Genomic DNA, 144,179 nt, shown 5'->3' on the forward strand with positions numbered 1-144,179 from the left:
AGGTATTTAAACCTTTGAACACTGAGCAAAGTGGTTTTAATTCTTTTTAAAAACACTGGGGAAAATAAATAAGAAACTAATAAGAAAAAAATAAGCTCAACAAATTGCAATAAATTAGTAGATTTACAATTTTAAAAAACTCTGTAAAAAAAAAACTGCTTAGGGAAAAAAAAGAAATAGACCAGGGAAAACTATTTATGATAATAATTGCATTTATTGTTCTAATTTTATAAGCATTTTTTTCAAGGCCATTTGCTTGTTTGCTTTGTTATGTTCTTGTTTTTTTTTTGTTTGTTTTTACTTATTTTCAGGTAATTCTCTTATTTCATGTTTTTAAACTTATTTTCTTGTACTTTTTTCTAATTTATAGCAATTTTTTTTTATCATTTCTTAATATTCCTCTATGTTTTTGAAGCCCTTCGCTCAAGTTTCAGTGGGTTGAAAAAAAAAAAGCAATCAGCTGCTAAGAGAGGCTAATTATAACAATAATGTGACCACGAAGTGGCTGTGGTTCAGCTGGCCAGATTCAAGACGTGTATGTGTGGAATCACAACAAGAAGACGATTACATGTGCTGATGAAGGAAAGCATACTCTTCCGACATTGTCTTCCTACACAAAGGACAAATAGTGTAAAAATGAGTTATGGCTATGACTGCCGACACTTGCGTGCTGCTCTTACCTTGTCGTTGATCTCGTGTTCACGGAGATGCTTCTGCAGCTGGCTCCCAGTGGTGCAGATCTGGGAACATATTGAGCACTTCTTGTCCTTGAGCTCTCCATCGCTGAAACCTTCCGCCTTATTGTCACTGGGATCTGCATTTGATGGAGTGTAAGTGAGAACACTTAAATGTCTTAATTTGGTTCAAGAGGCTTTCTCATGAAAAGAATAACTGAAGTACATGAAACAGTGCATTTGGTACTTCAGTTACATAAGTGCTGCGTTTAGTGGCATTGTGTTTATGAAACTTAATTTTTATATATGCATTATAATATCGCTAGCTGGAATTTAGTTTTGGCAGATACTGATGTGGTTATACACAAAGCACGCACACACTGATTTAGCATCCGTGTGTTCAGTGTTTCTCAAAGTGGGGTTAAGGCACTAAGGCAGTTTCAGAATTAAATGGGATAAGACTGCTTTACTACAGAAAAATATGACCAAACAATGCAAGGGAAGGTTTGTTACATTACTTTGAGTTGTATTGTTTGTTTACTGGCATCCCCTTTAGTTGTAGCTTTGGCAATAACTTCCTGGGGTCCATATAATGTATCTGTAAAATTACACAGTACAACACTGAACAGAAGCTTAATCTTCAACAACGCTAACTCTGACAGCAATAATTCTGAATTCAGCCTGCTGGTATTTTTCTGTTACTAGGCATTTTTAGGTTTTATTGTTAAACATACTCTTCAGGGGCTATTCTTAATTTATCAGACAAGGATGGGGGGTGACATCATTTTTTGGTTTTTATTTTGAACCTTTCCGAATCTACAAATATTTTTCCTTGAGTGACTGGTTTAATGTATGCTTGGCCCTCCCTAATTGTAAATTAGTTTTTAGATTTTCAAAATGTACCGTTTGATGATTCAAAATTAAAAGTTTAAAGTAAAAAGTTTCAGATGAAATCCTAGGGTTCAAGGTTTTGTTTTTTTTAGTCTTGCTTTGCATGCTGGTTAGTTTATTTGTGGCAAAAAAAATAATAAGACATGTATAATAAAGTGATTCTGATTAAATTTTATTTTAAACTTGTTTTGTTTTTGTTTGTTTTTTGCCGGAAGCGTTCATCCCTCCTGATGTGTTTTCAAGGACGATTAATAATAATTTCTGGTTTTCAGTTTCCGGCTATGCTAAATGATTTGAAAATCATCAAATAAATGCAAAATACAGCCATGTAAAGTTGAATAACCCTTCCCCCAAGCTAAAATTAAAAACATTGTTCCCTCCCCAGTCCTTCAAAAAACTTGACATGCCTCCCCTTTTTGCACCACCGCCGTCCTTCTCATTAATAACAAACAGTCCCTAAAATATAGTCATATCACCCAAAAGTATAGATGGTTATTGTGTTGGGTTGCTGTATTTAACTAATACAGTAGTCTATGTTAAAAAAAAAAAAAAACACACTAAAAGTAAGGTTTGAGTAAATAATGGATGTAAATGCATTTATAAAAATGCATTTGTAATCTTATGTAAAAGAGGTTTCTATCATGTAATGTTCATCTGTGAACCTGTTGTGTTTCTCATGCAGACACTCAACAGTTTGGTTCCACACGCCCATCTTTGCTGTCACTGTCTCAGGCATTTCTGAGACGGTATATCACTGACGTATGATAATAATAATAATAATAATAATAATAATAATAATAATAATAATAATAATAATATAGTTCACGTAATTTGTAGAACACTTTTCAAGCAAAATGGCAAAGTGCTGGCCAAAAGAAAAACACAAGAACAGTTATTATGAAACATGCATAGACCTACACACATACACGTGTGCACACAAAGATATACACATATGTATGCAACACTTCAATACAGGATAGGTAAACAGACTCGATGTGAGATCTCTATTGAACGCTAACGTGAGGCGGTTTTGTTTCTACAGTAAACTACAGTATACCCATCAGCGATATCATGTGGTTTATGTACCACTGAAGTTATCCCTTTACTGTGTCTATCGAGTCATGATAACGGAGCTAAATTATACAGTATTCCGATGACACCAAAACGACAACACACCACACCCATGACACATCTCTATAGCGTATATAAACACTTGTTTAGGACCATGTTCATGCGTGAATGTGACAGCTTTCTCTGGCAAACGTTTTCACAGCTGGACCCTGAGCAGCTAGACAGCCTCGCTACAGAGCCTCTCAGGATCAAAACAATGGCCAACATTTTGGCGTGTTAGCTTACAAAGCTAACGGTAGCAAAGCGAGCTAGTTAGCAACAACAAGCTAACAACGAATAACTAAGTGTAACGAAATAAAGTGTAAAAACCGCACAATAACTAACACTACACGAGACCGCGGTTCTTCCCCTCGTGGACACCAATTTAGACTGGAAGCCAATAAGAAGAGCCACCGAAACGTTATTAATATCATTCCGCCTCAATCACTCCTTCGCAGCACAAAGCAAAGCCCACCCGCAATACTATATCCGGGGACTATATACACTACATTGAAGTGTTATTATATGCGATACAGAGATGTTTGTCCAAACAATAACACGTTATTTGGATAGCCCATAATTTGTATTTTTTATTCGTTGCATTTTGGTACTTGTTACCTGTTTCGTCGCTGCTTTTAACTCTGTTCAATTTGCGAGGCCGGCCCCGCGGCATAGTTCCAGTACTCAGGGCGGGTGTGCTGTGAACGATTTGCTTTTCAAAATGGCGACTCGGTCATCTGTAGACAGCACCGTCCCCATGAAGACACACAGCTGCATGGAGTAGGGAGACATCTACCGTTTGGTTTATCGCACAGGCATCTTCAGGTGCACACAAAACAACTTTTGTTTTACTGATAAGGGAGTGAGCTGACCCATAATTATGATGAAATAATAAATAACATATCTAAAGAAAATGCACCTTCAGTGTGAGTTTAGTACTTTTTTTGTGGTAGTAAAATAATCGATAAAAAGGCATATCCTCCCATAAAAATAATTTAGCAACATACAGGCTACATATGGGATATATCAGGCCTTATTGAAATTATTTCGATATAAAATATCACTATTAACCAACCATATGTTAACTATAAACAGTGAATATTCCTAAATCATTTTCAGTTTAACAAGGGGAGCAATAGGGGCCCGTCACTAAATTTTGCCCGCAACCTTATAGCAAATTAATCTGGACTAATCTTAATCTAAACTTTAAGATACAGAGTAAATAAAATACCATAAGTAAACTATTACAAACACACACAATTCCCAAGACAAACATTAATGGGCAGTTCTGGTGGAAGAAAACATCGCAAAGTAACTCAGTATTAATTGCCAGGGACTCGTATTGTAGAGATAATAGTGGAATATTACTGACACCATAGGAAATATAAAATACCATAACATACTGTATGATAAATTAACCCAGGACATAGTTTAAGTCCCTTAAAGTATTAGACATAAAAATCTCATAAAGTTTGATATTATAGTCCTGCACTCACAACAAAGTGCCATAAACAATAGCATATTGATTTTTTTTTTTTTTTGCAAGAAGGTTTAGGGCATAGTTGTAAAATAACTTTACTATCCAGTCAACACCAGCAGAGGGAGGCAGTGAGTTATGAATAGCTTCGGTCATTTATAGGCCAATAATCCCAGAGATGCCAACAAGCTGAGCTGGTGTTCCTGTATAGGGCTGTGTTTGTGATCTCAACTGCCTGAAAGATGTGTTTCACTCAAACCTCCCCTGGATCCGAAAGAGTTAATGATATCCAGCGAATTGGTATACCCATGCGATAAACATCCTACCTAACACTTGAAATTGATCTAAAATTCCAACTGAAAGACCAACTGGCAGCTCACACACCCACACAGGATGACTTTGATGTTTCAGACTGGTTCCATGTCTCATTTTAGATGCTTTTCCTTGAGTGTTTGTAATCTGGTGTTGGTATGATAACATCTCTCTCATACAGTAGGCTACATTCACAATGGCAGGAAGTCACGGAATGTATGTTTTTAATTGATACAGACAGGGACGCTATATATAGATTACAGACCATTAGGGAGCTGTGGGATAAAATAAAAGAAGAATGAGTGAGCGTGGATGTCCAGGGTGCTTGAAAAACTGCACGTATTAATTTGTGTGGGTTCATTGTTCTATTATCTTTAATACATCCCACAGGGCTCCATTAGATCTCACCACTAGTGAAAAATCATTAATTTTCACATCGTCAAAAACGAAAAAGTCAGGAACATTTAGATCTGTTGTTAAACGTGTCTACTGCAGGCTACGGTGTCAGCTCATGTGATGGGAGTGTATTATTATCATTCAGTGCCTCCTAATTACAATGAAGTGACGTTGGTTGAAACCTGCATGTTCCATCTGATGGACCACAGGTTACTGTTCTTTGGCACATCCACAGGTGATGTTTAGAGCTCATGCTATTCTTCATGCTTGTGCCAAAACATTGTACTTAAGGAAGCTCCAGTGTGCGGACCTTTGTTAATGTTTTGATTATCCTTGTGTATCGGACCCGCACCTGCTCTACACAGCAACTGCATTGTTTTTCAAAGAGTTAGCTTACTGTTACCACTAGACAGATAGATAGACAGATAGACACAGACGGGCAGACAGACAGACAGACAGACAGATAGATAGATAGATAGATAGATAGATTCTCCACATTTCATAAGGTGCAGCATCCCCAAAAACACAGGTTTAGTTTCACTGAAAAAACAATTTTCACTTTCACATTTTTACAGCTTAAACTGCTAGGACAATTGTTTGGTGCACTTTGCATATTTCTTGTTCATCAGATGTTATTTCTCTCAATTTACATTCATTGTTTTTGCTTCAAAACAAGTTTGACAATATTCCATATTATTAAATATTCCATTCAGAACACTGCGTCCAGAAATGCATACTATATGGCACAAAAGCAAGGGTGCACATTTCGTTTCAATTTGGGGAGGAAACATATGAAAGTTCTCCACCGGCTAATTTTCCTGCATTCTAGTGAGCGTTATGCACAATGCACAAATGTGTGTGTTTTCTTCATCAATTAATAGTGGAAATATTAATTTAATTTTGCTAATGCAAATGTTCTGAATATTGGGACGAATCCCCTGCACCCCCCAAAATCAACGCTTATGCACATGTGCCATACTACACAGTAGTTTTGTGCAGTGACATAATGTGCATTTTATATATATATATATATATATATATATATATATATATATATATATATATATGATCTCTGCATGCACATGCATTGTAGTATAATGCTTCAGCAAATCATTAAAGAAACATCCTCTAGTGCACACTTAATGTCCAAATATTTATTTATTCATTGAACCCATGTTTAATCAGGTAGGACCAGTTTGACTAGTTCAGATCAGTGATCTTTTTCAAGAGAAAAAAAAAGTGTTTGACCCTCAAACACACACCCGGATTATGTGCATTTTAAACGTATAATCATGCCCATAAATAGATGCCCATCTGTTGTGTGGATGTATCTTTAGCAGGACGTAAATCATACTTTATATGAGCATGATTGCCTCAGCAACATTTTTCCCTGATACAGGCCTACAGGTGGAAAGCCGTGACTCTTTGCTGTGTTCTTCTTTGTTTCTAAAAACGGGAAGTCAGCCTCTGTGCCTTTTAGTGAATAAGCAACCAACCAAATGCATGTTCATTGTGTAAGAACATCTGTTCCTGCCAGGCCGCCAGTTACTCTGCCTGTCCCCTCGCGGCTGCACAGGCCACTGATCTCACCATTGAAAACAAAAGACTGGACATCACTCTGACCTTGTGGGATTGTCCACGCCCCTCTTTCCTCCCTCTCCTTTTCTTTTTCACTCTGCGGTCTGCTCTCTTCCCTCTCACCGCTGCCAAAAGGCAAGTGATCAATCATTAAAATTGTCGTGGGCTCTGGGAGTGGGATTGTCAGGAAGCGCACCTCTGTCGGAAACATGCTAAAGTCATGTTGTGGAAAACGTGCTGAGAGGGAGACAGAGAGTGAGGGAGCTGCTGTTGTTGAGTCACATCTCTAGCCTTGTCATTCACGCTAACAAGCCTCACCAACAGCACTGACATCAATGATACTGGCTGCGCTTTTCCACAGACTAGGCTAGACATGAGTCAGACTTGAAAATGCGGTGCTTGTTTGCAGCACTTTGCAGATGAGGTATCTGGTGAAAAACTCCCATGCAATCAGAAGCTTCTACTGCAATTTAAAGACACCAGACTGTTCCCGGTTAGAACAGGACCAACCATTGCCTGGAGGGTGTCCTTGCTGATTTTGGCTTGTACGTTTCCCTTTTCAAACCAGGACATTGTTGTCTGCAGATTCACCACCACCTCACGCAGAGGCAGACAAAGCCTAAGTCAGACTCCCCTCTCAAACAAAGGAGGAAATTCAGACACAATATTCTCCACATGTAGCACGAGGCCGGGCTGTAAATTCCTTGATGTCGTCAGGAGACGGGTGACACGTCTCACAATGACCCATGGAATGACCTTGTTCAGTAACATTTCACATCCTGCCAGTGTTTCTTCTCCCAGGTGTGGGCAAGGGTCCCCATGTGCTGTTGGAGAGCACCGTCCGGATCCATGAAACCAATCATTCTTCGGCATCATGGAAACAGCATCTGACAGCCGCGGTCGCCATGGGCGTTCTCTCCCCTGTGACCAAACTCAACAGGGGACCAGGGAGGTAAGGCCACGCTCAGCAACACTCATTGGTCTGCTGGGTCTCTGCTTTAGTGAAGAAGCTTTTGACAAATGTTTTTTTTCTGAAAATTCAAGACACAATAAACATAAAATACAACCAACCTTTTATGATTGTTGAATGTGAAATGTTGCAACAACAAAAGAGGAGCCAGGAAAAAATATAGAATATGAATAAGGGAGCAAATGAATATTTAACATCTCACAGTCAGTAATTGACAGCAGAATTAATAAGAATTACAATGAGATATTGTCAACAGACTGCAGGTTGTGCAAAGTAACATGAGTGCAGTGAGACAGAAATTAGAGCGTATGGTTTAGAATATACAAACATAAAATGTTCAGTGAGGTGTGTGTATATACACAGGATGTGCAATACGCACTGTAGAAACAATCTTGTGCTTGACATGCGTATGTACACAAAGTGTCTCTCAGTGTGTGTGTTTAAATAAGTGCTGTACCAGGAAGCTCAAAATAAAGTGAAAGAAATGCCTTTATGTGTGACAGAGTTGGTGTGATAACCATTAGCCTGTATTTCAACCTCCTATTGTTCCACATAGGTTTGTCTCTGCCTACCTTTGTCTTTTGTCTTGTGCAATTCTCTGTCAGCGTGCTGTGTAGCAGGATGTGAAGTTGTTTCTGCATATCTAACATTTAGCCTCCCACTGGCTGTTATAGGGGGAGGAGGTGGGGGTGGGGGGGGGGGGGGGGGGGGGGGGGTGAGAGTGCAGCACTACCCTCCCTTCTATCATTCGGACAATCAAAGAGTTGCACGCATTATAAAACAAACTAAATCTGCAAAAAAAAAAGTAAAGCCGGATTCATGGTCAGCTGTGCTGGAAAGATGAAATAGCATTGCAGGAGTGTTTTGTAATCAATAATGCATGGCTGTCCATCTTCGGAAAAGAGAAAGCCCCTCCGAACACACCAGAGGCATCAGACACTTTTCATTTCATGCTGAAGGTCAGCAGAGCAGCATGGACGTCCCTACAGTGCAGAACACGAGGAAGTAAACACATACAGAAAATTATTTTTGCATTCCCTTCCATATAATATATATATATATATACACACACACACATGCACAGTAATAAAGAGACACTAATGATGAGACTTCTCTGATTAAGTACTTGTAATATAATCAGGGTTGTTCTAAGGTAGTCATGTAATCTGATCTCTGATGTAATCTAATCTTTTCAATAACATGCTTTCGATGACAAGATGAATAAGGCTTTACATTGCAGCCCACAAGTTACAATGTAATATGGTAGGAATATAGATAGGTAGGTCGGCAGGTAAGTTACTGGGCACCTAAAGGTTCAAGACAAGAATGCAACAACATTTGCATTTTGGTATGTACTTGAATTACCCAACACATATTTAATAATTACAAGGCACAACCAGGGTTTACAGATTTAGCCTACATACTTTTAGCCTACCTACCATTTGATGAAAAGGAGCCAAACTATACATCATTTCAATTTCTTTTATAAAAAATAAATAAAAATGAACTCATTTTTTAAAGAGTTATTCTGTAATTAAAAAAAATTCTCATTCTAAGACCCCCTTAAACACAAAACACTCATCCCCCCATTCCCTCACTTTTCCTTCTCTGTTATAATTTGCATTCTATTGATACTTTGTATACACTATCAAAAGTTCTCAATCTTTCTTCAGCCAAGGACCCCTTAACGATAGACAACATACCAATGAATTCTTCATGTACGTCCCAGCAAATAATTTCAAGGGACATACATACTTCTCTTTTTATATTTATATTTGATAGAAAGGCACAGGAGAAATGTATTGGAAATGTATTGGAAATATATTTGAAATGTATTCAAAATATTTGCACCATGTCAACTATGGCTGGCTATTGATGTCGACCCAAAAAAAACAGTACCAAATAGTATCAAAACGCCTCCCGTCAATGATACCTGCAGTCATGCCTTTTTACGCCATTTATCCCTGACATAGGTTCAGTGCAGCCGTGCGGACTGCTACCAACTGTCCCAAACACGGAGCTCACACTCCCACAGCAGCAGCTACAACTCATACAGTCTGTGGTGCAGTGATGTCAAGCACAGCATATCAACAGAGTTGGCAGTTCAGCGTGCTGAGATGCCACCAAAACGTTTGCAAGTATGGCCAAATCATGCACCACTGGATACACTTTTTTGGTATCAAATGAAGTACTCTGTTAGTATCAGAATCACTTTAATGATATTGGTATTGGTTCTGGTACTGTAAATTTTTAAACGCTACCCGGCCAAAATAGAGAGCAAAGGGCTCAGCTGAACTGCATTTCTGAATGTACACATGCACACATACATACATGTGTGCGCGCACATACATACACACACACAAAAAAAAAACATGTATCAGGAGAAAGTTTCACTCTTGCATACATAGTAAGACATATGTAAGACATTAGCCTACTTAATTCTTCATATACATAAATAAAAATTATGATCATAACATAACATTCAAATTATAATATAATAATATATTTTTATGTCGTCATGATTTTAATTAATCAATTTATAAAACTGTCAGGGACCCCCTGACAGAGTGCCACTGACCCCACTTTGAGAATAACTACACTAAATGATGACAGAGCAATTTGCAGGCTGCAATCTTAAGTATTACCCAAACACCAGTTATTATTTCAATTTATTTTGACTACTATATTACTGCTTGCTGTGGTTACTTGCCTCGATGTAAATTCATCCTCACACTCCTCAATGTCTTCATGAACGGCCATCTGTTCAGTCCAGATTACTGTTAAATATTAATCCCTCTCCATCCTTACTGCATTATGACAGTATGCTCATCACCTGCTCTGGAGCCATCCTCCATATCGATTTCCCTCAAGCTTCCGCACATCTGGATGTTAAATTATTCTGACCGCAGCACAGCCTCTCCTCAGCCACTATATGTACAAACATGCATACACACTCATAAAAATACACACAGTCACCCTTTGTACACACAGCAGTAATCTGTGACCGCCTTAATGCAATGCATATAGACACAGGCACAAACCAGATCCCATCCCCCTGCCTTTTAGTCACACAGATGCAGAGTACATCAAATTTGTAGTTCTTTTTTACCGACACAGATGCACATAATCACAGGCGCATGCACACCTGTATGCGTGCACCCACCTTATCTGACTGTAAAAGCCAGCACGCTGAGCTAATGCTCATGCACTGAGGATGACACATAAGGATAATCAGCTTCCTACCACATGAAGCCATGGCCCCGTGACAGCTCAGATCAATTAGACACCATTAAAGGCTGGTCTCAGAACAGCCATGGAGACTTCCTAATGTCTTCTTTTTCCTCTGCAGGGTGCTAACAAAATCCATCTTCTCCCTCGCCCAAACCTAATTACAGGTAGAGATGCACTGTGTGAGATGAAAAGCTGTGAGATGCTTTGATGGATGGTGGGCTCCTGCAAAACAGAGCAAACAGGTAATTAACATGACAATAGGGATGAGGCAGGGGTCTCATACAAAGACACAAGGGTGGTGGTGGTGGCGGTGGGAGCAGAGTGTGCATTCGTGTATGGAAGACAAAGACACCAAAGTGCAGAAATGAAGGCTGTAAACTTTGATGTGATGTAAAATCCTCTCACTGCGTGTGTTGTGGTGAAGTAGAATAGATAACAGTCCTGCAGGGAGTGACCAGACGCTTAATGGAGGTGTTGAAACCTCGTGCCGAGATAAATAATTTATCCTTTGACAAAGTATACCTCATTAATTTTTCATTTCAGCATATTTATGGGTGAATCATGAAGATGCGATCGCCGTATCAGTTTAAATTGTCAGCGTAAGAGGTACTGCTCCTCTTCAAACAGCGTATAGATCTGACTAACTTATCTCTTATTTCCCTTTCTGTGTGCTGAGCGCAGGGAGAACGTGAATCATACATACATTTATACATAAACCATTAGCACCGGATTTTTAAACGTCTCATTAAGACGGAGATAACACTGAAAAGGTGAAGTGAAAGCAACAGCTCAGACTTCCCTACTGTATTTTATGGCTCATGAGAATAAAGAGCACGCCTCGTGTCCTGGGGGAGTTTCACACAGAAGTAAATGGCTGTGCAACATGATTCCTCTATGGGCAATGTGCTACACTTTTATCTGGGTGGCAACAATTGCTTAGCAGCCAAGTTGTTTGATAACGAGAAACTTTTTGTTGTTATTTCACATGACTGTAAATCTTTAATATAACAACAAACTATAAGAGACATAATTCACAGTGTCAGCGTGGTCACAGGTGACCTGATAAAGAAATAAAATAGGTTAGCAAACTGACAGTGACATATGAATATTGCAGAAGCTGTAACTGTACTGTTAGTGAATTAGATACATTTATTATGGGAGATGTAATTGAATTATAATTCAATATTGTGTCTAATTTTTACAAATAGGTTTTCCTCCTACCTTTCCTTTTTGGCAATGACAAGCACTAAAAAGTACAGGAATCCTTTCAGCATTTCAGAAAGTATCTGCGACAGCAAACCATAACTTCCGGTGATAGCAGCAACTTTAAAGACCTCTGAGAGCATTCTGTAGATTAGACAATGAAGGCATGAACACAAACACACACACACACACACACACACACACACACACACACACACACACAATGTGAGCTGAGGTCCCAGCAATAGTGAAACACAAACACATAGGAGAGATCATAGAGACACTGTGACTAAAGCAAACTACTACTACTACTACTAAAGTACCTCCTAGTTCTAGTCATCTGCAGCATCCTTTTTTTCCATGGCAATATTCAGGCAAAGGTAAAAACAAAACAAACAAAAAACATTTTATTTCAGTGTATTTAAACTTACATAACTCAAGGACAGAGGCCCTTCCAGTGATTCTGACTGTTCGGGGGATAAAGTTCAGAGTGTTACACTTCAAATAAAACCACAAGCATGTACTAAAAAAGAAATGAGAACAGATTTCACTTTATTTTGGGTATGCCTTGGATAGGCGTTTTGGATGAATTTAGGTGAATTTTACAGGATGTTAAAGAGGTTAAAGGTCTAGTGTGAATTACTTAGTAGCATTTAGCTGTAAGGTTGCAGGTTGTAGTCAGTTGAAACGTCTTACTGTGTGCTGAGCATGTAAGAGAATTAGAGTAGCCAATCTAAAATGTTAAAACACGAAAATGCGAATGACCCTATCAAGAGTCAGTGTTTGATTTCTTTGTTCTGGGAATCTGTACAACAACATGGCAGACTCCGTGACAGAGGACCCGTCTGTATGTAGATTATACTTCTCATTCTAAGGTGAGGAAAACACAACGATTTTTATTTTCAGGTAACTATACACTAATGAAAACATAGCTATGAATATTATGTATCATTTTTGTCAATATATCCCCCTAAAACCTACACACTGGATCTTTAAGGGTCAGTGTATTTAGGAGATTGTCCCACTGGACAGCTTACTTTGTATGCTGTCTGTGATGCAAGGACGACTGGCACCAAAGTCTCATCTTGTCTCTGTAATAACTGTCTGCTCTGTAGGCAGACACTCACTCATCCAGTCATTGTTGACAGCTTTCATTGTTCCAAAGTGGATTGTTACATATTTTTAATCGTGTAATTAGATGTGGATGGCTTGTCTACCAGCCAGTGACAAAACAGTCTGCAAGGTGGTGAGATGATTAATGTGATAGGAGAAAAGAAAAAAAAATCAACCACACAAATTCTAATTTTCTCCCTCTGGGCCTCAAATATCTTTTTTTTGTAATGAAATCATCTGAGAAGTTTTGTGGGAAAAACCCTCTTTGGTGGAACTAAATATGTATTTGACACTTGACATGACCTGAGAGTAGAAACTTCTTTTACTTAAGGGTGACAAGCCAAAAAGGTTGAAAACCACAACTTTAATCTTTATTGTTATGTAGCATTAAATAACTGATTATGTGTATACGATTAGCGTCAAATGCTAACACTTTGGGTTGGGGCTAGTCCGATTACCAACCCAAAGCGTCAGTTTTTGACAACCTGGGAATGGTACACTACAACAAACTTGCTTTCTCTAGAGTTACATACAGTACCTTTAATGACATGCATTTTTTAAATTTTTCAGTTAAAGTTACTAATTTTCTGATGTGTATAGTCCAATACCATTACAGTCGCCATTTTGAGTTCCACAGTAATCCTCTTGTAATGTATAATCAATCTATACACGGTTGGCAATCCGTTTTCCATATTGTCCTTTTTCTTAAAAAGACAAATATATAGCTTTAATTGGAAAGTGTGCATTAAGAGAGACTTGGGGTTACCCATAGAACCCATTTTCATTCAGATATCTGGTTCGAGGGACCCAACTGAAAGTAGTCATGCCAGGTGATCCCTAAACAAAATTTTACTTTGGAGCGTTGTTTAGCCACCTTCCTGACAAATATGATGACATGGTTGGCACCATTGAATGCCTTAGGTTGTCCAGTTTAATGAATGTAATACACATCCTTCAAACCTCTCCTCCAGTAAAACTTCCACCAGTTGATTGTTGTATTTTTGTCACTGTGCTATTGTGGTGCAGCTCTAAAGAGCTTTTATAGATGTTATAGATGACCTTTTTTCACTTTAGACTTTCCATTGAAAATCTGAAAGTATTTTTTTAAGTGAAGGCTCCTTTGTGTGTCACAGGAGTGACTCCATTGAGAGATAATCTACTTAATGTTGGTTACATTTTTGGTGACCCCTTTGTGACCCAGACCTTGTGAAAACAATGTTTTAAATATAATACCTCTATTTTTCTATAAGTGAGATGATTTGCTATCGTGCTGACATACGCTGTTTTATTCAGAAGCACCGTTGTAAAATACAGTTGTGGTGGCAATTTAAATTCTTTGCTATTGGCCATTAACTTAGACTACGTTCAGACCCAAACACACAAGAAAATGCTGTAACTCGCTGCTCGATGGCCCATCACATGATCGAAACACACAGTAATTCCCAGTCTACGGCAGAAATGTTCCTGTGGGATTAGTGTTGTGGACAAGACTCCATTGTTTTGGATTTCAGTCTCACATTCTCTCTTGCTCTCAAATCATTTCACAATGACAAAACTCCTTTCTGCTCCGCTCCTAGAAACACTGAATGTAATCAGCCAAATCACACTGACCTGCCACCACCCTGATGGCAATTAAGTGACCATAACTTTGCATCTAACGCCAAGCTATATGCCTAGTTAGTACAATACGAGTGTGTAATGGAGAAAGGGTTCACATGAGAGAGGAGAAAACGCTTTCAGGAGGGACGCTCTGAAACTTCCAATGCACATTTGTCATGCTTTTTAAGTGATTTACAAATGAGAGGCATGCAGGCTTTGTGAGGGAGATGGAGAGAGCGTTTTCAGTGAGAGGCTTTGTGTGTCTGCCTACCCGCAGCATATAGATGGAGTTGGAAATTGTGTTTGTGCGTCATCAGGGGTCATTAAACCAGGAGATAGACCAGGGCCACTTGTATGATGATGAAGGGGTGAAGGAAAAATGATGGTGATTGTATTTTCTCATGACTCTTTTATTATTGCAAAATTAAATGAAACCGTAAGAATGATGAGATACTGTCACAAAAAGTTTTACTTTTGATATGTTTTTTAATGTATGTGTTTAGTCATTCATTTCTGTCCACTTTACTGCAGCTCCCCTGACACCACACCCACTCATTTCCATGCGCGCACGCACGCACGCACAAACACGCACAAACACACACACACACACACACACACTTATGCTTCACTCTCACACACTAAAGCACAAGCACATACACACTCAAACACACCACCACCACACAATAATAATATACAATATCTCAAGTAAACACACCAACTCCCAGTCAGTGACAATGTCATGTCGACCACTTTGGACTCATTTATTATGACTTTCATTCAGTGTGCAGGGGCGGCTTGTTTTAGCCAGGCAGCCCTTGAACAAAGATGAGAGGGAAGAGGAAAAAAAAGACAGAGGAAGAGGGAGGAGGGACAATCTAAAAAGCCACCCATCCCCCTCTCACTAAAAAAAAAAAAAAAAAAAAAAAAATGCATGCCGTGCCATGATTTCCTCTCTCACCTTCCTATATGTGGTCTGTGTTTTTCAACTTTTAACTTCTCTATTTGAATCTTCAAAATAATGTTAAAAACTCTATCCCAATTCATGTTATTGACAGATTTTGGAAAATTTGCAGGCAAGTTTGTTGCTTGAGGCAACAGGTTTCTGTGTGTATAAGCAGCTTTGATATGCTACTGATGAATATTGTTTCAGTATGATCCCATGCAAACATACACTCCATATGTTCTCAGTTCTTTTGGAATGAGGTCATAAACTAACACTTTTCAATGTCAGCTGTTTTGAACATGGCTCCTGTGTTGGAGCTATTGTTGCTGGCTGGAGCTGTGTGTGTGTGTGTGTGTGTGTGTGTGTGTGTGTGTGTGTGTGTGTGTGTGTGTGTGTGTTGGAGCGAGTCTTGCTGGCTGGAGCTGTGTGTGTGTGTGTGTGTGTGTGTGTGTGTGTGTGTGTGTGTGTGTGTGTGTGTGTGTGTGTGTGTGTGTTTCTTTGCAGAGCAGATTGGGGGTGGGTAGGGTGTTGTGAATTGGGATGGTGCCGGTGGTGTTGGATGTGGGGATGTGGGGAGGGTCGCTCTTCTTTCCCCTCCAAACACACACACACTCATCACTTCAGTAAAGTAAAACACAGATAGGGCTAATTACAAAGTCAGTCTGAGCACTTGGGGCAATACAAACAACAGCTGTCTGTGGCATAAGTAGGAAAGTCAAACACACAGTTGCGTACACAGGCACACACTAACACACACACATGCCGTGGATATAATTAGAAAGATCAAGATAAGTGGAGGGTAACTCAAGACGTCTGTGTTTTTTTGCGCTGCCAAACGACTATTTGTTAAGTTTCACAGTTGCAGATAAATGTGCGCCGACTCTGAGCTGAATGTTATTTACCACAGCACTGGTAGGTGGATGTGAGTGGGGAAGCACCACGAGACTCTGTCACGCTGCTGACCACATGTGTATTTGTATATTAGTACGCAGTGCTCAATTCATCCCTCCTGTGGATGATGAATGTACAGAGAGTGTGGAAAAAGGAAGGCAGCCCAGACATGTGTGCAGGTTTCTAAACAACAAGTGAACAGCAGGTGATTTATCAGCTTCAGTTTTTTGGTTGGAATGAAAACTTATTGGCCCTAAATCAAACATGAAAAGGGTTTGTTGTATTTATATATATAGTATCCTTACACATTACACACACATTATAAGAGTACATTGTTTGTCATTTTGATTCTTTTTCTTTCTGTTTAACAAATACCATGAATAGACCAAAAAAAGAGCCCTGGAGATTGAAAATATCTGGTGCTCAATTGACTAAAATGGTAGAATTTCACAAATTAGATTTAAAAAATAAAGTTGTGGGGCACCCGGTGGCTAAGTGGTGGGATGCCTCATGTATGGAGGCTGCAGGTTTGATTTTGGCCTTAGCCCTTTGCTGCATGTCATCCCCTCTCTCTCTCTTCACCTTTCACGCTTAAGCTGTCCTATGAATTTCACACAAAGATCAGTTTCATAGAACTGCTTGTTTTACCAGTACTACTGAGTTAGTACAGTTCCTGTGTGAAAATGAAAGAGGTATTATGTCTTCTGTGGCTCTAGTGAAGCTTTGTCCAGGCTGAGATAATACCCCTGATGATATCACCGTGATGTAATGTTTTGTTTTTTTAACAGACAGGCTGTATTACAAACGTTGTGGAGTTTCAAAAACAGGCGGTATATGTTGACCTCTGCTGCTTAGATTTTGACACTTTTGTCTTTAATATGTCTCTAAAAGGTCTCCCAAGTTTAACAGAGTGCAAAGTCCCTTTAATGATATCAGTCCTGTGTGTATGAGTGTGAACCACTGCGGTCAGTTTCAACAGTAGTAACAGCAGTAACAGAAGTAGTAGTACTATTACTTGCAGTGGCAATATTAATTTCAACCTTCCCATACTGACAGGGGAGGGAGTGAGTATGGGAGTGGGTATGATGGTGAGTGAGTGAGAGTGTTTGAGGCGAGTGGGTGTGTAAGCAGGTTTTAGATATAGTACTATTTCAGATTTTGTAAGTGTCTGCAAGGGCACTAATATGGGGCCTGAACTCTATAGCTCCTCCAGCTGAAATCTTGTTTCATGGATTTTCAATAGTGGCGGGCATCTAACTGAAAAATAGTGACACTGGGAGTCACATAAATTTACTCCTGTCAGTGGGTTTGCTTTAAGCTTTTTCCCAGGTGCTTTTGAAATGTCAAAAAGAAAACTAAGACCTGTCATAATCTGCCATGTTTATATTCATTATATATCTCTATTTAAAACAGTATGCAATAAAACATGATGAGCAAAAATGAAAATGCTTCATCAGATTAATTAACCCTTTGAAACCTAAGCAAATTAGCTTCACCCATATCTTTTTTGTGGCATTTTGTGCGTGGCAACACATCAGATTCAAACATAATTTCTGCATACACAAATGAGGAGATGAGAGAGAGGTTGAGGTTGTCCATGTTAGATTGCTTCAACAATTGCATTAAACACAACAAATTTCCAGGACTTTCCCAAAAGTTTGAATATTTTTTACTGATTCCATGACTTTTCCAGGCCTGGAAAATATGATTGTGAAATTACATGGCTTTTTCAGGTTTTCCATGACCGTGGGAACCCTGTGTCAGGCATTAAGAGTAACTGTATAAAAATCACTTCTATTATTGCTGATGGTCTTGTTTATTTATGTAGAAGCATTGGTATTGAATTGAACTTTTTCATTACCAGGTAAAAACTCCTTATAATTACTTTTGCACTTCAAAATTCCTTTTAAATAATGTCTAAAAAAATTGTTGGAACAACTTTAATTTTATGAGTAATTAATTTAAAACGTGTTTTCAGAAATATGGTAATTAAGAATTCCTTTCAGATAATGTGGAAAACTTAGCTGGAACAAATGAATGAATGAAGTATGGATTATCAACTTAAAAACTTGTTTATTATCATATCAATGAACACAAGTTTTTTATGTTAATTCCTCTTAAAAATTCAGTCTTTCATATTATTTAAAAGGAATTTTAAAGTGGTACGTACTGTTACCGTAACTATGAACACATGTTTTTCAGTTAATTACTGATAAAAATGAAATTGGTGCAATTTTTTTTTCACATTAATGTTTTATGTACTTCATACTTCAAACTTCATACCATAATTATGAACACAGTTGATTCCTCATAAAATTATGTTATGGCAACTATTTTTTTCAAGTTATTTTAAATGAATTAGAGTTAGTAGTATGTTAAGGCAAGACTGTACCTTCTTGTTGTTGTTGTCGTCACAGTTTAAGTATGGAAATATTCTTGAAATGAATTCATAACTGAAATCAGTGTTGGAAACCCTGCATTCTGCCAATACACTGGTTATACCCAAAAGAGTAAAATTACATCACCAATTAAAATGCCTACCGTGTGACCTTGGTCACCAGCACGAAGTATCTCATAGAAAATGTGTTGCCAACAAAGAAAAAAAAGAAAGGAAAACCACTGGCCTAAGCAACACTCTCACCACCTTGAACTCTCACAGAAACACACGCTCACACACAAACACTGTGAAAACGCCACTCGCCTAGTTGAACTTTTGCACTTTATGATATGATGAAACCCAGAGAGGGAGCAAAAGAAAATCTAGCAGGTTACAGATACAGCTTTTCTCTCCACTTTACAAATATGTGCATCTTTATGCACTGCCCTGACATATTTTAAAGCGTTGCATATTATAGCAGGTGTCACAGCAAACAGCATGTATCTGAAGGACTCATTGAATATTGGTTGAAGCAGAGCAGAAAAAGAAGCAGAAGAGGAAGAAAAGATTTTTAAAGCCTAGTCTCCAGTTAATATTAATACACTTGACCTTGTGAGATTATTAATGTTTGGTTAATGAAGTAATTTCCCTTTGTATTATTAATATTAAATGATCGTGTACATATTAGACCAAATTTCCTTTTGTTTTTAGATCTGAAGGTCCCTGGCACATTTAACTCAGCCTATTAGCATTATTTCTTTTTAAAAAGTTCGTTTGACTAAAATCTGAACAGAGTGCGATGTGTAGCTGCCTCGTTATAAGATCTCATGGTCAACATTTCAACAGCAGCGGTTGGTGAGCTGGCTAAATTGGAGTAATAGAGCCTCATGCCAGACAATAATGCGAGTTAAGTCCTTTAGGGCAAGGAGCTGCAGAGATAGCCAAACAAAAGATAATCAATATCATATGGTGTGTCGCCTGGAGTCCAGACCAGCCTCTCTCGCCAGCATACTCATCACATGCCTCTGAGCACTTGTCTACCGCAGGATTCAATGTCAGACACAATGTCAAACATGCAACACGTCCAGGCCAACGTGTTAATTACAACATCATTGCACAAATACACTTGGAGGTAATATGAATTATTTTAAAGCAAGGTGGATGCCTTTCACATGCAGTATGATGTTGAAAAAGACACTTGGTTTGATTAAAAAAAGAATACTTGCGTGCACTTTTAGACCTGCTTATACAGCATTTGCTAAAATTAAATGTAGCAGTTTTAAAGAGCATTTATTCACCTAAAATGTGATATAGGAGTTACTTAATCCCTTAAAAATAGTTTTCAACAGAAATACTGCCAGGCTTTTTTTTTCATCTGATGAGAAAAGTGGAAGCGATACTAGAGAAGTCAGAAAAAGGATTACTTTTTTTTTTGTAGTGACATTGGACACCGTATATGCATGAAGCAGCACCCGATACAAAGCCAGCGGGTGGCACAATGTAAAGCACAATAGTGGCGGCCTCAAATTGCACTTTGTGCCACAGCGTATAGAACGAAGCCAGTACGCATGCATTTATACAACCTAAACAAACTTTAGGCACCCTTTCCCGCCTGTCCTCACCACACACACACACACACACACACACACACAGCCAACCCCCTCTCTCTCCTCTCTATCTCCTTTGAACCTGAGGACAGACAGAGGTGTCTCTGTGTTTGAATTAAAGGGCTAAGACAGGAGTGGACACTTCCCTTCCTCTAGACAAGCCGTGTGTAACAAGGTCTGCTGTCACTGGTAAAATGTACCATGTGTGCACGCGTGGCAAGGCACAGCTCCCTGTCTGACTTCCTGTTTGTGTAAGTCAGACATGGGATCCTTCTGTGCAGCACACTCGCAGCCTGACATAAGATTTGATGATGAAATCCCACGCTGAGATGCTGTGATACACTCGGCGTATCCCTGATGGCTGTTTTTGTCTTGTTGTTTGCTCTCACAGGCACCTTGCTTCTGAGCATGCATGGCTGCTTTTGAATGAGCAGGGGAGTATACGTGTGCTTTGTGTGTGTGTGTGTGTGTGTGTGTGTGTGTGTGTGTGTGTGTTTTGCATGTGTGCACTTTCGGACAGCGGCTCTCCTGCAATCAGCTCGTGCACTTACAGCTTGTATCTTTTCCTGCAGGGAAGGTGTAAGCAATGCTTGCATGTGGCTGCCTTTGCTCCTGCATGCATGCGCGTGTGTGTGTGTGTGTGTGTGTGTGTGTGTGTGTGTGTGTGTGTGTGTGTTTTAGAGTGATAATTCTGCTGAGAGGCAGACGGACAGTAGGGGAGGGTGAAGGAGGAGGAGGAGGAGGAGGAGGAGGAGGAAGAGGACTGAAGACAATGTGAGCGCTGCAGTATGATCCTGTATCCATCAGGCTGCCTCCTGCAGTCACCACTGCTTAAAATGCACTGCCACAGACACACACTCTCTCTCTCTCTCTCTCTCTCTCACACACACACACACACACACACACACACACACACACAGGAAATGGCCTCAATCACTGTAGCACACAGTCCACAGTTTCTCATTCCAGATGGGATTATGATGTTATTACTGCACGATTACACCACATAACTATATTAGCAACAGAACACAACCTGGGACTTCTCAATCAGTCACCTTCGCTTTATACCGAGAGGACTTTTCAACAACCCCTCCCGGCCCTACACACAGATACACACCCTGAACTAACAACAGCAGGACTCAGCCATTTACCTTCATCTTCATCCTCCCTGCTACAGAATTATCTACCATTAGCATGATTTAACTATGTTTGCACTCTGATGTTTTGCCATTTTTTAATGTTCGATTTTATTTTGACTTAGTGACGCAACACCGATTTGAGCCTTCTGCAGGTGGATGTTGTGGCCCGGCCGAGAACAACGCCGCTAAAATAGCATGAATGATTACTCATGTGGGTGGATCCACCCCTCACTTCCCCTCCCCACCCTATGGAATTTGATAAGCTGGAAAGGAAAAGGTGGTCAAAAAGAGAAGAAGAGGAGCAGAGAGGGAGGGAGGGAGAGAGCAAAAATGAGAAGAGATGTGAAAAATTTAAAGAGGAGAGGAGGGGAAGAGTGCAACCAGGAAATAGATGAGATCCAAAAGCTGTTTCAGATTGAGTCAACAAGATAGAGAGCGAGAGAGTGAGAGTGAGGGAGCCGCACTTCCTCCTATAACGACGAAGAGGTAAAAAGACCCGGTGCCTCTCTATTCGAAACCACATGCATTCATTCGGGAAACCTTTGTCCCTGCTGCAACATCACCTGAAGAGAGAGAAAGAGATTTATTTGTTTAATACCTACAAAGCATATTTGACTTGAATTCTTTAACTGAATTGGGAGAGGTGTCGCATCAGATTCCAAAAAAAAGGTGTAATTTGTCTTATTCAAAAGAGGTAATGCGATATCCCATAAATATTTCACGTCCTGTGGCAAGATGTGGGCTTCCTCCTCCTGCTGCTCCAAGATACTGTATTTGCTCATGGGCTGGTTAGGCAACAAAGCACCTCCACCCCCCTCTCTCCCTCCCTCTCCCCCTCCCTGAGGTATCTCCTTGAGGGTTCTCCTTGCACTCCTTTGCCAGCTGACAATTAGCATGCGGTCGCTAATGCACTACAAGCTAATTGAGCACAAGGGGGCTGGAGGTGTCAGTCACTGGAGAGTGCTCGTGATGGCTGTGTATCCTAGTACCGAACAGCGTGCCATTTTGAGACAGAGAAGACTAAACTTTATGGAAGTATTCAAGAGAAGTGGATCACAGCCAGAGCAGGAATTAAATCTCAAAAGAGAAAAAAAAATGCTGTTCAGAAAATAAAATAGTTTATAGTTTTATATTTATATTTTGGTATATTTTAAATAGACAACACGAGAAATAAGGACTTCATAGGCTTGCTTTTATGTGATGTCTTCTCATTTTTTAATTGCTCTTATAAAATTTGTATTTGTATTTATTTACATGCATTTTGCATTTTTTTATGTATTTGTTTGCATATGTTTGGTGGACTGTTAGGCTGTCTTTTGCTATGTTGTCTTCTGATTATCCTGTTTCTGCTTTTGCTTTGTTTCTCAAAGCACTTTGAAAAGTTTGTTTTTAAGGTTCCATATAAATAAAGTTATTACTATTGTTATTGTTATTACTATCATTAGTAGTAGTAGTAATAGTATTGTTATTTGTCCTATGGTCCTATTTGTGACTTAAAGAGATAGCTCAGATTTGTTGAAGTGGGGTTGTATGAGATACTTATCCATAGTCAATGTATTACATACAGGAGATTATTTTCATAGCTTTACCTTTTCATCAGACAGCTTGTTTCGACAGGGAAGCCATTAACAGCTTATTTCCCTATCAATGATCTTGTCAAAGCCATCAAACTACATTAAGAAAAACAGTAATTTTAGCTCTCTGAACATGGGAGCTGATGGTCTGCCGCTGGTAGTTTGTTAGTATTATTGTGACTTAACCTATTTAAACACCAAAGTCACACAATAACACCAACAATCTAACTGATAGAGGCAACGGTGGACCAGCAGCTTCTGTGTTGAACGATGTTAAATTGCTGTTTTTCTCAATGGAGTCTGGCTCTGAAGAGAGCGATAGAACAGCTTCATTAACCTTGTTTACACTCTGATGTTTTGCCCTTTTTTAATGTTCAATTTTATGTTGACTTAGTGACGCAACACCGATTTGAGCCTTCTGCAGGTGGATGATGTTGGAAATCACTGTCTGACAGGCAAAGCAATGAAAATATTCTAATTACTCTACTAATATGGTGGGGTTTTTTTTGGTGGGACTGTTTTAAATGGCTAAATATGTTTGGTTGTTGTCTCCATCGACAGCAGTCCATTGCTTAGCTTCCATGCCGGACTCCAGCCTGCTGCTCCAAACTGGGGGTGCGCCAACTGTCAACAGTTTGTAATATGATATCTGTGGATACCCCATACAACCCCACCTTGAAAAAGAAACCATCCCCTTAAAGCATCGATGTTCTAAGTAAATCTGAAACATTTTCATACAACTTGATTATTTTTCTTCTTTCATTAAGTGCAATTCAACCTGTAGTCCAACATGCACAGACACTGTATACCGTAATGTAAATCAATGCTGCCTACAACAGTGAACATCATTGCAGTGGATATCAGGGGTAGCTATTATAAGAGCTGCCCCGAGGTGTGCGTTTGTCTGCCACGCACGAACAAGCAGCTACGCATGCAATAGTGTGCAAAACGCATGCATGCATTGTTGTATGCGTTTGCACAGCTGGTACAGTAGGTTTTTAAAGGTGAAGGTTCACTGAGGTATGTTTTAAAATGCTGAGTGGGTGACCTGCAGACTGAAGGGCGTTTGACGAACGACAGGGAGGCTTCTCTGCCGAACGGTTCAGGGGGAAAAGAGAGAGAGAGAATGAGAGAGAGGGGGAGAGGACACCTTGGTGTGTGTTTGGCCTGACATTCCCTCTGACTTGGAAAGCAGGAATAGACAGAAAGAGGAAGAGAGAAAGAAAGAGAGAGAGAGAGAGAGAGTGTGTATGTGTGTGTGTTTTAAAGCTGCTCTCTTATAACAGGAAGTATCTGAACAGTGACTCACACACTACAGGGAGAGAGAGAGAGAGAAAGCAGGAGGCTCTGTTCATTGTTGTAACTATGTATCACTTAAGTGCTGTGTGTTTGTTATTATATTCATGGGTGTTGGAAGATATTTTTTTCTTTTCATGCATATAATAAGGAACGTCAGCTGTGACGGAGTATGTGTGTGTGTGTGTGTGTGCACGCATGGGAGTGTCACATTTTTTAAAGCATGGAATGAAGTCCTTAAGAAGCCATAATACATGATAAACATATATCTGTGTGTGTGTGCGCGTGTGCGTGTGTGTGTGTGTGTAAGGAAGTCCACATGCATGTGCACGGGTGTGGGAGTTTGAGCGTGCGCGCAGATCACATTTCAAGAATGCAATGCTGCATTTTAGTAGATATGGGTGTGTATGTGCACACGGGAGGGGCTATCACAGTATTTTCATATGCGTGTGTGTGTGTCTTGTGCGTACAGCTGAGCAGATCATATGTCATCAAGGACATAATGACTTACTTAACAGTCTTGTACGATCATCTGTACGTGCATGTCAGCACACATGCGGGTGTGTTTGGATATTAGCAGATATTTGAGGAAGCAGTGATGCATTTAAGGGCTTATATGGAACTCATTGCTCAATGTGTGGGCCCGCATGTGTGTATTTTCAGTATATGTGTGCAAATGCTAAGGGAGACCCCATGGAGCTCTGGGGGCTTGCATGTGTAAAGCACTGCCGTTACAATTTGAGGGCTCTTCGCTGATAAGATGTCTGTGTGTCTTAACTCACTGGCACATCACCAGTCAGCAACATGGCTCCCTCTCACTGCACGCATGCTGAGCAAACAAGCCTGACCTCTGCACAACACCCACAACAACGCTGTGGAGTGACAGTTATTACACATGACTTCAGCATACAATAAACTGGAGTACATTTTAAAATCAGCTAAGCCTCATGCTCCTAACGCTCTGAGAAAATGCATACATGTTTGGGGGTGACTGTGTAATTTGCGGTGATAATGTGAAATCACAAGTATTGAAAAATACTCATTTTATGAGGCTTAATTAGATTTATTAGACAAATAACCACAGTTGTTCAAACATTTCTACACCATTGCGTTATCACATTTATTTTTCAAGATTTTCTAGATTTTCCTGTCCTGCAAGGGAATTCACTTTAACCCTTTTTAACCTGGCATTTACTCATCTTATGTAACACGGGACCTAATTAATCAACTCACTTTTTCCAGCCTTATTTTCCAAAAGTGAAGCACATGTAGCATAATATTAGCCACAATATGTGATATAAAAACTTTGCAGTTATGCGGTTACTTTTTGAGCATGGATTGACCTTGAGTTGGTGTTGCTGTTATTTTGTTTGCCAGTGTCAAACCTGTGTGTGTGTGTGTGTGGAACAGGATTGAAAACCTGCTTGACTGAAAATAAAGTAGTTAGGCGACGGTCATGCATTCCAACAGTATCAAAAACAGGGGAAACTCTGCCAGTAAACGTAGGACACATGTACATTGTTTGAATGCAGAAGTTTCATTTCTTTCAGGGCATTTCCACCATGAAACAAAAATCAATGTCTTGATGGCACAGAATGGAAATATGCGGGTAGAAAATTGTAACATTGTGAGTGACATATTTATGGGAAAAAGAAGGAGTGGGGTTTCCCCAGCTTTAACCCTTTAAAACCTAGTTTGACATCAGTTTTGTTGTGCTGTATTCTGACAAGCTATTTAACTGTTTGATAAGCAACTAGGTTTGATTTCTTTCAAAAACATGAGGAAAAAAGGCAATGACCAACTTGGCAAGAAATGTCCCATAAATTGCAACAAATTAGTTGGGGAGAAATATTAGGAAGCTATCAAAAATTAGTGGAAATGTCCAGAAAACTATATTTATAATTATTATAATTACACATTTTAAATTAGAAAAACAAAACAGACACATAGGCTATATATTTTTAATTTTCTGTAGTTTTCGGATCATTTTTTGTTTTTCACTTTTCTTTGCTTATTTTCAGTTTTTTTCTTCCTTGAAACTTTTTACTAATTTCTTGGTATTTCTTGGGCCATGCGCTGTTAAATTGCCCATAGCCTTCGCCTATGTTTTCAAAGAAATCAAACTGATTTTGCTCACATTTCAAAGAGTTAACCTGGAAATTCAGTTAGCCTTTTTAACCTTTATTATAGCCATATGATCTGGAGATTCTGGTCATTACTGTTAGATAATATTTCACTGTATTTCCACTTATAATATTTTTTTTCTCTTAGAAACAGCTCCCTGGGTTTTTGCAACAGGGTGGATAAAGGAGGATGACTCCTCAGATATCTCTATAATGACACAGGCTTAGAGTACATTACTGTGTTTGATTGTATCCTCAAGCTTTTCCTTGACATCCTTTGAAATCATAAGACAAATTGTCATGGTAGACATTCTCACACTCCTCACACACTTTTTTTGAGCCCGTAGTAGTATCAACAACTTTTCGCTGATGAGACAATAGCAGATAGTTCCATTTAATGCGGGAGAAACCATATGGCCGCGGAAAAGGGGTGTCAGGAAATTAAGAAAACATTCACGTGGACACCTAGCTGACAATTTCACCACTGTTGTTCCTGTGGTTAAAATCACACGTGTGAGTTTATATGTTCAATTTTAACACGAAACGTATCCGCGATATGAAAATAATCGCAGCGAGGAATTCCAGCGCACCCCCGCGAGACCGAATGGACTCGACCTACTCAATCATGCACTTCAGCATACACTGCAAAGAGCATGCTTTCACCTTTAGGATTGTCTCTGCTTCTTGAAGTCACCCTGGATTATTCTTTTGGATCAAGCAGGTACGCACATTTCCTCCTTTTTATACGCAGTATAGTACCGGACCATGTCGCGTGCTCTGAATGGGCTGTGGGTGGAAGGCGATTGTCGGATCTTGATTTATAAATAGGTTACATGCAGGCAAGGGTGTAGTGGCTGATTAAAGAAGAAAAAAATATCGTATGACCTCCTGTGGGTGATCGTCGCAAGGCACATAAGCGAGAAGTGTGGAAAAATATAATTTCCACTTTTCAGAGTCGTTATAGAACTTGGAGCAGTTAAATGATACTTGAGATGTGTGTGAGTTGCCGTAGTCAGTGTCAGGCTTTATAAAAGCTGCCCTAAAGTCTGTTATTCAAATAAGAAATGTGGGAATACACTGAGAACGGCCAGGGTGGTATCCTCCCTGAGGTTAAGCAAACTTTCCACCAGCTCACCACACACACTCATCTCTTCCTTGAGTAATTTCTTTTTTTTTTTTTTTTTTTAACACAACACTCTATCACAGAGGAATAAAGATTTTTTGCTTCAATAAAGTAGATTTTAAAAAAAAAAGCTCAGTGCAGAAACATCCAAAAGGTGGAGGAACAGTTTTTTGTTTTGTTTTTTTTAAAAAGATTGTTTTATTCACACAGAGACACAGGGTGGAGGTGGACGTTAGGGAGGGGTAGAGGGGGCTATATCCATATTAGGAAGACGTGTCCTACATAATAGGCATGGCAAAACTGCCACTGAGCAAGGCACAGGTGCCAGCAGCCGGAACGAAACTGCTCTACGTGTTATTAGTATGAGGATCTGAAACCGCTGGAAGATCTCTGCTGTGTCGCATTTCTTCTTCTTCTTCTTTCAATCTCTGCGCCAATTCGAGCTCTTACAACTCATCTGCATGCGGTGTGTGCGTGCGCGCGCGCTTGTGTTTGTGAGGGGGGGCGGAAACATGTGGCGAGGGAGGAGTAAAGGGAGTGGGGGGGTATGCATGTGTGTGTGATGGGGAGTCTGTGCATGTAACTTTTTTTCTCCCCCCCTCCCAAATGAAGATGCACCTACAGGATGTGAGCCTGCTGTTATTGTAGGGGGACACAATGGGACTAAAGCCGCGTGTGTGTGTGTGTGTGTGTGTGTGTGTGTGTGTGTGTGTGTGTGTGTGTGTGTGCGAGACAATCCGAATTAATGACATTAATGACGTCTTTCTGGTTTGTCTTCAGCTCAATTATCAGACGTGTACGCCCAGGTGACTGTGCCAAAATGAGCGCATGTGGCTAAAAGTGAACCAAATTACAGATATGTGCCCAACATGTCTTTTTACGCACGAACTCGTTTGCACATGCTTGGTGGTGGGAGTGCTGGTGAGCTGGGGACAATTGTTCAAACCTCTTCTCGTCTCTGGACACTTTAAATAGGCTACACACACATGAACACGGCAGCTGATCGTGCTGATAGGAAGCGATGGAGACATAAATGAGACAGACACACAGTATGACCTCTGTGTGTGGACTCATGTTTAGGGACAAGGACTACATCGCGGGGACAAACTTTTCTGCTTCTGCTTTTTTATCGCCCTCGATCTTGTCCTCGGTGTTTCTCACTCACACACACTTACACACACACACACGCACGCACACACAGAAAGCTTCTTTCCATTCGTGGTGCGTTCAGGTGCTGCATAAACTCCGCCATTTGAGTGATTAAATCGCACAGGTTTGGTCACAAATACCTTCAATATGTCACACCAGGAGGGAGCTGTGCTCTCTAATGTGACTTAAAGGGTGTCCGATGATCACACGTGTTTTATAACAATACCATTATATATATATATTTTATTAATGATAACTCTAGAAATTAAATCAATTTAATCAATTAAAGTCAGAAAACTGTGAACAAGTACTAACATTAACCGGAAGCACTCAAGTAAAGGACAAGTACCTTAAAGTAGTACTTAAGTAGCCTATTACTTGATTAAAACTACTTTATTTACATTCCACCCTCGATAATACTCTATTTGGAAGCAAAGTAGGGGTCAACCAATATTGTTTTTTTAAGGCAAATACAGATTATTAGTAGTTAACAAGACCGATAACCGATATTTGGAACTAATATGCATTTACAATAAAATTAAAAATCTTTCTGTCAATATTTAGAATTTGGAATATAACAAACTCCAACTCAAAGCTTTGGTTTAAATGACTTTAGCAAATGTTTAATCAAAACTGAGACTTTCAGCATCATATTCAGCAAGTTCCCAGAAACTTTTTTGTTTTTTTTAGAAAAAAAGAGAGGAATAAATCAAAATAACACCCTAGAGTTTTACAAAGTAAAAGTTCCTCCCATGCTGACACTTTCTTTGCACTTTTTAATTAATAAATTTTATTGGTGATCATTAAAATAAATGGCCAATCAGCCAAGCCGATCAATCCGTCAACTCTTAAAGCACAGATATCACAAAAATCCCCCTTTTCTATGGAAGCTTCATCAGTGAGTCAACAGTTTCCCTTTACACTGAAGTGACCCCGGAATTCCCAACGTTTGCCAGTTTTCACCTCCGAGTCCCGCCATTTCCGACAACACCTGAAGGCAGCACCAGCGAAACGACAAGAGACGAGAGAGAGAGAGAGAGGGAGACAGAGAAACAGCGAGGGAGAGAGAGAGGAACCTGTGCTGCTCTCTAACACAGGGAGAGAGGAATTCGCCAGAGATAATAATAATTCCACACGATTTTTTTGCAGAGTTGAACCTCGGGTCGCTGTTGTCAGTCGCCGCGCTGGAAGCTACACTGTGTCTCCTCTTATCTCTACCGGATCTGGACTCTTTCTATTTGCTTTTTTTGGAGAGCTGCACCGGTCCTGCTTTTTGTGAGTGTGTGTGAGAGCTCAGCGGTGCTTTAACTGGTAAGGAAGTGACTGTATATAATTATCACTGTTTGTTATTTGGAGGGTGCGTTCGTCGGGCTGCTGCTGTTACAGTGCAATCTTTGGCTATTAGTACACACTCTTTGGTTTTTAACCCAGTCATTTCCTTTAGGAGTGAAGATTGAGAAACGGGCAGCAAAAGTACATGTGCTACAGTGGAGATAAGGGTCATTTTGAGGAATGTTGGACTGATAACAGAGTGGAACCTTGCGACAAAAGACACACTGAAGAGCGCTTTACATGAACCAGGCAGAAAAAATAAGTTCTGTTAGGAATTGCACAGTGGTTTTAAAGGCGATGTAACGATCTTTTAAAGTATCACAAGAGTGATTTAAACTTACTAAACAGCAGCAAGAGACGCTAAGTGAAAATAATAGCTATGCCATAGATGATAATAGGAGCAAAAAAATCCATAAAGGTCACAATAAAAGCTGTTAAACATTAAAGATACCCATTATAGGTATATTATGGGATTGTCATAGTGATCCTCCCTCAGGGGGAAGGCTGGAGTATCAGAGGAGATAGTTATGTAAAAGCAGAGTTTGCAGGAGGGAGAGAGAGAGAGAGAGAGAGAGAGAGAGAGAAGTGAGCGCGTGCGTGTACGGGTGCGCGCACCAGTGTCAAAACATGCGTGCATCCATTCTCGTTTATAATTGAAGGTATACAAATGATACAAATGATAAAGAAAAAAACTAAGGCACTGTCTTATCTGGATTTTAACTGTAAATAGATTTTAGAGTGATCACACACACACACACACACACACACACACACACACACCACTGTGATATGTCGATTAATTGCCACTTGTGTGTACTTGAATGAGTTTTACTGTATGCTGTTTTTTCAACCTGTATGAAATTCTTTGTACTCTGTGTGTTATTCCTTCAGTTATTCCAGTAATTTTTTTTTTCAAACTGGCAGTGTTCATGGTGTCATCAGCCGAGAGCTTTCTGTGCTTGACAGCATTTTCTCCCCTCTCCTTTGATATTGTCTTTCTGTGGTGCGCTGTTTTTTCTCTCTAAAGATACAGTGTTTTCTTCTGTGTAAGGTCACACAGAGAAAGAGAAAGAGAGATAGAGAGAGGAGCGAGGAAGGGGAGGAGGGAGGGAGGAAGAGACAGGGTGTTGTTTTGCAGACAGGATTACATTGTCTCCCCATGTCAGATTTCAGACATTATGTTAAACATTTCTGCCACAGCCTGCTGCCCCCACTCTGTGGTGATAGTAGCGAATGCAACACCGCACAACAATAAATGGGCCAACTTCCCCAAACTGACTGTTGGATAATAAATAGTCCCTAAGAGCGCCACCTGTTTTCCAACCCATGAACAGTACCAGGAATAGATTTGAAGGTAAACACATTAAGTGTGTGAAGCTTTAGGTAAATTCTTTTCTTGGTTTCTGTGGAATGGCAGGAGTGTAAGACTTAAGGTCATACTTGGTTTTTTTTTAATATGTGTAAGGAAAAGCCACAGTGTGGGTGTATTTTTCTTCGTCGGTTATGTCATCCAAGTGTCCAAACACTGTCTGAGATCACTTGTTGAACATTGCTAAGCAATGCAAAAGAGGAACATGCCCTGTGTTTAAATATGACACATTGTGGCTATCAGTTGACTTTTACAAATGTGATTCATGCTGAAAAAAAAAGAGTCCACCACAGTTACGAAATGGGATTTAAATTATTTTTTTTTTAAAGTGTCACAGATGCCTCATATTCACAAACGGATCCCTCGAGAGCTCACACATGACTCAAGTGAAGCTTTTTGTATTTGATTGCCTTCCACCCTTGTGTCTCTTTTCATACGCTGAATAACTGCCGCATACATTGGGGCTTTTGTCAATAGGACTTTTTGTTTGTCTTTTGTGAGCAGCTCGTGTGCTTACTTTTCCATCTCCGTGCTTATCGTGATCAAACTTTCAACTCTGCCGTGGCTGTTTATCTCCTCCAAAGACCTGGCTTTTTTTTTTTTTTTTTGGCAAAGTTCAACCACCCCTTGCCCACTCCCTCCACCCACCACCCCCATTTTTTCCTGTATCTGTAGGAGTAAAATTAGCAATTTAATTTTTTTTGTCTTCTCCCTTCAGAATGTGGAAGTGTTTTATTGGTGTGGTGAGAAACAATGAGGACAAGGCAGGGCTTTGTGGTGGCAGAAATGCATTTTTAACCCATGTGAATGAATGGCGCCTCACATTCCACAGCAGCAGGCCCTTTACTGAATGGCAGCACTAACTCGGCTGTTTTCATTACTCATTACTGCCTTGTGCCTTTTCACCATGGACATAGTCATTTACCTTCACCAACTTAGAGGGGGGTTCAACACTAAAAAGACTCTGTCATAGGAGACTTTTTGAGGTAATATCACTGAGCTGAATATGGAGCAAACTTTTGCTTTTCCCTCTTTTTTTACTAATTGAAATAAGTGACTGGCGCTGCTGTATTTTTCTTTACTCAGCAGTAAATATTAAAGCTTATGTAATCAAAAAAATGTTTTGACAACGGATCGAATTACTAGGTGTAATGTGTTGTTCAAAGTGATGAACGCACAGTAAACTTTGCAGTTCCCCTCATTTCTACTGAGATTTATAGTGACTTTTAGCTTAGGCTATTGTTTTAGTTGTCTGACCCGCAACCATACTAGAATTCTGAAAATCCCTGCTTATTTCTTAGAAGTTAAAATTAGAAAGACCAATTATGAGATTATCTAGCAAACACAGTGAAGCTTTTAACAGTTGAAGAACCAGACATTTGTTTGTATAGACTACATAAAAGCTAAAATGAGAGTGAATATTGTACTTATATACTCGAGGCTAGAAACACAACCCAGAATTAATGCTAATGTGCTCTGCAGTTACTGTTTGCTAGCAAGTTAGTCATACCACACCAAGTCCAGCTTTGCAGACTAAATGCCAGTCTTTCCATTAATTTATATGCGGGCAGTGCATCTGCGCTTTCTAGGCCCCATGCAGCCTAGACAGCTGACCACTGAAAAGTTAACTTTGGGTTTAGCACTCTGCTAACTTGAATGAGGATTAAATAATTTAAATCAATCTTACTGTTCTTCTAGACTTTCCAAAGGATCAAATTCCAATTGTGAAAAAAATCATTTTGTGGCAGTTTTGACGCTTAAAAAAAAACGTATCCACTTATTCACAGACATCTTTTTCACATTGTAAGACTATGGGAAAAAGTTTTTTTGGGGGGCCCATGGCATCACATATAATTCCACTTTTGGCCAGTGTGTAAAATTAGCTTCAAAGCCTGGAGCTGTTCCTGGGGGCTTGTAGCAATCAGACCGTAAAAACAGCCACAGTCCACGAGAGCACATAATGTCTCTTTTCTATTGTGAAATATTGAGTAAAAGAAATACACTATGTATTGACATCTTGTGTACTACATTACAAAGAGGAGCACTTGCTCTCTTTGTGTGTGAGTGTGTGTGTGTGTGTGTGTGTGATTTTTGTGTCTGCAAAGATACTACAGTAATGATTATCAAATGGAATTCTTCAGATCTTTTGAACCAGCATAAACAAATGCACAGTAGACAAATACTCAGTTGCTGAGATGGGTAGATCGACTTTCTCTTTGCCCTCCACTCCCCCACAAATTGGCCTTTTAAATGACACTCCCACACCAACGAACAACTGCAGCTTATCGCCGCAACACTGGATTTTGTGTGTTGCAACCTAATACTAGAGTATATCAATGTTGCATTTACAGCTTGTTTCTGCTCAGTAGCCAAAAGATCCCTTAAGGCAGGTTTTAGAGAAGTATACTTGGTTTACAATCTCGGTTAGTGAAATCATCTTTCAATGTGAAATCTGACAGGTTGACCTTCGTCAAAAAAATATTGGAAACTAATTGCCTTGAAAAATGAAAGTAAATACAACTTTAAATCTTAATTTATGTTGACTTTATATCTAAGTGTTAAGTTTACTTGAAATTAAGACGTATTTACTACATTTTGTGAAGTTGTTGGAATTTAAAAATGACAAGTGAAATGACCTTGTTATTTCTTAGTGTTAACAAATTAAGTAAACCAGTCTTACTTAACTTGATCACAAAAAGGATTTTGCCAATGCTGACGCTAAGAGATCTGCGAGTTCTGTTTTCTTAACATGTTTGTGCATCACAGATACGATTGACAAGTTTACAACCAGCAGAATACAGATATATAGCACATTATACTTGGTTTACTGAAGTTGCTAAAACTCAGAAAGACTGATTTAATTCAGCTTGTCATTTTTAAGTTGCAACAACTTCACAAAATTAAGTCAATATAACTAATTTTAGGTAGACTTAATTAGATGTAAAGTAAACATAAATTAATTGTTATATTTACCACTCACATTTTTCAAGGCAATCTGTTTCCTTGATTTTCTTTTGAAAAGTAAAACCTTTGATAAAACCTCTGATTTTACAGTGCTGTCTCTTGTTTTAAAACCAGGTATTTATGTTATCAGGTGCATCTCCTGGTTAGTATTATTGTACTGTTTTGGTAACTGGCACTGCCTTAAGCTCAGATCTCACTTTTTTTAAATGTAATACTTACAAGTGATAGCATGGGCCAAAATCTTTGTTGGTGGTTTGCAGCACCTTGTGGAATTAATGTTTGAAGGAGTTTCAGAGCGAGCTAGTTACATATGTCATTGATTGAGTCCATTCAGTCCTTTTAAGATTGTAATTGCTACCCTGCTTTGACTCCTGACGTCTTCATCTCTGTACAAACGGCTCATGTTAGTGGTGTGTGGCTTTGAACTAGAATGAATATGAACAAAGCGAAGACATCAAGTCACAAGGCACACACTGAGTCAGCTCGGCTAAAGTCCTGTTCTTTTCTGTTCTCTTTTTAGATTGTATCAATCCTTTCTTCATGAAAGCAAAGAAGTATCTGCCTTCACAGGCTTAAATAACTTTCTGTGGCATATTGAGGTTGGATTATAGAGAGAGGCATCAAACAACAAGTGCAAACCCATTCTAACAGCTGTTCATTTTTTGGTGCTATGAAACAAAAAATGGAAATGCAACGGGGTCTAGTGTCTGTTCTGTGGTGACGGCATTGATTCCCCGCTGCATGGTGGGGGTTTCCACTCTGAAAGGGCAATCTCTCTGTGTTAGCCTAGAAACACCAAGCTCCTGGATTAAATTATAAATGAGCCCTCCATGGGAAACATATTGCTTACTGGCTAGGATAATCAGAAGAAATGTGCATTTACTGTCATCCTGCACATTAACAGCACATGTATATGTCCACTCTAAATTACTAAAATATTACTGGTTGCTAATTTTGATGAAAATTTGCTAACAAGTGGGTAGTTAATCCCTAAATTTGGGTCACACCTTCATCCTTTCCACCCATACAGATCAATAGAGACTCTGCCAAGCCAAGCAGCTTTGTCCAGGTAGTGAACTGTGAGGCCTGATAGCTGTCTCAATTAGACCCGAAGAAAATGATGTGGTAATCGGAGGATTAAGATAGGAGAGGGGTTAGAGTCAGTGGGGGGTAGGGGAGGTGGAGGCAGGGCACAGGGCCTTTTAGCCTCTGAAGTGGTGGGGAGGGGGGTAGAACATGGTAGCAGTGTTGCATAGGGTTCAACTGTTGCACATATTGATATTTTTTTTAAATTAAAGCTGCCGATAGTTGATATTTTGTGCTGAGATTGTTATGCTCAAACGTAACCATCATGACAAAGATGGGTTAAACTGCGGCATGCAAGGCCAGCCGTATAAACTAAAAACTCTTTGAGTGAGTGAGAGAGTGAGTAACTGACTGATGAAGTTGAATTGGTCAGTGTGACTGTTGGTGTGACGTTGCTGTTTCCCATTGGCTGCTCAGTCTTTTAAAATAAAAAGACACGGACACGGTGGACAGGCTGACAGTAGCTAACAGTCCTGTATTACTGTAAAATTATTCCTCATTCTCTGTAACCAGTTTATGGTGGAAATAGCAAGCTAGAGAGATAAATGGCCATCCATGGTTTTTAAGTCAGTTTTGGATGGAGGAGAGAGAGGATCATCTTCAGTTTGAGGGACAGCTGTGTCTATAGGACAGGAGCCTTACATTTATGTAAATATTATTAACTACGTGTTACAATATTAGAATGGGTGGTGCCACCATTATAAAGAGAAGAAGAAAATAAAACACTGATTGAAACGGTGTGAGAGTGAATATTACGTGTTACACTGTTGGACCAGGTGCTGCCACAATGACAGAATTCTCTGTTTGGTAATCAGCAGCGATAGGATGATTCACAAACTATCGTTATCAGTGGAGCTTGGCTCTGATAGTGGCCTGAGGTAGCGCAGCCTCTGCCAGTCACACAGGGATGTTCATCCCCAGGTCCCACCGAAGCTGCAGTCAGTACAGTTTGAGGGAAAGCAGCTCCCTTCTGCTGTGTGACTGTTTCTAATGTTAACTGTACTGTTCTGCATTTTAACATGTATTTAGGCTGCATACCACCACAACAACGCAACCCCACTGTGGGTTGCCAAAGCTTCCCAGGGGGTTGTGAGGCCTTCTTGATTTTAAAGGCTTTTAAAATAAAAATAAAAATATATAAACTAAAATGAACAGCAGGCCTATCTCAACATTTCATTAATTTCTGCAAAGATAACTAAATGCATTAGATTAATGTTAAAGATATACCTTATTTAAAATCTCACAGGGCACTGTGAAGACCTGAACACAAGCTGTATTCACAGAGCCTTCACTCGCCGCTAAACGGCCTCGTCCTGTCATGGAAAAAAAGGCCAAGCAAAAGGAATTTCTCTAAAAAGAAACCTCCGGAGAGTGAATGATTGTAGGTATATAGATACCTATAAAAAGTTTCAACAACCATCAGGAAAACTCATCTCTGATGCAATATTCACAGGAAATAATATGCTTAAAATTCAGAATAATTGCTAATCTAACACAAACTTCCTGCAGTTAGGCATTTGGGGTAATTATTGTACTGTTATTGTTATAAATTCAATACAATATGAAATATCCCAAAAATATGTCATCAGTGTACTCAATCATAGTAAAGAAGTCCCTAAGGGAAAAAGGTCAGGAACCGCTGTACAAAGTCCAACCAAATGCTAGGTTTTAACCTAGTGTTGTTTTCATCAGAAGTGGTGGAAAACCCCTCTGAGACAGCATGCTATCACGGGACTCAAAAACTCCTCCATAAAAGCCAAACTATATGGATATTTTCAGTCAAGTTAATTATTAGAACTCCATGCAGACTTTGAATAGAAACAGTATTACAATGTGCAAATTTAGATATATCTGGTGCAGTATATTCATACTCCATGCCTGTGGGGGAGCATTCAGTTGGAAAATGTGGCTGTTGCAGTCACCAAATCTTAAAACAGCAACATGGGCTACGCTGAAAATACAAAATAGACAAATGAGAAACCCTCTTAAAGACAGTCTATCTATTAGCATATAGAGGGAGACATTCGGTAATGGAATTAAGTCAATGAAGGGAAGAAAACTGACAAGTTTGTTTACTGTAATTATTTAATATAGCTTCGTACTGATGTTTTAGGGTTATGGATAAAAAGATGGCAATGTTATTAATACAGCTCCTGTCATTACCCAAACAGCTGAGTGTGGGTGTGGAAGCAACCCACGCTAATTAGTTGTCTGCTTTTTTTTTTTTAATAAACATTGCAAGAGGCGACATTGTAAATATTATTGCCATATTTGCACACACCCACAAATGTTTAACATTGACAGTTAAATGCCAAACTAGTAATGACAACACACACATTAGAGCCCACTCACAGTAAATTCCACACTGAATGTTAAAGTAAGAACAAAGAGGGCATTCAATGTTGAGATCACTCCCAGGGATAAGCACAATTCTGGACTATTTTAGTGATGAATGGTGATGATTACAGAGGCTGTAGATGTATTTGATTGCTGTAGTTAGTGTAAGTAGTTTAACAAAACACTTACTCCTCTGATTGGAATATTCTTAAAGCTCAAGTCTGTGGGTTTAAGGGGATGTTGGCAGAAACGGGATTTAATATAATAAGTGTGTTTTTTTTACTGCATAATCACCTTAAAGTAATGGTTGTCGAGTTTTTGATAATAATGAGATGTTTATATTTATTTAGGGACCGGGTCACCGGAATAAATTCTAACCAGGAGGAGTTTATTATACACTTAAGTTGAAATTAGACAGTGCTTATGTTACTGTAATGAAAATACTTAAAAAGTTAAAACTAATAAAACATAATGAAATGTTGGTATGCAGCTTTAATTAGAAAGCAGAGCTCATGTGTATTGATAAGTTTTTGTCTTCATCTCACTTTGCAGGATCAGACTGCTTCTACCACTACATCCAGAGGTTGTACTAACAGATTATAATTTCATCATCTGTGCGAAGGCTGGAAGCATAATTTAAATCAGAGGTGGACCACACTGTGGGCTGATGGTCTTGATAATCAGGATCGGATATCGCCCCATTTATCAGTGCAACTCTGTTTGCATTAACTGAGGACACTTGCAGCTCGGGCCCGCAGTGATGCAACCAGCTTTTCTTGTCAGTGCACTGATTCCATCTGCTGAATTAAAAAATGAAGTGTGACCACCCCCCCCCCCCCTCACTTCAGTTCCAAATGGATGCCCGTTTACTACATTACAAGCTGCATCCTCCATCACTGGCACTCATGTTGATTTTCCATCTTACACATTATTGATGATCCAATGAAATAACAATCACGAGCACACGGCGCTGAGCTGAATGTGCTGGATTCATTAGCAGTGCTTATCAGGTTGGAGCTGACATAGTGATCATAGTTAATAGATTTCTGCCTGCTTCTGTGAACCGACGCTTGGCATTGTTGCTGTGATTGCTGTGGGATTAAAGAAGAGAAATAAGCTTAGCTGAGAGAAATAGCCCAGAGAACCACGTGGCTGTGATCAGGGATTGAGAGGCAGAAGAGAGAGAGAGAGAGAGAGAGAGAGAGAGAGAGAGAGAGAGAGAGAGAGAGAGAGAGAGAGAGAGAGAGAGAGAGAGAGAGAGAAGGGAGAGCTGCAGGGGGAAGGAACAGCACTCTTTGTCCAGCCCAGATGTCACCATAGTAGACTACCATTATTGATCCACTGCTTTACACACACACACACACACACACACACATGCACACGCACGCACGCACGCACGCACACACACACACACACACAGAGATGTGCATGTGCACACCACAGACACACACACATGCTCTCATACCTTAATTAGATTGCATTAAAATGGGAGTTTAAAAAAGGATACCGTCAGTTCTCTTGCATTAACACCTTTTAGCATTGACTCAGTCTTCATTTTAGAAAATAGATGTCTAATTGCATATAATTCTTTTTACTAGATCATAAAAAACATGCCAATGAGCTGTAATATAGATCAGTTTAAGCATATTTTGATTTTTAAAAAAAATTGTAAAGCCAGCCTTTCTCACCTGTGCTATCTTCTGATCAAGTCAATTCATTGAAGGCTGTGGCCTTCCTTTTGATGCGCCACTCGATGGCACACAAACGCCGTATGTATGTTTTGCAGGGGTGATGGCTGGGCCCGACAGGGAGGGGACATGGCACCCAAACTTAATCCAAACTCACAGCAGCCCAGAGGGCATTAAGGGTGGGTGGGGGTTGGGTGAACTGTTTCCGAAGCAGAGAGGCTCCTTTTTAGCATGCACACCGTTCTGTTCCAGTTAAAAAACATGCTCAAAAGCATTGAAATAGTCGACAAAAAAAATTAATGTTCTAAAATTACACCATTTTTGTGATAAGAAAAAAATTCTCAGATGTACAGGAAGTCATGTTTTTTCTTGCAGATTTTTTAGAATAAAGAGAAGAAGTAGAAAGCTTAAATTTTAAGGGATGGCCAGTGTGAGCATGCAGACAATGTCACCCATGGGAGCTCAAACTTCATAAACCAAAAAATACATAATGTGATTGATAAGAGAAAGAGGGGAGTAGAAATGCAACAGCAACCAGCACTGAGAACAAAGGAAGAAACAGGAATTTAGGGATCGAAAATTGAGATGTTTGCAAATATTTGCATCCTGTCTTCCTTACTTTAGATTCACTTAGATGCAAATACCTACTCCACCCCTTTACACATTACTGTAAAGCTGCCAGAACTAAACTCTTTGCTCTAACTGAGCATGAAAATGACTTTAAATACAAGAAACTTATCTCCTGTCTCCCCTAAATTGTGTCTGCTGCAACTGCCCCACATTCACTACATTGTTTGCATCATCTATTAGTCTGTAAAAGACTTTTCTGTTTTTGGATTCAGAGAAAAAGGAGGATAGTGGATGTAGTTAGTGCAGATTGAAGGCCAGTGATGTTGCATGTCTGACCAACTTAGGGAAACAAGCTGGAAAAGTCTCCAGGCTACTGCAGCTAATCATTGAGCCCACAGAGGAACTGATCGTTAGTCGCTGATGTCAGCCTAACCTTGCCGCGATGGGCTTTAGTGTTTGTTTGTGTGTATGGGAGAGGCGGGGGGGTACAGATGGATGCAAGTTTGGACTTAATCCTGTCAAAACTGTTTGCTTTTCTGATCATTACTGAGGAGAGAGACATGGTCCATCGTGCCAATTATGGGATTACAACATAAAAAAACAACAAATAATATGACAAATTCTTACTACCAAAGAACAATGAATAAAAGCGACTGCATTGCGTTTTAAATGAGCAGGACTTTTTGCACAGCGCTGTCATTGACGTGCCTGCATGTCACTATTGTTGTGTCCCTATTCTGTGGGAAAAAGAGGTAGTGCAGTCCCACTCATATGGAAATACAGGGGGCAGTTTGACTTCTCCTTTGCTGCCAGAAACTGTCGGCTGTCTCAAAATGACTCAAAAGAATGAATAATGCTAACAAGTGACCATATTTGTGCAGTTTAAAAGCTTTATTGTGAGTGTACTGGAGGAGGCAGAAAATCCTAATTTGGGCAAGACTTGTGATTGTGATGCTTTGACAGTCTACTCCATTTGTTTTTATACCTAATGTGCTACTTTATAGAGAAGGGACTGAACAGGCGTTAGGAAACAGGGTATAGGAAGTAGTAGAGGAGGTCTGACAGGGTCAAGCATGCTTTGGGGTCATTGAGGACAGAGATGAGGGGGAGGAAGAGAGGGGGGGGGGTTGCCCAGGGGCTAATGAGCTCACCCCAAATCCACATGTGGATCAGCGATACAGTTCAACTCCAAGCATGCATGCAAGATGAATGTAAGCTAAATGCAAGTGCAGGTTGCAGGCCATGTGCATCTATCATCTATTCTGAGGGTTTCTCTTCAGCAAGGATAAAAAGTGCAAGGCGACGCTTCTTCATTTTTCATTCTGCTAGTTTCCCATCATATTTATGCAAAAATGTTTTACAAATGATGCTTATTACAGACAAAAATAGCACAAATACTCTCCCCTCAATCATTTTAGTGATCTTTTTTCTTTTAAGCAAGACCCTTTTTTTAGCCCGTGCTTTGCTAATGTCGGCAAATTAGCTTCTAAGGATTATTTAAGCTTTTCTTCTAGATGGATTTCTTGCTGACAAAAGTTCATCAATTTTACAAAGTGTAGTTTGATAGATTGTTAATCATGATTTGGGCTGGGTGGTATGGAGAAAAACAAATATCAAGATATTTTTCTATAAATACCTTAACACAGATATTGCAATTATATTATAGGGTGGAACATAATATTTTCACAATAAGATTTTTAATGGATGATCATCAATAATGTGGACTAAGTGAGCGAAGGCATACAATAGAACAGCTTGACCAGTTTGGTAAGTTCAGAAAATACATCATTACTGTAATTAAGCCCATAAAACTAGAAAAACACAACACTAAAGACATTAAGATATCCAGAATCAAAGATGATACGTAGCTTCATATCATAACATTGATATCAACATATCACCCAGCTCTTGTTATAATATGATTTTGTTTCTGATTGCAGGCTGTTGGGGGATGTTATTTACCTGTGAAACAAGTGGGGATTGTTGTGACATTGGACTGGAGTTTCAATCAGCACCATCGAATCTATAGAAAGCACCATCGATACTGATATCTCACAAGTGTCAATTTTGGCAAAAAACTAGAATGAATTGAAATGCATAATCCATCCATCATCCATCAATCCATCCGTCCATCTATGTATAGGGCGCAATAATTATATCACAAGGAATTACTGTTATATACTGCTTTGAAGTACCGAAAACATGTCATGATAATAAATATTTCTGTGCCGTATCATTCCTGCTGGTTTTCCATCAGACGTGGCTGGTATGATCGTGAAATAGGCTTTAAATTGGATTTGATGTGGTGTTTAAAGTGCCTGAAAAAGTATTTTAATTTAATTTGGGAGATCCTGATTGTGGATTATGTTCCTTCGACTTCTGTGTTTCGCATCAAAAGTGGAACTCGATAACTGAATTTAGTGTGCATGGCGATCTAAACCTGGAGTGACTGCTCTATATATCTGGTGTATTTTCCCTGTTAAGTGCAGAAACACCAGGTTTTTACCTCGTCTGGATTTGTGCTCCCACATTATGCTTCCTACCTACCTCAGTTCCCAGCTGCCTCTCTATCTGTCTATTGCTTGAGGCCCTTGCAGTCAACTACACAGGGAAGAAGAGACCAAAGACAGGGAGCTTTTTAGTGCCCCCCCACCACCACCACCACCACCACAACACACACAACCCCGCCACCCCACATCCACCAGCAGCAGCAGCAGCACCACCACCTTCTCCATTGGCTCTTGATGTTTTGTAAAGAATCCCCCAGCACACTCACACCCTCCCTTCAGCTACCCCCCTGGCCTCAGTGCCCTGTTCCCACATTGTATCCAGATGTGAGGAGGATAGTTGAGGGGAGGAAGGTAGGGGCCCCTGGTAGTGCACCCCCCTTCACCCTCAGCCCCAAACACACCATCCCAGTTAAACGCATCCCAAGACTGGAGGTTTTCCAGTATAACCAGCTCAGAAATGAGTGAGACTACCAGAGAAGATTATCCACTTCAACATTATTTGTACACTTTCATTTCAATATTCCATGATGTTATCTGTGCACACATGCATCACTGTACTGCTAAGGTTGTAAGGGTATGAAATTTTCACTGAACGATAATCGTTTCAGAAAATATCAAAGGAATGAAATCAGAAAGGCTAGTTTTGTTTGAACATATGTTTTATCACTATATTTAAGACTTGAAACCATTTGTAATGGAAGTAGCCTGTGTGGAAAAATTCTCCCTTTTGAAAATAACAAATAAAGGTGAGATTTTTCATCCAGTTGCATTTTTTTCCATATAGCAGATAAGCAAATGTAAACAGTATGATAATCATCAACTTTTACTTCACAGTATACCGTAAAACCAGTATATAGCTGCAACCCTACATACGGCATCACTTTATAACCCTGCTTCTATGTTTTTTCCTTTAAACTAAAGCCACAGAGATGAAAATCTGTTGCTCTTGAGGCTGCCTGGCTGTGATCATCTAATCCCTGGCCGTAGAACTATATTTAAGGAGCATAGCCGCTAATCTCATCAGATTATACTTGACCAACTCCACAAAATCACCCAATTAATAGTCTTAAGAATGGTCCCAAAAGCCTGTCTTCCCCCCAAAAAACAAACCTCCAATGAGTTGCGTAGAAAGCTCTGACCCATTTATGGATTCTTAATCTAATACTTAGTCTCAAACAGAGAAGCATTTGGGGTGCAGCTTTAGTATGGCTGTGAATCCCCATCTAGAAAAATTGCTGATGATGGAAACTTAAATAAACCCCTAATATATCTGCATTTTTATGACAGTAAATTTTAGGGGTGGGCATCACAAAAAACCCTACAATACATAATTATTACAATACTTGAGTCACGCTGCAATATTATTGTGATATTTAAGTTAAAATACATTAAACATTATCAAGATACTTAAATCACGATACAATATCGTCGCAATATTTAAGTTACAATACAACATTATCACGATACTTAAGTCATGATACAATATCACATAACTTAAGTCAATACAATATTATCATGATACTTAAATCACAATACATTATTACAATACATTAGTTACGATACCATATTATAATGATACTTTAGTCACAATACAATATTACTGTGATTTTTAACATTTTGTGATAAGACAAGTATTGCCATAAGTCATACTGAGATGTAATTTATTTCTTTCATTCATTTGTAAATTCTGTCAGCAAAAGAAAACTTCGTCTCAATTTATGAAAGTTTTAAAGTTTCTCACTTCAGTCATTTTTATTGCATTTTTAAATGCATAGTGGACTGAAAATGGGATTGATTTTATTATTTTAGTAGGCCACTAAATGTTTAATATGTTTTGCAATATTGAAAATGTATTTAATGAAAAAACAAAACTTGGCAGCTGTGTATCGATACAGTATTGCCACACAAAATATTGTGATACAATGTGGTATCGATTTTTTTCTCCTCACCCCTATTTAATGTGTTACTTTGCACTTATCCATATTGACACCATCTTAATCCGTACATTACCCCCTAAACTACAGATGCTATGGTGCACTACTTAAACTGGCTGCTGCACATACTTCAATATGACTTCTTGTAAATGCATATTGATTTTCTCAACTAGGTTTGAGCCTGGAGTCCCACAAGCAGTTGGTATGCTTAGGTTTAAATACCTGGACAGCAGGCTCCACAGGCATCATTGTCCCAGATAGATCTGAGATGGTGGTGTGTGTGCTATACTTGTATGTATTAGGGTTTTTTGAAGGCTGGTACTGCCAACTGTTTAACTGAAGCAGTGGGGAATTTGTGCCAAATTTTAGCTTTTAAAAACGCCATTTTTCGCTATTTAAACCTTTTGAGGAATTCCAAACAGACAGTGTGGAAAAGCCCCCGAAACACTATTATATTAATATAACTACTACATGAAATTTTACTCATAATTATGTGGGACCAATTCAAAATATGTAATTAGAATAATTTCAACAAGTGTGGTATTGATTAATTCTACAATAAATGTGTCATCAATTTAACATCATACGAACAATGTCAGATACATAATAGTCTGTCTAATCTGCAATAAAGGGCCACTCTGTCATTTTGTTCTAACAATCAATCTATTGTGTATTCTGTATGACAAGTTTAGCTCTTTATTGCAGCTACAGTATTTACAGTGTGGAGCTCTTTCTGATCCTTTCATTACATCTCAAGCCCCAGCTGATGTAATAACAGTATCACAATATTGATCCACGTCACCATCTCTCTCTGTCTTTGTTAGCTAAAGCTTTGTGTTCTCACTTCATACCCACAGCACTATTCGATTTGCTTATCTTAGATTCATACAAATACATGCAAGTTAACCAAGTGACTGTCTCTCTTTGTGAGTGTGTCTCTAGTGTGTGAGTTGTCTCCATTTTTAGTAACCCATCCCGCAGTCCTCTTTGAGTCTGGGCCCGGCACAGTGTGTTGTGTAAAGCTGGTCCACTGGTGCGATGTGGAGAGAATGACAGTGTGCGTAATCCTCTCTCGCTTATTTCTTGTGTAACAGGCCTGTTGGTCTTTAGTGGCGGCCGATTGGCTGGTTGGCTGGCTTAATGGCTGTTTTGCTGCCTGGCTGATGCAGGTAACTCCCATTGGAGGTGTCTGATCTCTCGGGGGGGGGGGGGGGGGTGGGTGGGGGCTGCGCAAACATGACTGCTTGATGCAACATTTGCTTTCTCCTGTATTACCCTAAGTCGCTCCTCGGAATTACTGGTGCAACATTAAGTGGAGTGCAGAGTGGAGCTGATACGTTTTGCACAAATTTGGAAATTAATGATACCATAATTTGCATTTAATCAGATCTGCAGTCTTGTCAAATGCAAAAGCTTTTTATATACTAGTGTTACTGCTAATAATACTGCTGTTACTGCATTTAATGACAGCCTAACACCCCATATTTTGTAGCTTGACCTGATTTATTAGTATAAATATATTGTAACAACACTATTTCATGTGCTCAGAGTTCATTCTTTGAAAGAGTACAAACATTTCTGTGTCATATATACAGAAGTGCATTCAAATTCAGGCACATATCTATTGACAGTTGATATGGCAGTCTGTGCTGAAGAGTGAGGAGAGGCTTACAGCTGCCAGCCAGCATTGTCCACTGCAGTTCAAAATCAGGGTCAGTCCCAGAATGACCAATTGATTATTGCTGTCTAATAGTAACTAACACAGAAAAACTACAGAAGCTTGGTACAATACTGCACGTGTTAGAATAACAAATATTGTAGTGTAATTAAGGGCCTGACACATCAAGCAGATTCAGCATGTTGAAAAGGCATTGGAGATGGCAGAGCCCGTCTGTGAATGAAATCCTCCTAATTGGTAGTTCAGCTCAGTGTATGAGTAAAGAAATTGTAGGTGAATTCACAACAGCAAAGGAATGAGCCACCTTACTCTGCCTCTGGCTAACCCTGACATCCTTACCCTAACTCGAACCACTCTTACTCCTTTCTGATAAACCCAACCAAGCAACAAAGACTATGAGTACTTGCCAATCACAGGGAGAGAAGAGCATTAGCTTTTTACCTCTGGCAACTGCAATTAGGCTTCAAAAATCCTGAAAGTGGTGTTCATTTGTGAGGATTATTTTGTCTAAGTATCATATACTTTTTTGCAGCAGCAGCAGCAGAGACTATTTTCTGCAGTGATCAAAAATCCGATGAGAAAATCGAATTTGCTTTTTGATGAGGAAACCCAGATGACGCCTAATCCTGTGTCAGCCTAGGGCGCTCTTTATCTTGTGTTCTTTCAACACAGGGTTATGTTTTTAATGTGCTAACTGGATAACAAGCATTGAATCCATCCTTTAGGTCTTCTGGTTTCCATTTTTGAATGACAAATACAGACTATTGCCACCTGCTGGTATGCAAAATCATTCCCTTTAACATTTGCAGATTGTATGTGCTCGGTGGCCGTCGACTGTAGGCTTTGTGCTGTGTTTAGGGAAACCTTTTTGGCAGTCAGCCTTCATTGACACTAGTTCTTTGAAGTTGGTTTGGTGTGTCTGGGCCTTAAAAGTGTTTTCAGGAAGTAAAAACAAAAATATGCCATAGATAGGTACATGTGAGAGAGATTTACAACCCTTTCCCATACATTGTCTCCAAGCCTATATGGGGGACTGTTTCCCTCGTTTAAAATAAACATTTAGAAATTTTACTCATGCACTTTTCACTTGACAGCTATTTTTTACCATTAATATCCCACTGACATCACGTAGCCCATTACCAGACAGGTTGTCAGCCTCACATTTATGCTACTGTAGGTGCTGCATGCTTCCAGATGTCGATCTGGTAAATCCACTACTGTCTAAACACAGTAACTGGTGCAGATCGGTTTGTGCTGGTGAGTTTATTGCAAACATGCGGGTTGTGGAATGCTGCTCGTTTATCGACAAGATGCTGTGATCTGGTTTTCTTAGGCCCACCTGCACCAGGAGGGAAAGTGAACGGCTCATTCAGCTACATAATTGAGTTTTTCTCTTCTTATTTTGCTGCATTTACAATCCTTCAGCACATCTTTTTCACTCGTATACCTTGGGTGTCATTCAACTCAGATTTTCCTATTTTGAACTTAACACATGTCATTGACGTAGGTGTGCTTGTTGTTTGTCATATTTTGCTGGGAAACTTTTCACGCTGCAGCCGATGTCATTTTCAGTAGCTGCTTTCATGAAATTGGCTTTTCCAGTCAAACCTCTGGAGACAGCTGTTTTCAGCCTTTATAGACATTAAGGTGTTTTTTTTTTTTTACTCAGCACATTGATTGAAACTCTTTAGTGGAGATTTCTTTGATTTTTAACATTTTTTTAACCCGAAACATCTGTCAAAACAGAGGAAAAAGTAACTCAAATTTTCTCACAAACTCACCGTTTCCCACACACAGCCACCCACCCTTATGCAAACACAACTACACACAATCCTGATGCGCACACACACACGTGCTGTGCATACACACGTTTGCGCTGTACAGTGTGGGTTGATTGGGGGGCAAGGAGGAGGTTAGAGTGTAACTATACTAGCAGATTGTCTCAGTAGGACTATTGGATGAATGTTGAGAGAGTGGATCTTTGCCAATTTCCTGTGCTGTGGTTACACTGCAAAGAATATCTGTCACAGCGAGCCCTGTAGTCTGGAACTGAGTGATTCTATCATGCTTCCTTAAAGAAAGTTTGAGTAAGAAAGCACCAGAGAGAGCCAATAACCAGAATGACACATTTGTTTTTTGTGCTCATCTTCTCATCAGACAGCGGTGATCAATAGTACACCCGAAAAAAGTCAGCTGTATGATGGACATTTTCTGCAGTGTGCAGCCCTCGGCCTGCATTTCTCTCCCTCTCTGTCTGCCTCAATCTCTCAAATCTCCCTCTCAGTCAGCTCTTATTATCCCAATCTATCTCCTGCCGTGACTTTACATCACTATTTACCACTTATCTTCCCTCTGCTGCCCTCCCTCTCATTATTTGCTCTGCCTTTTCTACTCTCCTTGACATGCACCTTTCTCCTTCTCTCTTCGGATGCTGCCTTGTTTTCCCTCAGTATTAGTTTAGGGTTTTTTTTTTTCTTTCCACTGGGGTAGGTTAACAAGCTGGCATGATTTCATCAATGTGAATCAGTCAGCCTGATAAGACGTGACCCAGATGGGATCTCCGGCTCTTTTTATACAGCCATCCATCATGACCACGTAGCCACGTAAGCTCGCTCTCACGGTAATGCCTGTCAGCCTGCGTATGAAAGAAATGTGTCATGTAGCTTCAGCGTGCTCTCGAGAAAAACCCTGTGCCCCATATAAGGAGGACTAACATTGTTTGTTATTCTCATTTTGCAGCCCTATTTCCTGTGTGGTGCTTTTCAATTTTATTTTTTTGGCCAGACAGATGTTTAAGAACGTACATTGGCTCAAACACAAACAGAAACACTCCTAGAATATTCCTTGAGGGACTTTTTATGGTCAATGATGAGTTTACGGCAACCTTGTTGAACTTGTGGTATTTTATATGTCCACTTGTATCGTTGTCATATTACTAAAGTAATCCCGCAGGAACTCAAAGTATGTCTCCAGGGCATAATAATGGATTTAAAGGCAGCTTATTGCAGTGGATGCTGCTTATGTTGTATTTTTTAATGGAAAATTTTTGACATTTTGGGGAATAAGAAAAAGATACCATTCTTTCAAAATCCCCAAAAGCCCATGAAATAGTATTCAAATATTGTTCTCCACTGACAAAGGCTACAGACTATTTGTGCATTTGTTTATAGGCCACATATAAGCGAATTCATTTTCATGGGGTACATAGGCTTTAATTTGTGGGTAATTCTTGATAAAGTTTCGAAGCCCTAAAAATGGTTTTCAGGACAGCTCTTGAAAAAGTAATCTTACTAATATTGTAATATTGATTTATTATTTTAATACTACTAGAATTATTGCTGCGATGTAGTAGCCATACAGCTAGGATAAAATGTAAAGTCATGTTTTATTTGCCGTGGAAGATGTGTCCTGTCCCTCAAACTTCAGACCGATTTCCTCGCTGGGTAAGGTCAATCACAACTGTTAATCTAATACGTTTGAGACCATGACTTACAACTTGTGAAGGCTTCACGTTTTACGTAACATTTTGGTGTACAGCCATGTACAGTTCCCCTTAGAAATAAAAAATGAACTGAGAGGATCCAGACTTACTTACATTTGTGATTTGGTCTGACTATGTTTATAAGTTTGTAACTCTATGGTAGCTTTATCTCATAACAAATCATAATTGTCCTGTAATGTTTGTATGACAATCCCTTGAGGATTTATATTGTCTATGTGGTGCCCAAAGGTAATTTCTAGTGAGTCCATATGGCTTCTTCTTTTCTATTTGCTTTGGCTTCACACATACGCACACACACACACAGCGAGGGTTCAATACTTAATCCAGTGTACTCTGCACAATAACACATCTTCCAGGGGATTCAATTGGATTTTACCCACAGGTTACTTTGTTTAGAGTTGTGCTTCTTTAGAATGTGTATGTGTTTCTTTTTGTTACCGAGTGTGTTTGTACTTTAGAGCAGTGTGTGAACCACCTCGCAACAACAACAACTGCCTGTTGAAGCCCACACATTCTCTCTGTAGTAGAGCCATCAGGAGATTTCTGTGGAAACCCTCCCATCCTGCCTGCCAGTCAGTGTGTGTGTGTGTGTGTGTGTGTGTGTGTGTGTGTGTGTGTGTGTGCAGGCGTTAAGGAAGAGTCAAAGGCAGATCTGTTGCCCTGTTATGTTCTCATATCTTCTCTTGACAACTCTTACAGGATGTGTTCTTCAGATTTTGCCTCGAGGTAAAAACCGGTTTTAAAACGAGGAACACAGCAAAAACAAGTAAGCAAATAAATGAGTAGTCAAAGAAAATTCAAACAGACAAACTGTGTTCATCCACAGGAAAAAAAAAAAAACTAAGAGAGTGCCGATGCAATGTTTCAGCATGGACTTTTGTTCCTCAAAGCATGACAGGTACCGAAACACTGGATCAAATCCATTCCACCGTGTTTTCTGTGTGTCGGTGTGTAAACTCACAAACCAGTGGGGCATCTTGCCACAGCGAGCAGCAAAATAAAACGGTTATATCAGAAAGTGTGACAGTGTGAAAGACTGTTTGAGGTCACCGGTCTAATTACACTTCAGAGAGACTGATTCAGGTTCAGTTGCAGAGGTTGTTCGGGGGGCTGCAGATGGATGGATGAGTGCAGAGGAAGACGAGTGAGAAGACAGGGAGAGTTTTGAGAACAGTGGACAGTCGGGCGTGGAGTGAAAAGAGATGGAGGAGTTTCAATTTAGATTTCAATCGAACACTATTACCACGAGTGCCTCTTCTGCTTTCGCAGCTATTGCACCAACAAGTTGCGGCGGCGCTCGTTTCACCTCTGCTCCCGGTGTGTTTCTGTTCTCCGGCTTCTCTGTGTCTCTGATGTCAATGTGAGAGAAGTGGTGGTTTTGCAGTCATTTGCATGGATCTGACAAGAAAACTATGAGACTTCTTTTCTTTTCTCAATCAAGGTTATAACGTTCTAAAGTACTTGTAGGGAGTAGAGTTCCAAATTTTAACCACATCCGTTAATCAATTATTGGTGAAATTAACGAAGGATTAATTGATTGTTATTTTTAAAAAAAACATAAAGCTTTGCTTATTGCAAATGATACCAAATGCGTTTTTCCTCACACAAAGGTCACAGGAAGACATTGCATGTACTTTGACAGCATTGTATAGCCTAAATTTTACATGTTCGATTAAATTCTTAACAGCCATCGATTAATTTTTATCCTTAATTTGGAGATGAATGTTTTAAGTAATCTTAAAGGAATACTTCACACACAAAATGACCATTTCTATACCGAGTAGTCATGCTGTATTCCCATGAATTTGTGGAGAAAAAATTGTTTTCTTGAATGCCTCTAAGGAAAAAACATGTGGATTAATTGATTGACTGCGGTCCACATTTAACAACAGCAAAGCTGTATCACAACATTTGCCGTGTTTCCCATAGAATTACAGAGTATGTGTGGTGGTAGCTGATGACGGGGGGGCATGAAGATGACAGCACACCTTTTTTTCTCTTCTTTTAAATATGTGTTACTTTGTATTTTTCTGTGTCCCCTCTCAAAATTCAAAGGTTTTTGCGGGTCTGTGAATGCAGCGCTGGCGGAGCTTTTCATGAGTTTTTTTTTTTTTTGTCAGCAGCAGTTAATGACTCAGGATGGATAATTGATCTGACGATCCTTTCTGAGCTGATCAGATCAAATTGATGGATAGATGAGAGGAGCAGCAGTGAGTGCAAATTTTAAGGCCCAGTAAAATGAACGTTTAAATTTCAATTTCAATTCAATATGTGCCTAGACTGTGCTCTGCTCTCTGCTTACTTTGGGAAGATAAATGAGACTTGGATTATGCTGCAAGAGTTGTGTGAGAGTTTGTTGACTGATGTTTTAATATACTTTTGCTGCTGTTAAACGTGGTCCCCCAATCAATCAATAAATATCTTCACAAATACATATATTTCCATGGAGGAGGCATGGAGGCACACAAGTTTTCTTCACGCATTCAAGGTAACATGCCATGACTGACTGATAAACAGATGGCCATTCTGTGGATGAAGTATTCCTTTAAATTTCTACCACTGTATGGACAATGAGAAAGATCCTGTTACATAAGCATATTTTGATCATCTCTACATCTATTTGCGCAGTTTAGGATTAAGATTTAGATTGATGGCTAGATTAGGTCACAACCAAAATTTAGTTTAAATGTTTGGAGATGAAGGATTAAAACCAGCAATTCTGCTCAAGGACAGTTTTTACAGTGAGCGTATACTGTATGCTGTTTGTGATCTCAGAGGCAGTTTAGATCATAGTCTGCGTTGCACAGTGACAGCAAATCTCAATGTGTGTGTGTGCATGTGTGTGTGTGAGGAATGCTGCTGTGGTGAAGGAGGAGGAGGAAGGGGGGACTCCATGGGCAGGAGCACCCAGGGGTTAACGAGCGGTGTGAGAAAAACAGGCAGAGTTTGAGAAGGAGGGGGGGCAGGGAAGCACACACACACACACACACACACACACACACACACACACACGCATGCTGAGTCCCGGAGGAAGCCGAAGATGGTTGGTACCCATGAGAGCATGCAGCACTTGTTAGCTTTAAACAGAGCTAAATGATAGCAGCAGGTATCACTCCCTGTTGATCAATGGTGAAGTAGTAAACAATGCAAACAAGGAAAATTCAGCTTTCTGAACTTGATACCAACAGATAAATGCGCAAAATGGTGACAGATTTTAGCAGTGAAAGAGAAACCTGCCATTGCATACTAATCATATCGAAAACCAGTGAGTCTAAACAGGTAGCGGAGTCTGTCAAATTTCCATCATTTCTTACAGTGTGTTGGTGGTGTTTAATGTACTCTGTAGTGTACTCTTTACAATTGAGAACCATCCCCTTCTCCTCCTGACCCGTCCATTAATCCTACTAGCATGGACCGGTCACCAAAATGTAACATGACAGTATTGACCCAAACACCTGCCACTTCCTACACACACACATACACAGAAACCCAGTGGACTCTTTTCTATCCAAAGACCCTTCTCACGCAAATAGAGTAGGCAGGCAGGATCCCTTCTCAGCCCTATTTATCAGAGGAGGGGGGGGGTTGAGAAGGGACAGACAGCGTGGACCCCCTCTATTGTTCTGGCTGGGTTTTAAGGGATGGGGGGAGCAGGGATGGAACTAGGGATAGGATGGGAATTGGAGACCCCAACAATGCCACAAAACCCCCCACTGCTCTTCCTGCTTATGAGCATGACCTGCTCTGACAGACCCCGAAGAGAGGGGAACTAGATGAAAACTATAACATAACTCAGCCCAAACTGCATCAGATGAAACTGTGACTGAGATTAGTGCACTTGAATTCAAGCAGCAGTCACATCAATCAAACAAGCGTCAGACTACCAAACTTCATGACATGATCTGATCCTGTAAACAGTGTGGTAACACAAAAATGATTCAAATGAGAACTGAATCATACTAAATGAGCCAACGCCAGAGACAAAATTAGAGTTAAAAGTCAAAATGGAGTGAAAAAGGGCTACATTTGAGTCAGACTTTATGAGCACGCCAGTCTACACACAGTCTACAGTCAGAATAGGTCTCAATCAGGCAGCATTCAGCACAAAACTAAACCAAAAACTGCCTTGAACACACAGCTGCACCGCATCCATCTGAATTTAGTCTCTAAAGAATTGCATGCACACACAGATGCATCCACGGTCAGATGTGGTTATGTGCAAGTATGTGAGTAATGTGCATACATTTAACAGTGCAGTGATAACAATGTAGGAGAAATGTACAAGGACAAATCCTTTGAAAATACATTGTCAAAATACTTAAAAAGTGTTTCATTTACAGTTATTTAAAGTGGATAAATGGGATGTAAGTGAATCTACGATACTTAACAACAGCTGAAGCAGAGCGTCGTCTGTCAACCACAAAGTTTGCAAAAAGCTTCTTTTGTGCTCCACAGCTGACACGTTCAACACCCAAAAAATGTCCTAAAGCTCCAGTGTGTGTGTATTTTGCAAACAGTCTATAGGTGTGTGATTGTGCGTGTGCACATCCAGCTGTGCTGTAGCCCTCTCTCTTTCTCTCTCTTCATCGTGGAGCTTGCAGCAGACCTCTTTGTCTGCCGGTTTAGAGCAGGGTGTGAGGTGAAGAGCAGTTTGTTCATAATGGATTATTGATTGGTCTGAGAATACACTGGCTCTGCGCTGTGTGTTGTTTGTGTGTGCATGTGTGTGTGTGTGTGTGTGTTTAAGACTCTATACCATCCCCTCTGTCCCACTCTGAGCACTGAATGTCTCCACTTCATGAGCGACTGAACAGAGGATAGCAAGGTTTTTTGTAAAGTGCTCTCTGTATGTTATGCTCCGTGAAGCTGTGTGTGTGTGTGGTGTGTGTGTGTGTGTGTATGTGTGTGAGCAGCTCTCTGTATGGGCCGTTAAGTTCTCAATGCTGCCTGTATGAAACAGTGTTAAAAGCCCACAGTGTGCACATATAGACTTTCAAAAGATGTGTGTGGACAACATTAAAAGCCCCCTCTGTTTTGCTTCATGATTCCTCAGTTCCCCTGCATGTATGCATGAGTTTGTGTGAGTGTGTATTTAAACAAGAGGTCCACTCTTATTTTTCCCTGCTGTGTATTTTTTTCTTAACCTCTATCGCTCGTCTCTGTGCCACTCTGTGTGGGAGGGAGGCAGAGCCCATCATGGCTGAAGGATGTCCCACACGAGAACGACCTACAGTCATTATCAGTGATAAGGTGACAGCGTGAGTGAGTCAGTGTGTTATGAAAGCCAATCTCTGCACCCTTGGGTGCAGAAGATTTGTGTCATGGCTGCCTCTGAGATGATTGTAATGATGAAGGTGCTTCCTGGCTGGATGACAGTGTTTTCCATCACAGAGGAGGAAAACAGTGAGGCTTGCACCTTCTGCTAAAGCTTTGCACAACTCTTTGTTCAAACACTCTTGAAACATAAGACTACAGTGCTTCTGTTTTGTTACTTAATTTATAAAGTTGCATCAAATGTGTTGGATTCGTGGCATTTAGAGGGAGCAAATGAGCAGATTGCGTTACTGATTAGCACAGTGTCTGAAAAATCTGAGTTTCCGAAACTTTGTTTAACGCATCCTGGTCACTTTTTCAAGAATTAAAATAACAAAATAATTAGTAAGCTGCATCAGCATTTTTATGGTAACTAGGGTCTCGTTTTTGGTTCATGACCCTGGAAGTCCAGAGACCAGAAGCCGAGAGGCAATCCCAGATGTGCCCCTCAAGCCCCTTCTAGAGGCCTCCATCAGGCTTTCATACACATAAAGCAGTCAGCACAGACACAAGGTGTCCACTGGCAGCCACCCTGATCTAGGACCAACGGGGCACTCCTCTTTGACCCAGAGGGGTCGGGGAAGGAGGAAGAGAGAGGGAAGCGCCAACAGGGAGGAAACAGGACGCTTCACTTTATAGTCATAGGGCTTACATACATTCTACAGTGCCAGAAACAGGATAAGATAATGAAAAAGAAAAGAGAAAAGGTGTGAAAATTCATCATTATTTGAGAGAAATATGGGATATTTGTGGGAGTCTCCCAGGAAAAACTGAAGTGTTGGCAGGTATCCTCCAAAACTTGCTGAAAGGTATTGAGTTGTTTTTTACATGGAGGAACAGAAAGACATCTAATGAATATCAGAAGTTTCTACAGCGCTGTCTGGCTTGATACTCTTGTGTATTTTGACAGTTTCATGGTGGTATTGATGTTAAGCATAGTTTTTAAATTCATATTCTGGCTTCGTGTTAATACTAATGTGTGAAAGCAAGTACACCCTTACAGCTGTAAGCAGGTTCTCTCTCTGCTGGCCTGCGCGCACTGTTTGACACCGTTTGTTTCAAGACTCACTCCAGATGTGAACCTCGGGAACAGAAATAGCCTGGCTGCAGTGAAAAGGTTGTGTATTGGATGGGAAAATAAGAGTGGATTTCCTCCTCTTGCGGGACCTCAGTTGCTACGGTTCAGCGTTCAAAAAGCACAGCAGCAGAGGTTGAGCATGCGAGGAAGGAGGGGGAAAAAAAAGAACTGTTTGTTTTTGTTTGACACAGCAGTCATTATCAGCTGAGTGTAGGCCTCCACTCACTCCCAGTGACTCATGGTAGGGCAGCTTAAGTGTCCAATAATGGCATGACTGACATCACACCAGTGACGGTCCCATCTAGGACTGGTCTTTAGTATTTAAATATGATCATTTTTCTGCAAGGAAAAGACAACTCCTGAGAGGTACCATCAGAATAAATACACTAAACTAAGAAATAAAACACTAATTTCAGCAATAAACTATCTTCAGTCTCACTTATCTGTGTGAGAGGTTTATTAGCTGAAAGATGAAAGTCAAGATTGACTAATGGATTGTTCTTGCTAGCTTCAGGAAGACACTTTATCCACTTATTGTACATGTTGGCCTTTAACAAAGCTTTGATGCTTCTTCTCTTTTTTGATGACTTCGATGATTGCTAATCTTGTCCGTCTCTCCTGGACAGTTCCTCCCATTTAAGCCAATTTGTAATTTTTCCCCCCTTTTGCCTGTATGGCGAGGAGCCTGCATTGTTTCCCTTCTGGTGGCTAATCTTATTACATTTCAATTTGCACATGCGACTGTCTGGTGGATGACAGGCTTACTGCTGAATAGTCTCAACCCCCCCTCCACCCCTAGCCCTCCTGACCCCCAATCAGCAAGACCATTTCAACAGGAAATAAGATTATTATCCTCTGTTTTTAGCGCCAGAACTGAAAAAAAAAACTACTAAGTATTAATGAGTAACATTAGGATGTGGAGACAGAGAGCAGATGGAACAGATGGAGGGGGAAACTATGGTGGATACACAGGGTTTGTGTTCCTTTTTTTGCTGATTGATGTCAGTATCACCTGATTGTCTATCACGCCATGTGGTGGATGTGATTCTCTCAAGCTTCATTGTTCCTCCTTTAAGTGACGTGTAAAGTTTATCAATTTTTTCTTTAATCTTTAATCATTCTGGTGAAACCTGAGCTCCTAAATTTCATGAAATTAACTCTGGCAGATTTGACGCCCCTATGAACAGTTTGTGAATATCTCGTGCAACTGAGAAGCACAGGTCCTACCATAAATGCTGCAAAGAGTCGACGTGGTGTTGTGATATTGTAATTATTGAAATTTAAAATTGACTGCACAAAGCGCACAGTTCACACCTATAACCAAATCAATCGTCAAGGCTAAAAGTCTACAGTTATGCTGGCAGCGTTGCAAGGCTACGGTGATACTTTGATCTAGAAGATGCATGTTAACATGCTATCAATGAAAATGCTAACAAGCTGATGCATCTTGTTTTCCATGTTCATCGTCTTAGCATATTGGCATGTTAAATTTCCCTCGGGATCAATAAAGTACCTATCTATCTATCTATCTATGTTAAAATTTGCTAACTGCTAACTAACCAAACATTAAGAGCAGCTGAGACTGATGGAAATGTCATTACTTTTGCAGATATTCAGTCCTAAACCAAAAGACAAATTGAAAATTTGACCTGATTATGCCTTTAATTGAGAAGTCAGGATATCACTGAAGTGATTATAAGCTATTCCAAAGGTGATATAATGTCTGTATCACATTTCAGGGCAATCGATCCGATAGTTGTTACGCCATTTCGCTCAAAACCAGAAATGTGAATCTAGTGGTGCTAAAGGATAAGTCAGGGATCACTTAAGTTATTAGTCATTTTTTTGGACCAATTAATGTCTGTCATATTTAATGCCAACTCATCAAATAGAGTGAGATATTTAACAAAATAAGTAAAAACTTTGACCCACTGGTCAGTAAAAGTCAAGGGATCACAAAAGTTATCAAGATTCATCCTCAGGGAAGAATGAATGTGTTGCCTCATTTTCGCAGCATGATTTGTCTCGACTAGACTCACGTGTTTCTCCATTTATTTCTTGCTGGGTCCTTTTATCAGGACCAAAATAGTACAAGGTGCCATCCCCAACTTTTGCCAGTGGAAAACTAAACAAAGATGTTCCAAGCAAATGAAGTGGAGCCATGCTGCACCGTGTAGAGAAATGAAGCTAAAGTCAAACATTTTATGGCAAATCATCAAGTAGTTTGGTCTGGAAAAAAAGTGATAGACCAACTGGCCAACATAATGTCACTTCCATCCATATAACTACAATGCTAGAAGGGTTAAATATATAGATTTATGTAGTTTTCCAATGCAAGCAGCAATAGTGAGCCTCTATCCTTTCTTTAGATCAGCACTGATAAATCCATATGTTTAGACAGAAGAAGGTTTTGATATGAAAATACATTTGTATTAACAAAACTTCACACACAGCTGCACTCCTGCCTGGAGCAATACTTGTTTAGTGGAAGCCCTAGCTTACTAAGCACTCCAGAGGAAGCATGGCGAACCGTTGAGGGCGCGCTGATTTCAATAGCATAAATCATTCCAGATAGATAGGTGGCTCTGGCGCAGGGTAGTCATTTTCAGTGCGAGAGTTTAAGACATATGATTGTTCTTGTGCTAACTTCCCTCCTCCACCACCTTATCCTCTTATGATTATGATCAATTATCCACTTATAATTAGAGCCTGGCAGTAACTCAGCTTATGGGCTCTGGCACTTTATATAATAGCCTGTAATAATGCTGTCAGTCACATTTCATATAGTCCATACTTTCAGGCTCTAGCACAAGCATCTGCTGAAATTAATACTCCAGTAAGAAATGTGTTGGTTTAATCAACAAAGCTGTAACAGAGAGAATTCTTTTGTAATGATATTATGGATGAGCTGAGAGAGGCAGAAAATAATAAAGATGTGCGAAAGATGGGATGGGATTTTGCAGCAGCGTGTAATACTAATGGGTCATATTAAAGAAGTGTGATGAACACATCTGACAAGTTCAACACATCTATGCACAATATAATAAAAATTAAAAGTGAATTTTAAGGTTTGGAAACAACAGTAGTTGAGCAAATTAACACATATATTCAAATTATTCCAACCACTGAAAATGCATGGGGTATGAAATTAGTCTACAATGTTTACCTTCTTCTCTTATCACACCCTCTCTTTCTCTTTTTGTTTGACTCTGTCACCCGACCCCATTCAACTCCAGTTTGAGAAATATAGAGCAAAGCAAACTGTCTGAAGAGCCACTTCCTGTTGTGTACTTAAGATCCCTGTCATGTGATAGTGTCAGTTGAGGCGGCTGTGTGAGGCCAGTATGGGGAGGGAATATGGTGGCACTGCTGATCTTGCTGATGTGAACACGGCCCCCCCACCTCACCATCACCACCCCCGCACCCTGATTGTGTAAAGTGTCGACTCAGCCAGTGTGGCGTCAGAGCCCCAGAGCACTGCACGACCCGTGCACAACCACAACACACACACCGAACACACACACACACACACACACACACACACACCTGCACATGCGTAGTGTCTGTGTGAAATGTAAGCCACACTTACATAGAGGACTTTATACATAATAACCCTCAATGTACACTGATGTAAATATTTATTGGGCAAATTTGAAATCGTACAGGTTACTATGTATTTTAGAGTTAAAGAGGAGGCTGTCAATAAAAAAGGGTCTCTTTAATATTTCATAAATTTTATTACTGTGGGAGGTTTGCCTATGATCATATCGATCCATGGGTCTTACTTTTTAATTCATTGCTATATTACCACACAAACATATACATACTGTAGCTAGGTTAGCTACATATGCCATATCTAATTGAGTGTGTTTGAAAACTGAAAATGCCTTTGAAATAGATTTGCTTTACTTACATGGTCTTTGGCTCTTTTCTCCCCCTCTTCCCCTCTTTGTCTCTTTCTTTCATTCTCAGGTGAATGATCTATGGCATGTGCAGGCCATGCTATAGCCAGCTCACTGTTACATGACCTGGAGGCTGCTAATGTTTCTGAAAACTGAAGAGAATGACGATAAGCCAATAAAATGAAGGAAAGAACTGCTGTGGAATAGCAACCCTGAAAAGACCTCTCAAAACATCTGTTCACTGACACAAGAATGACCTGGAATTAAGTGAAAACCCTCTCTTTATTTAGACAAATATTTTGTTAAATCTCATTTATGATATACATGCTGGGGCTTATTTAGCCCAAAAAAAGAGTTAACATTTTACTACATGTGTCTAAATAAATGATACGGCTACATGCATTGCTTTCTGTGGTGCCAGTGGTACACAGATAGTAAGAGCCACTGATTCACAGACGGTGCTAGATGAAGATGGATAGATGGTGTTGCATCCAGTAACCGAAGAGTGCTAAATGAGCTGCTGCGTAAGCAGCTTGATCTCTGCATGATTGAAGGCAGATAGCATTTTAACTAATCAAGAAAGGCACACTAGACATCCCTAGATGTGCAACTGCAGATAGCAGTAGTTTCAAGTTTTTTGAGCTTGTGAAAGGCCAGGTAGACAGGTTAGTTGAGTTCGTAAAATGAATCTTAGAGACAGCGTGGGGGTGATGGAGACCCGGGCGGGAAGTCAGAAGGAGAAGCTGTTTGGAGACCAGGTCAAACCCGGAAAAGAGATTGAGGGTGAGGATGACAAGACCCCTGGGGCTTACGACTGCAACGTCTGTGGACGCAGCTTCCCATTCCTCAGCTCTCTGTCGCAGCATATGAGACGCCACACTGGTGCGCGTCCTTACAAATGCCCCTACTGTGACCACAGGGCTTCTCAGAAGGGCAACCTCAAAGTTCACATCCGCAGCCACAAACTGGGAACACTCTCTAGCCATCACACCAATGAGGACGAAGAGGGTGGAGCAGAGGAGGAGGAAATGAGTGTTTCAGAGGGTCTCGATGGAGGTACCAGTCCAACTAAGAGCAGTTCAGCCTGTAACCGCATGATCAATGGGGATAGTAGCGAGGAGAGTCGGAGGAAAGTGCCTGGGAGGAGCTTGAAAAGAGAGAAACCTGTTACTGACCAGAGGCCTTACTGTTGCCGTCTGTGTGGCTTTGAGGCCCATCGAGAAGACCAGCTCCTCAGCCATATTGAGAAGGTCCACATAACAGCAGATGCAGAGGAGGAGACCACTGTAAAGGAAGAAGCTGTGCCAGAACCCGATACTGTCCAATCCCAGAGTGACGGGACCTTCCCTTGTGAGACCTGTGGCCAGGTCTTTACTCAGGCCTGGTTTCTCAAGTCACACATGAAAAAACATGCGGGGATCTTTGACCATTGCTGTCGGATTTGTGGACGACGTTTCCGTGAAGCTTGGTTTCTGAAATCGCATATGAAGACGCACAACACCAAATCCAGGTCACGGTCAAAAGCAGATTCCGCTGAGCATCCAGCCACTATCAACGATGTGGCCCAGGATCCTGAAATTGTCACTGGCTCTGTAACATCCATCTATCAAATGTGTTCCAAATGTGGAAACCTGTTCCATAACAAAGAGAGTCTGAGGGCTCATGATAAAATCCATAGTATCAACTATGGCAAGAAATCCCAGAGCCAATGCGGACTCAGTGATGATGAGGACTCACCAGCTGCTAAGAGACGTTACCTTGACTACTTAAACCTCCAGCCTGTTGAGGAAAAGACCTTAGATGAAGAGGAGGAGAATGAGAAAAATATGCTAGGTCAAAGAATCCCAGAGCTGGATCCAGTTTGTAGCTACCAGGCCTGGCAATTAGCTACTAAAGGAAGGGTTGTTGAGCCAGTGGAGCCAAGTCATAAGGCTTCCTATAGTGGAGGAAGTATGGAGGAGGAGGCCCTCGCTGGAGCTGCTGTGGTTTTTGAAAAGGAGAGCAGCCGTTATGTCCTGCAAGGTCAAGAGAAACGCAGCTCAGGGCGACGCAGCAGCTCCGGTTTGGGAAGCCATGCTTCTTCAGGGGACCGTACACCAGAGAGCCTCAGCGACTCCGAGTACCGGCCTTCGTCTCGCCAGGACCGACGCCGACCATCTTCCTCCAAATCCAATGAGTGCTTTGAGTGTGGAAAGGTTTTCCGCAGTCGTCACCAGATGATCGTCCACCAGCGGGTCCACAGGAAGGATGGGGGTCGGGCATCCGGAGACAAGGAAAGAACTTCAAGAGACGACCGGTGGGGCTCCACCAGCGATCCCGAGTCAGGCTCTCCTAGTCGGCCAAGCACTCCGGGGTATGGAGATTCTCCGCCAGCCTCCACTCTTGGAGACCAGGCCTCAGAAATGGGTACCGCAAACTCTGGAGAGATTGGAGGTTGGTCAACAACTTTTCTTTCATATCAAATTTATTTACTTTTTCTTCATACTTTGATTTGAACTAATCATCTATAATCAGAGGAGGGCATTGAAGCATTCCTTTTCGTCATTAAGGAATTGACTGATCCTTTGTTACTGTTGCAAAGTCGGACATGCTTGACAAAATATGGCCGTCAACAGGGCCTACTATATGATATTGCAGAATTCATCATGTTAACTGTTATGAATGAGGTAAAACACTGCAAATTGAGGAATACTATTTAACAAAAAGGGACAAGTAGGAACTCAGGATGACAAGATCATCAGTTGTCATTGCCCCTGCGCAACCAGATATTTGTCCCCTTTTCACTTACTGGGGACCAGTATAGTACTCTGTATTTATTATTAAATAGAGACCGTGGTGCTGACCTAACATTGGTGTCTCAACTGCAGAAAGATACATTACTTCAGGGTGGCACATAGATTTACAGGAATAATACTAATAATATTTCATGTCATCTTTAAAATTTGTGAGTAACCTACCTATCAGTCCTTTTCCAGGTCTCTAGAAAGTTATCGCAGAGATAAGGAGGAAGCAAACATGGCTGACAACTACTTTTGATGTAGCAATGCCTTAGCTAGCCAGTTAGTGAGAATCTCGCTAACAATGGCTAACTTTAGATGTGACTACATCCGTGAAGCTTGTGACAATCTCCCAGCCACATCTTTTAAACATCTTAAAAATGTGGTTTTCTTTTCATCAGACAAGCGTATAGCACACAGGTTCTGCCATGTGTAAAGCTTGCTCTTAACTCTTACTGGAGCACAGAGCAGGACTGAATTTACTGTCTCAATCATTCAGTCACGTTTGTTAGGCTATAAATGCAAAAATTCAAGTTACGGCACTGAAGATTCCTTTGTTGCTGTTTTGGTCATTGCTGGAGACCACCATAGGTCTACTTGTCTATTTCAGATACTAACTCAACTTTCCTGCATAAAACAATAGAAATATGTAAATTATAATCAAGTAAAGGAAATGTAAACACACCAGTTCAGTAACAGAAGCAAGCTCTGCAGGAGTTTTAGTGGCAGAAATGACTGCAGCCCTTTTCAAGCCTCCCACTCAAGGCCTCTGACTATGTCACTCTGTAGTAAACATCTGTTGATGAAATGTGCTTTGTGTAGGTGCAGCTCCTCAGCTCACCGGCCTCTATGGAGAGGGAACTGGAGCCACCATGTGGCGAAATGTCAGAATGACATCCAGTTCTTTTATTGGGTGCTGCACACAAATACTATCAAATATGGTCAATAAACTTTAACTGCCACTGAAGTTTCTGTTTACAACAGTGCAATTATTTTGTATCACAGAGCCATAAAGCTAACAGTTAAGCGAAACTATGTGCCTTTCAGTGGCATGTCCACAGAGGATATGGCATTTTTGGAATGCCTATCATTTTTTCACCTCCACAACCAATAAACACTGCTGAGCAAAAAAAGAAAACCCACCCATGCAAGAGCAAAACACCCGTAATCATGTTAAAGGAAGGATTCCTGTGTAAGCAGCATGTCAGAGCTCTCTGGCTTTTGTCTTTTAACTCTCAAACGAAGTGACAACACTGTTTGCAAAGGTTAGTATAGTGGATAGCCAAGAATTGAAGTGATTGCTTCCATTCCTCCCTGTTAGTACAGACACTCAAAAATAGCAGCAACATTTCTTCAGGCCTGATCGAGCTGTGTGCTATTTCAGGTCTTCCTGTCTCAGGAAACTCCCCTCACCCCCCCCTTATCTGTGTATGAATATGTCTTTTGCTCTCCTTTTTATGTCTTTGCCGTGGAAATCTGTCTTTGTGTTTCCTTTTACTCTGTGCTGAGGTTGTTTATTGTATAACAACCAATTATTAGTCATGCAATATAATAACAGTCCTGTAGTTCAGCAGTTATAGGCGTGGTTAACTTCCTTTATAGTAATAAATGTGCTGAATAGTATTCACTCTCCCAACCCACTGGCATCCTGGTGTCTGGTTTCAGGAGTTGCAGTTGGGATACAGGATCTTTTTAGCTCAATATATATACAAATATATATACTAGATACAAAAGCTGCAACATCAAGAGACATGTTATAATGTGATGAAATATTTTCACAAATTTCCTTGCTGATATTTGATGAAGTGCATTGATGTTTATGACAAAGCCTAGAAGTCAGCCTTTACCAAAAGAATACTCTCGTCAAGGAGACTTCTGTCAGCCCATCTGTCCGTCCCTTTTCTCTACACCTTTCTTCCCTGTCCCCTCTGACTCCCTCCTAATCTCTAAGGTTACCTCCTGTGACTCTTCTACTGTCACTCATCCACTCCTCTTACCATTGAGCCAGCCAGGCTGCCCAGTGTCTGAGGGATTGTTTATTTATAGAGTCACCTCCCGATGGAGAGGGATGCAGGCAATGGGGGAAAGAGACACTCAGAGGACGCTTTAGTCCCAAATTCTCTGATGTCCCTTACAGCCATTAGGCTACTTTTTGGGAATACAAATTAGAAGTGACAGTGTAGAAGCACATGCCAATATAAACATCAGCTCCGATTAGTAATAGATTATAGACTGATACATACTTTGAAAGGACAATGTGAATAATTTGGGTGTTAAAAGCAAGATATTCAATTACTTGCTTCAAATAATTTTACTTTGTCTGCTCAGCAACTAATTAGTAAAAGAGCAATATCAGCCTGATAAACAGGATACATCAGACTAAACACCCTCCCTACAAAACTGCCCAGCCCCGGGGCTTCACCTTGGCAGCGTCTGAGCTGTGTGTGTTGGCCAGTGTTGCCAACAGGAAGCCAAATGAAAAACAGATGGCAGGTTACTGGTGTTGTTGTGAAAACGAGGAGGGATGGTGGGGAGTATTCCATAATGTGCTGCTTACAGAATCTGATATGTTGGATACTAAAGTGTTTGCATGTATGTGTGTGTAATATGATACAATGCTTAGCTCAGCAATGACCCAGCTTCTAGATATTTTAATGCTATTGTGTTCAAAACCTCTGAATTCCAAATGAAGGATTTTCCTTTTACAATACTTTTCATTCAATAACTTGACTACACCTTCTTTGACCACCATAATTCCCATTTTTATTTTACTTCCTTTTTCTCTTAATTCCTCAAACAGAACATGCTGGTAGATATGAAGTTTTCCAGTGACAAAAGCAGAATTGACAAATGATGAAAGATGGGTCACAAACGCCATCTTGTGGGGAAGTCATAGAACTGCACTTCAGGAATCACTGCTCAGTACAGTACTTGCAAAATACATTACGATTGCAGGAGTGTTTTCCCAAATCTGGAATTTCTAACTTAGATACAGAAAGTCCACAAAAGCATGCACATCCAGATGACAAAAAAGATGCTGGATGAGAGGTAATACAAGACAAGAAAGACATTGGTGGTAATTGAATTACATATTAATGGGATCTTAGTCTAGTGTGTGAACTTTGGTTTTTCTGAACTTTGATACAAAAGCTTGAAAAATGTAGATATTTCATACAATGTTCAATACCACAGAGAAAACTGACATCGTTGGCACACAAGTTAAAATTTGTATTAAAAGAGAGGCATAACAAAGGCATAATGACAACTGTGATGCTTCTTTCTTTAGTTAGTATAGCCAGGAACAGCAGCGTGATTGCAGTAAATATTAACAATAACAGGGAGGAAGCACAGCTGGTACCAGTGTATCGATATTGTGGAAAATGAGTATTGAAACTGCTTTAAATATTCAGAATCAATATGTATTGATGAAGTGATATTTTTGACAATGCTAAATTGACATATAAGAGCCTTGCAAAGAATAAACCTTCTTTATAAGCTTTATAATATAATATTTGGTTAATGTGTCAAAAGGGTGCTTATTTAACTCTGTGTTAATGTTTGACACTATTGTGTAGTTGAAATTGTCACACCTTATGGACCATAATACATTCCATAAACTACCATAAAGATGAATTAACAAGTCTCTAAAAAACAATATCATCTGAACATAATATCCTTCACAGAATTATTATCATTTAACAGGGCCACTTTGTATCATTAAACAAATATCGGAACCTTGAAACAACATCCAATGGTGACATAAATATTAATAATATTATTAAAATAATATTTTTGTGTTGATTTATATTTGTTGTCCCTGCAATAGTAGAAGTAATAGTGCTTCACAAAATATGCACTTGTGTAAATTGAAAGGGACTTTGGGAATACAGGCCAATACTGCAGCCTGGTGGTTGTTCCGCAAAACTACATCTGGATGGAATAATATGAGTCTGGCACAGTAAACTAGGAGAGAAGAGTAAAATATAGATTGTTTCTGTGCAGTCATTGACTTTGATGTTGTCATTTCTTTCCTTACAGATGAGAAGCCTTATATCTGCAACCTTTGTGACTTTGTCACCACAGAGTTACAGGCCTACTTGACTCATGTTCGTGTCCAACACCCGGCTGGCCCTGGAGACAGACCCAGCCCCATTCCCAGCCCCAGCTCCAGCTCGGACAGAGGCACCCCAAGTGGTTACCCAAAGCTGAAGAAAGCTCTTCTTCAGGGGTTGAACTCTGCGTCCCCACCTGCTTTCCTTTCAACTCGATCCTCCCCACTCAACCCCAGCCTGACCCCTGTGGATCTATGTGTGAGGGCTGAGGGCAGCAGGGGCATAACCTCTCTAACCCAGGACAGGAAGAGCCTCCCTAGCCACAAGTGCTCGTTTTGCTCCCACTCCACTCGCTACCCGGAGGTGCTCTGGATGCACCAGACTGTGGCGCATCGCATCAATAGCAGTAGCTCCAATCTAGCTCCTAAATGGGCCCTGAAGAACAGCTCCAAGGGCTCCAGGGACAACTTGTTATCCTCAAGGAGACGCACTGGTCCTCCACCAGTCCTGGAGGGAAAGGAGTGTCCACCGCTGCCTCCGCTGATGCGTACCCAACGTACTCGGCCCCCAACCTACTCCAGCGAGGTTCTGAAGAAGAGCAGACCAGCGAGTCAGGCAGCCATGCCATCATCATCATCATCATCATCATCCCCCTCTACCTCCTCCTCGTCGTTCTCCAGGGGCTCTTCATCCACCTCAGGCACCCAAGCTGGGAGAGTCCCCGTCCGGCCAAGCAGCAGCAACAGCAGCAGCAGCAGCAGCATCAGACACACTGTGGACCAGAGTCCCCAGTCTCGCTTCAGACCCAAAGTGGACATTTACCCTCGGGGAGGCTCATCCTCTTCCTCTAGCTCCTTGGAGAAGAGCACTGGTGCCCTCTCACGCTCCTCAGCCCCAAACCCCAGCTCTGCCACCGCGTCACGGGTTGCCGACCGCTACATGATGCCCCAAGAGGGCCTGGGCTTCATGCTGTCCAGCAAACATGGCCTAGCAGAGTACAGCCGAGCTAGGGATTCCCCTCATCAGCCACTTACCAACTCCCACAGCCAGAGCCGGGCTAATGCTATGAGGCCCAGTACCATCACCCATAGCTCCAATGCAGGACACAACTATGGAGCATCCCAGGTACATGGAGGCACTCTGAATTCCTCCACCTCCTCTATGCCTTCAGAGGCTCGTGGAAATGTGAAGCAAGAACTAGAGACACCAGAGATGCCAACTGATGTTCTCGGCTTCCTCAAAAGCTACAACCCCCATGAACTGGCTGCCCTCTACCATCGCTGGGGTGCGGCCAATGCACTGCTGGATCCCACCGGTAGGGAACAATATCAACAATTTTTGGTCAATGTGTTGACTTAAAGACATATGCATTTGTTATAGTTACACCTCCTTTTGTATTTTTAAATGCCCCTTTGAGTCATTCTGTGTCCCCTCTAAATTTGGAGGATTTTGCAGGTCCATAAACACAGAGCAGGGGGAGATCTCCATGAGTTTATTTTTTTTCCTCAGCAGCAGTTTGTGACTTGCAGGGTAGATAATTGATCTGTCCATTCACAGCTGTTAAGATCAGATTGATGGATAACATGAGCAGTTGTTTAGACCCAGCAGAATGAACATTTAAGTTTCACTTTCAATGTGCCTTAAGTTCTGCTGCTCTGTGTCTGCCCTTAGTATGCTCTACACTGCAATAAGGTAATGCTTTAAATAACCGACCATACATACTAGGGCTATACCCGACTCAGAATAATGCCAGTCTAATGGGATTTGTCTATTAAATACAAATATTTTATGTTTGAACGGGCTCCACGTGCCGTTCAGTGTAACCCATAATATTCCCATAATATACTAACCAAGCTAACAGTGCTAACAATGGGTCATAAATGTGCAACAACATTTTTTGCAGACACTAGATATCAAACAGAAGCCAGAGATTGTCTTGGATTAAGTTGCTGTGGGCTGTACATTCACCACTTCTAAGCATAAGGTTTCTCCTCTCTCCTTCTCTGTGCTGCTGCCTGCACGTCTGCACCAGGTCAACACCTTTGTGTATCAAAGAGTAGAGTAAAAGTCAAGAGCACTTACTCTGCAGCAAAATCTGGGGACCAAAACATCCCCAGAAGTACACTGCACAGAAAAAAACGACTGCTGGATTTGAAGCAATCTCAGTCAACTAAGGTGTCTCCGACTGATGGTTTGATCTCTGACTTTCAGGGGCAGCCCAAGTATATACATTCCAATAGTGCTTCTAATGAACAATACAGCTCCAAAAACAAAATCTATTTGTGACAACCGTCACTAATAAATGAATGTGTGAGAAACCCTGCAAGATAAAACAAAGCTATGTTTTTTAAGTCTTTTGTAATATCATCATTCAGAAAAAGCTCACTTTTTCGAAAAAGTCCCATGCCATCCCTCATCATCAGCTCACATACAAAACGCCCAGAGGATCTTTGCTTTGGAGAAAATGCCAAATGTCAGGAGTTGAAGAGAAATCTTTTCCAGTGACTGGGCATTTTGTTTTGAGCCGTCACTAGTAGAACTGCCTAAGCTTGACAGACTAAACAAGGAAAACACACTCAGTCACACAGATCCACACTTAACATATGAACCGTATTCTGTTAGGTATTTATCCTCTCTAACACACGCTGACTCTGTCTCACACACTAACTCACCATCTGGCAGACAGTGATTGACAGACACATACACTCCTCGAATCTGACAAGGTTTTGAATAATGAAGAGGAGATCCATTAAATGTGCACATACACGTGTACTTGCATGTTTGTGAGATTTGATTAAAGGCCGTAACTGGGCCAGCATGTGTGTTTGAGCGTGTGTGTCCATATGTGGCTCCTAGATGCAAAAGGAGTGTGCATGTTTTGTTTTTTTTTTTTATGTGAGAGACATGAGAGAACCTTTGCTACTCTCAGGTCTGCGAGGCATGCCTAGTCTCCAGCTCCACTCTCCCAGAAAGCTGTCACAAACTGTTTAGGTCAGGGCTCTGCCTGACGAGAGCCTCGCACAGATGCGAATGGAGGGAGGCGAAACAGAGAGAGAGGGAAAATAAGAGGCAAAGAGAGAGATGAGACAGAATAATTACCCCACCAGCTGCTTTGGAAATGGTCATTACCGAACACGCGTATTATTTGCCCATTTTCAGCTGTGTCTCTAAGGTCAAGTGGGGCTGTACGGAGCCAGGGGTCAAAGACAACAGCCCCAGAGCAGACGCATGACATCGCTGTCACCCGTCCAGGCGCATATCGTCACGATCCGCCTTAGCCCTTTGAGTCACATGCTATAAAGTGACCTTTTTTGAGCAACTGAGTCTTTCTCCCATTTCTCTCTGTAATATGTGTACAAGTGTGTGTGTCTGCTTGTGTTTTCTGTCCAGCTCTGTCTTGTCTTTCATTAGTGCATCAGTGAGAAGGGCTGGCGGCCCACAGTAGAAGTAGAGTATCCAGAGGCCAGCAGTCGGGCTGCCAGAGACACTCTCTGTCACCTCCTCCGCCTCCCTGTCCTCCTTGTCCTGCTGTGTCCCCCCACTACCACCACTTTTTACATGCATACACACAAATACACACACCACTATTGGGCACTGCCCAGGTATATGCCAGCCTTAACGCTTGGGGTGTTTGTGCAGTAAGCGTCCCCCTCACTGAAAGCACCCATGAACCCTGAGGCCTATTATCTGTCAGCAGGAGAGGTCACAGGAGTGTGTATGTGTATGTGTGTGCAGAACGTCTATGTGTTTCTTTCAAAAATCATAAATCATCATAAACCTCAATTCTTCTTTTTCATCTTGTCCCTGTGGCTGCAGCTGCTCTGACCACATTTACATGCACATCAGAAAACATGTTACATGTTAACAGGTAGTCCGAAATCAAAAACACGCTTTGTCTTAAATACAGTCATTCAACTTTTCTTTACCATGGAAGAGGTGACTTTGTACCAAATGGCCACTTTTTTAGTCACCCAGGATGCATTCTGTGTACTTTAACAAACACAGTAAGGTTTTATGTCTACTAACAATCAACTTCCTGGTGGCAGTTTTCTTGTACTAGCTCATTATAGTCTCAGAACTGCCAATGTTTGTGAGTTTAAAATTATGTGGTTTTGCCAGGATTTCTTTTTGTTTTTAAAGTGGTCTTAAAGTAGTGCATAATGAACTGATTTAAAAAAACAGATAATTATATACCAGTCTATAGTTGTTTTTGTGTGTGTGTGTATACATTACACCTGTACAAAATCTTGACAGCGATCCCTTTGATAAAAAAAAAGATAAAACTAAGTGAGACTTTTAACTTTTAAGTGCTCTCTAGCGCAGTAGTTCTCAAAATTGAAAATTGTTTGCATCAATAACGAACAGGACAAGAAAGTTGACTCCCTAACAATTATTTAATCTTTTTTCTTCCCGCACAAGAGACTGACTGAGAGAAAGCATTCCAAAATTCCCATTTGCTCGTGTCATGTCACGTGACATGATTTATAAGATTTGAAGTCATCCAAATTCAACAAGTTTCTTTTACCATTTAAGACCATTAACATGTTAATCTGACTTGTGCATGTAATGGGAGTGTTGTGTCATGGTGTGTGTGTGTGTGTGTGTGTGTGCATGCGCACGCATGCATGCATGTAGCCAGTGTGCGCCACAGCCTATGCTCACTTTCCTCCTTTGGACACACATATATACAACTCTTGAAGCACATACACATGCAGACACACACACCTGACATGTGACACACGGGCAGCGGAGCGGGCACATCACAGCCGGGGCGTTTTAATTGCCTGTAATTTATGCGGTGTGTGTGTGTGCTGTGTGTGTCTGGCTGTCAGCCTCTGAGATGATGCTGTGTGACAGCTGCAGTCCAGCCCCTGGAGCTAGCCGCTCATAATGACACATTAGACATACTAATGATGCCTGCGCGGGTCCACTACTGACGCTACCTACCTCCACCGCTGCAGCCACGGCTCTGTGCTTATGTACACCCACTCACTTTCTGCCCATTACTGACCTTTACGTCGTCATTCAATCTCTGCAAACACGTGAAAATGTCTTCTGCTTTGGAATAAACTGAAGCTGATGACCACCTTTTCCACCAGAAAAAGTCACATGTGAAATCACACATGGGAATTCAAAGCACACCACTGGCCTTTAAATGTGAACATTTCACTTTTTTTCCCCCCAGAATATTTATAAATGTGAATTGTCTTTTGCTAAAATGTATAAATACACCTTAAATTCTGAGGTATGGATTTAAATTGAAATCTGATTTAACTCCCCTATGGTCTAAGAATAGACACTCAGTACTTTACAGTAAACATTACATTGAGATTGTGGACGATTATGAATCATGATTATTTGGTCTTATTGCTGTCAGTACAACAGTAATCTATAAAACGCAACACAGCATTGTGGTACTGTTTGCAGAAAGTAGTGCACATATCATGACCACTATTTTTATTTTAGTTTCACTATATGGACCTTTGGGGGTGTTATATATAGTGCATTAACACTAGTGGTATAGTAAAGGTCCTGTATCATAAAAGTCAGATTTCCATGGTTAATGATACAGCAGGTATAGCTGCTGTTTAAATGCTGTGAAAGTATCTAAGCGTTTCATCCACAGATGAATGCACACGGTCAATATTCAGAAACTGTGACTGCCATGAAATTGTGATGTCGCAACTATACTATACAAAGGTAAACACTAACGCTACAATGTCATAAAAGTAATTTCCGGATGCAATGCAGGTAAAGACGCTGAGAAAGAACCAGAAACGCCAACCAATCAAAGCTTAAAGACACAGGCATTGAAACATATTTTGGGCAGAGGTTGAATGCACGTGTATTCAGGAAAACACTATGAGAAAAATAATAACAATACCTTTTTTAAACATGTTCTAGTAAAAACCCCAAATGAATGTATGAGCCTGAAAATCAGCAAAATATGGGACCTTTAATAGATTTTTGATTAGATAGATAATAGATTCTTTAAATACAAAAAAATTGTGAAAATTTATAGAACTATATCAAGTGAGCTATATCTGCTAACAGTACATCCTTTACATTTGATTTATATCACATTTCTGTTTTGACCACTGTTATATTGAACCTATGATTGAACTTTTCTACTGAGATTTGCTCTTTAGTACTTAGTTTAATTGTGTGTTTCTCTTTCCCGTGTGTGTGTGTTTGTGTGTGACCAGGGATGCTTAGGTCTCTGATGCGGCAGGGACAGTATTTCTGCCACGAGTGCGGGAAGAGTTTCAGTCAGCCCAGCCACCTGCGTACTCATATGAGATCCCACACAGGTAAATACAGCCACAAGACATTGACACACTAACACACTCAAAGGTACACAGTCTGCATACGTACGCATACTTTCACTGGCTCCTCAAAATAATGGAAACATCTCATAAAGACAGGTTTTTAAATCAACTAAATCGCAACTTTTAACCCTTGTTTATTGTTAATATTGTCTTCCTAATTGTTTGGATCCCACAGACTCCACTGCTTTATGTATAAAAATAATGATAGTAATAATTGTGGAACTAAATGTTTTCCCTTAAAACAGTATTTTCTTCTCTCTGAGCTTATTATGACCCAATATGTATATGTACTTAAATACGAAGTATTTAAATACTTCGTATTTAAGTGGCAGCCCACAAACTGTGAGCTTGCACATTTCATTAAAGTGACAAAATATAAAAAACTGGCATGAAGCTTTGGTATTACACCAAATAGGAAACTGTAATATTTTATGCATTATTATGGGCTATGCATGAACAAATCATACAGCATGTTACCTTGCATGGAGTGGTTATTGCTGTTTGGGGTCATCTAAACCAGATATTCCAACAGAAGTAACTTTTGACGAAAGTTTTACTTTCAAAATCATGTTTACAAGCAATTAAAGTTAGGAGAAGTCATAAAGTATCAAGGTGTTCAAACAATGGCTAATGTTTATCTTGTGCGTTTAAAAAAGGGCCCTGGGTCTCCAGGACCCATAACAGAAAACTTAAGTGCTTTAACATGAGTTTTCAAAGTCATAAGCGATAACACAAAGAGGTTTGGGGTGAAAACTGGTTGGAAATCGAGTCACAAAAACTGTGAAATTATAGGTATGACAGATGCAGACAAACATCCTCAGCAAACAAAAACAATGAGAATTTAGCAAACTGCACATAAGACAACCTCATTAGCTACTTGTTATTCATGTATTACGAGCTATTTCTACTTTTTTGGCCACTCCTTCAACGGTCACTCATTCCTGTGCCACCTGTGCACACACATCATCCCCCTCCGAGCCATTTATTCACCCAGAAACGCTCACATGAGATATAGAGAATATATGCATGGGGATTCACATTCTCGAAGATATTTCATCGCTACGTTCCTGCTTTCTCAAAAATAAATCAAAACAGATCTTTTTGTTCAGTTGAGTGTGACAGCCAGTCTGTGAGTACTTCCCCGCCCTGGGCTGGGCAGCTGTCTCTATTTTTTAAACTGAAACATGATTTGCTCCGGATACTGACCTGTGACAAATTGTATACATTATTAATCACATGTCAATTAGAGAGATGGAATTGCGCATTCTAATGAAGCAGAACAGCATTTGTCCACGCCAGCCGTATGAATCCATTTGCATGCGTCCCAATGCCATTCACTTAACAGTGTGATTTAGACATCCTGCCTTTGCCTACACTTTCTCCTTTCCCTCTTTACTTTTCCTGAGTGCACTTTCCTCCCCCCTCTGCCTTTCCTGCACATTTCCTCTCCTTTTGTTTTGTGTCATTTTCTTTCATTTGTTTCCTTTTTTAAAAAAAAAAATCCTATCTTGTTTCCTCATATTTCTTCCTCTTTTCCTATTTCCATCTCTTTTCTTTCCTATCATCTCTCCTTATTTCCTGTCATCCTCTTTTCCTCTGGCTTCCTCCCATGTGACTCCTCCTCCTTTTCTTTTTTCCTCATCTCACCTTAATTTTTCTCCTTTTCTTCTTTCCATCCCTCTTGTTTCCTCTAATCTCACTCTTTCTCCTGTCATCTTCCTCATTTTCTCTTTTTTCTAAATGTTTCCTATTCTCTTCCTTTTTGTTTCCTTGTTGTTTCCTCTAATCTCACTTGATCTCTATTTTTTCCCTCTCTCGTTTTTTCTCATCTGACTTTTTCTTCTCTCCTTCTCCTCTAATTTCAGTTATTCTGTTCCTCTGTTCTCATTTCCTCTCATCTTGTCTCACCTTTTACCCCCTCCTCTCATTTTCACCTCCCCACCTATAGTCTCCCCTCCCCTTTTTCAATCTTGTTTCCTCTCATCCCACATTTCTTTTTCTCCCCTTTCCTTCCCTTTCTTGTTTTCTGTAGTCTCACCTTTTCTCCTGTCCTGTTTCTCATTTCCTCTCTCATTTCCTGTCAGTTATTCTGTTCTCCTGTTCTTATTCCCCTTCTTGCCTTATTTCACCCTTCCTCTCCCCACCTATAGTCTATCCTCCCCTGTCTCACTCCCCCTTTTCTCTCTTTTGTCTGTCATCTGGCTTCTTTTTCCTTTCAGTTTTCTGCTCTCCTCTCCTTTTGTCTCATCTCATTTTTTCTCCTCTCCTCTTTTCTTCCCATCTATAGTCTTTCCTCCTCTCTTTAGCTCTCCTTTTCCCTCGTTTCCTGTCATCTCATCCTTTCTGCTCCTCTCATTTCATCTCCTACACCTTCCCTCTCTTGTTTCCTGTCTTCTCACCTTTTCTCCTCTCATATCATATCATCTTCTCTCCCCACCTGCAGTCTCTCCCCCCTTCTTTTTCCTCTTGCTTTTCTCCCATTTCTTCACATCTCACCTTGTCTCCGCTCCCCTACCTCCCATCTCATCTCTCCTATTTGTCCTACTTCCTCCCTCTTCATTTCCTCCGTCCTCCTCCTCCTCCTCTTGCCTCTCCTGTCCTGTCATGTCATGTCCATCAGACGGCCCGGCAGTGATCACAGTAGACACTGAGATAAGTAGCTTCTTTATAGAGAGTGTGAATGATATGTGGCACAGCCAGTGATTCTAAGTGACAGAGGCCAAATGGTAAGTGATGCAGCGCTCAGCCCCCCCACCCTCCCCCCAAGCCCTGTTGTAAACACACATACACTGCATTAACACTCACACACACACGCCCATGCGTAGGGTCTGTAAACACTCGCTGAGGCTGTAATTAATGTTGTCACTGACGGTTGTCTTCAGCATGGACGTGCACACGCAGAAAAGGCCAGCCACCCCGAGGCCTCTATTAACATGCGTCATATTAAATCACTGACTTGCCTCCACCAGGTTCCATCAGCATCATCACCACCATCATCACCATCATCATCACTGCCAGGTCCCCTCTATTAGCAAGGGTGCTGGTGGCAAACGCTACAGAGCGCGGGTGGTGGTGGTGGAAGGGGGGAAAAAAAATTGCTTGTGTGGATCTGGTAGAGCTTTTAACCGAATGCCCTCCTCCCCTTCCTCCTCCTCCTACCCCCACCTCCTCCTCCTCCTTTTCCTCCCATCCTCCTTCTCCCCCCACAGTTGGGTTTGATTTTAACGGACTCCACAGAGGTACTGACGCTCACACCACCGCTTCTGAAGCTCCCAAACAAGTATGTGGCACGATGGCTAACCACTGGGCTCCCTCATCGCTTCTGCATGTTTTTCGTATTATTATTGTCTCACCTCCGCATGTGTGTCTTTGTCAGTCCCGCACCCCTTCCCATTCTTTTGTGAGTGGGTTTTTTTTTCATGTGTAACAGTCACATGTGGCACCCTCTGCACCTGGCATTAACACCTGGCATTCTCACATGCTGCTGGATCACACCTGACATCAGCGTGTGTATCCAGTATACTCATCACAGTTGATTCATTGAAAAAACGTCCAATTTTAGTTTTAATTACACCTGAAGGGGTAGAGGTTTTTTTGTAATTTATTGTGGAAACGCTACCATATGGTTGTAAATTTACCTAAATACAATAATAATGGCACCTCTTTAGTTGGTAATTTCTTGAAAGGTCCAGTGTGTAGGAATTAGGGGGATATATTGGCTGTTATTATCTACTTAGGGAGTGGGTTCTCGTCAAAGAGATGTCCAACTTGCACCACCATGTTTCAACAGTAGACCCCAAATGGACAAACCAAATGCTGACTTTATATCGGGCCTTTTTCGTGTTTTCGTGCCAGACACTGTAGTTAGCAGGCCTCTCCAAAACAAGAGGGCCCTTACCCAAGCTGAATTTTTTATGTGAAACTCAACTTGACTCGACTCAAATTCAAAGGAAATTCTATGTGCATCAAAAACACAAAAAATACATAAAAGACAACATAAGAAATAAATACAGAAATATATAAATTCCCCAGCTCAAGTGAAACCAAAGATACTGCTCAAGTTAAACAAAGATACTCCTACCACTTTGAACCAGAAATGGAAACGGTTTGAAAAACAGCGTCAAAATCGTCAAGTAAAGTGCAGTGCATTGGCAGTACATAAAATTCATAGGACTATATAATCAAGGTAAGAAAATAGGTAAATAAAGAAGTAATATATAATCAAAGTATATAATCTTAAATCTATCTAACACAAAAATCCATGAAAGACAGCAAGTTGGGCTAGCAAAATAAGTTTGTCAATGGCTTAATTCAGTGTTTTTACTGGTCTAAATCACTGGGTCCATTTGTTTTTGGAAGGAGACCTCTGCAAATAACTCTGCTCCTGGTAAACACTTCTGACACATCTTGATTTTAAGTTATGAGAGATATAAGTTGAGCTCACATTAGCAGGTGCTGGAATAGCAGCCCAGACTAGTGAAACAGCGTAGGAGAAACACTGATTTGTAATGTGAAACTGCTTTATTCAGTGTTTTTACATGTTTAAATCATGGGCACTGTTTGTTTTGGAGAGGAAGAAACCTCTAAGGGTTAATTTGACTCTCTGTAAAAACTTCGTGAACATGTGAATCTTAAGTTATCAGAGAACAAAGTTGAGTTCAAAACTGACATGCCGAACAGCATAGGAAAAATATTCATTTGTATCATTAAACTGTTTTATATGGTGTTTTTATTGGTGTAAATCACCATGTCCATTTGTCATGGCGAGGTAAAGACCTCTGCTGATAATCTGACTCCAGGTAAAAACCTCCTAAACAAAGTACACTGAAGGAATTCTAACCGGTAAAAGTTTCAGCTGTGTGCAACCTGCAATCCTCACCATTAGATGCCACTAAATTCTGCTAAATCTTGCACACTGTTTCTTGTTAGACTCAAGTAAGATTCTCAGCGATTCTTTGTATTATTCAAGCTTGGGTTTGTTTATGGCTGCACATAATTTACATTTTCAAATATATACAATCAAATCTGTAACCACGCACAATTGTAATTGTAAATGTTACAAATTCAACACATAAATATAGCCTAAAACCAGTTCAAATGTCATGAAACAAGTTTAGGAAATCTCTAACTATTAATAAATAAAATAAGAAAATAAATAGCAGATTAACCAGTAATGAAAACGCCTGGTAGTTATCAAGAAAATGGCAAAAGAAAAGTGTTAATGGGTTTTTAAACAAACATGTAAAACTATAAGAATAGCAACACATTGCCTGTAGTTTCTTTCTTGTCTTTAAAGAGTTTTTAGAGTCAGTCATCGAGACAAACGTCGACGCAGAGGAGGAACACAGGAGAAAATCTGTTCTGTTTTGACATTCGGAGTAGAGCTTGGTTCTACACGCTGCGCCTCCATCTTAATTAATCACACACATCTCATATACACACACACACGCAGACTCAGATTTACCGCACGCTATGAATGATGGGAGCAGGCGCGGCGGAGGGGTCCAATTAGATGTAGTGTTGACGCTGCTTTACGGTGACGATAACCTTTATTATAATGTAGTGCACCGGTCCCGTCAGCGATGTTTTCTCGCAGGACAGTGTCGTGGAGGTTCTCGCTTTCTTCTCACGTCTCGCCCTCGCCATCTCTCCAGCTGTTTTTTTTTTTTTTTTAGATTTTTGTATGATTAATTATACCTTTTTTGTTTTTATCTCTCTCTTCCTCACCACCTCCACCACACACACCCCCACCCTACCTTTCTTTCTCTCCGTTGTGTTTCTGATGATGTATGATAACAGCTATATTTCCCTGTTTCTTCTTCAGGGAGAAGGGTGCGGGAGGGGGCACGGGGAGTCATTTGTTTTCCCGCTTTGATACTCTTCCATTTATCAAAATGATAATTAGGTGCAATTAAATGGCAATCTCATTTGTTTTGTTCAGGTGTGTGTTGCCTATTTTCTTATTAGTCTTTTTTTTATATATATATATATTTTGTCGAGGTGTCTGTGCCATTGTAGGTCAGTCTAATTAGAAGAAAGAGTATAGGGTGTGTGTGGAGTGTGTGTGTGTCGTGGCATAGGATGGCCTGGCTGATTTAGGGAAATACAAAGAGACAAAAGTGGGACTGCTCAGATGTCGGATGTTTGGCACTCTTCTCCAGATGGCAGGAAAGAGAAAGGAAGTCCATCTGGGTCGAACTAAACTTTTTTAAAAATGAAATTAGGTGTAAAAAATGAAATGTGAATGGTGCTCTTGACTTACATAATACTCCCCTATTTTCGGTTGAATGTCACCATGTGTCTTGGTTTATGTTTGTCTCTGTGTTTTGCTTGTTTCTCCATTTTTCTTTTTTTTGTTTCCACCGCAGCGAGTTTCATCCGTGGCTTTACATTGTTGTGTCCTGTTAAATCTCCTGTATATTCTAAATTCTCGTCCTCTCCAGTCCCATGTATGATGTCCTCTCTCTGCCTCCGTCTGACCTTTCAACTTAATCTGTGTGTGTTCCTCAGGGGAGAGGCCATTCTGCTGCCAGCTCTGCCCATACCGAGCCTCTCAGAAAGGGAACCTAAAGACGCACGTCCAGAGTGTCCACCATATGCCTTTTGACAACAGCCAGTACCCAGACACAAGGAGCTTGTTCCTAAATCAGGAGGAGCGAGGAGCGCTGGCTGCCAAACACCCACCAACGCCACAACAGCATCAACAACAACAACAACAGTAGACTGTCTGATAAACTGGGATCTAGACTTGGGACCTGAGTTGTCAGGGACTACACCATTCCTAAAAATCAGAGGACTGGAAGAAGGACCCTTGATAAACTTTTTGAGCCTCTCCTCTTCAGCCCATCAACTTTGATGACCTTAAAGGACTTTTCTATTATGAAGGCTCTTGTTTTATTTTGTTTTTAAAGTAAGAAGCTAGTCAAAGCTGTGTTAGGCAATTCTTAAATCACAATGTGGGCCTGCAGCAGAGAAGCGTGTCTATCTATTAACAAAAATAAATCCTGAAGTTAAAAATTCAGGTGTCAGGTGTGCATGCAAATGAAAAACCTTCTCCACGTAGAAGACATTAAATGCAAAGTGTTGACTCAGCAGAAAACGTGGACTCGCAGGGTGCCTGTTGGCTCAGTAGATAGAGCAGGCGCCCCATGTATAGAGGTTGTGTCACCGCCTCTCTCTCTTCCCCTTTCACACTTGTGCTGTCCTATCAATTAAAGCCAAAAATGCCCCAAAAAATATCTTTTAAAAAAGAAAATGTGGACTCACAACAATCGATCTTTTGCTTGTTGTGGTCTTCTCAAGTTTGGAAGTTTGCAAAAATGAGCAGATTGCGTATCGTTTACATCACCTTCAAGGATTATAGAAGCCCTCAAAAGAGTTACCTCTTGCTGCCATTTCAAAGGTTCCAACAAGAGAGGTTGCCTAGTGCAGCTTTACAAGAAAAGCAAAGTTGTTTTCATGTAAAGAAGCAGAAAAAACAGAACTTGAATGCAACTGCTTTTAATCAAGGACTGTGGCATTGCATGGCTGCTGTAGTTGCCCCTCCTCTTCCCCTTTCTTTTTTACTTTAGTTTTATTGTAAAAGAATTTGTGCATTCCTCAGGACACCAATCATCAGAGATGAGATGAGAGAGAAGATGCTCTGCAATTCATCAACAGTCAATTGATGCATTTGCAAGTTCGTTTCCCTCTGGGTTCTCAAAGATGAAGACTTGCATCTGTCTGTGCGTGTGTGTGTGTCTGTGTGCACGAGTGTGTTAAACTCACTTCCCTCCACTGCGGAGTGTAATGTTAGGAGTGCAGTGACCACTCTGAGACTGTGTAGCTGATGATTAGAAGGAGGGAGAGAGGGCTGGAGAGAGGTAGGATAAAAGAGAGAGAGAGAGAGAGAAAGAGAGAGAGAACGCTAATGGGGGTGTCTGCTTTAGTGCTCATTAAAAAGAGGGTGCGTTTTTTAATAGCCAATATAAATGAGCGTACCATTTTTATGGCCATTCAATTATTGTCCATTTAAGAGGAAGGGACTGAGTGGAGGCAGTTTTCCTCCATAACTCCATCATATTAAGTAGCGCTTCCGACACTTCTGACTTTGAGTTAGACTGACTTCAAAACAGTGGGTGATGACAGGAGGACGCTTGCTCAGCTGTGCACATATTAAACTCTCACTTGCGTGCTTGCATAAGAGAGAATGGTACTGCTAGTGTTAGCCAGCAAAGATACATTTTAATTTCATACTGCTGGAGGGCAAAACTGACTTTTTGGCCTGTTTAAGACCAGGCCCAAAAGTTGTAAACAAAAAAAACAACCAACCCAGTGTCTCTGGTAAAATCAGCAGCACAAAATACTTAAGCACCAATGTAATCTGAGGGGTCTCAAGAAATAATCCAAAAACACCTCTTATACACAAAGTTAGGATGATTTTTTGTGACTTTTCCAATCATTCCTTTTTTCTTGTTTAAAAAAAAAAGTTTACCTTTCCAGGCCTCTAAAATGACTCAAATTTAAGGGTAACTTTGGTATTTTTCAACATGGACCCTATTTTCCCATTTTTTTATTTTTTTTTTTTAATCCAAGTGATTAATGAGAACAAGTTTTAGAATAGATCAAGTACTGAGAGAGACTGTTGCAGCCTGCAGCCGCAAAACAGGCTGCAATGTAATGTAAATGGGCAATTGTGCACTGGCCATTATCGTTCACTCAAAGTAATTGTTTTTGCCACCGACAGGCTCAATTCTTGTTTTGAGAGTCTGACAACATTATGGGAAGGATTCCTAAAGAAATAGACCTTTTATTTAAAGAGCAAGATCCTCTTTATTCAACCAGAAACGGCCCAAAAATCACTTTCACTAAACTCACCAGACTCCATTAAAAAAAACAGTAATTCTACCATCATAAACAACACTTAATTCAAAATCATTAGAAACAAAATAAAACTCAGAGAGGCCGCTTTGGTTTACCTTTAGGCTAATCTAACTATTGTTTGCTCTGGTTTGGTTGAAATAAATTCTTAATACTCCCAGCTCGATGTGAAAATGTGCAGGCTCTATACACACTAAAATTGCTGTTTATTTAAATGGAGTCTGGTGAGTTTTGTAATAGCCAATATTGGGGCAGTTTCCAATTAAACAAATGATCTTACTCTTTAACAAAAATGTCTATCTCTGTTGGGATTCTTCCCATAATATTTTCAGACACATAACAACATATTATAGATGCTAATCTGAGCCTGTCAGTGGAAAAAATAAGCACTTTTAGTGGGCCTAAATTGACCATGCACAATTGCCTTAAGTTATTATGTTGCAGTCTGTTTCACGGCTGCCGGCTGCGGCATTCTTGTTCAATACTGGACCAGTATTGGTCACTTCAACACAAAAACAAGGGGAAATAGAGTCCACATTGAAAAACACAGAAGAAACCCTTTGAACAATTTAGGAGAAGCCAGGCTAGACATTTCCCTTTGTTTTCAGTCTTTATGCTAAGCTAAGCTACTGCTTGCTATATATGTAGTGGACCAACATGAGATTTTATCATCTAACTCTGCAAGAAAATGAATAAGCATGTTGCCCAAAATGACATGAAATTCAACATGGCCGCTGTAATATAGCATGCACATCCAACAGAGCTGCAGTGCCGATTTTGTTATCAGCGTTCAAAGCGGACTAATAGGCTTATCTCCCACACCAGTCAGTCTAACTTCTTGAATGGTGATGTGAAGATTTGCATTCTAGGAGGAAAGAGTGAGGAGGTCAGACAGAGAGCAGCCAGAGGTCAGGATGTCAGGCTTCCAGAGAGTTCAGGTATGAATACGCCAGATGGAGACGTTTTGAAGCCCATTGAATTGTAGAGCCGTCACAGCCTTAACACAGGTGTGTGTGTGTGTGAGAGAGAGACAGTGTGCATTTATGTGTGCGTATGTGCATTCTTTTTAAACCTCTCCGTACTGTATAAGAGGTTGACTAACTCCTGTGTACTCCAGCCTCCCTCTAGATGCTTTGTATACTAGCCTACCTCCTTTGTAATGAAATGAAACGCTGTTTTAAGTTGGCTGGTATGAAGTTGGAGGACTATTCTTTGCTAGGAGGAGATGCACTCTTATGGCTTGTTTTTTTCTCCCTTAAATGGCCTCTACAATTTAAAAGAAAAAAAGCCATTCCTTGACATATTGGGGAAAAGAGGAAGAAAAGCAAGGCGGTTAAAAGCAGACGTACAGAGCAAGAGTGAAACTGTGGAGTCATTTTTATATGCATAAAATCAAAATTCAAACCCGTCAAAAACTACGGAGCATACAGAGTACTGTACTTCCCATCTATTTTGAGACCTCAGTCCATGACGATGAAATGGTTGCGATACCAGTGGGTTTGTGAGTTATGCATACAAGGTTGTGTGCTTGAATATGCCTAATAATACACAAATGTGTATATTGAAGGTGTGGGTAGTGAAAATACTTGAAATGGATACTCTAGCCTTCGAGGTAGTGTAGTACTAATACCAATGTTGTACAGAATTCCCTTTAAGATTAACTCCTCAGTTATGAATTTCTACTCCGAAGTGTGACTTAGAAAAGCTATGAAGCAGGAGTGTATGTAATATAAACTGTATATCTGTAATCCACTCTTACCAAACCCTTATATACAGCGGTAGAAACCAAATGGCATTACTAGTGCACTTAGACTAGGTTACTGCTTTAACCGTTCTCATTTTGTCCGATTCTAGCTAAGGTTTCTTTGGGAATGTCTTTTAAATGGTGCCAGCTAACACACTTCAATGTCAGTTCTGGTTTAGAGGATTTTTTTTTTTTGTTAGGATGATTCCATAGATTTTAATGACAAATGATTTGTTCTGTGACGGCTGTGTGGCACAGCTTTTTAGCTACGTTTCCTCATTGAAAGTTTGATAATGCTATGTGCAGCAGTGCTTATTTTTTCATAAAGATGTAAGAGTGTTTTTAGTCTTTCTCTTTGCTAAACTGTAGGATTTGTTCAGTAGCTAGTCATGGCTGCCCTCCCAGAGGGGCTGGCAGGTGTTGTTCTTTTCTCTTTGGTTGGGTTTTTATTATGCCTCTTAAGTTGTATTATTTGTGTCCGTATTGCTTTTTTTTATTTGTATGAACTTCATGATTAATTTACCTTAGAAGACTTATTATTCCAAATGTATTTGGTTGATATCTGTATTTATTATCACTTCAAAAAGGATTAAAGGACAGAGGCAGACAGGAGCGTTTGTTAAATTAGATTTTTTTTTCTTTTTTTTGTTCTGGGTTGTTTTTGTTTTTATACTGTGTAGTTTTCATGCCAGCAAGCCGATGTGAAAGCTCTACCTCGTCTGAGCCATTCTCAGTTCTGTTACACTTTTGTACATCATTTCAAAAAGATGTAATGTCATGTCCACAATAAAGACACACAAAATGGCACCTGTTGGCGCTGTTTCATCTGGTTTCGCTTGTTTGTTTTAAATCTACCTCAGCCACTGTGACTGAACACGTCCAAGTTTAGATGAAAAAGCTTCACAGATTCACAGTTTGCAAATGTTCTTTTTTTCTCCCTTTTACTCACACTGCCGGTGTGAAATCTTACAAAGAGCCATGCCGTCTCTGAATATTGACAAGATTAAAAAACGGAGCATATTTTGTATTCTTTTGCGTCTCTCACACGACTTGTTCTTGCCATGGTCACTTGCTGTCATCACTTGTTACTGTCAGCAGTGTGCACACAATCTGTGCTGGTGTATCAATCAATATTGAATAGGGCCAGTCAGTCGTGTCCACATTTCCTCTCTGACTACAGCTACTGTGCACAAAAAACACTGTAAAAATAGCATTTTATTTTGTTAATGTAGGTTCCAAATTAATTGTTGAAGCTGTTCTTGGACTTCATACTAATATGACAACATGTTTAGCATTGTCTTCCTCTAACAGTCTAATGGTCCTAAGTTTTAAACTAAATGGATCCTTTATACTATTTGTTTTGCCCATAAGTCTGATTTTCTTATTTCAAAATACATGCAGATTAGATGAACAGGAACTCTAAATAACTAGAAACTGATTTATTGATTCAAGACCACGGAGTACAAAGGCAATATACAATGGCACCCAGCAGAGTTAAAGTACAGCGTACTGAACTAAGGTAGGACATTCTTCAACCAGAAATTTCACTCAGTAGAGTGCAGATTCAGATCCGCCAGGTGGCCCACAACGCTGGAGCTGATAGCGTCCACTCTAGACTGTGCATGCAGCACACTTGGGTCCACTGGAATAGTCCCTCCCAGCTCCCTTACATTCAAGATGGCAGCAAAGATAACGAAAACAATGGGGATTTTTTTTTCTTTCATGTCGTATCATGACTAACTTAAGTGGATTATAACATCATCAGGAATGATTCTGCTGATGCTCCTGTTCAGTTGTCCTGTTGTCAGTTTTTGAGCGACATCAAAGGCCAAAATACGGCCAGTGACAGACAAGGTACGGCTTGGTTGTAGCTGAGCCAATATCTGGAAATGCTTTTTGTTCTATGCTTTTGCTACACAATGTTGATGATTTGCAGCCCCTACCAGCCAGTTAAGAGTGAGGAGTCAGCAGTCAGTAAAACAACCGCAACCACGGGAGGTCCTTGAGCATACTATCATAAATGTGCACGCAAAATATTAGGCCGATTGAGCCTGTGGTATGCTAAATGAACTGTAGACGGACAGATACACACACACACACGACCAAACGCATGATACCCTCGAGGCTATGCCTGGTGTGGATAAAAAGTGCAACACGTAGTGGGGCATTAGCATTCATTTGGAGTCATATCTCTGGCCCCCTGGTGAAAAAAAGTTCATCATTCACTCTCTTTTATCTTGAGTTTTGGACTTTACCAGCTGAGGCAAATATATGTCTCTTCAGCTGCTAAATGCTTAGCTAGTCACTGACTGTGTGTGTCTGCTGCTTGGTGCTGAGCAGGTAATGTACAGTGGGTTATTACAACTTTTCACTGAAAAGAGTTGCCTGCTGAGGCTGAAAACGTCACTATGAGAGCCATGAGAGTGAACCAAACCATAAACCTGCAGCTGGCTGGTTAAACAGTAAGTTCAAACTCATCATAAAGAGAGTTGTTTCGCCTTTGAGCCGTAAGTGAAGGTAGTAACAGTGCCGAATCAACATTTGTGTAAAAGGGACAGCCTGCAGGACAAGACCACAGACAAGGATGAGTGTGATGTTTTGATGACATTTTATGTGTGCAAACCACTGCTGGGAGATTTTAAAAACAGCTAAGTAGTGAGTAACTAAATCAAAAAAGAGCAAAAATGTCTGCAAACTGGGGAGACAAAGAGCTCCTTGCCCTCTGAGCGGAGACCGAGATCAGCCGCCATATAGCAGGGACGGTAAATGATTGTTATTGTTATGTTACAGAAATGTTATTTTTTTGGACAGTGCTGCCAACATGCATGTTATATGTCAGACTAGAGGCAGATACTGTTGTGTTACACATCACGCCCATCATGCTCCTTTTGCTTGCAGATGCTGCGATGCTATATAAAATCACACACTGGCGTGGCATAATGCCACCACTGTTGTGGCGTAAAGAAGGAGCTTGTAGCAGCCCTGTGGCGCAGTTGGTTTGTAAAAAGGGCTAGGGTGCTGCTAACTCTAAAATATTTCCCATTTTGTTTGTTATAGTGTGTCATTATGGTGTACACACTCCTATAGAAGTATGTCCAACTTTACAGCATCTTTGAAGAAATGCCTCTCTCTGTCTTTTTAATGCCACAAATATTGTCAGATCGGCAACTTCACTCCAAGAAACAAATAGTTGAATCTTATAGAATGCCTATACAATACATCTTTGCATTTGTTGTCTACAACCTTTGATTGGCTTTGATTTGGCTTCGCAAATAATCTCCTTGACCAGCAGAAGAAAGTGAAAGTGGTCATGATTCATGGAGATGAGGTGAAAACAGATCAGACCTAAGCCATACTGCAAGCTGTTCCCTTTCATAGCATGTGACATGTTTGACGGATAGCGACTTTGATGTTCGTCCGGGCCCGTTGGCACCTTGATGTCCATGTGTGGCCGCGCGGTTGAAGTCGAGCTGCCAAGCAACAGTGATGAGAAACCCTCACCCTTCAACTACGAGAGACCACCTAGGGATTCGTTGCTACTTTGCCAGTCTCTTTCATGTTCGGTGTCTATGTGCACCATCTGTCTGTCGGTTTGAGCGACGGCTGACTGACGGGTTCCCTCTGAGAACATGGCACATAACGTTAATGCCAGGCAGGCCCGCGGGCTGAGAAAAGACTGCAGCTGCCCGTCACTCTTCCCAACCTCATCAGTCACTGCGAAGGCAGACGTGACGGCCCTGAGCTCCCTGGAAAACCTGTTCGCTGACATCTCTTCTTTCTGTCACACAGCAGAGGGAAAGCTGACTGACTGACTGACTGACTGAGGCGGAAAATACGCCGAACGTCAGGCTGACTCAGATTTGATGGATAGGTGTGGTGGAGAACACAGTATAATGTGTTTTTCTTATTTCACGTTTTTATGCGGCAAAAGAAAGCTGCTGTTGTTCTCTCTGCTTTTACAGAGACGTAACCACAGGCTTATAGCTACACATAACTTTTGCCATTGAGCAGAAAATGTACAAAGTTTAATTTTTAACTTTGAAAATTAATGTCTGTTGCTTATCCATGTGTGTGCAACATGAATTCAACTGATACAGGTCTATTACACAGGATTTTTGGATTGACACTCATTGTGGTAGAAATTGTGACTATTTAAATGATTTTGATTAGTCGTTTCATTAAGAATTCTGATCAAGGTGATAAATCCTAAAACAACATTTAGACCTCCATGGAACAGTAAAGGCATCAGTATGCTTCAAAAGAAATGCTTTTTTGTATTGTCAAGCAGCTAGAGAAAACCCCCTCCCCCCACACCTTCTGGACCATGGCTCTGAGCCAACTGTTAATAACAATTTTTGTAACTTTACCAAAACCATATCTGACAAGCAGACCCATTTCACGCAGCACTGAGGTACAAAAATAAGCAGGATTTAAACTCTAAAGCTCTCTTCTTTCATTCTTCACACAAATGGTTTCATCACTTATTGTGCTGTTCACATGAATGCAACACCAAGAATAACTCCAAGGAGAGACCGTGCAAAAATGTGTGCCGTGTTTCCCGTTTGAACAATATGACAGCTTTTCACTCTGCATCAAATTAGGCCATTGGCAACACTTCTGCCTTTGGACGGGGTTGGACAACAATTTTTCTGAACTACTTAATTTCCCGGCCTTAAATCGCTCTACTGTAACCCGTGATCAAAGTTTTTGGAAGTTGTTTTTGTGGTATATTGATCACATAATTGTTGTATGGTAGAACTCTGCATTGAGAGTTAAGTCCTAGTAAAGTAAGTGAGCCCTAGCTTAAGCCCACTTCGTCAATACTCCACAGTTCTTTCAGACAAGCTGAGGTTTAGAAAAAGAGTCACAGCAACAAACTTTGCCGTGCTTGCAATGACAATGATAACATGCTGATGCTTTGCAGGTATAATTGTTTACCTTGTTCACCATCTTACATCTTAGTTTAGCATATTTACCATGCAATTAAACACAAGGTACAACTGAGACTGATGGGTATGTCAATTTTGAAGGTATTTGGCATGGATGCATGAAGTAAACTGGATACAGCTTTAGAGGTGGGGCCCTGTTCATCCCTATGAAAATTGCCGAGTGGCGCATGAAGTCAAAAAAGTTCAATTTTCCAGGTGGGATAAGGGATGAATGTTATTGGACTAAATGCGTCAAATCCCAATAGGGAATCATTTCAAGGAGGTTGTGACGATAAAAAAATGTATGTATTGATATAGAGATGTATACAGGGAAAAAGACTTTGGGCCATGACTGACATGGGACAGACCCATACGTTTTAGCTACACTGTTTGACAACCATGTACACCTGACTTCAAAGTCCAGCACACTTTCTGGGGTCCTTGTAGACCTTCTTAATTATAAACTAAAGTAATGGGCAAATTTTGACCTGACCGGACCGGACAGTGTTAGATGCATGATGAAGGGATCAAGAGAATGATTACAATTCATCCTGAGGGGAGCGTGAATGTGTGATGCTAATTTCATGGCAATTCATTCTATAGTAGAAATATTTCAGCTTAGACCAAAGTGGTGGACTGAAAGATCAACAGGCTGACATTACCATCCCCAAAGCTACACCACTAATAAGACTAAAAACCATACCATATTAGACTGGATTCTTTTCTCATTTCTCTTGTGAGTGACAAATGAAAAAATAATAACTTGGTAAAACTGGCTTACTGACAGCTGGTCATTTCAAAACTGTCTCAGTTTGGTGCCTTCCTGTGGTAGCATCAACAAAGACAGTCAGTGATGTACAATGCAACACCCTCCCCTCTATGACCTGACCCTGTGAAATACAATACAGGGGTTAAACAAAACTTAAAGGAAAAAATCCATCCGTAACAACTAACAGAGGGCAGGTTTCTTCTACTACTGACAACATTTTGCATTTCGTCCATGTCTCTCTGGTATCTCTTGCACTTTTTCTGTTTGTAAGAATGAACTATAGTCATTCCTCTGAGTATTTTCCTCTCTCTTTTTCTTGGATGTAACCCTCTGTAGCTGTGCTGTGTACTGTCCGAGTCAGAGGGCATGATCTATATCTGCCACCAGGGAGCACTATCCCTCTCTAATGGCTGCTAAACGGCCTTCCTCAGGAGGACAAGGGCCACATCACAGACCAAATGGCACTTGTACATGTGCAACGGCTGCCGCAGCGCAGGCGGCGGAGGGGTAAATATACTTAAAACACACTACGGCGTATATCAGCGCGGCAGCCTTGACTACGGTTACCACCAGAGAGTCCGACTCCTCCGCATTTCCCAGGCAAAAGGCCAAACACATTTACAACACTTCAAGTGTCTGCGACACAAGAACGCCCTCTCCACTGTGAAATATGTAAATATTGCACTAATCAAAGGGTTGTGGAATCGCAAAATGCCACGGAAAGGTTATGACCCGGAGCCTGTGCTAATAGGGGAGTGAGGGAGGGGGGAGGAAGAGGGGGTGATGGAGGGAGGGCTGGGGGTTGAGTTGTGGTTGTGGTGGTGGTGGTGGTGTGGGGGGGGGGGGGGAGGAGGAGTGACAGCTACCACAGGCGTTTCTCCTGCCTGAGGAGGACCTTCACATGCTGACCTCCGCCTCCTGCACTCCAACGCTCTGACAGTAATGAATAGGAAGGGGCTGTTTATGCATATCAAATGTTATTTACTCTCCCACAGTCAACTGTAGCCACAGAGGAAAGAAAGAGAGAGCGCAAAAAAAAAAAACAGGATATTCCCAAAGACCGTGGGCTGCCATTAGAACAATGTGGACAAGAATGCAGAGGCCTCTGCGGTGCACTGAGGTTAATCTATCTATCGCAATGAATTACATGACATGGTTTTTGTGGGGCTCTAGCTTGACTTGCTTTTAAAATGCTGCATTGTTCACTGCCTTGATTTTTTTTCCCCAGGATTGGAGAGCTTGACAGATACAGAGTACCTACATGAAAACAAGCCCTTGTGAGTATATAAGTGAACTTGACAATGAACTCCTCTTGATATCTAGCCCACATGATTATTTTCTTCAACTATCTGCTGCTCTACCACACTAAAGTCTATATCCAGAGACAGAATCGGGGGGGATGTTAACATACATTCTAGTCATGTAATATATTTTTTAAGCAGGATTAATTCTTTTCCACATTGACATGATTGGTCTTAAATAGCACAAACCTTAAAGCCAGAGGGAGGAAAAGCCTGAGCGGAATTATTCAAGGGAATGACGTTCGACGACAAGCTCAAGAAAATAACCTTGAGCGCGAACAATGAAAAATCAGCCGCCAGAAAACGTTTGTGTTTTTTTTTTTTTTTTTTCCCGGCCCCTGCATGTCATCGTCATCGGTTTACGACTCAGCTTCATTTTCCATCACCCCTTGTGAGAATTAAGTTGGATCTTAAGTATGTAAATGAGAACCTATTCTGTGGCCCCCACCCTCTCTTATATGAATCCCAGGACAGACCATGACATTTAACATCGCCTTCACTAATTTGTGCTTAATAGCCAAAAAGTGATTAGAATTAACATTAATGACATTTCATATGTCTCCCCTTCTACATTCATTACCCCTTCTCTGCTGCTGATACTTAACCAGCTAATGCTGGTGGCTGCTTCTTGCAGCTTAAAATTTCACGTTACACTTTTGGCAGAGATCTTTCAGTCGTCCTTTTCTACACTTAACTTTCTCCTGCTCCTTTGCAAGAAGACAACAAGGAAGAAGAATTAAAGACGGGGGGCGTATAAAGCCTTTAAGTTCTGAATCTATTCTATCGGTCACACCCCCTTTACCAACTGACATGAGCATCGCAGCAGATTAAGAAAAAAAAAAACGCGCGGGGGTCATCTCTTTTCTGGCTCAACGCCTGTTCTATCACCCTCAGCCCTTCTTGTTGAAACAAATGCTGTCCGATACCCTTCATCTCTTCTTCTCCTTCAGCCCCTTGAACCTCACTCTGCTGTAGTTTTTTTCCCCCAGCAAAAGCCAAATCACAGAGGATAACAGGGCCGCAAGAAATGCTGGCATTTTATTATCATTCTTTCGCTTAGATCTGTACGTGGAGGAGATTATTGCGTGAAAAATGAGCATTGTGTTTCTATCAAACGACAGTCTCCACCAGCCCTCCGCCTTCCTCGCTGGTAATTAGCGATGGTCTCCAACCTTGTTCAAGGGCAGTGAGCTTTTCCCATGTGTTTCTAAAGGGAGGTCACCCGATCCTACAGCAAACATGCGACGAAGGTGCCTCAACATCAGAATCAGCTACAAATTGTCATAATATGATGGCAATTTAACAGCAAATATTACTTTTGAGGGAAAGAAGGGAGGGATGCAGGAATGTAATGGGTGTAAGCAATCAGACTGTATGGTTAATACACTATGAAAAAATCTGATAAAACTTTTTTTTACATAACTATTTTGGTTGGTAGTGAAACTCACTAAAATGTATTTGACTTCATGTGAAAACACTGAGTATAGAGAAACAGCCAAGAAGCTGAGTGTAACCAATGCACAAAAAGCCAGTACAGAACACATCAGACCGAGCTGAGTACAACTGAAAAGAAATGCAAAGAATTTAAGGTGACTTTATACACTCCTTTTTTTATATTTTGACCAACACTATAAGCAAAATCCAACTACACTAATAAGCAAGCATTGACAAATAACTTTTGACATATCAGGAGCAACTAAACACTGACACATTTGCATCTTACTATTCACTTTTGCAGCTCCTGGCAAAAAAATAAAAAAATAATTATACAGCCTTTGCAAAGCACCATACCAGCAATAACACACAAAGGCCAATATGCCACACACATAAGGCAAAGAACAGTAACAACAAGCTGCAAAATGTCTTGTCACAAACACAAATGATGTGCTCAAAGTGTCAACAATATCAAAGTATGATTGACTCATCATGCAGGCATTTTATGAAGCTATATACAAATACCGCACCAAACAGATCTTCATCAGAACTTCAGCAGAGTAATGACAGCACTTTTCTGCGAAATAATACAATTTCAGCTCGTCAAACTTAATAATACCTGTGCAAATCTCTTACAGACCACTTTCTCAGTGCAGCTGTACATCAAACACATGACAACACAGTAAATGAAGCTTACCTTGCAGGAGTGTAGCTCCACAGCGTTTCCTGAGGCCAAACTTACGTCCAACTCTTTCCATTCATGAAAACTTTGCTCAGCCGATTTTTCAAAGGCGCCAAGGATGCTTGACATATTTTCCAGTCTTTATCACCGTGTCTGTCGAGAGTTCACGTTCCCTCACTTCCACAACATAAAGTTTACAAAAGAAGAAAACGTAACATCCTTGCTGGCTGAATAAACAAGCCGTCCGACCATAGTGACGAACTTTCCGTCACTAACTTTACCTGCTGCTTTATCCTCGTATTTAGGCGTTTCGTTTTGTTTGGTTTGTTTTTCGAAGACTAGCAAACTTGTTGTCAGTCAGCCAGGCTGCCATTGGCTCGTGAGAGCTGGGGGCGGGAGGTGGGGTGGGGGGCGGCTACAGGTGCAGTGTGATTGACACCTGTCTTAACAGTTCATTGCGCTTACAGACAGCGTGGCCTAGTATGCTAGGAGCCTGCGGTTACTATTGGTTACTGCGCAATTTTACCCCTGAATAGTTGGCAGACATACATTATGCTGCCCAAGGCAACTTATTTATTTATTTATTTATACATAGGGTAAAATCAGGTAATATGAGACACTTTTTTGTACCAACCATCTAAAACTATGCAGACTACCTAAAGTGTTTTTTTTTTTATAATTTGTTATGGTTCTCTGCTATATTTCTATGGAGAAAATATGTTTTAAATATGTATGAAAAATCATTTTGAAACTCTGGACCTTCAGACGGGTCGAGGAGCCCTCACTTCACTCCGATGACATGTTAAATCAAACTGTGGAAATTCATCTACAAAAAAAAAATTGTCCAATTTTTCTGACATGCTTCTATATTCTTGATCTTTCGTTGAATGTATCAAATACTTACTCAAAACCCTTTTCTATTAAAAGTAAAGAGTGTTGTGAAAATATTTTTGTTATAGGTCAAATATTGAATGAATTGAATTTTGTTGCTATACCTTTACCATTTTAAAATATGGTCTGGAGGCCACCCATCTCTTCTTGTGGATGTGGAATTTTCCTAGAAGTAAAAGCAGTTGTACAAAAAATATAATGTCTTTTTCACTGCCCTAGGCAACTGGCTAGCTCTCCTAGTATATGCACGTGCTGGCAGTGCTTACAGTACTGTAACACTCCACAGTCATTTAAAATGTTACATGTAAGCCAAAAGACACCGTGTTAAATGGTGTTAGAGCAATTACGGTTTTAAAAGGCAAAAAGCCCATTAATTAATGCTTTCTGCAGGTTTATCTGATTTTTATTACGTTGGTTGTTTTGTCTCATTAAGATCATCGACTGGAGGGCAGAGTTTAAACACCTTCTTTGTTTACCACCACAGCACTGCTGTAATACATGGATGGAGGACAGAGGTGGCAGTAAAAGAGGAAAACACTGAGGGATGTTGTGGACAAAGGGAGAAGAGAGGGTATTTTAGTGCAGGGGTGGGGGGTTAAAAGGGTAAGAAGAGCTGGGGGTGATCATGGGTAATGGCAGGGACCTGGCCGCTGACAGACAGGCCAATCTCCCGCCTGGACAGACTCAAGAGAGATGTGTCAGTCTCAGCCGGCACCCCGGGCCAGCCGCACCACCACACCGCTAAATGTGTATTGGCAAAGTGTCGGTGCCAATGCCATTAGCCAGCATACTTAAATTCCCCTGTAATTTTCTACAGGCTCCTCGTTATTGGCACCTCTGATGGGTCGAGTATTTGAATCCTGGTTCAGTTTTAATGGATGACTGGTGGTGGTGAGCAGCGGGGCAATTTGTTATCACTTCTACAAGACACACTTGCACACATGCACACATGCGCCCACACACACACGCACGCGCCCGCACACACACGCACGCACGCACGCACGCACGCACGCACGCACGCACGCACGCACACAGGTGTTACTGTCCTTCATAGACACGAATCTTACCCTATTGCCTCATGATCACTGTTATATAGTTTACCCTAGAATAACTAAAGATTTCATCTTGGATTTAGAATTCCAGTAATATCTATCTATCTATCTATCTATCTATCTATCTATATATATATATATATATATATATATATATATATATATATATATATATATATATATATATATATATATGTATATGTATGTATATATACTGTGTATACATATGTATGCATATAATCATGATAATAATTGTCTTCACAGTCAAAACAGAATTTTACAATTTTTTACATAAATGATAAGAGGACATTTTTAAATTTTTACTAATTAAAAATCTTATTCGTAAACTAAATGAACACAGATTTGAAGATCATAAACTTCCTCTTAAAGGGTAAAAAGTAAAAAAAAAAACATTCTAGAAATTAAAACACACTGTTAAAGATCCCCACATTGTTGATAGGCTTTTTGACTCCTTGTAATAAAATAAAATAAACACATACCTTTAAACATATACAAAAAACTCCAAAAATAAAATTAAATTTGTGTAGCAAAGCTTGTTTTTTTCTTTTCACCTTGTGACCCTTCAGATTCATCGTGTGGACCTCTGAACCAGGACCAGTGGTGTGGAAAACTAAACTACTAAAAGTTAAGATGCTGAAAAGTTTCTCCATCTGTTACAGTTGTAAAATGATGCTCACAACTTGATGCATCAGTACTGAATGTTAGAATGTAAATGAGCATATTTATGCAAGCACTGTTAGTACAATTTTAAGGTACTTGTACTTTAATTGAGTATGTCCATTTCATGCTACTTAATACTTCTACTCCACTACATTGTGGAAGCCAATATTGTATTTTTTACTCCACTACATTTATTTGACAGTTAATTACTTAGCAGATTCTGATTATTTATACAGAATATAAATCAACTAATTTGTGTTATTATGGATTAAAGTATTATAGGTTAAGTGTCAGTGTATATCAAAAAAAAGCCACAAACTGCAACATTAGTTATCTACAAATTAATGCATCACTGATAATATTCCAGTATAGGCCTATGTATTTTTCTAAAATGCACAATTATGTATGAAGACTACTTTTAATTTACTTTTTTGTGCAATAAGAGCACTTCAATGTTAACACTTATGTGTTTTTACTTAAGTAAGATTTTGAATGAAGGACTTAATCTAATGTCATCCACAGAGGCCACTTTTCTGCAGAATGATTAGTTTTACATTTGGTACCTCTAGTAAATGTTGCTGATGATACTTCTGTACTTTTACGTACAGTAAAGTAAAAAAGTCAGATTACCTCTTTCACCACTGAAATACCCAAAGCTACAGGTCTAAAACATGCAGTGGTTCTTATAAATAGAGCAATAAAGTACAAAGTGCAGTAGACACCTTAACAGCTCTCATTACACCACTGGGACAGATCTAATGAAGAGTAATAGTTTAGAGACTGACTTTCAGTGCTGATCTGAGATCAGGCCTTTGCCAATCAAACCTCACTCATTAACTTCATGAGACAACAAGGACAAACCTAACATGTGAACTGATTGCGATTAGCATTTAATTTAATTTTTCAGCTTAATTCTCCCTGGATCATGATACGATGAGTGCAAAGAAACAAGATATTTTTACTCTCTCTCACCATCTGTGACCCAAAAACACATTAAAACCTCCAGAATTTTCATGAGCAAACGATTGTGAAGTTGTTTTGGACTCTTGTGGGATTTGCAGCTTTGAACATCTCTTTCGCAATTTTTTTTTAAATTTTATTTTTTTTTACAAATCTTCTCCCTTCCAGCGACATTGCCCGTACAGTGTGTCGAGGGAATACAGCCTTCATCGGGCCAAGACAAACACACGCTCAAAAACACACATGAGCCACCACAAAAGTTAAATAACTATATACAGGAGCAATTTAGCTCGGCTGTAATTTGTATATAGTGTTTGACAACCTTGCTGGAGAAGTTTTCACCCCAGAAATGCTAAGTAGTCCCAGCAGGAGACAGTCAGGAAGAGGAGAGGGGCTCTTTGCTGTTTAATGTATTCTTCAGCAGCCCAGAGGCCTCCAAAACGCTGCATGTCTTTACAATCCAGTGTACACACACACACTCACACACGGACTCATGCACGCACACACACGCTCACATATCTGTCGGCAGTCAGGCTCTGAAGGAACACTGCTAATGGGGCTGTTTTTAATGAGCCAGGAAGAGGAGAGTGACCCTTCGAAGGTGAATATCTCTATCTCTCTCTGTATTCTGCTGTATGCATGCATGCCATTCACACACACATGCATTTAGACATATACACACGCAAGTCCTCGTGATTTTATACAAAGTTGTAATATTTATGTCTAATTGTTTTTAACTGCCATAATTACTTTCAGCTCTCGGCTCATTCATTCGTCCAATCCTCTCATCAGGAGTGAGCGTGTGAGACATCAGAAGGAAGAAATGTGTGTTTTTACGGCTGGAGAGCCTGCATAAATTGTAAGGGTTTGGAAAAAAAAGAGCCCTGCAGCAATAGTCCTCCGCAAAGCTGCAGGAGATCCGTCGATTTCCTCAAGTTCCACTTCACGTTGCAAGGGACATATCCATCCCCAGACAACCATTTCACTTTATTTCACTGATTTTATGATCTTTTCCTGCAAAGAGAGGGGGGAAAAAAGGGAAAGAGAAAGAGGCAGGGGGAGCAGTTCTGCAAGCGGCCAAAAGATGGCACACTATGTATGGCGGGAAGAGGGGTGGTGATGAGCGTTGTGGCGGCTGTTGGTGTCTGTATTTAACCTAGAACCTGGAGAGCGTCTGTGTTTCCTCTTCTGGGAATCTTCAGCTTCTAGGATTCATAGAGGAGGAGGAGGGAGAAGAAGGAGCTAGGTAGGTGAACGGATGTCATGCTTCTGCCCATGTTGCTCAACAAGCCGTACTGTGGCTGCTTTTACACTAAAATGAGCCTGAGGATATATAGCTGTGACATTTCATCTGAAAGAGCCCCCCAACCCCGGTTCATTTTGTGTGTGTGTGTGTGTGTGTGTGTGTGTGTGGAGTTACAGTGCAATCTGAGAATACAAAAAATAATAGTGATACTGATGATTTGTGTTTTTAACGTCTCATTCAGGAAATAAATGCACCGACTAACCAGGTAGGGCACATTGAGCAGGTTAATATTTTTGCTTCCTAAAATAAAAATGATCGTGGAATGAAAAAGATCTTTTTTTTTTAACAAATTTGTCATGAAGCACGCTCATTAATCCCACCAAAATTGTCTTTTTATGGGTGTTGCTGATTCCTTTTAATCATTCTTTCCTCATGCCGGCGCCACGGAGGCAGTTTAAAATCTGTACTAAACTATTTCTTTTTGCCAGACATGAACGATTGGAACATCCCTTTTTTTGGTGGGTTAATTGGGAATCATTATTTTTTTTAAAAATACAATGAGAAATGTGAAATTTGCTCAGTTAAAAATGGATTACAATTCTTCAATGTTACAGTCTACACTCACACGTGCCATGAGCACAAGCCGATGTGGATGTTTGACAAAATACATGTATTTTCTTTCTTTTATATTCTCTTTAATTGTGCTTTCTACACTTAACACAGCAAGTGAATGTAACAGCGTGTTTCTACAGTGTGATTACATTTGCTCTGTTACACACTGCTTTGAACATGGACACACACTCCACAGACACAGGCACACACACACACGCTCATGCTACTAGACCACTGAAAATCAATGTGACAGGTTTCAGTCGTCCCTCAGTGTACACATCCCCTCTCAGACTCTCTCCTGACATCTGCTCGATTACCTCCTACAGCCACACACACACACACACACACACACACACACACAGAGAGACGCCCTCCCCGTGGCCGCTCTAAGCCCCTCTGAGCCATATGAAATGTAGTCGGTGCAGGAGAAACCAGATACTGCTGGCTGTGTCACATTGCGTTTGCCGCCACCCGTCAGGAGCGGGCCTGTTTGACTGCCAGACGTTATGACAGCGTCAGTCATCCTCCAGCCCAGCAGCAGGCTGTGGGACAGAGAAGAGGAGGAGGGTGAGGAGGAGGAGGAGGAGAATAAGGGGGGAGCAAGACCTCCACCACAGGCTGACTAGGAGGTGGTGAGGAAGGGAGAGTCCAGCGTTTACAGGAAAAAAAAATCTCTGACTTCACGTGCAAACACATCCTGCGTCCTGATATTTTTAACATTTCGATCTCAGTTTTCTTTTCAGCAACACCATGCTTCACACTCATACAGTCACACTTGCTAAGAAAGGCAGGGTTATTTTTCCAGCTGGTCCGAGGATTTCAAGCGACCCTGGTGGCTCTCTAACCTCTTGCATTATGCTCGTGCGTGTGTGTTTGCGGCTGGCTTGGGGATTTGACAGCCGGCAAGTTGATGATTGAGCTGCTTATCCTGTCAGACCTGATGGCTAGACTTGCATTTTTATTTCATTTTATGCTGCTTTCTATATTTTCTTTTAGCCTAAGCTGCGGGAGGGTGCAGAATGTCACCCCAGAAGGAGCGCAGATAAAACGCCCGCTCCAAACACTCATGGCAGTCAAGGACACACACAAACAAACGAACCTGCACTTCATATTTACCGAATAAACACACACACACACGGAAGATGTGACGGCAGCCCGGTTTGTCAGGTCATCCGACAGCGCCGACAGCACCGTGAGCTCCCATGTGGCCTGGAGAGTTTCCAGACAGCAGGACAGGAGGCCCGGACAGCAGCACCTCATGCCCTCCCCTCATCTCGCCCTCGCCACCAGCCCCCCCCCTCTGGCCTCACCTGCTAACTCACCTCCAGCCTCACCCACTGCCTCTCACCGTGCAGGACAGCAACCCTCAGAAGAGCCCGGCAGGATGAGAGGTGATGGACAGGCCGTCTCTGGTGTGAACTCTCGCCCTCTCTGGCCGACGTCACGGACAGACAGCTCACTGTGACATACAGCAGCAGAGAAGGAAACAGAGTTAAAGTGGTAATCCTCCAAATGTTTGTGTTTGGTCTCAGAACGATGCTGTGATGTCTTTGCTTTGTGGTTTCATGTGTCAATCGAGGAGCGTCTGTGGGGTCTCTCTTTCCTTTAAGTTTCTATAGGTGGTGCTATTTTCTTTGTCTGCTTAGCCACAGTGGTTATCAGGGCTCATACTTCATCGAAAATGTCAAATGCATCAACTCCTGTGAACCACATGCTTGGCTGTTAGAGCAGCAAATGTCACAGCCTTTACAATAACGCAAATTTGATTCGCTAGTGTGTTATGTTGGTGATTGACAGTTGTAAAATGGACATATGATCAGGTGGAAGAAGTACTCACGACCTTTGTCGAAGAAAAAGTACCAATACAACACTGTTAAAATACTCCACTACAAGTAAACGTCCTTCATTCAAAATACTAAAAAGTAAAAGTGCAGATGTATTATCCATAAAATGCTTTCAAACAATAAAACCAAAACACATTAATTTTGCAGTAAATCCCTGTGACCAATATTGTGACTGATGTATCAATGCATTTTTCTGTTGGGTTGAGTTCTTTTAGTTTGAATTATTTTGCATACATGTTGGTAAGCTTATGCCTCATTTCCACTGCATGGTGCAGACTAACCAAACTTTACCCAACTCACTTTAGGTAACAGGTACATTGCTAGATTTCGTTTTCCACTGCAGATAGTAACCGATGTCTGCAGTTTTCCTATGTGATCATCATGTTGACGCCACGTGAAACTGCAGTGATATTTTCTTCAATGCTACACAGCTCTTGCTGTTAACCTTTCATTGGCAACCAAACAGAGGAATGTCTGCACTATATCAATAAACTTTGGCATGGCTTTGCAGTTTTTTGTGCCTTAGTTAAGTGATTTTATTTCATTTTTTAAATGCAGTCACTACTGTTGGTTTAGCAATTCAAAATTAGCTGGTTTGAGCAGGGGACAGTGTGTCACACAAGTGACAATTCTGGTGAAGCTTCTCTGAGTAGTGGTGTGTAGTATTTTAACTCCACCTTCTAGTATTTTGCTCAGCTCGCTCGAAGCCTTTAGTGCTGTGATACACAAAAATATGTACCAGGTACTCTCCACAACTTTTGTCAGTTGAGAGCCAAAAAAGAGTAAGTCGATTGGAGCCAAAGCACCAACCTCTGGGGCTAAAAAATGAAGCCAACATGTTAGTGGCAGAAAAACTGCAGTTTCACTAAATGGCCACTTGAAGCTGGCTCCAAAACAGAGTCAATCCTCAAAGACCCCCATGTCTTCAAAAAGACAGTTTTGCATTTTATTAAGGCATAGAAGTATGCATAATTAAGGGCTTTCAGCTGATAGTGTCTTCGGCCTCTGAGTAAGACCCACTGCACCTTAATCCACAGCTCCAGCATCTTGCCCAAATACAGTCATTTCTGGTTACAAACAACCAAGACTGCGACATCTGAAATGCAGAACCTACAGCATTTTCATTACTTTTACAGTTTATGGTCAAGCGTACCATGCAGTAGAAAAGAGGCATTAGTTCAGCAGTTCTAGGGGGTCCAAAATTTCATAAGCTCAATCTGAGGGGTCATGAGATGATGAAATATTTTACAAAGTTAAGCTACACAAATTTGTTTTCAGTTTCTTTGGTCTTTTACTTTGTGTCAAATATTTGAAAATTTACCACATTTAAATAAAACCCCAAATAAAACTGCAACACTAACAGACATCTAACTCCCAACGAAATGCTAGTCTTTTGTGAAGGGTTAAGAGGCCAAAAATGTTCAGAACAACTGGTTTAATTTATAATAGTGCGCTGTATTTTCTGTGCTTATCGTGTGTTAACGATGTAAAATTTTAATCTGAAAAGAAATGTAGTGGAATTAAAACTACAATATTTTCCTCTGAAATGTAGAAAGTGGAAACATTCAAAGTACAAGTACCTTGAAATTGTCGTTAAATACAGTTATAGTTTCTTTTCAGCTGTGCACATGCTTGTATTAAAGTGTTGAATTCTTCAGATGCAAACGGTGCACGCTGGCAGACAAATGCTTGCATTCTGCATGGACCTCACTCAGCGCTGCTGTCAGTCTCCTTCGTAGCCATTCTCTGTATCACTAGCTCAGAAATGAAGGCCCTCTGCTATGAATGATTAATAAACAAAGCTATTAACAATGCGGCGGACATTTCACAAAAGGTTCATTTTCGGAAATACAATCTCCCTTTTGTTAATAATGTCCATTAATCATGTGAGGATGTCACTTAACGCAAGGTTAATGAAACACTGCTAATGCCTGGCTAATCTATCCGCAGTCAGAAAGCCGCTGTAACTGTAATTCCTAACCCTCAAAACTATTTTCCGGGGGATTCTCGCCGCGTGATTGATGGATGCGGGACAGGGGATGTCCATTATTTTTAAGTGGAACACAGAGGCAGAATATGGGGTCAGCTGTGGGCCGAACTCAGAAAGCTTTACCTGTCCAAATGGCTAATGAAGCACTGACAAGATATATGGGAACACTTTGGGGGAGAATTTAAGTATGACATAACAACTTGATAATGGATTTATTGTGGCGCTCTCAACCATTCATTCACAATCAAGCATAATGTTCACGGCCTTCCTGCTTCATAATCTTCTGGCAAAGTATTGATGGCGAGAGCGACTTCAAGTAGTGCTGATCTTTGCGTGACGGTGTGTGTGCGTTGGGTTTTTTTTGTGTGTGACTTGTTGTGACTTCCATTTTCCAGCTGTCAGGCCGACCTATTAAACAGAGTATTATTTTTTTATGTCTGTGTGCATTGTGTCTGTGTAAGCATGGCGTGGTGTAAGCACAACATTAGGAGAGATGTTTATTGTAATGTGAGTGTCTGGTGCCAGCTGAGCTGAGCTGCAAGCTGTTTGGAGAAGCGGATGACTGTTTGATTGTTTGATGACAATGTGAGCCTTGCATCTCGCTTCCTTTCGTCTGTGTCTCTGAAGAATGCTGACATTAAATGTTTGATGTTGGCATGCACAACTGATGTACAAATAAAAACCTCACCGGTGAGACATGTTTTTTTTTTCCTCTTCTTCTTGCATTTTGACAATACATTTGTTGTTTTTCTGTTGTTTCCAGATTCGATTCAAGTTTACCTTTTCCCCCTTTTTAAAAGTTTGGATTGTTTTATCTCTTATTGTCTTTCCTCTCGAACCAGAAAGTCGCCAGAATTGAGGAGCAAAAAACAGAAAATTTTCACTCAGGGTCGCATGTGACTTAAGGAATAAATGTTTTCCAGTCGAACACCTCTCGGTTTTCAATCGGGGGTGTATACAGCATGACGCCGGGAGAGCGGAGGTGGTGCTGCGAGAGGAGAGGCAGGTCAATATGAGTCCTAATAAAGCGTGAGTTCATTTCCCCGCTGCGCTCCCCCCTGGCCACCGGCCGCTCCATATACAAGTCAAATCGGCTTTTTGCCTCCCAAAGCCCTGTGATTTATGACCCGGCTCCATTGAGCAGACCAGCTAGTTTTCATTTTTGTTAAATCACGCGGCCTCTTAAATGAAACTATTGATTTAAAGTCAGCTTACTGAGGATTTAATTTGTATTTGGAAAATTAAAGCAGGTAACGCTTTATAATTTCACACTACACTGGAGTAGAACCAGTTATCCCCTATCCCAGGACCCACTGTGTCCCGAGCATAGACGCTAGCCCCCACCCAACACATGCACACACCTATTCCCCCCTCATTTCTCCCTCCATCTGGTTTCACTGGCCACTTTGTGCGGCCATTAATGAATTTTGGACAGGGAGAGGAGGGATTTATAGCCCTGGGACTCCAGCCTGGACTGTCCCATACTTAGTGCCCCTTTGCTCAGGGCTGCTGCCACAGCACATCAGCACTTAACTGCTGTCTTTCCCCTGATTTCCTGTGACCTTGACTTGCACCGGTGTTGTCTGACTTTCCACTGGTCAACACCTCCCCTGTGCCTGTCAGAGTGCTGCCGTCGCTGTCATTTCATCACAGAGAGACGAAAAAAAAATCAGGTTAACTCATTCTTTTATCTGCGTATCAAAGAAAGGCTTTGTGTCAGTTTATTTGTTTGTTCACTGGTTTGTCACTACTGTTCCACTTCTTTCCTGAAACTTGGGGAAACGGTGCTCATGATAAATCACAAGCAAGAAAACAGTGAAAAAATATCATCCCGCAACATTCTGGTATTTTCAAAATGGCACGGCAGGGGAAGCTTTGTTACTCTCTCCATCACGCGTGATTCCTCAGACACCCCTGCCTGCTCGTTTTGACAAAACCTGGAGAAATGATGCATCTCACCTTTTCAAAAATTACACTTCCTGGCCAAGATAGGAAGCCACAATTACAGCTCAAAACACAGTGACACATTTGTTACTGACTGTCCCTCATTTGTGGGGGAGAAGACATGCTCACTGTCACCGTGTCTCAGCTTTGTCTCCAGGTCTGTTTCCACCGTCTCCTCCGCTGACACCATGGCATCCTTCCCTGCTACCCCTCGCTCCTCTCCCCACTCCCTCACCCCTTACCCTACCATAAGCTCCTTCACCAAGCCCCTCATTAACCCCTCCCTTTTCCCCTGGCATTGAAAAGGCGCTGTCTTTAAACCCGTCCCTGCATCTTCAACAGACTTTTCAATAGTGAGCATGTGGGCGGATGGGTGGATCCCTTTCCCCGTGCCCCCGCACTGACTGTTTTATATTATATTTAGTAATAATAATCACAGTTATTGCGCCTCCTCCTCCTTCCTTTTTGTTAGAGCCTCCCGCTAGCGGGGCGGTGGGACGGCATGGCTGTCTTCCTGGCCTCCTCACCTCCGAAAGGGCTGTGTGTGTCGCTCACCCTCCATAAAGGAGAGGGAGGAGCGGCGGGTGGGGGTGGGAAGCTCTAGGGTGTCATTAACTCCTTTCTTCTCCCCAGGAGGAAACAGCGGTTTGACTACCATGATCCTGACCCCCCCCCCCCCCCCATCCAACACCCTCCTCTTCCCCCCACACCTCACAACACCTCACCCTCCCGAGCCCCTTTGCCCGTCTTGCTTCCTCCCATCCTCACGACCCCCAAGCACCCCCACCCCCGGGGCTCTCCATAACTGTTTATTAACACGTCTTTGACTTCACTAGACTCTTTAAACTGAGCTCACCCCTCCACCCACCACCTTCACTCACACGTCACTTGAAGCCTGCGCTTTCCCTTTCATTATCAGGGACCTGTTAGAGCTCGGGATTCTTAACCTTTTAGCTCAGTTCATGTCGGGGAATTTCCCTTCGCTTGCTTTTGTTGTCCTCATCTCTGCCAATACTTCCTGTGGAGGCAGCCATGTTTTTACTTCATTAAATAAAGAGAAAGTAGCTATGTTGATTATTTGGGCTTTTTTTGTGTGTGTGTTTTTTGGCGCAGCAGCAGATTCTAAGGCAGAGAAAAACTGTTCTCACATTAGACCGTCATCTGTTAAATGCCATTAATGACTGACTGCACTGTCACCACGTTAAATATTTTTTAGGCTTATTGTGTTGCAGCACAATCATTTTTACAATATCATTTTCTGGTTGTTGTTATTACAGTTGAGCTAATTACTCAAACAAAACGAGTACATAATGTGCTTTTTATGAGTATGAGTATCATTAGAGTAAAATGTGCATCTCTGTGCTTACGGTGAACAAAAATCCTCATTTGGGTAGCGGTGCTCAGTCTTTCATTCTTCTGATCCAAAAATAAAAAATAGCAACTTTTAACAACAACCAATTTTAGGCTTAAAATAACAAATCTTGATTTGGACACTCCCGGTTTAAGCCCAACACACTTTAATTTAAACCAGGCCCATTTCGGGTAAAGACTCAGATACAAATAATTTTGTGCTCGCCAGTCACTAGTTTTTATTTTTAAGTTAAGGGTTAGGGTTAGAGTTTGGGATATCCAGCCTTTTGGATAATATGGGTCTTTTAATAATAGATGAATCAAAAATGTATGTATACACAGACATTGACTTGTTCAGCCCTACACAATGCTTCAAATGGATATGTAAATATGAAAAAAAGTTTTGAGTACAAAATGTGCTTTTAAATAATCAAAAATGCTTTAAAAAAATCCACGCATGAGTTGCTTTTCTTTTTAACTGGCATATTGTGTTGCAGTACGTATATCATTTTCTAATAATTCTTACTATCTTAAGTTGAGTTCAGGGGCTAGCCCAGCCTTTGGAGGATTTTGGTCTAATTATGCATCATTTAAAAATGCATATTACCCAACGATTTAGCATCTCACAAATGACACCACTTTTTGTAGGAAAACGTACAAACACTGTATGTCAACAGCCGGATCTGGTACATGAAAAATGAAAAATCACAGTTTAAGACTATAAAGCAGGCCTTTAAAACATCAATTTTGATGTTGTATGTTTTAAACTAGTTAAAAAGTCATATTTATATTTGACGTACTCTATTCTGTATCTCTTGTGAAAGGTTGTTCCCACCCCCAAATCCAACATTTAGTTAAGAATAAATCAAAAGACGATGAATGATGTTTTTATCAAAAACCCACCATCAGCCATTACCAGAAGTCAAAAATAAAATATTTATAAATAGGAGGGTGCATGAGCCAGAATACTTTCTGTTGCCTCAGGGGTATGATAGGCAGAAGGTCAAAAAAGTTTAGTGATTATCACTCTTTCATGAGCTCCAGCTTAAGTTGTGTTAACATTATGACAGAGGCTATTGGTGAGTATGTGCAAGTTTTTTGTGTAGTTGAAAATAATTAGAAATTAAGTACATACAGTACACATTGTCCCACAAAGTCTGGCTAATTAGTAAAATTACTGCAGTAATTAATAAGTAAACTTCTATCCACTTCTGAAACAATCCAAAACATACTTTAAAAGCTTTGCTACTTTTACAATAAATGTACCACATTCTGGTATTTAGAGGAAAAAATTACAAATAAACAACAGAAGAATGTGTGTGGGACTGTCTTAGAAACTTTTTTATAAACACCATCAATCAGAAATTGAGTACAGCTGTCGGTCAGGCCTGGCTTCTATTGTCTCTGCCTCTAGAGGAGGAAGTTTGACTGCGTTCGGGACGATCCAGGACAGTAGTAGCTGCTGCCTGACTGTATGAGTGTCCCAGAGGGAGCTTGCACTTGGGTCTTTGGGCTGGGCTGCCAAGCACATATCTCTCTCCTCCCATAAACATCACAGAGCGCTGATGTCTTTAAAAGGCCCTGAATGACATCTGGGAGTGGAGGAACACTGTGATTAATCGCCACGTTGATTCTCATGGAAATCACCCCGGGTCGGCACAGAAAGAGGGGAGGAGGAGCTGGAAACCGTGTGAAACCAACTCCGGCCAAATACACAGAGATGATTGCTCACGAGGGGATTTTTATATTAGCAGAAAGGGAATTGTGCTTAGTACAATGGCCTTCCAGTTGTGCCAACGTGTTAGTCCATATTTCAAATCAATAGCTAGTAAATTGGCATTTGAGATCGTTTAGAACAGGAATGTCTTGCATACAAGTTGATGAAAACACATTTAAATAATTTCCTAATCATGTGCCAGTTATTGAATCAATCTATAGGATTACTGAGAGGAGTGAAAAAAAAAGAAGTACAGGGATTTTTTTTATTTAAGTCACTTCTATGAATCAACTCTGGCATAAAAAAACGCCTTTGCACATTTTCTCATGATTGAATGAGCAACATCAATTAATGACACAAGTGTTGCACTTATGGATAAGTGTTAAGCTGTAAACGTAGGATTACACTTGATTTAAAGGCAATGTTAGGTACTGAGTCAGTGACTGTGATTTCCCACAGGAAAAAAAACACCTCTATCTCTTGTAAATGCTGTGCATGTACCGGCTCAGGTAATTCATCCAGGGGATCATTCAAATAAACAGATCTCTATGATAAATATAGGCTTCGGAAAGACATAGACAGATGTGTGTTCTTTAAAAAAAAAAAAAAAAAGGTGTGTGCCACATTTGAGGAACTGTGGAAATCACAGCACTACTTCTTCATAACAAAGCCTTGGAAAGTTGAGGCTGCCACCACCAAAAAATGAATGAAAGTTCAATGGCGTTCTGAATGTTTGTCAGGAGCTGCAGTTTATACTGTTTGGCATAACTGCCTTCCCTGAGCCATAAGTCTATGCCAGCATTAAAAACAAATAGCTGGACTGAAAAAAAAAGCAGGGAAGGAGGAAATTTGCCCGAGTGAGGAATTGATTTTGTCTGGCCCAAGAGAGTACTTCATTCTTGGTCACGGCAGCGGGAGGGCTCCGAGACGTGTTTTACTAACAGGAGAGCAAAGGCACCCATGCAAAACTATTTTTTAACAGCGCCTGGAAAAATCACCCACTCCTGTGCACCATTTTTTTCTTCTTTACAGATGACACAATACTTTCCAGTCACTCGTCACCGGGAGCACCTCACGGCCACTTTTCAGATTTAAAGCTGCAGCGGTGCAACATGCCGCCTTTTGCTATGCAAGCAGGGGTGAAGCATACACTTGCTATGCGAGATTTACAGTAAAAGTGAGCATAAGATTCTCTCGGAAACAGAGAGGATTTCCCATTGGAGGCATATATGTCACACTGAACACACTTCCCTCCCTAAAACTCCCCGAACTGTGCTGCACGTGTCTGCATTAACGGTTAATCCCTATATTTTTGTTGTTATTTGCAACGGGATATTGATTTTGATTCCAAACGATTATGGCGAATGATAATACAATTCTCCCCATATAATTGAATATCTCTCTTCTTACTCTATCAAAACACAGGATACAGATACAGTGTGCGCTATGGCTGTCACCGTTTCTGTCCACCTCAGCAGAAGCGGCTGGTTTTATAGGGGCTGGTAAGGAGCGGAAAATGTGAATAAGCGAATTTGGAAAGCCTGACTCTCCTCTGCAGTGCTATGCAATTTGCAATTTAGTGTGAGAGCTAAGTGGCTCATTTTTATGTGAACACCATTGTGTTCCTAACTGTGCAGCAAACAATCGCTGTTCCAAGGCAAAGAATGACACAATGTGAACAATGGAACAATGAGGGCCTTTTTTTTCTCTCTGTTGCTGCCTGGAGGAGAAAAAAAGAAGATCCTCACAAAACAAAAAAAAACTGGGCTGGTATAATTGTTTTCTAAGGCTGTGATTCGGAGATGTTAAGTATTTTTTTAGTTTTTCAGGGAGGAGACAAGATGCACAAAAGAATGTGAAGTGCACACGCAAGCGCGCACGGGTCTAGTACACATGAAGACACACACTCAGGTGCACATATACACAGCGCAGATCAGCCGGCGTCGGCTGATGTCATGTGTGTTAGTGTGTATGTTGACAGGGATCAGCGATGGGTGTTAAAACATTTCAGGCCCCTGCTCTCCCCACAGCCATAGCATTGACAGTGTGAGACCTGCCACTGAGCAGCCTAACCTGACACTATCTATCACTGGGAGCATGCAGGAGTCAATGCTACACTGCACACACCGACACACAATCTCCCTCACTGTCTACTGCACTCTGTCTCACTTCCGCTGCTTGGCTATTTCATTCGCCTCTATCTGTATTTATGTATGTCTCTTTGTCCCTCTGCCTCCACCGCTCTCAAAGACACTAAAAAATCCGCACAACCTCGCGCGCACACATTCTCAGGGATTCCTGGAAGTCTTGCATGTGTGTCATAAATCAAAATGATCATATCAGTCTTGCGCACAAAGCCGTATTTATTGCAAGGAGTGATGATACAATAGATTTCATCCTCCCTCTTGCTCTGCGTGGTAACACATTATCAGTTTGTGTATCAAACTTTTTTTTTCTTTCTGTGTGCGTCTCGCTCTCCAGTCCCACCCACCAAACACTTGACTCTCTCCAAAAAAAAAACCCACCCCCGGGTGGCTCATAGGCCTACATCTGTTTGTGATATACAATGTAATACAACACCTCACCCACACGCTACAATGTCACAGATTCACAGTACGACGAGGAACTGACACGGTGTACTTTCCCAGAAGGTCTTGCTCTTAACGGCTGCAACCGCCCCCCCCTCTATACCAACCCAACCAACCCCCTCTTTCAAATTCTCACCCCGGTAACATGGACAGCCCATAATAGCAGACATGAATCTGTGTCTCCCCTTGCTCCAAACAGATGCTGGCTGTCCATAAATCACATGCCTCCATTTTGTTGAGGAGAACAAAAAGCGTTGTTTCCGTGGGCCTGGTAATAATCCCTGTGCCCCATGTTGTGTTTTGTCTCTGGGCCGGCTCTCGTCTCCCCTCTCCTCTGTCACGCTCCGGCTTCTCCACATGCATTACAATAGGGGCAGCCAGGTGATGAATATTTGTGTCTGGCCTGCCGTTAAGATTTCATTAATCACCCCAAGACTTGAGAGCAAAGCAGCGTACCTGGCCGGCCAGCAGGCAGCGGGCCTCCGCGTACAACCTCCTGGGGATGACGCGCAGCCATGTTGTGTTATGTTATGGCAAGGCTTATTTGTTGTATTTGTCTCTCTTCTCTCTCCCTGTCGCGCTGTTTGTGCTTCCAAGTAACACAGGTTTCTGTAGAAAGAATGAATTCGCTGAAAGGAGCAAAAAAGAAAAGTTTTTTACTGTCCGATAGCACAAAATAACCGTGATATGTCAGCAGGGGCTTGTTATGGTTGTTGATCAATATCAACTGAGTCAACAATTATTCGGCCAGGTGTTGAGATTTCAGGCTTTCAAACTCTATATTTACAACCGTGCTATGATGGAAGACGGCGCTACAAGTTCGTGACTGGAGCTGCGGCAGCTTGAAGATTCTGCAAAGGCCCGTTCCGATGCCAAAAATGAGCCTCACGGGGCAATGATATTATTTTAAGATTCAGCATATTATCTCCTCTTTAGGCAGGTTAGCTGGATTTATACTTTAACCACCTCATTTTCTCCACTTTTAAGAATATGAGGCAATTAGTTGTGTAAATTACAGCCCACTGTGACACAACGGGATAAGAGATGTGGAATGGTCCAAAAATGACAAGTTCCATCATTGTTTAAACTATTTCTGCTAAGCAACTTGGAAAGGTCACAGCTGCTGTGATTTAAAGAAAGGGGGCATTAACTTTCTCAGCATTTCCTCCCTTTCGCTGTCAACATATGAACATGTCAGCCCTTTCTCACTCCAAATTTCGTCAAACATGTCCACTCTGTCAGTGCTTTTGGAGTAGAAGCAGGATGCCAAAAGTCACCTTCCGCATGAAGCCAGAATGTGGCGCATCCACATGCGATGCACATGGGCGGCGTCACTTAAAAACTTGCCTGGACAGAACTGGTCATGTACAAATGACACTTGCTGTAGGGATGGCAATGTCTGTCGGTTGGATTGCCCGCCACTTTAGTCTAGACTAAAATATATCAACAAGTATCGGATGAACTCATGTTATGTATTCCAGAGAATGCATACTGAAAAACTTCTGTGATTGTCTTCCTTTAGCGCCACCACGATGTTGTCATTTGTGGTTTTGAGTGAAATATCTATTGAAATATGTAACTACTGAATGAATTACCATGAGATTTGGTACAGGTTTACTCCTCACAGGCAAAATGAAACTGCAAAGCAAAACTGAAGTATGTCAAGAGCACGCCAAACTAACAGACGGCGATGTAACTATAACACTAAAGCCAATCTAAAAAGAAGATGTTGGCCAATCAGATTTCAGTGCTCATGAACTGTTTTTAAGGTCAGGGTTAGGTTGGACCCAAATTTGTACATATCATATCCAATGCACTAATGGGAGTAAACAAGGAAGCAGTCCCAAGACAGACAAACAAAATGTTGCATTATGATATGTGGCAAGTTTTTTTGACAGCCTCCGACAACCATGTCCCCCTCAGGATGTTTAATAATTTTGGTGATCTACCAACTTTTCCTCTAGCGCCTCGATGGAACTGTATGAAATGAAATGAACACTGTAATTTGTAAATACTTCATATAGCTCAAAAACTTATGACATTCCTGTCTAACGAGATTAGCAAATGCTAATCAACATTATGTTTTTCCTGATAAACATTAGCATGCTAGCATTGTCAGTGTGAGCATGTTAACTTTCCATAGCATTTAGCTCAAAGCCCAACTGTTCCCATGTACAGCCTCATAGAGCTGCTAGCATGACTGTTCTCTTACTCTTATGTTTTCTCACGCGCTATCACTGGACGAAACCGTTACGCTTCAAAGTGAGTGCTACAGTGACTTCTTGTGATCGGACAGAAGGCGAAGCAAATTTTTGACTCATTCAAGTAAATGTGACATCTTTGTGAGCAAACAGTTCAAACTTTCTTAAAAGTAAAAGGCAACACATTCAGAGACCTCAATGACAAGAACAAATCTCTAGAAATGTAAATAAAGTACATAAAGTAGGCCTACTGTGGCATTCAACATAATGACTCTAGAAAGGCATTAACCTGCAGGGCAGGTTAAGATTCAATGCCTGGCTTTTCCCCATGTTTAAGAAGTTTCATACTGTTTTGATGTCTGAACAAGTTCAGCCTTGCATATGTACTTGTTGATGAATCATATCATCAAAACATTGTTACAAACAACACTTTATTTCCCCTCTCAGCAGCCAGACCTAATAGCAGGGTTTCAAATGTTCATATTAACAACTAAAACTTTCACCAAAGCATGACTCTAGGCAGGCACACAACATAACCGCTGTCTTTCTTTCTCTTCTTTCTACTCCTCTCCTTTTTTTTTTTTTTTTTTACGGCGCTGGTGAGGCAGTAACAGATGGAGAGACAGAGTGCAGGGATGATGAGGACGTAAAATGTGCAACGTTTACTCATTTGCTTCTTTATTGTCTTTCGCTGCAGGAGCGGAGTGAGGGAGTGAGCGGAAAAACAAACCGGTGGGTACAAGGACACGGGCCTCCCGAGCCTCATTCACCAACCAATCGGCCTTGATAGGATCCACCAGCTGCCAAGGATACACCGACTCCCTCTCTCTCTCTCCTTTCCCTCTCACCCTGCCTCCCTCTATCCACTCTTTGCCGCCCCACCTGTTCTCTCACTGTCAGTCAATTTTGACTCTCTTTTTGCTGTCTATTTGCACCCGTCCCCTTTGCTGCCCTCCCCCCATTCCCTTCCTTTCTTCCTGTCTGTAATGCGGAGCGGTGATGGATAGACATGTGCCGGCGTACAGAGGAACCTATTTGGACTGGTGTGTCAGCCCATCTTTATCAAATGTTGCAGAGGTATATTCTCTTGCTATGCTTCATTACTCTGGAATGGCGGGCCCTGAAATGTTTGACTGCTCTGTCTTCTCTCCTCAGACCCCCTCCACCTCGCCCCCCTTCTCTCCCACTCATTTAGCGGCTGTGAGCTGTAGTATTGGAGCTGTGGAGTGAGCGTGAGCATTGCTGTCGTCCTCTCTCTGCCGGCTGGCCAGGGGAACGCAGCGCTGCCTCGGGGGGTAGATATCGATTCCATTGCATGGCTGAGGTGCTAACGAAGCCCCTCCCCTGCCTACCCATTCTCATGACAACCAGCTGCCACACTGCGCCACCATTGGCTGAGCCTCAGCGGTGCCTCTGCCAATCAAAACCACCACTGACAGCCCCTGTTTCTGGGCATGACCTCAGGATGACATCACTAGAAAGGCATTAAAGTAATAAAGAGCTTGGTAGTACAATACTGTAAAGGGCAGTGCAACATAAAGACTCATCGATCAGCGCGTGCGGAATCTAAATTGAGGTGTTTCACTCTTGGTTGAATGAGGGGTCAGCTCTACCCGAGTAGCCTCTCCGGGAAAAACTTTTTCTCTCGCAGTCTATCTGCTCTGTCATAATATTCTCTGTATATCTGCACCTCACACCTTGTCGGTGAGCTCGAAACTAAATGTGTGTGTGGATAGAGGTATATCACCCCGCAGGAAGTGGGGATCAATAGTAAATCCTCCTGAGCTGGGGGTATTTCTCCAGAGAGGTGGGGACTCTAAGCCAAATCAATGAGGAGCACAGACAGGCATCTGATGGAAGTTTGGAATGATGGGAATCAGGCCCAGGCCGAATTATAGCAACAATCATAACGCCAAAACAGAGCTCCAACTTTTAGGTGGAGTCCCAGACCTCGTAGGTCATCATTAGATCAATTGCGGCTTGCTCATTGTGTTATTTTCAAAATTATTTCAAAGATTGACACTGAGTATCAACCAGGTTGGAGCCAAACTGGAGGGCAGCCAGTTCAACTGTTAGATTTGTTGCAGTCATATCGGAGCTCTCCCCGAGGCCAGTGGAGTCTGTGTTCTTCCACCAGCCCCATTTGGACCTGACTGGCCTTTCCCCAAATAGCCCGTTTGGCCCTTATAATCCACGACAGGAGAGGGGGGCACTACGGGATCAAAAGGAAAGCAGAAAACCCTAAAGAAGCCATAACTCTGGGGTTTAATTGTATTTCGAGTAAATGTCAGAGCACCCCAGACGTCTGGGAATCATCTGCCTCCCTTTAATACCAGTTATTGTCATTCTATCAAACAAAATCACATTTGGACCAAAATATTTGGAGAAGTAGCATGTGGGAGATTCACTCCACACGGAGCACTAAATTAGAGAATAAATGTAAACGAGGAGCTGCTTTATGACACACACAGTAAACATGCAGTAAATTGGATTGTCATTGGCTCATTTCTTTAAAAAGCTACAGAGAAATGTGCGCGGGATGTCGAAAGGGAGAAGTTGTGTTGATCATCCGCAGTGAGATTGCTTTATAACTAGAGTGAAACAGAGTGGCTCATGTGTCTGTGATAATTAGGACTATATTCTGTTTTGCATAATCGCCCAGAAAGATAAAAAAAGAAAAAAAGTTGAGATGAAGCATTATCAAAAAAATGATAACTGCGCGCTGGGACGTTATCAATATATCTGTTTCACATCCTGAATTTGCTCTCATATTTTGACAACCTATATAGCACATTTAACCTTCGGTGTCTGTTTCTCAAAATGAAATTGCACTGTGCGAGAAAGAAAAAAAAAAGAAAGAAGAGAGAAAAGAAAGACTCATATTACCGTGAAAAAAGATGGCTTTTCTCTGGAACAATAAGCAGTCCTTGAACTCCACGTCATTAAAGTGAACGCCATCATTTCCTTTCATTAAGATGACTGTGTGCAGACACATATTGCAGTTGGAAGGCGAAGCTGCGGCAGGAGACTCATTTAAAAACCGCCCTAATCTGGAAAATGATTCTAATGTTTCTCAAATGTTATATCCTCCCAACCTAGCATGTGGAACGCTTAAGAGAGCTGTAACATTTTGAGGCATTTAAACTGAGCCCCTGCTTTTAAAAAATGTTCTCTCGGAGCTGCTTTTCACATATATTACCAATATTTTTGACAATAAATATCGAAAAACTGAATAAAATCCATATCTTTTACCCCTAGGAGATGATGGTTATCGCATGCAAAAAAGGGGCCTCTCATAAAGAGTGCAGATTTTTTGTTGGTGTCAAAGTGTAGAAATAGCCGTGCCCTCTCCTGTTTGCCTCATTTGACTCAACGGGTGTGAAACAGTCCCTCATATCCTTGTCTTGTCTATAAGAGATGAAATGACTTTAAGACTGTGCGGTGTTGCCACAGGCAGGCCGGCTGAAAGGCTATTTCAGGAGAAATGGACATGGACATAAATATCCTCACGGGGTGCTTTGTAATAAAAAAATAAAAAAAAACACAATGTTATGAAACGCAGTGAAACATAAAGGAAGAAAGAAGGAGGGGGTGTGTGTGGGGTGTCGGAGGGGAAATATCCATCAAATTAACACATCAGTGGCTTTGATTGTAATCTCTCCGCCCTGGCTCTTGCTCTGCCACGCTAGACAAGCAGCCAAACGTGATTTATCAATGCAAAGCTAATGGCATCAATATGAATCTAACTAAAAATCAATATTTCATTACCAAATTGTTAGCGAGAATGAAGAAAAATGGCCGCGGCCGGAGCGTTCTCCAGGGTAGGAGCATCTGGAGTTCAATGTGACAAGATGAGCGATGCGTGACTCGGGGCTCGAGGAAGGACACGGCGAGGACAGGACTCAGTCTAGGCACACTTTGAACTCTCTCTCTTTCTCCCTCCTCCGTGTTCCAGCCGGGGCCCCGGCGACGATGTTTCCCCCCCTCCACTTTATTATGTTTTCGCTGTTCACTTCCCTTCTCTCTGCCTCTCTTCCCTCCTTTCATATCTTTATCACACCGTTTCCTCTATCAATCTCCCCTTGTGTGTCAGCGAGGGTGTCGGCGGAGGACCACACAGTGTTTCACATTCCTCCTCAATTAATGACCAACTCGAACATGGAGCCACTCAATCTCTCCCGCCACCTCACCCCCCCACCCTTCCCTGCACGCACGCACGCGCGCGCGCGCACACACACACACACAATGCACACACATACACACACACACACACACACACACACACACACACACACACACACACACACCCCATTTCAATTATTTTTGCCTCCTTTGAAGACAAGTCAGCATTTTTTTATCTATTCCCCTTCCCCTTCAGTCTCTCTCTACCTCTCTCCCTCCCAGTGGATACAGTATATCTCCCAAGGCTCATCACACGTTCTCCTAACCAGCACTGCATGGCTTCTCCTGTAATGAGCGCACGAGAGAAAGAGCAAGAAAGAGAGACAGAGTATGAGAACGAGAGAGGGAGGTTGGGTTGATGGGTAAGACACCTAGCTCTGGACTAGATCACGCCTCCCTCAGATGTGACCTTCACTTTATTTATATTCCAGTTTTTAGTAACGAGTATTTATTAGGGAGGGCCTGTGATTGTGGCGCTCTGTCAGGTAAGTAATGATGCACCTTTGTGCTTGTGCAGCAGCCCCAGCTGCAATTAAAAACAAACACTCTTTCTCTCTTTTCCCTTTCTGCATCATCCCATCAACTCCCCCAAACACAAACACACGCACAAAACTCCCTCCCCTCCTCCCGTGTTTGGACACCACTTCTACCTTCTCCTTCCTCCTCCTCTAGTCTCCCCCTATTGCCACTCGCTCATTTATGTGTCCCCTGGGAGGAGGTGGTAATGTCCGAGAGGCCCATTTCTCTCCAGCAGGAGCGGACAGGTCCACTCCTCCGAATGAAAAGGGGAAGGGGGTGATTGTAAAACATGTGTCATTACAGTGTCAAAACACCACACAAGCACAATGACTCCATCCTCCATCCTTCGCCTTCGATGTTTCGGAGGGAATTCATCCCCTAATTTATGGCTCATGAGATAAGCATCCCTGAACTGTGTTGGTGTGCTAAAGGGCTGGCAATGACGAATATCATACATGGGCAGAGCGGCTAATATGAATGCTAATATCGCCCCTGACATACAGTAAATCGACCCTGGGTGTGAAACATATGCGGGCTTTGGATAAAGTGTTCATGTTTCCATTGGTGGGAGATTAACCTGCTATGGATTTTATTGACATTTGCACACTGTGGAGCGGTAGTGTGGGAACAGGAGTGGGTGTGTGAGGGGGTGCGGGGTAAAGGGGGTTTTCACACAAATACAGCAGGAGTGCAGAAAAAGATTTTTTACCTTTCACATATAGAAACACACACACTCAATATCACTGACACCTTTCTCATATAGTAGAACTACAGTATAATCCACAACAAACAGAGGTGGAACAAGTACTCAGATCCTAAACTTCAGTAAAGTAGTAATGTTGCAATGTCCAAAATACTCCTTTACAAATAAAAGTCCTGTCATCAAAGTTTCATTTAAGGGAAAGTAGCGACTATTAACATAAAGATGTACTTTAGAAATGTAAAAGTAGAGATAATGCCCCCTTTCAGATTGCTACAGTACATATTGTATAATCATTAAAATCATTATAGAACCTTTTGCTGCAATATGATTTTCTGCCAGTCAGCTGGAAGGCATCTGCTGTGGCTGTATGATATGTAGCAGGAGCTGAAAAGTCCCTATAACGAACTGGAAAGTCTCTAAAGTCCCTATCAGTTTCTGGAGGGCCGGCTGGAGGGGAAGTAGATTGGTCCAACAAACCCCAGACTTTCACTCGGGAGCCCATTGTTTGCTTCCCTGATGAATGTTGAGCCAAACCATTACCTTTTTTCTTCGAGACCTAACCTGCTGCCTAAATATTACAATGTACTGTGTTGCACAAGATAAAAAAATGTAAAAACGAGGTGTTTTACCGATGTAAGTTTTTTTTAGAAAAAGACTGCATGCATCAAACGAACAGAAACTGTATTTCTTGTGAAAACAAAAGTGTATTTTGCAAAAAAAAAAAAGATTTCATTTAACAAGCGTTAATTGACAGTCCGTCCTGGAATATCAACAACAAATGCAGGACAATACCTTGCACAGTAATTTATTTTCCTGCATTCTGAGGAATTTTCATGCACCTATTTGTGCTTTTTCTGCATCAGTTTATAATGTAAATGTCTTACTCTGTCTTTGCTTTTATTGGGAAGAAAAAAGCACATGTTCTAAATATTGATGAGGACGTGCCCCCTGCTCCCTCCTGAACACTACACCCATACTATCAGATAAATGTTGCTGAGTACAATTTTTCCCTCTGAAATGTAGTGGGGTAGAAGTGTCAAGTAGCATAAAATGGACATTCTCAAACAAAGTACAAGTACTTTAAAATGTTACTTACATACAGGAATTTAAGTAAATTAAATTTACCAAAGTAAATTTACTCGATTTTCGACCACTACAAACCTCTTTAATGACTGTCAGTGGGGAATAAGACACTTTGAGACCAAAAATGGTAATTATTATAAGTTATATATGCTTTTACCAAAAAAGGAATTACAAAAAAAGCAATAGATAGATAACACATTAAATAACTAAAACACAATATGAAAGATGTAAAAATGCAAGACTGAAAAGTAACAGAGACAACAATTTTTGTCATCCATCTCCAAACCAATTATAAAGTAAATATTTCACTAGCTTTCATGATGATTCTTCATTCTTGTCTTTCTGTCTGCCATAAAATCACAATCATGCTTTAAATAAAAAGAGCATCACCAAATTAAAGTATTATTGCCCCGTACTTTAAAAAAATAAATAAATTCCTATTTTTCAATGAATCACTCTTGGACTTGTCGCTCAGGCTGCAAAGAGCTCTGCAGTCCTGTGTGGCTGGCTGTGTATAAATAGGAGTGTATCAGTGTAGCATGGCTTTGGCTCATGTCTTAGAAATGAGGCTAACAAGACTTTCGTTTTGTCTTAATGAATAAATTAGAGAAGGTAATGCATAATACATAGATGATCCCATGTTGGATGGAGTGATAGATAATACATATCTTTCATTATTTATTTAATGACATTAACTTGGTCGGGAGGTTTGGAGCCAAGAGTCCAGCATATATAGAGCCTGATTAGAATAGCAATCAGGCTGAATCACCTTACCTCCATTGGCCCAACACAGCGAGCAACCTGGCCGTTAAGGAAGCGCTAGAAGACTGTAAGAAAAGCAAACTACCTACAGTGACCCCGGGAGACATAGCGCAATCACATGCTGTTGAGGACTTTGAAGTTTGGACACCTGCTGTATTTATCAGCAAAGCAGCATTAAAGTGGTCAAGTCTATCATGCTCCTAACATATTAATCTCTGTGATATGTGACTCGACTTATTTCTCTGTGCACAGAAAGAGACAGATCAATTAGGGGTCAGAGGGCAAACTGGCTTAGATACAACCCAGGCTAAGTCACTTATGGTCCATGAGTCCATTATAATAGTAATTACCTCATCCAAATTGTAATTATATTATCCTTAGTCATTACTGGATTATGTTCACTTTCAGACATAGAAATACACTGACATAAATCATTGAAATTTATAAACTTAAAGCTGCATCAACGGCATTTTTGTCCACAAGGGGGCAACACACACAACATGTAAGCACAACGCTAAGGAATGGAGTAGTTTAGTGGACTTTGTTTTGTTTATTTTTTATTATGCTACAAACAAACTCCACCACACTCACATGACTTAAACCACCACAACGAGCCTACAGAGCTACGTTCAGCAACAACATCTGTCATCTCATTTAGCCATGTGTTAGCAACTTTAGCAACCTTTTTTTTGGGGATACGTAAAAGCTCCAAAATTCGCGAGTGGAGTATTTTGAGGTTCATTTTATGTTGTAAAACTTTAAATAACATTTAAATGTTGTTAACCAACGACCTTTTTTGGCATCTAACGAAGGACCTATTCAAAAAACACATAGACTCAAGACAAAGAAAACAGCAGTGCAAAGAAGTAAATGCTTAATCATTTCCGGGTTCAAGTTCCTGCAATGCCCTATGACCACCTTTTCAAGTTGCAAAGGTGAGCGTATTTGCAAACTGTTGATTTTCACTTCCGCACACACACACAGCGACACTGGCATTCATTTGGAGGCATCTGGCCACCTGGTGAATGTGATGCCAGTCTTATTTCTCCTTTTTTATTTTACATGATTATTTGCCAGCGAAACATAAAATTCAATACTTGAAATCTGATGCATTATCAAGAGAAAATAGCTAAAAGCTAATTTTCATCTTCAGTCCTCGGTCAGATGAAGAATCTGCATTAACCTTTAAGCTCTCTTAAGCTGTCCACCAAATCCTGACTCTTTAGCTGCTAAATACGACACTTGTCTGTCTGCTAAATGTTGCCCAGCAGGGAGTGCATAGTGGGTTTACAGTATCAAAGACCCATAGGTGAAAAAGAGAGGCCCAGTGCTACTTGAAACAGAGTTGGAGCAAAGAAACTGAACCAAAAAGGAAAGTTGTGGGTTGCAAAACCAGGACAGAAAGATAAGCATAGTGGACTCTCCAGTACAGAGTTGGGTGATCTGTCTCAAATTACACGCTGTTAATTTAAAAAAAAAGTTTGGGGCTGCTTTAAAAAACACAATTTATATTTCTGTATCTTTTTCAGAGGATATTGTAGTGAATATCAATTGTTTCCAAGGTAGATTAAAAAGTACACAAATAAACGCTAACACAATAAAGCTACAGAAATAATTTCCAATAACACAGTTGGTTAAACTGTGGAAATACTGAAGTGTGTTTCCCTATTTATCAACAGATGAAACAATAAAGACTGAACACGTCAGCTCGGAGATTGTAAATCTGGCCGGACAGTGAGACGTCTAATAGAGTCATTTGGTGAGCAGCGGTACCCCAACCCCCCGTTTCCTTTCTCTCCCCTGTAAGCGATTACAGGTTTTAATCAGCCGTACAGCCTGAGACCAATTAATCGTGGAATAAATTAGCCAGTTTGGCCCAGACCTCAGTGCTCAACAATAGAAACAGAGCAGGGAGAAGAGGGGACTGATGGTGTGGGATAGGGCAGGGCTGAGAGCCATAAGGTGGAGCTCACAAGGCTTCAGGAGGGTAATGGGACCAGTGTGTTGGTTCGTAACATGTAATTTAAGGTGCTGTGACTGACAGTGGATTACACCCGGAAAAAAATCAACAGTCATGTGAAAGTCAATAGTTATGGTGATCAATAGCCGGTGACTCGAGGGTGAATGATTGTGATTTTCCAATCTGCTGTCCAATCATATATTTGCCACTTTTTATGACACTGTTTCTTACAATCAGGGATTTTTTTATGATGAAATTTATCATGAGAACAACAATTTAGGTAAGAAGAATGAAAAGAAAATCTTTATCTAGAGGTATCTTGTTCACAGATAACATCAGTTGGCCCATATCAGAAAAATCCTGACATCAGCGTTCAAGTGTCCCATTAGAATTTCCACCATTTACCTGGGGTATCTAACCAATCAGTGGTCCTGAAGGTGGGGGTGGTGGAGGGGTAGGAAGGGCCTCTGGGGTTTAACCGTGGAACATTCGAGGGATCTTCATGGAGGCAGGCAGGATTTGATGGGCGAGGCACACTTTAGTGCACGGTGAAGGCAGTATGACTAATGTGTGGAATGGGACATTTACATAGGAGAGGCAGGCTGTGCTCGCAGCCTCCCAGAGGTATGTATGGCTGGCCCAGCGCTGTGTCTGCTGCCTGTCCTCAGGGCTCCCTCTGCCACTTCATTTCCATGCTCCATTTTAGATCAAGGCTTCTCTAATATTTCCACATTATCCAAGGAGGCAATCTAAGATTGGAATTTGATCCACTTTGGAGGGACGTGCCGTCACCAACCCCCCTTTTCCCCAGTTATTGGCTATTTTTTTTGTTGTGTACCTGTGGTGAGATTCAACGATTCATTAATTGTCGCATTAAGGCTCAGAAATCATAATGAAATCATTTTGAATTAAAGAGACGATTTCAATTCTAGCATAACATGAGATGACACATCTCTTTTTCCTCTCTTCTCAGTGTCACCTGTGACAAATTTCACACACAAAACAAAGTGATTTACTGAGCACCAGGAGACAATCACATCGCATTGGAAATTGAAAATTAGGCAGAACAACAGTAGGTATTTATACACATCTTGTGACGACTATAACTCATACTGCAGGAAGTAATTATTACCGACAAACCTTCTCAGCTTGAACATTATTAGTGTGCATTAACTAGCACTCCCCTTTGTAATTGTACATGGCAAAAGCAGCGGGTTGGGGGGTAAAGTGGGGGGGGGGGGGGGGCGCGAAGGGAGAGACAGAAAAGGAGTGGAAAGTTAATCTGGAGCAGAAGATGGAGAACTGGAGTGTACCGACAACAAGAGGGAAAACGGATGTAAATATGATAAACAACAACATGGATGAAACTGCATGTTTTGCAGGCCCTCTCCCTTTGGACCTGTTTTCTCCCCTATACCATACTGCTGTTGTTTTAATTAGGTGTGTGAGGAGTGTCTGTGTGTGCATGTACTGTATATATGTGTGTATTTATGAAAGATTTTTTTTCAGGTGAGATGGATGAGGAGAGAGATGTAATGAGAGTTCCCCTGTGTGTCTGTAGCTACTGTTAGCGCGCAGCCAGGCCTGTTTCCAGCCTTCCTGATGCGTTAAAAAGAAGACATTATTTTGATTCACCCCAAAATGCAATATGTCCTCTAAGTGTTAAAAACAGGAGAAACCGCACCGAAGAGAGAGGAATTGCTTTCTGAAAGAATAAAAACGGGTATTTTTTTTCTCTCAGTTTTGTTCAGGATTTACCAATACATGTAATGTAAATGAGCTTGGTGCAATTTCAGTTGTCCCTGGGGCTTGGATTGTGCTAGAAAGACTGCATATAAAAGAAAGACAGAGGGATAATATTTTTGCAGGCAATTTCAAAGCAGTTTAGTAGCAAGTCTATTGTGACAGTGGACCAAAGAGAGTAGCACCTTCTATCTGCATTTGGCCTCATATCTTTTACTGCATGTCACTGTTTTGTCAGTGTGGAGTTTTAATTGGTGTTTCATTTAGTTTTACAGAATAAAACTTTTCTTTTCTGTATCCCAGCATTGTGTGCAATGCTGTAGAAATACTGAGGACCTAAAGCTAAATCAATGGGAACAAAAGGCTTCAAACTTTGAATACTCGTAGGCCATCTCAATGATAGATCTTTAGCTAACATGTCACACCCTACATCCTGATTCATTCATTAATTTCATTCAGTCTTCATTTTAAATTTATTCAGCATGGACTGAATGATTCCACATTGGTCCTGAATACTGAAAAAAACAAATCGAATGTTGTTCAGTCAAAGAAAAAGACTGACCTTCACCACCTGTCACTGCCTTCCAGGGTGCGGGGATAACATTCTTCAGAGAACAAACATCTAGGATTTATGATTGATAACTCTCTTTCTTTCAAGCTTCATACCACACAAACTACAGTCTTTTTTTTCCTTTCGAGGCAAAGAATAAAGTGCCTCTGCCACATTTCTGGCAAATGTTAAACTCTATACATACACATTTTGTATTCTGTTTACATGAAAGTTTATTACAAATTCCACTGCCTGTAATCGTCATTGTGGCCCTTTTTGTCAAAACAGTTGCAACATTCTAAATTATGCGAGATTAATTATAAGCAATTCTTGATATGTATTCTTATGAATGCAATTTTATTGTTCTAAATAATGCTTTAATTTAATGTTTTCATGTCTGAAATGTACATATTCTGTTGCGATCTGGTGCATACTGAGCCCTCATTGTAACATGCTTCAGTCGGGCCTCAAACTTGAGGAACCAATCTGTTTGCACACTTAAACATTTTTCTTTGCACATGGGGACTAGTTGATCGAGTTCTGAGTGTTTTGATCTCTTTTTTTGGGGAGTTGTAATTTTATCGATTGTTATGTGTTATTTGCTTTAGAATCCTAATTAGAATCAGAATAAGATTGATTAACCAAGTAGGATTTTACTTGCAAGGGATTTGCTTTGATTTTTGCATACATTATGAAATCACACATCAGAATCTACATTCCATGAAACAATGTATTGCTTGCTTTAATTTTTTTTAAAAATCAATTTTACATTATCCTTCTGATCATACGTTTACTACTTGATTTTTCTTCTTTTTCATATTTTAATGTTAGTTTATGCTCAAATGTTTTTGTAACATCTAAGGTTATATTGTGCTTCACTGTGTATTGTGTAAGCTCCTTATACCATCTACACAACATTAAAACTCACAAAACTTTAAAATAAGATAAGAAAAAAGGCCTTAACCTTCATCTTCCTCATTCAGATCTAACCATTGTAGGTACTGGAATTGTCCATGGGGGACTCAATATATCACTGGGGATTATATCTCAGTAGGCCACCAACCTGACTTGACTTTGCTATTTTGTTAAACCTCAACGTCAGGACAATGTTTACTGCCAACGACAATTTGACTTATATTACTGATGACAGATGATGTTGATATTTTCTTGATTTTTTTTTTTCTTGGTTTTCTCATGTCATGCCATCTTGATATAGAATAAAGACATGTAAGGTATAGACAACAAAACCCAATTGTGACCCCAATTTTCATTCAAACTCAAATTTAACATCCGTCCCATGTAAGAGTCCATCGTCTTTATGTTGTCACATTGTCATCTAATGTCAGCTGGATATAACACATACAGCTTCACCACCCCCTTGAATATAATGATGTCAGGACAGGATTTAATCTTAAGAAACTATAAACATTTCTGCTCTTCATTGTGCCTGCCAATTAAATATTTGCTCTCTTTTCATTAATTCTCTCCTGATTAAAACAATATAAATCTTGTCCAGAACAGGCAAGATTATAGACTGAATGATCACTGCTTAACTGAACAGGGAAAATTATGTTTCTTTCAATACAAAAACTTTTTTGTTTAAAGTTCCTCAAAATATAATGTAAAAGATATACATCATCTACTCACAAAGCAAGGTACTGAAGGATGTCACTTGTTCCTCAAGTGGTGAGTCCAAGTAAACAAATGTCACTTTCATTCAGCTTTTTCATACAAAAGCACTCCATACTGTTTCTTTCTCATTAAAACTCCTGAAGTTTCCTAATGATTCTATATTACTAGTTCTAAACACACACAGAGGGAAGCAGAATGTCCTCTTGTGCAATCAGCGATCTGTAGCTTAATACCGTCCAGATGGAGGTGAGGATTGACATCCACAAGAACCCACAGGCCCAAATGGCTCTACTGTGAACACAGTGGAGTCATTCAAGTTCCTCAGGGACCACCATCTGCAACACCATTAAATAGGATGCAAACATCTCCAATGTAATTAACAAGCCCCAACACAGGATGTCCGTCCTACGTCTACTTGGGCTAACATGTCAACATGTCATTGCTGAGTGAGGTCTAACTACATCAGCCATAAATGCCTCTGCTTTTTCTCAATGCTGCAGGATGTCATTTGAGGAGTTGAGAGCTTAGTGTGCTGCCGCCTGCCCTCCATCAAAGACCTGTAGGATGGCAGAGCACAGAAAAGGGCAAAGAAAAGATGGCTGCTGGCCCTTTCCAGCCAGACAAGCACCTATTTGACATCTTACCCTCTAGAAGACAGTTCTGGTGCATCAGTGCAGCACCACCTGCCACAACAACAGTTTCTTCCCAACGGCAATCACCATCCTCAATCTGCCCTTCTCAGTCTGCGTCCACATCAGATGCCAAAACCTACTCCCACAAGAACACACATATTGACTGACCCAGCTGACTTGCACAAATAAAAGATGTAAGGTTCATATTTTTCTCCATTTTATTTTGTAAGCACTTACTCATCTTTTACTATTTCTTAATCTGTGTGTATATATATATATATATATATATATACACATATATATACATATACATACAGACAGAGCAGTGAAAGTAAAACTTAATTATTAATTTGCTTGCTAGGTCTAAAAGTTTGCATTCATTCACTCAGCACTCTGCTTCTCCTCTTATTCATCGATTTGATCAGCTCTGACCGGATCAATTGATCAGTTATCCATGCCATAACTCACACTGCTGCTTATGAATAAAAACAGCATATAATGAGTTAAGCCTGCGCCGTGTTAACAGACCCACAAAAACATCTGAATTTAGTTAGGGTGCACAGAATGATAACAAAAAGGGACACGCTCACAAATGGTACAGAAAGGAACATTCGCTTAAATATAAAAACTTCACTTTGCACTTGTTTAAAGTTCCTTAACATCACATTGCAGAAATAACAAAAGTAAGTAGAGCAAAGCAAATGTGTGTCTTCCTTAGAAATAAAGAAGGAAAACACAGAGTAAGCACAATGCATGTAGTTACAGTTTGTAACAGTTTGTAACAAATGCTTGGTTTAACTCAGATCAGAAAATATTAGCTCCCATAAAAATATACTGTATCAGCAACATTTTAACAATCACAATATGTGTAAACCTGTAACCTTTAAGATAAAAGTCTCAGCTTAATCTGCATAGGATTTCATAGGAATAACATAACTATCATTTGGCACAACAAAAGTCACACTACAATGTCTGCCTCACAACAATAGTTGTCAGTCTTAGTTTTGTGTAACTGTCTTGTACTACACAGTACCAATTAATCAGGTCAAATTCCTCATGAAACATCCTGCTTGCTCAACTTGATTGATTGTAATTTTGATGAGGGATGAAATGCACAAAGCTCTGGCTAATACAAAGACTTAAAGAAAAAAAGTCTTTTTTTTTTTTACTTCTTTTTTTTTTTTTTTTTTTTTAAGAAAGGGGTCATGAGAAAAACTGGCCACATCCTCTTGTTTGCTTGCATTCCCAGAGTGGATATCTTTCTTTTCATCTCAGCCCTCTCCCTAATTCATGTCTCTGCTTTTCACTCGCAGGCCTTCTTCTCAGCAATGCAATGTTGCACAGCATGCAGCACACAGCAACAACAGGCCAATTTAGCACAGAGGGAGAAGTGGAGGGATTCTCTCTCAAGGCAATAAATACCACCGTTAAAATAATGAATTCTGGCTTGGAAAACCACACAAAAGGAATTATTTGATTACTGTATTCCTAGCTGTTTGGTAATATAAAACACACACATAGTAGCCATGAGTCAAAACATAAAGCCTTTGGCAATGCGTGTATTTATGGGCATCTGTTGGCAGAGATGGTATATAATACTTATATTTTCATTAGTTTATAATCACCTGAAATTAAAAATTGTTTTGTTTTTGTTACCATAGAATGAGCTGATTGTATCTACATATGGACCGGGTCCTCTCGCACAGAGTCCACCATGTTGTTTCTACAGAAGCCTCAGCCCATTCTCATTTCGAAATTGTCAAATACCGCCACTTTGTCACTGATTTTGGCGTAAGGTATTGACGCCAAACCCACATTTTGCATCGCTGATGAGCCACTGAGCAGCATCAGTTTTGTAACACGGACAGACAGAACCTTTTGTGGTGTTATGATAAGCCGCCAGTCAGCCGGATGGCACCTGTGACAGTCATATGATACGCGAATGGGTGGCATCAGTTGTTAATGCGGCTAGACGGAGCCTGTCATGGCCATATGATATGCTGCTGAACGGTGTCAGGTTGAGAAGAAGAGAAGACAAACCAAACACTGGCTCTAAATATGGACGTTCATTTTTTTTCTTTTTTCTTTTCAGTCAGTTACCAAAGTTGTCCCACATGCTTGGCACAAGGGAGAAGTTTCAGTCATGCAAACACACCACTAGATGCCACTAAATTCTAGACACTAGACCTTTGTATGACTTAAAAAATTATGATGTTGCCATGAAGATTTACAATAAATTTTGTGTTAAAAATGAGTGACAGGATTATAATATGTCTAACATTAATATCCACTCTGCACATGCCACTTTAAATGAGATGAAAAGCTGCAGGAAGTAATCTCTTACAAATGTAGCAGTTAGAGCGTGAGTGGCTTAAAGAACGCATGGGTGACACCGGGCGATGCTTGGCAGGGAGGGAACGGAAGCGCGGGTGAAGCCTCCTTGACCCAGAGTAACACAGTGGGTGTGGGTGGGTGGGGGTGAGGGTGGCCTTTCTGGGGCGCTAAGTGCTCTGCTTGTCCAGCCCTGGCAGGTGAACTGGCAGGGGCTTCACCCCGAGGTTGGAGGGCTCAGCACTGAACACTGGCACTGGATAGGGGTTCTGGGATACATCCTGACTGAGTGTGTGTGAGTGTGTGCACTTGTGCTTTTTGTGAGTGGGTGTGTTTGTTTGGTTGTACAAGTGCATATACATAAGAACACATGCTCATATGTGCCTCCGTTGTGTGTGTATGGTTGTGCCTCTCGGTGTTTAGCCCCTAAATGATGAACAACACCCTGGTAGTACCAGTTGGCAGATGGGGACCCCGGCCCTTTCTTGGAGTGGGGTAACATGCAGACGAGTGTTTCAGAAGTGGCTCGACAGCCTCTACACCGCCGCATCCTAAGGGCCCTCTAACCTCTCTGTCGTCTCTGAGGGGCCCTACCAACCCTCTGTGGTGGCCTTTTTCAGTCGAAGGGGCACACAGCCCCTGCCCCCCGAGACCCCGCTTCTCTACCTGGCATGCGGGTGACAAAGAGGGCAGGAGGAGTCAGCGGATACGAGGGTTCACCTGGACAGGACAGAGAGGAGTAACAGGCCAAGCTACATCGCCCTGCTTCCCAAGCTGACATGATACGAGCTGTTCTTGAGAGCCACTTTGACCTGTTTTCCCTTTATGAGAAGAAGATAATCCTTGCCTACTCACACACGTTTGATGCTGAAGTGTGTAACACCTTCTGTGCCACAGTACAAATGGATCCTGTCATTGCCGAGCTACAGATGAGCAATTTCTCCCTGCTTTGATTCCATCTTTTATATTTTCTTTTTTGCTCAAAGTCGTGCACTTTTATGCCTCCACCTCACCATAAACACGTGTATGACAAGTTTATAATTGTAGCTCCAAATCGGCATGTTGGTGTGTGCCACATGGAGGCAGAGGAGGCCATAATTGGCATTCCTACCTCTGTGTGCCAGCCGGCTCTCTCTCCTCTCGTCAGAGTGAGAGTTGACAAAGAGAGCGCCAAGCGTTTCCAATCCCACATCCCTCACTTTTTTTTCTTCGCGGCCTGTGACGAGAAGAAGGCGAGATGTGTGCGTGTGTGTGTGTATGTGTGTGTGTGTGTGTTTTGGATTAGTGTCTTGCCGCACAATAAATCTTTGTTAAACAAATGCAAAGCAGATGGCACCGTGGTGTCTCCTCCGTGAGGAGAGAAAGAAAGAGAGAAGGAGAGAGAGAGAAAAGGAGAAAGAAAGAGAAAAAAAACACACGCCTACTCCTTATTCTCATCCTCCACAGACACACTGATCATGCACATTACACAGACGGTGACTGTGTTGAGCTGCAAAACACTTAATCCTGGAGTGGAAGCTAAAGGTGGTGTCTGAATACTGACGGACACCCAAACACATTCTGTTCATGAGAGGGAACATTTTGTTTATCAGAAGGGACTGCCAGCGCGCCTGTTGATATTAATGATAGAGCCGACATTTCTTGCCCCGGCACACATGAAAAAGACATGACCAGGCCACGCACCGCATTAAAGCAAGGTGAGGGAAGGTAGAGGACTCTGTTATGTCTCTACCTTTTCATGTAGAAGTGGCCTTTTCTGCATGAGGCCAGCCGTGGTTCGCCCCGGCTGTCTCTGATCGTTATGGATCCTTTTTCAAGAGCTTGCGTGTTCCCTGACACAAAAGAACGAGGAGGCCCCTGGGCAATATTGTGCACAGGAGCAGCATTACAAGATGGCCGGAGACGATCGCGTGGTGAGACTGATTTGCTCGTCAGGAGGAGACGCGGAGGAATCCGGTGACCATTGTCCAAATCAGACAAGTCTCACAGACAGCGGGAGGGCCGCTATTGGATTCAGGGCAAATACAAAAATTCTTCTGTTTATACTTCTCGATGAGTTATTTATTTTTTGCTCATTATAATATTCAACCTGACATCATGTCCAGTCGGCCCGGCGTAACCCCCGTGAGGAATCATGGGATACACATTTAGAAATAAGGATAACAGAGAGCAGAGTCATAATTATGATGATAGGTGACAGTGCTAGTGAGCCAAACATCATTGCAAATGACAGTGGCCTGTGTGTTTATATTTGTATGCAGCCGCATAATACAGCAAAAAGTGGAAATGTGCTCCTTTGAATTACCACAACTATTGCTCACAGATATGAGACTTGGACTGATTTTAACTATTCTCCTTTGTACATCCATAGTATTTTACCTTCATAGACCATGGATTGTGATTAATGAACTTATTATGCAGCATACACCAGGGACTTGATTATTTACATATATTCAGGAAGTAGCCGGTCTAATGGAAAGAGCCATTACCCATGCTGATGATGCTAACATCAAGGTGCTCTTCTCTTTCTCTCAAAAAGCTGGGACTCATCCGTGGCATATATTTTTAGACTCAACGTCTGACTGGGAGGCCGGATTGAACCACGTATTTCAGCGCTGCAGTCTTTACTCCTTTCATCTCGCCTGAAAATGGAGGGAAAGCATCACTTAACATTGCAGCTTACCACACAATTACCTGAGTACCTGTTCTCACTGCAATTACAAGCCCAAGACAAATAATTAGTCTGACAAATGACTGCTGGGCACATCGCCCTTGTTGTGGTTGAGCCGTGTAATTTGGAGCCCCGGCTCCGAATGCTGGCTCTGTGGCAGTAATTAGCGATAGGCGATGTAACTTTACACCCGCTGAGTGTGTGTGTGCGTGAGGGTGCGCGCGCCTGTGTGTGCCACTGTGAGTTCATGTGTCACCGCGGCCTCGGCTGCAAACATAAGCTTCAGAACCTGGAGAATCTCTGCATGTCGGCCCTGATCTCCCAGTCAGTGACACAGACAGCAGCAGCAGCCCACCTGCCAGCCTGTCACGTCTCCCCAGCGAGGGGCTGACATCATATTGTCAATGCTGCAGATTGAACGGCGATCTTTTTTTTTTTTTAAACCCCCTCCCCTTTCACTCCATCTGCCATCATCTGTGGTCTGTCTTCACGTCTCCGTGTGTGTATCTGCTCCTTCCTACCTTCCTTCCTTCATTCACTCAGTCCCGGTTGTCACAGCTGACAGCGGCTTGTCAAATGTTCCTGCAGCTGCAGGTTCATCCATCATTAAGCGGCTGAGAAGAATTGAAATCATCTCTATCAGAGCCCTCAGGTAGTGTTGGCGCCTTTAGAGACGCGGGTCTGTAGACTACGAGGCCTCGCTTGTAGAAGGCATCATTACTTCCACATCTGTCAGATTTGAGTAAAAGGTTACACAGTTAGCAGAAAAAAAGAGAAGACTGCGCTAGCAAATTCAGGATGATAGAGTAAAGTCATAAAAGTAATTTGAACTGTCTGCTGCGATATGTCAAGTCTTGCTTTCTTTCCAGTATTGTCTTCACATAATATGCATGCGCACGCACATATGGCTCAGCCCTTTTATTATAAATACACACAAACACAAACAAACAGTTTTCCCTCCTCACACATGTTTTTGGGCTCCCGCGGGGCCTCTTTAAGAACATTGGTTCTCAGAAGTAAATGTATCGCAGGTGTTTTCCTCCACACAAGGGAGGAGATTCTGCAGGAACAGAGACCTGACCTCTCTATGGGGATTAAGTGCAGGTAAATCCTGGATGTGCTCCCTGCCCGGTCCCGACAGCCTGGGAGGCCACGTCTGACTCCCTTTAGTGAGTCACGGAGGCCCTGGAGCCGGGAGCACACACCAGGCAGGCAGACCGCCACCCTGGAGGCCAGGACACACACACACACACACACACACACACACACACACACACACACACACACACACACACACACACACACACACACACACACACACACACACACACACACACACACACACAGACTGTAGCACAGGTGTGGAGCCAAGCAAAACAATAATATTCCTAATTAGGTTATTTTTTAATCTATGGAGGCAAGGAGACTAATTACTACAAGGTGTAAATACAGACGTTTCCATATTTACCGCTCATGAAATAACAGGATGCTAAGGTAAAACAAAAGGGGAGGATCAGGGAAAATGTTAAACACAACACAGAAAAAAAACCCAATGAGAATTAACAAACAAAGCCCTCCGTTATTCTTATCGTGCTATCTGATCAATCTATTTTTGTTCCTCAACAGCTCTAATCTCTCTCCCACTCCCTCCCGTGTTGTGCCGAGAAACATTTTTGCACTTCAGAGATAAAAATCACAGTCTTCTCATCCACTCCTCTTCTTTTGTCTCCATTTCACACAACAAAGAGATAACACCCACGTGTGACAAGTCCACCCACATCCATCAAACTTCGCTCAAATTCCGCCAGCAATAGAAAACAAAAGGATGACTCTCTCATCACAGAGGGGGCCAGAGAGCATCGATCAGTCTCCGAGAGGCTAAACAGAGAGTGACTGCGTGGAAATGTACGGACCTGTTATGCATTTTAGATTGACTTTAAACCACTTATTTGCACTACTTGTAGCAGTTGTTTTACATTATGCTTAACATTTTTACCATTGTGTTAGAGTTGTACTGTTTGTCTCATTTATAAGATTTATTACGCTACACTTCAAAGAGTCATAAAACGTGGCCCGTGTCCAACACTGTGATGTCTTCTTTCTGGGATTTTCTGTGGAAGAAGTTTGTGTTTTTGTAGGTGGAGCTCTTTTCTATTATCTGATCAGCCACAGCTGCTGTAGCTGTTTACCGCCCAACTCTTCTTCTTCTGTTTCTCTTTCTGCCCTCCTCTTCTACAAACCCCTGTTGATATTGCCATAAATGTAAAACAGAAAAGCCCCTGTGCGCTGGAGAATATTTCCAAGGAAAGTGACAGCAGGCATTCATCATCGGAAATGTAAAAGCTTTCATGTGCTGGACATGATCTGATTAATTAATTGCATGACAGTAGTAAAGCTAAATTATTTAACTTATTACAGATCATAGCTGAGTCACTGGCATTGGTTCCTTCTGTGGAAATAGTCCTTAAGCAAACTGTTGACAGCAGCAGCTCTGTGGATTATCCAGATCTGTTTCCCAACCTGAGGTTGCAGGAAAGATGTGGGTTGTCACACGATAAATGATATGTAGGGAAAAAAAATACACAACATTTAGCGATGTTTTCCTTCTTATGGTTAGCTTTTTCTGGCAACTAAATTGCCAGAATAAATGCTGGAATTGTACGTTTCTGCCAGCCACAAATATCTTACATTTGTATGTTTCATATGTTAAATTTGTACGATTCATATGAAGCAGATATGTTGAAATTGTTCTTTGCATTTCAATTCTTTATTTTATTTCCAGACAATACTTTGGTTAATGTGTGGTTAGCACAAAGAACCACTTTATTATGAAAACTTCATGTTCTGGTTTAAAATTCATGGTTCGGTTGCCACGAACACTACCGGAAATGTCCTGACATGTTGTTAAAAAATACCTGATTTTGCCGCTTTAAACGCAGTTGGATATATTCAGATGTGTTGCTGAAAATCTTTTTTTTTTTCTTTTTAAATCACAATGACAAAAGCTGTAAATTTCCCAAAGTGTAGTAAAAAACACAACAGGCTTAAAGAAATACCCACTTTTGTTATAACAAACACAGCTGGAAACATCCCAAAGTGTCATAATAAAAATACCCGCTTTGGTTGTTTGTTGGTCTCAAACAATAGTCTGCTTCCGTCTGCCTGCTCAGCAGCAGTCTCGCCTTCACCATCCCCTCCTTGTCCTGATGAGAAACTCAGCCCATATACATATAATCTGAACTTCACCACTTCAGAAATTTTAGTTATGTATGTATGAAAGTACAAATATAACGTATCTGTGCCAAAATCTGATTCTGATGACTGGGCTGGAGCTGGATAAGTTTTCCATCTTCAGGATGGAAAATTATTTTTAAAAAAATTTTTGAATCTTTGGTTAAAACTGTCACCACACACAAATGTAATCTGTGACAGAGGCCGGCAAGTAGACAAATCCTTGTTTTAAAGCCAGCAAAGTTTGAAACCACTGATCCAGAGTAATAGAGATGGTGTAACCCAACTCCCAGTAAGAGATTTAGCAGCTGAAGTTTTTATATGTAATGTTTCAGTGCTTTTAACATTGTATTGTATCCCTTGTATTGGTGCTGCAGCACAGATCTAAGAGACAGATATCTCAAACCCCTCACAAATCAAACCAGAAGTATCTGCATGGGTAGATACCAATAGAGGGAGGTGAGCAAATGTTTCTGTTGTAATATAGATGGGCCAAACCTGCAGCTACAACTCTCCAGTATGGCAAGAATTCATGTAAAAGTAACGGGCTGCACAGACAGACTGTGAAATATGTCATACTTTTATTCCTGTAAAAATAGCCCTGCTATTACATAAATCCCACCGTTAAGATCCAAGTGACGCGCACAGTGAAACAAAGACACTAATATTCCACAATAGATGAGGCCCCGGCGATGCGATACAACAGAAGAGAAGAAGGAAAAAGGTCAAGGTAAACTGGACCGGAGATTTAAAATGTTCATCACAATCACAGCTTGCCATCAGCTATTAAGCGTCCGGCAGCGGACAGCCACACAAATCCAGGCCTGACTGCCTCTCACAAAACCTCCTTATCTCACCTGTCCACCTGTCCCGCTCACTCGTCCATCTTCCACCCGCCGACCGCCGTGATTGCATCTTTAGTGTTACTACCCAAGCGACAGCTCTGCTGCAAAAGCAACATAAAGTCTGCCATTAAAAAAAAGTGTATTTATTATTTCTGAGACACAAGGAGACAGCAAAGAGGATTGCCTCTTCCATTGGCCATGTAAGGGTACAGTGATGGAGATGATGGTAAAATCAACACTTTATCAGCAGTCTGCGGCAGAGATGTCCCAGAGGGGAGGCCTACACAGATCTGACTTTATTCATGTCTTCATTTGAGGATTAAAGTTTATTCATATTTTGTCTGGCTCGATACAATAAATCATTCTGTTTGTCATTAAAAAAATCACTTTTATCAAAATTACATTATGAAATTTATGGACATAGTAAAATGTAAAGTTTGGTCATGAATGAATTTGTGCATTATGAGAAAAAAAACACTTATTATTGGTCTAGATGACTGTAAATTTAATCATAGATGTCTGGAAAAGTTATGTCCATTGGAAAGGATCTGAGCACGTTAGGAAAAAACACAGAAGTATTAACGCATTAGCAATGAGATTTACTGTAAATAATAAATATAAGAGTACTAAATTTGCAAAACAGCCCCTGTTGGTGTTATATTATTTTTTTTCCAGTAAAATTACTTTCGGATTATCCTGTTGGCAGTACTTAAATGCTGCAGTATGTGGAGCTAATATTAACTGCTTTATTAACTGTAGTTAATTTGTGAAATATAGCATATTCTATACACTGATCATATGTTTTGTGTGTAAAAAAATAAATCGGCAAAAGTACCAGTAATTCAAGCTGGAAAATTAATGTAATGCAACTAAAGAACAAAGAAGCATCAGACTGAAGTAAATAAAAACAGATTTTTGGTACTTGAGTATTTCCAACACTGCAATGTTCCAAAAATACACAGATTTTACTTTTAAAATTGCATTTAAAAGCCTTGTAAATGTGCAATGCTAAACAGTACTGTAAAATGTATTCATGGAACGTGAGCACAGGTCCAGATCAATAAATACACAACTCTATATGCAGTATATGTTAATGTCTTGTGTTATCTAAAATTGGTCAACAAGACATTTTCTGTGTTATAATGCAGCGCTCCTCTGTCCACAGAACAATAGTTCAGTGCTCTTAAGCCCTCCGATGTGTGTTTTTCTCTTGCTAAAATTGACTGTATTTGTGTTGTCTTGTTTGGTGCCGGGGGCGTAAAGGGCTCGAAAGTCAACGGGTGTCGTGCTACTTCCACCAGGCAGCCACCCGTCTCTGAAGCCAACATGCGTCACGCTTATTGACGGAGGAAGTTCCACGTGTTTCTGCAGACAGCCCCCTGTCCGCCTGCGCTTCCCCTTCGCTGTGCCGAGATCCATCCCTACAGAACGAGGTCAAGCCTGCATAATGACCCTAACGAGTCAAGATTCGCTGGATTAGATTATTTCAAACAGTTTGCGGAGCTACCGTTTTGACAACAAATATCCCCGAGCCAGAGAGTGATGGTCATTCCCTGGCTGCTTCTGACATCGCAAAAACAATGTGTTGATTTGGATTTCACGTTCAGCCGCTCGTCGCGTCCGCCTGGCTTATGCGGAGAGATATGTCATTCCGGGGGTTAGGCTAATTTCAGCCAGGCCATTTTAGATGATGTCAGTGGGCGCGGGAGAAAATGGAGCTGACCTCTCATGCCCCGCGCTGCTATGCCGCGTTAGACTTGCCGCTCACCAAATTTGGTAAATCTGCCGCGTTTATTTCCCCCCAATGTCCACTTCATTACGGCGCGTCTCAGACATCGGGTGCACCGTCCCATGACAGATCGCCGGCCTCCTTTCCTCCTCCACCAGCAGAGCAACGCTGTCCTGCTCTTTTAATGCAAAGCGATGGGAGGCAATGTGAGCGTTTGGTTCAAAAATAAAACACATTGCTTCCTCTGTCAGTCTCCTCTTCAGGAAGCATTTGGCGAAAACGTCGTCCTAATCTGCCTTGTCTTTGGCTGTAATTATCAACCCTATAGTATAACCAGGCCTGTGCCGCTCTCTTCTTACATTGTGTCTCTTTTGTGTTTCGCTTTTCTCATCTGTTTTTTTGTTCCCCTTTCTGTCTTTTGATTCCAGCGGATTGAAGAAGAACAGGCCTGATTGTCTCGCCTGAGGTAAGATTTCATAGGTTTACATATCAAAGTCTATAAATAGATAAGAGCTTTTGAAAGGGAAAGTGAGCAGAGAGGAAAGTGTGTGTGTGTGTGTGTGTGTGTGTGTTGATTTGTGCCTGCGAGTTTGTTTGTATGTCTCTATGTGTATGCGTGTGTGTGTGCGTCTGCGGAAAGACAGAGAGGCTTTCCCACTTGCATACACAGCGAAAAGAGCCTCCACCAAAACAAAAGGGATTATGGCGTTTCAAGGGTGTTGTGTTTGCTGTGTTTATTCACATAGCTCATGGGGCTGCGCAGGACCGGCAATGAATGTCAATGTCAGGGAGCGAAAACGCTGCAACACAAGATAAATATGATGAACAATAAACACAGATTAAGGCTGAATATGTCACGCTGCATCATACGCTAGATCCCGAGTCTCATGACATTAAGTAACCCTTGAAAGTGTTGACATGATCATGTTAAAAAACGATGATGGCTGCTCGCCTCGAGTGCACTGCCACGGACGAGACGTTATTTATATGGATAGTTTGGCAAATTCAGGTGTCACACCTGCTCTAATCCAGTGCGGGAAGTTACAGTGGTAGTGTAACAGAGAGTGGACTGTATTAGCGCTGATCATCATGGCCTTGAGGAGATGAATGCATCAAGAACTGTAGTTGACGGAGGTGGGTTGAATAAATAATGAGGCTATAGCGAGTGTATTGTGAAGCAGGTGCAGACTGTATTGCAGGTGCAGCAATACTTACTATTAATGCACAGGAAGTACAATATCTACGTAATCAAAATGATGCCTCAGCACTCTTACCTATACATTTTTCCACAAAGGGAAAAAAAGTTGCGGCGTCTGAAAGATAATGTGCACAATATTGCACCGTGTTAGTTAACAACTGTGCCTTAACTTTAACTTAACCGATTGCTTCTCCTCTCCCCCCCTCTTTTTTTTTGTATTTCTACATCTAATTACACTTTCATTCATCAATGTTGATTAATAGGTCCTGTGGCACGCCTGCCTCATTTTACTCTCAATTAAGCTGGTTGATGCATGTTCTCATCAAGCAAGATGCATTGGCCTGGTTTACTTGAGGCGCTATTAGTGGACACTGTAATTAGTATCCCAGCACATAGAACTTCCCCCACCTCCTGAGCCCCTCTCCCCAAGCTGCCATCCCTGGCCTCTTTTAATGCCTTCCAAATAATGAAGATAACAGAATAGATGAGGGACGAGCAGTCCGGCCCACGTTAATCATCTTCCTCTCCGCAGTTTTTTTCTTCCTTTTTTTTCTTTTTTAGCAGAAGAATTATGGCTTGTAAAATCACCAAACTCCCAGTGTCTTGACAGACCTCTTTTGTGTGCCAACCACTCCAGCTCCTCCCCGCATTTTCCTTATCAGTGGAGAGATATATGTCTTTATCACATTTCACACTCAAAAGGGAACAGCCCGCCTGATATATTTGCCAGTTGCTAAATGTGGGGCTTTATCGAAAATATCAGTCTAAGTTGTGCACATTAGCCCTCATGCTCTTTGAGAAGCCACTTTAAAAGAGGCCTGATTACACGCTTGTTGCTGTCGTGATACCAGCTTCAGCGCTGGAGCCCCCGTTTTTCTCACTCAGCCAGCTTTCCCAGAGTGCCTTTCTGCCTCTGATTCCCCTGAACTTCAAGGGATCTCTCTGAGGAGGGCTCTGAGGGGCCTCAGCAAAGAGGCCCGGCTGGGCAGACAGAGACTAAAGGATGGGTGAAAGATGGAAAGAGATGGAGAAAGATGGAGAGAGAGGCAGCACCGGGTAATAAAGCCAAGAGAGAAAGGAGAGCGGCTACGCTGCTGCCGTGTAGCTGCTCTTTGTGCTTTAGACGCTGCGGCGGTGGCCACGTCTCGTCCCCATGTCTGCGTAGACGGCTCCCATGGGCCCCCGCGCCGAGCTTGTAAGAGCTAATTGGGCCTGTTAGGGTCAGCAATTAGCCGGCTGCTATTGAAGGATCGTGACAGCCAAGCCTTTCAAAGCCCCGTCATTCTTTTAGGGCAGAGAGAGAAAGAGCAGAACAGAACATGGACAAGGCTGACGCTCAGACAACCAACAGACAAGCAGCAGAGGAAGATAAACCAACAGGATATCCCACAATGCAGTGTGCTGAGGGTGAGGGGAGGGCGAGGGGGGGACAGTATGAGGCAACATGGCTCCTATTGACTTCAGTCAGAACCGAGAGGACTGATGCAACTCTCTCCTGCTACAAATAATGCATCATGTTGCACTTTTCTCTTCCTGTACAAAATGAATAAAGTTTGGAACTGAAATAATCTTTTTAGTGTGATGTGCTGCAGTTTGACTGGCTGTGGGTGTTGTGTTTGTTTGGTGTCTGACTGGTTCTGTAGTTACTTACATACTGATTTCATTGTTTGCTTCGTTGTGTGAGGTGGTAAGGATTACTTATCAAGCAGATTCTGGAAGAAGATTGTCTTTAACAGGAAAAAAGGGCTCACTTCTGCCCCACAGGGGAAATTATGTACTTTTTTACTCCACTACAATTGTTTGTGGGCTTTAGTTACTTTTTAATTAAGATTTTTGCACACAGAACATTTAAAAATTAAAAAAGTAGAGCTAAAATTGATCAATAAATTTGTTCCCAGAAAATTTGAATATGATTATTTAGATAATCCTTTAGTCATTTAATGCAAAAATGCAAACGCATTTCAAATGTAAAACCATGCTTTTCTTAATGCATGAGTAGTAATAATGTAGTGATATAGTATTTAATAGTTGGCTGTAACAGTGACAAGTGACAGTTTTTGGAAGTACTTGTAATTTTAATACAAGTACAATAAACCTACATACTTTTACTTAAGTAACATTTTCAAAGCAAGACTTATGACGGTGTATTTTTTACAGTGTGGTGTTAGTACTTCTTATAAAGTAAAAAAAAATCCAAAATCATCCTCCACCCATTACCAAAACCTTTGTTCAAGGGTGTACATTTGACTTTACCTCTGCCACAACCTTTTGAGCTTCAGTTCATTTTGTGGCTTCTGTTGATTTGTTTTTGCACCAATTCGTGCCTTTTCTCAATCAGTTTATGGTGTACATGTCTTTAGTTTTGTTAAAATAGAAGGCCTCTGCTACTTTCATGTTTTTATTGCAGGGGACAAAAGCACATATTCCAGATACTGAGGAGGACCTATCCTCTGCATCCTCACTGTAATCTACACCTATGCTGTTGTTAGCACTACATTTTCGCAGTGGTTGAAAACGAACTTGCACACTTTGGGTGGTAATGTGTCAAAGCAATGTTTTTTTACATTTCTGAATCACTTACATCATAATGTTGGTTGTCAATCAACATCAGTAACTTGCTCAGTAACCTGCTGTCTATTTTGCTGGAATAAATGTTAGTGTGTTCATTAAAAAAAAGAAAAAAAAAAGTCAACTGATTCAAAGTGAAAGTTTTTACTTCAATGTTAAAACTCAACACACTGAAGTAAAAAGAAAATGGTTTCATAGTGATTTCTGATGGTAACATGGGATGCAGGAAAATAATCCACTCACACACTTAAACACCTGTAACCACCAGCGCAGGTGTATGCGCCTTTCACATGTTAGCGACAGGCGGTAAACTGCTCAACAATCACTGCAGCCATGCAGACTCTGATGAGGCTCCCTAATGAATATGACAGGGGGCCATTAGCAGATTTGGCCTCTCACAACCACAGCTGTCTCTGATTGTAAGGCCTTCCGGTTTGTGTGTGTTTGTGTGGGTGTGTCTGAGTGAGCATCTGCTGCAGGGTTACAACCTCAGCGGCCAGAACACACAAGTCACACAAGTTTCTTTGTTTTCTAACACACTTCAGTCAACATTGCTGTAAATGTAATGGCACATATTAAGAAGTACGTGGCACTAAAATGACAATAAAACGTGCATGTTGACGACAGTGCACAAATCACACAGAGCAATGCAGTTATTAGAATATATACAAAACGGGACAAACCCTGACCGCAATATTAAAATATGCTAAAAGCAGCAACCTCCAAAGCTGAGAAATGAAGCCAATGTCAAAGTGCCAAAAACTGCAGTTTATCGACTGTCCTCCGGAGGAGGATTTCTCCAAAAGAGAGTCAATCCCTATAAACCCCTAAAATTTCACCCAACTTTACAGCAGAAATAAACAGGTTTACAGCCTGGTACAAAGAACAGCTTTGGTCTACATAGATAAACATGACAACTGCACATTTTTTCCACTTTATTGAGGCCCGAAGTTGCACATATTTCCGGGTGGGGCCACTTGAGTGACAGGCTGTCTGCGAGGTGTCACTACAGTCTATCAGTCAGATCCATCCCTCACTCCTCCATAGCTCCAATTTCTTGTTCAAATATTTTCACTTCTGGCTTCAAAAAGACAAGATCGCAACGGCCAAAATGCCAAAGTCGAGGAATTAAGACAGCATTCCACAAACCAGTGGGTGACGTCACAGTAGCTGCGTCCATTATTTATAGTCTATGGCTGGTACAATTAATGTCAAATGCTGTACTGACTCTGTTTTTATTACTTTCAAATGTGTTGAAAATGGAAAACTTGAATGTAATATGAGTGTTAAAATGTCAATCATTTATGTTCCAGTGCATGTGTAATTAATGTAGACAGTATAGCTTTTATCTATGGCATATTCTTATAGTACACTTTATAGCTTTTATTTGCTTGTGATAAATAATACAGAATATAGGCTATTGTGAGTATAATGAGTTTTCAAATTTTGAATATTTTTCTGCGGGGGTGGTGGGGGGTTCAGACTTGACAACACGGATATGGCCTTGATGCAGAGCATCAGGAAGCAGCAAACCCATACCACTCATAATGTACAATGTTAACAAGCCAATAGTATTATTCAAAGAAAAATTGACAATTTGTTAAAAACAACAAAGCCCTCAGTTCAGATTGTAAAATCATTCAACTTTTGATGTATAAGGCACTCTGAAATTAATCAGTGAAAAACTGTATATGTGTTACCTAATATTATCCAAGGAATTTTACAGCTTTTGATGGATTTTAGGTTTTGCACTTTATAATAGGAAGTGCTTAAATGATTTTTTCAAAAATCTAGCAAAATTCTGTCAATAATAATAATAATAATAATAATAACAAAAAAAGAATAACTGTACTTAAATCAATTGTTCCGGTGCAGAATTAAGCTACAATAAACCTGTTATCAATCTGTATTGCATCAATCATACTGGAGGTCATATACAGCAAAACACTGAAGAGGTATATATCTGATTTTTAATAAGAGTCCAATAAAGTCGCACTAATGAATCAGGCTAACCCTCTGAAGAATAACATTAGAATAATGTCATTTCATAAAAGCAATAAGCCACTCAGCGCAGTGCTTCACAGTGATTTTAGAACAGCTCAGAGGCTTTAACTGTGCTTCGCATCATGCCTAACACCGCCTCTTAGCTGCTCTAAATTCACCGTAAAGCACTGCCTCTCATCGCTTATAGCTCACATCAAATAAGACCTTTTTAACCACAAATAGCAAACGAGGAGCAATATAGAGTGGTGGGTATATAAACGCCAGCAAGATTACAGTATATTTATCTCATAAGTGGCCCTCAACTTGTGCCTGTGCATTCCCTTTATATTGTGAGCGAGTTCAAAGGTTTACAAGGACACATATTTGTGTTAAAGAGCAGGAGAAAAGGACGGAAATGTATGGTTTCAGTGTGAAGTTGCCATAGAAACGCGGCCGTTGTTTTCTTTATGTGTTTCATTTTATTTTATCATTGAGTGAGGAGAAGAAGTTACTTTCTGTGTGTGTGTGTGTGTGTGTGTGTGTGTGTGACAGGTGGGGACTTGTTGTGCTGTGAGAGAGTGATGGGTTAGGCAAGATGACAGGCTGGCACAGGGGGCAAGCAGGACGGCGACTGAACATGCTCGGATCTGGGGAGAGGTGTCAGTCCTGCAGCCAGTCAAGCAGAAACACACAGGAACACTTAGGAAAAGGTGATTCAAAGAAGAAACAAACAAAAGCTCCACTTTAGATATTTCTGAGACCTGAAGGAAGTGAATAAAAGCAGAGATTATGTTTTCTTATTCTGCAGACTGATGAAATTATCCGCTTGGGTCTAGATACGTGAAAGTTCCTGAAACGTGCTACCACACGTCACCAAATTTAGATCATAATGTTTGATCTCTGGCCTCCCATTTTAATGGCGAAAACAAGTCAACGAGGCCACCGTCTTGTTAAATGTGATCCACATCCATGAGGAGTGAAAAAGAAGACATAGCAGCTGTTCAAATTCATAGGTGATGAATCGTGCTGCAGGCTTCCAGCCATCATTTTTCAAAAAAAAAGTCCTCACGGTCACAGTCCATTTTTTACATAAAACAGCATGAGGGTTTTTTAAAGAGAGATGCTCCACTTGTAGTCTCTCTTAGTCATGGCTAAAGAGCGATTTTACTTCAGCTTCATCGTTTACGTGGAGGCAAGGGGGGGAAATTAATCAAAGCTGAAGAGTGATTTTTTTTTCACGCAGCTCGCTCGGAGAATAAACATCAATAAACATTACTTAATACCCTACAACACAACCCCGCAGGGTCCCATTTAATTTCACTGGTGGAGAACGCCTAAAGTGCTACTGTTTTACACCAAATTACATACTCTGAAAGTTTGAAGAGGCAGCTAGTTTTCCCACCCTTGAGAAAGAAATTAAATTAGCTCAAATAAAACGGTGGGGGGAAAAAAGGCGTACAGTAAATGCAGCTATTTGTCCCTTAAAGTCCGGTTTGACACCTCCATTGTTTTGAGGTAGTCTAAATATTGTATTTTATTAAAAAAAGAGTCCAAGTTAGTATAGAACAAAATTATCTGTCATACACAACTCAGTTTCACTTTTTCTTCACTTTTTCCAGCAGCTGCTCAGTGTTCACATCACTTCGTGCTGTCGCGTGCACCTGCTGCATGCCGACAGCCGTCATAACACTTCACATTGTACTTTTCACAACACCCTTTTTTTTTAAGGAACCACTTGGACTATAGATTAATTACAGTGCAATTACGTGATGGCTCGCTGATGTGAACTCTACATTTAAAAATTAGCCGCAGAAATGAGTGACACTGGGACATGAGGCGCTGTGCTACCCTGTAACATAAATATTTT

At 41.0% G+C, this 144,179-nt stretch overlaps 2 protein-coding genes across 4 annotated transcripts in view; one reads left to right on the top strand and one right to left on the bottom strand.

Annotated features, from left to right (window-relative positions):
• LOC121945583 (zinc finger protein 236-like) overlaps positions 1-3,375 on the bottom strand; it is a 61,051-nt gene extending 57,676 nt beyond the window's left edge. Inside the window, exons 1-2 of the mRNA XM_042489830.1 lie at positions 3,294-3,375; positions 681-814 (exon numbers count right to left, since the gene is read on the bottom strand). Of these exons, the coding sequence (XP_042345764.1) occupies positions 681-814; positions 3,294-3,348 (189 nt within the window). The 5' untranslated portion in view covers positions 3,349-3,375. The remainder of the gene's footprint in view (positions 1-680; positions 815-3,293) is intronic.
• A 23,807-nt stretch (positions 3,376-27,182) lies between these two features.
• On the top strand, positions 27,183-81,688 carry LOC121945323 (zinc finger protein 516-like). Of its 3 annotated transcripts, XM_042489447.1 has the most exons (6): positions 29,848-30,087; positions 60,110-62,472; positions 66,855-68,183; positions 73,075-73,179; positions 76,407-76,477; positions 79,708-79,853. In XM_042489447.1, exons 2-6 carry the CDS (start codon positions 60,723-60,725, stop codon positions 79,765-79,767), a joined length of 3,315 nt encoding a protein of 1,104 aa, XP_042345381.1. In that variant the 5' UTR covers positions 29,848-30,087; positions 60,110-60,722; the 3' UTR covers positions 79,768-79,853. The 3 variants fall into 3 exon arrangements, with proteins under 3 accessions (XP_042345380.1, XP_042345381.1, XP_042345379.1); XM_042489446.1 differs by lacking the exons at positions 29,848-30,087; positions 76,407-76,477 and adding an exon at positions 27,183-27,225 and having other exon boundaries at positions 79,708-81,688; XM_042489445.1 differs by lacking the exon at positions 76,407-76,477 and having other exon boundaries at positions 79,708-81,688.
• Positions 81,689-144,179: the final 62,491 nt, after the last annotated feature.

Source organism: Plectropomus leopardus, chromosome 7 (assembly GCF_008729295.1).
Source record: "Plectropomus leopardus isolate mb chromosome 7, YSFRI_Pleo_2.0, whole genome shotgun sequence".
Lineage (NCBI taxonomy): Eukaryota > Metazoa > Chordata > Actinopteri > Perciformes > Serranidae > Plectropomus > Plectropomus leopardus.

What these genes read in the sequence shown, in the direction of transcription:
- LOC121945323 (XM_042489446.1), top strand. Translation starts at nt 60,723, where the DNA reads ATGAATCTTAGAGACAGCGTGGGGGTGATGGAGACCCGGGCGGGAAGT. An exon ending in AAACTCTGGAGAGATTGGAG is followed by an intron (nt 62,473 to 66,854) that starts GTTGGTCAACAA and finishes CTTTCCTTACAG; the next exon opens with ATGAGAAGCCTTATATCTGC. An exon ending in TGCACTGCTGGATCCCACCG is followed by an intron (nt 68,184 to 73,074) that starts GTAGGGAACAAT and finishes GTGTGTGACCAG; the next exon opens with GGATGCTTAGGTCTCTGATG.